This window comes from Vitis vinifera, chromosome 17, assembly GCF_030704535.1.
Source record: "Vitis vinifera cultivar Pinot Noir 40024 chromosome 17, ASM3070453v1".
NCBI lineage: Eukaryota > Viridiplantae > Streptophyta > Magnoliopsida > Vitales > Vitaceae > Vitis > Vitis vinifera.
Genome location: NC_081821.1, coordinates 3056679 through 3200857, shown reverse-complemented (window position 1 = coordinate 3200857; position 144179 = coordinate 3056679). Strand labels below are relative to the sequence as shown.

At 34.5% G+C, this 144179-nt stretch overlaps 12 protein-coding genes and 1 pseudogene across 14 annotated transcripts; 7 read left to right on the top strand and 6 right to left on the bottom strand.

Moving 5' to 3' along the window:
• The first annotated feature begins 8029 nt into the window (after positions 1-8029).
• LOC100252666 (protein DETOXIFICATION 16-like) lies at positions 8030-10753 on the top strand. The gene is made up of 8 exons (XM_002280352.5): positions 8030-8330; positions 8437-8981; positions 9135-9221; positions 9353-9409; positions 9643-9881; positions 10181-10299; positions 10408-10494; positions 10583-10753. Exons 1-8 carry the CDS (start codon positions 8049-8051, stop codon positions 10640-10642), a joined length of 1476 nt encoding a protein of 491 aa, XP_002280388.2. The 5' UTR covers positions 8030-8048; the 3' UTR covers positions 10643-10753.
• A 20277-nt stretch (positions 10754-31030) lies between these two features.
• LOC100257810 (protein DETOXIFICATION 16) lies at positions 31031-34819 on the top strand. 2 transcript variants are annotated; one of them, XM_002280387.4, is made up of 8 exons: positions 31031-31388; positions 32219-32763; positions 32917-33003; positions 33135-33191; positions 33425-33663; positions 33963-34081; positions 34190-34276; positions 34368-34819. In XM_002280387.4, the coding sequence occupies exons 1-8, from the start codon at positions 31107-31109 to the stop codon at positions 34431-34433; spliced, it is 1482 nt and encodes a 493-aa protein (XP_002280423.1). In that variant the 5' UTR covers positions 31031-31106; the 3' UTR covers positions 34434-34819. The 2 variants fall into 2 exon arrangements, with proteins under 2 accessions (XP_002280423.1, XP_059590105.1); XM_059734122.1 differs by having other exon boundaries at positions 31067-31618.
• Positions 34820-35257: 438 nt separating this feature from the next.
• On the bottom strand, positions 35258-53989 carry LOC100247566 (cyclin-dependent kinase D-3). 2 transcript variants are annotated; one of them, XM_002280577.4, is made up of 8 exons: positions 53739-53989; positions 52622-52920; positions 52429-52537; positions 51559-51684; positions 49113-49348; positions 48700-49023; positions 35835-35972; positions 35258-35713 (listed from the first exon to the last, which is right to left on the bottom strand). In XM_002280577.4, the coding sequence occupies exons 1-7, from the start codon at positions 53847-53849 to the stop codon at positions 35909-35911; spliced, it is 1269 nt and encodes a 422-aa protein (XP_002280613.1). In that variant the 5' UTR covers positions 53850-53989; the 3' UTR covers positions 35258-35713; positions 35835-35908. The 2 variants fall into 2 exon arrangements, with proteins under 2 accessions (XP_002280613.1, XP_019082011.1); XM_019226466.2 differs by having other exon boundaries at positions 52622-52671; positions 53739-53982.
• Positions 53990-56389: 2400 nt separating this feature from the next.
• On the top strand, positions 56390-57502 carry LOC100242434 (probable glutathione S-transferase). Its single transcript, XM_002280496.4, has 2 exons — positions 56390-56856; positions 56938-57502. The coding sequence occupies exons 1-2, from the start codon at positions 56545-56547 to the stop codon at positions 57301-57303; spliced, it is 678 nt and encodes a 225-aa protein (XP_002280532.1). The 5' UTR covers positions 56390-56544; the 3' UTR covers positions 57304-57502.
• Positions 57503-57614: 112 nt separating this feature from the next.
• LOC100267881 (probable glutathione S-transferase) lies at positions 57615-59087 on the top strand. The gene is made up of 2 exons (XM_002277723.5): positions 57615-58361; positions 58445-59087. The coding sequence occupies exons 1-2, from the start codon at positions 58053-58055 to the stop codon at positions 58799-58801; spliced, it is 666 nt and encodes a 221-aa protein (XP_002277759.2). The 5' UTR covers positions 57615-58052; the 3' UTR covers positions 58802-59087.
• Positions 59088-71971: 12884 nt separating this feature from the next.
• Positions 71972-73062, top strand: LOC100264717 (probable glutathione S-transferase). Its single transcript, XM_002280640.5, has 2 exons — positions 71972-72425; positions 72498-73062. The coding sequence occupies exons 1-2, from the start codon at positions 72114-72116 to the stop codon at positions 72861-72863; spliced, it is 678 nt and encodes a 225-aa protein (XP_002280676.1). The 5' UTR covers positions 71972-72113; the 3' UTR covers positions 72864-73062.
• A 110-nt stretch (positions 73063-73172) lies between these two features.
• LOC100257608 (probable glutathione S-transferase) lies at positions 73173-74570 on the top strand. The gene is made up of 2 exons (XM_010665352.3): positions 73173-73996; positions 74081-74570. Exons 1-2 carry the CDS (start codon positions 73688-73690, stop codon positions 74435-74437), a joined length of 666 nt encoding a protein of 221 aa, XP_010663654.1. The 5' UTR covers positions 73173-73687; the 3' UTR covers positions 74438-74570.
• Positions 74571-75429: 859 nt separating this feature from the next.
• Positions 75430-77745, bottom strand: LOC100252476 (uncharacterized). Its single transcript, XM_002277776.4, has 4 exons — positions 77357-77745; positions 76617-76799; positions 76447-76506; positions 75430-75912 (listed from the first exon to the last, which is right to left on the bottom strand). The coding sequence occupies exons 1-4, from the start codon at positions 77600-77602 to the stop codon at positions 75622-75624; spliced, it is 780 nt and encodes a 259-aa protein (XP_002277812.1). The 5' UTR covers positions 77603-77745; the 3' UTR covers positions 75430-75621.
• A 2237-nt stretch (positions 77746-79982) lies between these two features.
• Positions 79983-86517, top strand: LOC100259544 (ATP synthase subunit beta, mitochondrial). Its single transcript, XM_002280788.4, has 9 exons — positions 79983-80660; positions 81349-81424; positions 81850-81938; positions 82083-82200; positions 82293-82396; positions 82528-82686; positions 82782-83006; positions 83100-83411; positions 86124-86517. Exons 1-9 carry the CDS (start codon positions 80193-80195, stop codon positions 86235-86237), a joined length of 1665 nt encoding a protein of 554 aa, XP_002280824.1. The 5' UTR covers positions 79983-80192; the 3' UTR covers positions 86238-86517.
• Positions 86518-92804: 6287 nt separating this feature from the next.
• Positions 92805-93813, bottom strand: LOC100242232 (loganic acid O-methyltransferase-like; annotated as a pseudogene).
• A 609-nt stretch (positions 93814-94422) lies between these two features.
• LOC100264510 (loganic acid O-methyltransferase) lies at positions 94423-96954 on the bottom strand. Its single transcript, XM_002277840.5, has 3 exons — positions 96585-96954; positions 95083-95739; positions 94423-94981 (listed from the first exon to the last, which is right to left on the bottom strand). Exons 1-3 carry the CDS (start codon positions 96678-96680, stop codon positions 94625-94627), a joined length of 1110 nt encoding a protein of 369 aa, XP_002277876.1. The 5' UTR covers positions 96681-96954; the 3' UTR covers positions 94423-94624.
• A 2647-nt stretch (positions 96955-99601) lies between these two features.
• LOC100259333 (loganic acid O-methyltransferase) lies at positions 99602-100735 on the bottom strand. Its single transcript, XM_059734178.1, has 2 exons — positions 100047-100735; positions 99602-99964 (listed from the first exon to the last, which is right to left on the bottom strand). Exons 1-2 carry the CDS (start codon positions 100692-100694, stop codon positions 99602-99604), a joined length of 1011 nt encoding a protein of 336 aa, XP_059590161.1. The 5' UTR covers positions 100695-100735.
• Positions 100736-102729: 1994 nt separating this feature from the next.
• Positions 102730-143449, bottom strand: LOC100249117 (uncharacterized). Its single transcript, XM_002280946.5, has 19 exons — positions 143182-143449; positions 142579-142620; positions 142377-142451; positions 131334-131390; positions 123208-123303; positions 122081-122192; positions 121496-121541; positions 121294-121365; positions 120250-120312; positions 120003-120157; positions 119862-119926; positions 110721-110871; positions 108899-109004; positions 108669-108804; positions 106305-106369; positions 105998-106162; positions 105607-105679; positions 105446-105519; positions 102730-103170 (listed from the first exon to the last, which is right to left on the bottom strand). The coding sequence occupies exons 1-18, from the start codon at positions 143183-143185 to the stop codon at positions 105464-105466; spliced, it is 1539 nt and encodes a 512-aa protein (XP_002280982.1). The 5' UTR covers positions 143186-143449; the 3' UTR covers positions 102730-103170; positions 105446-105463.
• Positions 143450-144179: the final 730 nt, after the last annotated feature.

Sequence of the window (144179 nt, the reverse complement as noted above, 5' to 3'; positions counted from 1 at the left end):
GTCAAACATTTATTTCAATTATTCCAATTTGCAAAACATAATATCTCCACATTTCTCTGTTGTAAACAAAATGTAAGGTTCTAACATACTTTTCATACAAAATATATTTGATTAATGCATAAAAAGAATAATAACTCAAAACGTTTCCAAATGATGTATATAAAAATTTGTTTCAAAAAAATAAAATTAAAATAACTGCATTAATTTCCCTTACCTTAAAAGTACTTAGAAACCTTGAAGAGTTTAGCCCCAAGAATCTAACTCCCACCTAACGTAACAAAAAGATATTATTATTACAAAATTATTTTCCAACTTCTTAACCAATAACAATTTAATTAATTAGTTTCCCTTTATTTATTTCATTATATTTTATTATTTATTTATTATTTTTTTTTTCAAAAATTTATCCTCAATAATTTGTTTCTAATTCTTAAACTAAATTGAATTTCTTAAAAATATTTATTTGAAATAATTTATCTCATCACTTTATACAAGAATTTATTTATTTAATCCAAACTCATCATTACATAGGTTTCTTAGACCTATCCCATATTCTAAATTTGATTTAACTTTTCAAAGTACACACACCAATTCTGTTATTTGACTTTCCAAATCACACACACCAAACGACACCATCTTTAGAATTTCTTCATTTTTTTTATATACTCAATCACGTCTCAAGTCCTCCCTCAAAGGCTTCTTCCACGTTTTTTTTTTTTTTTTTTAAAAAAAAAAAAACCCTAATCTAGATTGGGGTTTCTTAAAAAATTATCTAAAGTTTTCACAAAAAGTGACGGATCTAATAAAATAAAATTGAAGAATTAGAAGAAAAAAAAATCTTACCTATAGAGATTTGTTCTTCAAACCCTGAATTCCGACTACAACCTTATGTTCTCTACAATTCTGTGAACAAGAACGCTATTCAGAAAAAAACAGGAAGAATCATAATTTTTAATTTATACCTAAGGTATTTATTCAAAAAATTATATTTTTACTCCTCTTTCATTTTATTAAATTATTTAATTATTATTATCATTTTTCTTGAAACTGGTCTGTTTTAAAATGCTGCAAATTAGTAGGGGCTCTGGTCGGGTATCATATGTGCACTCATAGTCCAAATGTTCTCTTTTCTCACCATCACCCTAAGCACTAAGTGGGAGCAGGAGATAAACCAGTCTTTCCCTACTTTCGCTTTGTTCTTTTTTTTTCTCTTTCTGCACTTCATTGAAATTTTCTCCCATCTTTTCTAGGCAAAGAAGGCAACAGAAAGAGTGTATGACCCTATAATCCCAGTGGAGAAGTCATTAAGCTGAAATATAGATTACAGGAAAGTAACTTTCCCATTAATTTGGAGGCTTGCGAAAGACTAGGCGTACTGCTAATGCAAACATCATTGTGCTTCTTGTTGGGAGCTGGGTTTAACTCCCAATGTTTTGACGGACTTAGTTATTTAGTTTGAATTTCCCCCTTACTTTGTATACAGGGAAGTCTCGGATTCTCGTGAATTTATAATTAATCTTTGTTATTTTTTATTAAGCTCTACTTTTGTAAGGATTTCTAAATATTCATTTTTGATCATTAATTTCATTCATGGCTCTTAAAGTTTTAACATTTTTTCTTTTCTAATTGATCTTTTTCATTTTTAATTTTTGTTGTTATTATTATTATAACCTATAAAAATTATATTAATACTAATACATATAAATAATATAATAATTAATTATAAATTATTATTTCATTAATTATTATTTTAAAAATATTATAAAATAACTTATCCAAAATAATAATAATATTAGTATTAATATAATCGTCTTATAAATTATTGTTTTATTTTAATAATTAAAAATATAAATTTATTACATAGATTTCATAAATTTTGTCACTAGTTCTACAAGATATCTATTAAGAAAATATATATATATATATATATATTAGTAAAGCTTATAGGCCTTAAGAATTAAAAAAATAAAAATTATTTTCTAGGGATTTTTTAGTAGTAATAATAAAAATATTTGTATATAATATTAAAAATATAAATAATAAGGTCAATAATAATCATAAAAATAATAGATAATATTAATAAGAATGATATTGACAATAACATGAATAATTCAAAATATTAATATCATAAAAAATAATATTAATAATTAATAATAGTAATGTGTAAAAAAGTATAAAAGAAAAACGGGGAATAAGAGGAAAATACAAAATATACATATATATATATATATATATATAATTGAAATTCTAAAATGTTCAACCTTTCAAATCATTACTCAAAGAGGGTAGGAATTATAACTTAGTGAACCTTATCAATTCCAAGTTTCCAACCTTTCCTACGTCGTAATCTTCCCAAATAATAATTGCTTTAATGACTTTTTGTGATTTGATGTGAGCTTGCATTTTCAAACCGATCATCTTAAGTTGAATTTCCTTTGGCCTTTCACAGATTCAGCCAACAATGAGATGTAAGGAAACGGGAAAAAGGTGGCCACGATGTGATACGCAAAATAAATCATTCGATCCCAAAAGGCTTATCTTCTTTTCTTCTTTGGTAGTAGACAAAAACTCCATCTCTCACCTATAAGGGACTTTTGACATTGACAAGAGTACGGTAAATCAAAGAGAGCAGACTCTACAGGTATTAGAAATCTTCTTTTCAAAAGCCGATTTTCATCCGAACGAATAAAAAAAAAAAAAACCTTAAAAATCATCTTTTGAAAAGACGATTTCCCCAAAAAAAAAAAAAAAAAATTCCCTTAAAAAAAAAATCTCATATGAAAATCATTTCTTAAAAAACCAAAAAAAAGAAAAATTATTTAAGTGAAAATCGTCTTTTCAAGAGACGATTTTCATCCAAATTTCAATTTAATATATTTAATTATCTCTGTTTTATAAAAAAAATATATATATATAATTTAATATAAAAATATATTTGAATCCATTTCAAAATTAAAAAATTAATTAATTTAATTTACTAATTTTAATATAATATAAATAATATTTATTTATTGTTTTTTTTTTCTTTCACTTTTGTAATTAAAAAAAAAACTATTATCAATTTATATGAAAAAATGAGTTTAAAAAAACAAATTTTTTTATTAATTTATTATATAATTATTTACAAAATAAATAATTTTGTTTTGTTTTAATTTTTAAATTAATTATATTATATAATTTTAAGATTAAAAATATTAATCTTTTTAAGTTAAAATTTCATATGTTTTCATAGGTATTATAACCTATTATACTTCATCACACCAATTTAAAGATGACCGTTTGCTACCCTCACACCAATTTGAAGGAGACCGTTTGCGACCCTCTCATACCTAACACCAATTTGAAGAAGACCGTTTGCTACCCTCACACTAATTTGAAGAAGACCGTTTGCTACCCTTTCATACCTAAGACCAATTTGAAGAAGACCATTTGCTACCCTCACACCAATTTGAAGAAGACTGTTTGCTACCCTCTCATACCTAATACAAATTTGAAGAAGACCGTTTGTTATCCTCTCATAGCTAGCTCATAAGTATAGGTATAGGAGAATCTTACCTATTACATGTGTTATCATTTCCGCCCATTTAATACTCCAATTTACTCCACCAATTTTACCGTTATACTCCACCAATTGCATTTGAAACTCAAATTTTAACCATTTATCCTACACACTACACTCATCTTACCTTTTTTCGACTTCTCATACACTAACTTTTCACCTTCAAACTTCTTCTTTCTAATTTTCATCTTCAAACTTCTTCACTCTCATTTCCCTATCTTCCCCACTTGAAAGTCAATTTTTCACTTATCAGTTTTTCACATTCCATCTTTGGTAGACTTTGAGCATATCTCATCTCTTTTCTTCGACACTCACTACTAATATTTTTGCTTTATTTTTATTTCAAGTTATTTTATAATATATAGTTTTTATTATTATATAAGTTTTTAAATTTATTTGGATTATATAATATTTGTTTGAATAATATTTATTGGAAATTATTATTTTAAATAGATTAAATCATTCAAAAAAAATAAAATATATATTATTTTATTCGTATGTAATATTTTTGCCTTTATTTTATATTTATTGTATAATGCATGATAGATATTTATTGTTACATGTATTTTTTAAAATTTATTTGATTTATGATAATTTTGTTAGAATACTATTTGTTATAAATTATTATTATTATATAAAGATAAATGAATTAAATCATTCAAAAAATAAAAATGATATTAGTTTATTTAATTAATATGAAATAAGAGGATTATTTTTTATGTTTATCAATCAAATAATACGTTTTATAAAATATTAAATTTTAAATTTAAAAATAAAATAAAATATTAGTAAAATGAGAATGAAAAATAATAATAATAGAATAATTATATTTCTATATATTTTGCATAATATATGATTTAAAAAAATATTAAAATTTAAAAAATAGAAATACAACATTATCCAAAATTATGAATTTATCCTATATATTTTTTAAAATTAATATTAGTGTTAAATAATTGAAAAAATTGTTGTAAAACAATGAGATGTAAAAATAAAAATAAAAATAAAACTAAAATGTTATTTGATTTATTTAAAGTAATTGTGTATAATATAAAATAGTAATAGTGGGTATTAAAGGTATATAATATATATTTAAATATTAAATTCATATATAATATATATTTAAATATCAAAATATTCATTTAAATGGATAAATGAAAAGAAATATATAATTGTAAAATGTTAGAATATATAATAAAATAAATAAATTTAGTAATGGTTGTTAGTGTTAATTTTTTTTTTTGCATATAATATTATTTAAAAAATATTAAAATATAAGAAATATAAGTAGAAAATTATCTGAAATTATGAATTTATCTTCTATATTTTATAAAAATTAATATTACTCTTAAATTATTGCAAAAAATCTTGTAAAATATTGAGAGCTAAAAATAAAAAATAAATAAATGTAGAAATAAAACTAAAATATTATTTGATTTATTTAAATGGATATTTTAATGTATATAATATATATATATAATTGTGTATAATATAAAATAGTAACTGTGTATATAATATATATTTAAATATTAAAATATTATATACATTTAAATATCCATTTTAAAAAAGCAAATAAATATATAATTGTAAAATGTTAGAATATTAAAATATTAAAAAAATTTAAATGATGCAGGAAATACATTCTCATGGATCTTGGACATGTAGATCGTTTTATTTTGTATAACCAAGAAGTACATCGATCTTCGCTTATATAGGAAGGAAATGATCCTGGTGAGCTCCATTGTCGACGTCGTGAAGCTAGTTTTTATCGTAATAGTGTTTTGGATGCACATATCATTCCATATCTGCAACAATCTGGATTCTATGGTGTTGCCCGATTAGGTGTCATTTCATTGGATTGGCACCTCATTACAATATTCATAGAGAGATGACACCCTAAGACCTACACTTTCCATGTACCTCAAGGAGAGTGTACCATTACACTTCAAGATGATGTTAGCATTATTTTAGGCTTATCGATTGATGGTGTTGTAGTTAGCGGTAGCACGTGGTTGGATTGGAGAGAGGTGTGTGATACATTGTTAGGAGTAGTGCCTGGAGATAAAGATATATCTGGACAAAGACTTCGTTTGACTTGGTTGACAGAACATTTTCCTTCATTGCCACCTGATGTTGATGTGGAGTCCATGAGATGCTGTGCTAGGGCATTCATCTTACAGTTGATTAGAGGTTTTCTTTTTGCAGATAAATCGAACAATATGGTACACTTAATGTTTTTACCACTACTTGAGGATCTTGAAGTTACTGGTACTTACAGTTGGGGTAGTGCTTGCCTAGCTTGGCTATATCGAGAGATGTGTCGAGCATCCCGTATTGATGCACATGATGTATCGGGTCTTCTCATTTTGTTACAGTTATGGATAAGGGATAGATTTCCCTTCATAGCACCTATGAGCTTACATTCGGCCCCACATGATGGAGTACTGCCACAACCACCTTTAGGCATGCGGTATGTATTCAACCTTAGCTATAGCATATGTAAACACATATATGCATAAATAAACAATTACTAAAACTTTTAATATATATTCTTTTTGTAGTTAGAGAGATGAATTTTGTACTACTTCGATGCCTATGCATGTGTTACCTCAGTATAGATATCTACTTGATCAACTTATGCTAGAGTAGGTGAGAAATTCATTATTTTGAATAATTTTTTTAAACGATTTATAATCATAATATTATTAAATAATGCATGTGAGTCATATTTCAAATTTAATTGCAAATTATATAGGAGCTATATACTGATGATGTCATCTCTGGACTCCCAGATTATTGTACTATTGCCTCTGACTTGTGGTTGACTATTTCACCACTTATCTGTTTCCACATAGTGGAGTGGCATAGACCTGATCGTGTTTTGAGGTAGTTTGGGTTACTACAACATATTCCTGAGCAATGCGATACAAAATTGGGATTACATAGATATGATTTGAGGGGTTGACATGATTTGGATTGGATGAGTATTCATCACCACTATATTCAAAGGTGGGAGGCTAGGTATGATCATCTTGCTAGAGCTGAGGCAGCATATACTTCTTACGGGTATAACCATCCATATATGGTGTGGTATCGTTCTATTACTCGCCTTTTCCTGACTCCACATGGATCTTCATGGGAGATAGTGGTAATTACAATGTCTTTTTATTTATTATTATGTTTTTCTTCTAATTAGAAAAACATCTAACTTTTTATTCTTAATTCTTACAGAATCGCAGTTTGCAACAGATACATCTATGGACTGCTCCAAATACACCGAATATAGGTCATCGTGATGAAATTCATCAATTATGTGCAACCACTTTAGAGGCTATACACGAGACTGATCGGTTGCTTATTCCCCCTAATGTCGTTGATATAGAGAGACAATCATCGGATGAGGAGATAGTGATGAGAGATGGTGGGGTACGAACTAGAGGTGGTGGAGTGCAGACTAGAGGTGATAGGGTACAGACCACAGGTAGTGGGGTCCGGACCAGAGGTGGTGGGGTACGAACTAGACATTCAGAGATACACGAGGCCGATAGGTTGCTTATTCCCCCTAATGTTGTTGATACAGAGAGACAATCATCGAATGAGGAGGTAGGGATGAGAGATGGTGGGGTACGGACTAGAGGTGGTGGGGTGCGGACTAGAGGTGGTGGGGTATAGACTAGAGATGGAGGTGTACGAACACGTGGATGACATATTTCTGACGATCCACACTTCCCTATCAATGATGCATCTATACATTTTCCACCATCAGCTCTACAACATTCTTCCTTCAATTTTTCTACACCACTTGACCGGTCACTGCCTTATTCATCAGTTCCATCCATTGCTGAGGGAGTGATACAGGAAGATGTTGGGACATCATTCATGCAAGAGCTATTTCATTCTTATACTGTTGGGCCTTCTTTTCATATACCTATGTCGCCTAGTATCGATGTGTCATTTACTCCACCTACAGCACCACTTATTACTTTGTCACCACAATCATTAGAACATCCATTTAGAGATGATGTGGCAACACAGATACAATACTTTCCCACGCCACTTGTTGAACAATAGGGAGAGGCTCAGGTTCAAGATCAAGGACGTGGACGAGGAAGAGGTCGAGGCCGAGGACGAGGACGAGGCCGAGGACGAGGACGAGGATGAGGCCGAGGACAAGGACGAGGACAATGATGAGGAAATGGAGCAACAACATTAGATGGTCTCTCATATCAATCTGAGTTGGAATTATTTTTCCTACTACGGTAATTTAAGAATTATTTTTTAAATTTACCGTACTCTTGTCAAAAGTCCCACCTATAAGTTAGCTTCGCTTTTTGATATCTATATAGGTTCATTTAATATTAATTTCTACACTAAGTTACCAAAATATTTCCTTTTTAATTGATGGGTATTTTAGTCAGTAAGAAAAGATAACTGGTTATATATGAAGAAGCATTACCTGAGCATGCATGATCTCTGTGTGAAGGCGAAGATGGATAGAGAGGATGAGAAGCCAACTCTGAGGTCTCCACTGATCCAAAAATGTGGACAAGATGGCGGAGGAATAAGCATGGAAAAGGTTCTTCTGAGGGAGAAGGTAGTAGTAGAAGTGAAGAAGCAGTTGTGGTTGGCAGGACCTTTGATATCCGTCAGCCTATTGCAGCAGTGTTTGGAGGTGATATCACTGATGTTTGTGGGTCATCTGGGTGACTTGTCTCTCTCGGCTGCTTCCATGGCTACTTCCTTTGCATCTGTCACTGGGTTCAGCTTGTTGGTCAGTTGCCTTTCATTTCTCCTTCCTTCTTGTTTTAGTTCTGGGGATGGTTAATTGTCAAGAAAAATTGTTTTTCGTCTTTGGTTTTGCTTAATTGCATGTATAGATGGGGATGGCAAGTGCATTGGATACCTTATGTGGGCAGTCCTATGGAGCAAAGCAATATCATATGCTCAGTATACACATGCAGAGGGCCATGCTTATTCTTCTAATTGTTAGCATACCTCTTGCTACCATTTGGGCATATACAGGAACCATTCTAATGGCCGTGGGCCAAGATCCTGAGATATCACAAGAAGCCGAACTTTATGCCCGTTTCATGATCCCGAGCCTCTTTGCCTATGGCCTCCTTCAGTGCCTTGTCAGATTCTTGCAAACCCAAAACATAGTCTTCCCAATGATGCTGAGCTCTGGAATCACAACCTTACTGCATGTTCTGGTGTGCTGGTTTCTGGTTTTCAAATCTGGCCTCGGAAGTAAAGGGGCTGCTTTGGCAAATAGCATCTCCTGTTGGATAAATGTTTTATTGCTGGCACTATATGTTAAATTCTCTTCTTCTTGCTCGAAAACTAGGACTGGATTTTCAAAGGAGGCCCTGCATAATATCCCTAGTTTTCTTAGACTTGCTATTCCTTCTGCTGTTATGGTCTGGTAAATTTCCATTTCTTATGCTTTCAAGAAGATAACAAAAACATCTGGAAAATTCATTTTATCTTCCTCCACTATGAAACAGTCTCATTATCGTGATTTGTATTCAATGTGTCTAAAGATTTTAATGCAGTTTATTTCCATAAAATTGAACAGCTTGGAAATGTGGTCATTTGAGCTGATGGTTCTTCTATCTGGTCTCCTTCCTAATCCAAAGTTACAGACTTCAGTGCTTTCGATCTGGTGAGTGTTGAATCCCAACATTATCTGTCTTCATTTCTTAGGATTTTCTTGATTTCCATTGAGTTTTATTGATTTCTTATGTACAACCCCACATTATAGTCTGATCTTAGTGGAACACATTTGTTTCCCAGCCTTTATACTGCTGCAACAGTTTGGATGATCCCCTTTGGACTCAGTGGAGCTGTGAGGTAAGTCGGTCTAAATTGAACATGTATTCAACATTCAACTTTTTATCATTAACGGCTAGGACTTGATTCAGAGCCAAAATTCCCATACTTGGTTTACAAAAAAGTCAACTAATTAATTTGTAGGGTATCATCTTGATTTCAACCACAAGTGAACTTGATTTTGTAATGGAAACTCAAAACCATGCCTCCCACAACTTTGATTTGATGCATGTATTCTTCATTTCTCTGTACAGCACAAGGGTCTCAAATGAACTTGGGGCAGGGCATCCACAAGCTGCACGTTTAGCAGTATTTGTCGTCTTAGTCATGGCCCTAGCTGAAGGCACTCTCATTGGACTACTTCTGATATTGATAAGGAACATCTGGGGCTATGCCTACAGCAATGAAATAGAAGTGGTCACATATGTAGCAGCCATGATGCCAATTCTTGCATTATCCAACTTCCTAGATGGAATGCAGTGTGTTCTTTCAGGTTTTCTCGACTTTCATCTACTACTAATATAATTATCATCCATTTCTTTAAGACTCCAGACCATAAGAAAACAGACAAACCACCACCTTTTATTTGATAATGTTTTTGCTCATTACTCAATATTTGAAGTAATGTCAACATTTACCACTAAACAAAACACATTTTTGTTGTCACAAAAAACACAATCACTTTGCACTTAGAATATAATCTCCATCAACTGAATGGAATATTGAAGATGATCTTCTGCAGAACTTGAATGTAGACTGTAGCGGCTGATTTTATTGTTCATGAACATTTAGGCACTGCTAGAGGATGCGGTTGGCAGAAGATTGGTGCCTTTGTCAATCTAGGATCATATTATCTTGTGGGAATTCCATGTGCTATTTTATTAGCTTTTGTCTTCCACATTGAAGGAAGGGTAAGAGTTCACCATTCTCCCTTTTACTAGAATACGTTTTTTGTCGTCTCCAATTAACTTGAAGCAAGTGATTTCATGTAATCTTGTCTGTTAAAATGTTTGGATTAGGGCCTCTGGTTGGGGATTATATGTGGGCTCATAGTTCAAGTGTCGTCCCTTCTTATCATAACCCTACGCACTAACTGGGAGGATGAAGTAAAGCATTCTTGCCTTCTTTTCATTTTCAGTGCTTGAGTCTCCTTTTTTTCTCCTCCAATTGAAGTCTTCTCTCTTTTTTGTATAGGCAAAGAAGGCTACAGATAGAGTCTATGACGCTATAATCCCTGTTGAGACAGTGCATTGAGCTGAAATATACATTAAATTCAATAATTCTCTTTCTATGCATATTAAGAATCTATGAATTCTGTTTATAAGAATATGAATTCAAAGTCACAGTCTAAATTTAGGGCTATTTGTAGGAGGGGTACATGCAATTTGTAATTTTATGTTACATATCAATTTGATACGAATTTCATGGCAAATTCATGTGAGATAAAATATAATCTCCATGAAAACTCTTTCAAAATGCAAATTATTATCCATAAGAAGTAAAGTCGGTATAATGAAATTCCAATTCAAGAACTCAAAATTGAATATGGTACCAAAAATTCAAGATAATTATTACATTGAAGGAAAAAAAATGTACTGTACATGAAAATTTATTGCTTTATAATTAATTAGAAGTATTGTTAATCATGCATTTTAATCAAATCTTTTTGGTGGTGTTCAATGAACATGGTACCAAAAAAACTTGTTAGAGTCAACAAAATTGAGTTTTTTACATCAATAAAACATGCATGCGTGATCATATAGATTCCTTCTTATCATAAAAGGTCTCACATGCAAAACATTTTTATTAAAATCACTCTTTTTATGTCACAATTCAACTACTTATATTGCAATATTAGAGTTCTCATTTTATGGTCAGCTATAGTATAAGACTAAATTGAAATATTGGAGGAAATTGAACAACAAAATGTAAGTTACAAGTATTATCAAATAGTAATGCATATCTGAACTTTGTTCTTTTATGCTATTATTACTTTGATGTATAAGTTTCTTCATTCCTCTCCCTTGTTGAAAAGGATTTTTCTTTGGGTAAACTATGTAAAGGTTCATTACTTATAAAATATAGAATATTTAAGAACTTTTAAAAAGTAATCCAATGAACATGTATACAAATAGTAACTCCTTTTATTCCTTTATCCTTCTTTAAAAAAAAAACCCCTTGAAATAACAAGTTAAAAGATGTCAATTACTTTTAAGGTTGACATGTAACTAATCAAATTGCCACATTATTTTTCTTTTTTCTTCATTTTATCTAGAAAATAATCAATATTTTTTAAATTTTCGTTTTTTTCACTCTTACACCTTTTCATAGTTATCAATTTAATTATTTAGAAACACTTTAAATATATAACAATCATAATCATAATAATAATAACAATGATAGTATATGATAAATAATGAATGAGAAAAAATTAATGTACTAAGAGGTTTAGAATATAAGATTTTATATATCATATTAAATAAAATATTTATTTATTTGATATATCTTATTATAGATTAAATAAAAATACTTTTATCATATTATTTTATTGTTTCTATTTTTAAAAAATTTTAAATTTTCATGTGAAATTGAAAATCAATTATCATGTTTTTTAACTTTTTGCTTACAATTCTTACTTGAATGTAGTTTTAACTTTTTTTTGTAGTTAAAATGTTTAATATTTTTATTTAAAAAAAAATAAAAAACTTGGTTGTGGTTCAAACATTTTGCTTTATTAAAATTCTAAAATTTTAATAAAAATAAAATATATTTTTCATAAAAATTATATTTCATCATTTATGTTTAATTTCTTTTAAATTTATTTAAAAAAAAATTTAAAAAATTATGATGAAGTTGCGCATTAATAAACATAACTTTCAAAAAAGAAAATACCACTCTTTTATAATAATAATAAAAGAAAAAAAAGTAATTCTACAATATATTAAAAGTACCGTGTGTTAAAAGTAACATATTTTACTGTTACTTTTTATTTTAATTAAAAAAATGGTGTTTTTTTCATAAAAGAGTAATACATTTTTCATAAAAGAATGATACTTTTTTATGGTTATGTTGATCAATGCGTAGTATCACTATACAAAAATAAAATAAAATTAAAAAAAATTAATATAACCAATTAAATACATTTTTTTATGAAAAATATAAATTAAAAATTAAAAAAAATTAATAAAACAAAATGTTAGAATCACAACCAAATTTTCATATTATTTGATTAAAAATATTAAACATTAGAAAAATTTATGTTCTAAATCTTTAAATTTGTTTATCATGTATTTATTTGTATATTAAATTTATTATCATTAATTATTTATTATATATTATTATTTTATGTTTAAAATGTCCATAAATAATTAAAATTAATAAATATAAAAAGATGAAATATTAAAAAAAAATTGAAATTGAAAAGAATTCATCAAGCTAACATATTTTAAAAAACAAAAGCAAAATGAAGATAGAGATATTATAGAGGAGGAGAAAAAAAAATCATAACGTATGGTAATTGTCATGTGTCAAAAAGTTATGTTTTAAAAAAAAAAATAATAGTAATGATAACTCATTTGTCTTGTCAAAATATTTTTTTTTTAAAATGACAAACAAAGAAAGTGATAGTTGGTGGGGGTAAGAGAAGAGGAGTTTGAGGGTAAGTTTACAATGATGATTAATTTGATTGTTTAAGAGTATTAAGGATTATTTTTCCCAAAATACATATTCTTTGAAAATGAAAAGTCAAAGTTCTAAAAAAAATTAATTTTTTTGTTTTAAATGATGCATGATTACATTATTCTCATTTTTCTTTTATGCTATTATTACTTTGATGTAAAAGTTTTTTCATTATCTCCCTTGATAAAAAGGAAAAGGCAAGTTAATTAATGAAAATAGTACGAGGATTAAGAAAATGTTATCATAAAGTATCTACCATGTAATATTGCAAAAATATCTATCTTGATTGGATCCTAAAATTTTGTTTTCTTTCATATATTTTGAACATAATTCTTATTTTGGTTGATTGGATTCTAAAATTTTGTTTTTTTTTTTTTCATATTTCAAATATTGTTCTTATTTTTTTTTTTTTGAGATTGTGTTTGCTATATAAGAGTAAGAATGAGACCGGTACTCAATGTGTATTGTATGAGTAAGAAATAAATAAATAAAATTAAAAAAATAAAATTATTTTCCATATTTTCACATACCCAACCATTATTTTTATTTTTGTTTTTAGATTCTCATATAGGAATGAGAATGACAATAGAAGTAAATTAGAATGTAGGATCAATAAAAATCCTAACAGAAATAGTTTTTTTATTTTTATTAAAATGAATTTTAATTTCTATTTTTATTTTTATTTTTAGGGGTGAAAAGGGATTTTTTTTTTTTAAGCATCCAACTCTATCTTATGAGAAGGATTTAGATAAAAATAAATGGTTTAAGATAAATTTAAATTTAAAATTTAAAAAAAAAAAAAAAAAAAAGGCAAGCAAGCAAGTTTGTGACACTTGGGATATTGCTTTGTCACAATTTTTAATATAATTAAATTTTTTAAAAACAAAAAATTAAACGAGTAGGAGTTTAAAAAATTAAATTATTTAATTAATTAAACAAGACCCATCCCCTTCTCTTCAAGTAATGCAAACACAATAATAAATGAGAATTTCTATGAATTCTCTCTTCTTATTCCTTATTTCCATGTGCGAAAAATGTCTTCATAGTTTTTAATCCAATTTAAGCATTTAACCTTGATGAGAAGGTTTGAGTAAGCTCCCAAAATGATCTCTTCATATGGCAACCCTATCTTTCACGTTATTTTTAATACGCAAATTTTAATAAACTGATAAGGATTAACAAGAAAAAAAAAAATGCCAAGCACTCCGCAAATCTCATATTTTTATTATAAGAAGCTCATAATTGGGAAGCTCAGTTTACTCTTGGTAATACATGATACGTTGGATGGTTGCAGGTTAGAGGTTTTCTCTTTCCTTCTTAATACTTCATTTGGTAATACATGATTCCGTGAAGGAATAGAGTTGTAATTCCTTCGGCTGTTATGGTCTTAGCCCCCATTTATTAATACTTCATTTGGTTGTCAAGAAGACAACAAAAGGGAAGTGAAAAGAATGCCAGAGTTTTACAACTGCCTTACATTCCTAACAAGTCAGAAATTCTGAATTTGCCTTTTATTTTATCGTTTCTTTTCCTACTATTGAAATGTGTATTGTTGAACAATATGGAGTGGTGGTCATTAGAGATGATGCTCCTCCTATCTGGTCTCCTTCCTAATCCGAATTTGGAGACTGCAGTGCTTTCAATCACGTGAGCTCTGAATCAGTATGTCATTCATCTTCCTTTCCAAGATTTTCTTGATTTCCATGGACTTTTAATAATTTCTCTAATACAAATCCATTGTCTAGCCTCCATACAGCTGGAACAGTTTGGATGATCCCCTGTGGACTCGGTGAAGCCAGGAGATACTCAGTCGTTCTAAACTGAACATTTAACATTATTGGAAGCTCATCTCTAACAGCTAGGACTTCCATCCCATGTGGATTAGATGTTCAAATGTAAATTCAAAACAAGCCTTCAACATTGAATATGTACTTTTAAACCGATTCTTTCTCTCTGTATAGCACTCATGTTTCAAATGAACTCGAGGCAGGGCATCTACAAGCTGCATGTTTAGCAGTACTCGTCATACTGCTCCTGGCATTAATTTCTTCGATATTAAAAGAAATACATATCATATTTTTCCCTATCATAAGTATTGTCTGCAGCAGCTAATTTATTTGTTCATCATGCATTAACATTTAGGCACTGGTAGAGGATGTGGTTGGCAGAAGATTGGTGCCTTTATCAATCTAGGATCGTATTATCTTGTGGGAATTCCTTCTGCTATTTTATTAGCTTTCGTCTTCCACAATGGAGACAAGGTAAAAGTTCACCACTCATCTCCATTTTTAACTAGCTTTATGCTTTTTGTCAAGCAACAGATTTTTCATGAAACTGGTCTGCTAAAAATGCTTCAAATTAATAGGGGCTCTGGTGGGGTATCATATGTGCACTCATAGTCTAATGCTCTCTCTTCTCACCATCACCCTGAGAACTAACTGGGAGCTGGAAGTAAAGCAGTCTTTCCCTACTTTCGTCTTCACTTTTTTTGTTCTCTTTCTGCACTTCATTGAAATTCTATCCCTTACCTTTTCTAGGCAAAGAAGGCAACAAAATGTGTAACGCCCACTTTCAATCATATAGATATTGTCCGTTTTTTATCCAAAGGGGCCTCACAGCTTTAAAATACCGATTTCCAACCCTGATGTAAGGGTTTGTTTGGCCCAGGGTGTTTGTCTATTTGATCTCGTAATCCCATAAAACATAACAAAAATGTTAAATCAATATGAGAGTATTTGTGATATTCTATATCAGATAAGGAAGAAAATTATCAAGTCTATATATGTATGGGTTCCTTTTAACTTGTAGACAAGTTTTAAAGACGTGAGAATCCCTTTGAGCAAATAATATCTACATTATTAAATATGGATCATTACAGAAAAAGTGTATAACTCCATAATCCTTGAAGGCTTGCAGAAGACTAAGTTTACTATTAATCCTTCACAAACATCATTATGCTCATTGTTGGGAGTCAGGTTTAACTCTCAATGTTTTGACGTACTTAGAGTGCGTTTGACAATGATTATAGAAAGTGTTTTTCGGCTTTATAATACTTGAATGATGAAAACTTTCAATTGTTATAAAATTTAGAAACACTTCTTAAAATCACTACCAAACACACTCTTAATTATTTAGTTTGGATTTCCCCTTTACTTTGTGTCTCATATTCTTGTGAATTTATAATTAATCTTTCATTTTTTTTTATTTGGATATACTTTTGTAAGATTTTCCTAAATATTCTTTTTTGAAAATTTTCTAATATTAGATCTTTTATAAATATTTATCCAATTAATATTTTATATGAGATATTTGAAAAGTATAAAAAGAGATTTTGTAATAGAGAGGGGTCCTTTTTATATGTAAAGGCAGCTTGATATTTGAGGGTTTTAGAATTGTAATTTTTTTATAATAATAGTGAAAGTTCATGGATTTTTGTAGATTTTAAGTGAAGTCAAGTAAATCCTTTTTAAATTGTAAATTTTCTAGTATTTGTGCAAAATCGTATTTGGAACATTTGGACTTTGAAATAAAATTATGAAAATTGATAACACGTTATAGATGCATGAAGCTACTTAAAAGAGGGAATAAGTAATTTATATTTATTTACATTGAACTCAAGTTTATTGGTTATTATTAAGACCATACTTTGTTCAACTTTTATCATAAAAATGTAGATTTTATTCCTCTCAAAATCAAGTTTTTGGTTATCATTTAACTCCACAAGGTTGAAAATTTATCTTTAGAAAATAAAAATATTGGAAAATCAAAGGAGACTTGATCCATGTTCAAATCATTTCTAAAAGTTTTTGTAGGTTTAAAATCATAGATTTAATCAATAACATATTAAATACATTAAATATGAAAAAAGTGTAAAGATTCAATTAATCCAAAGCAACTTTCTCCAAGGACTTATACCAATCAAATCTATATTTTTCTTCCATGTTTTCATGTCATATAGGTTGAGTTCACTTAGAATACCATGTAGATGGAATAATGAAACATGGTATTTTAAAAAATTTTAATAAATTATTCATTTACTAGCTAATTATATTAAATAAGTTTTTAATTTTTAAAAAATAGATATAAAAGTAAAAAAGGAAAAAAAAAAAAAAAAAGTCAACTAAAAGGCAAACAAACAATCAAAATTTACTCTGAATATGGCTATTTATAGAGATAGGTGGAGTGCATGCAATTTGTACTTTTATAATTTAATAGGAATTTGATAGGAATTTCATGAAAAACTCATGCCAGATAAAAAGATAATCTTCATGAAACTTTTTAAAATGCAAATTATTATTGATAAGAACTATAGTCAATATAATGAGATTCCAATTCAAGTACTCAAAATTGAATATGGTACCAAAGAATGAAGATGATTATTAGGTTGAAGGAAAAAAATTGGTAATACAAGAAAATTAATCTCTTTTATAATTAATTAGAAGTATTGTCTATCATGTTCAAAATTGAACATGGTACCAAAATAACTTTGTAGAGTCAATATAAATTTATGATAATGATTTTACACAAATAAAACATGCATGATCATGTAGATTTGTTCTTATCATAAAAAGTCTCACATGCAACACATTTTTATTAAAAATCATCATTTTTGTATGAGAATTCAATTACTTATATTTTAATATTAGTGTTTTTCATTTTATGATCAACTATAATAACCAAAAAAAAACAATTGTGTGCAAATTATGAAACTAAATTGAGATATTGGAGAAAATTAAAGAATAAAATGTGGGTCATAGGCAGGGATGAAAAAATTGTGAAATGTTGTGTTTATTTCCTCAAGATTTGGGCTCCTAGTATAGAAGCATTTTTCGAAATTGTTGACGACATTTTGGTATTTATAGGTTTTTTTTCAGATTTATAAAGTTTGGTTAGATCAAACCATCATTCCTTTTATATGTTAAAAATGTTAGTAAAAGTAATTAATTAATTCATTAATTAATATTTTTCTAAACTTTTATATAAACTAATATAAATGTATGTAAATTTTATTGAGAATTATGCTGATGGAGATCAGTAGAAATGAAATTTGAAAGGCCGATCATTTTGTGATCTTATAATTTTATAAGTTAATTTATAGTATCCAATAAATTTGATTTTCATTCACAATTACAAAATACAAGTCATGATGAATAAGGTTAATTTATCAAGCGAGAATTCAAATAGAAACCCATTTATTAATTCTGTCATTAATATAACTTAGTATATGAAGACATATTTTATAGTTTGCCTTTTTTAAGTTTTGCTTTTTGGGACCAATACTGTAAAGCAATTTTAAAATCCTAAGTATATAATGCAGTAATTTGTTAGTTTCAATATTTCGTGAGAAAATAAATGTAAGAATAAAAAAATTGGCCAAATGAAAATATCAATATTTGCGAAAATATAAACAAGTTAGTTTTAAGGAAATATCTATAAAAATATTCATTATTCCATAAAATTTCATTAAAAATTGAAAAAAGAAAAAATCCCACGACTTGATTAAAAATATGGAAACCTTTTATGAAACTTTAAAAAGCAATAAAATAATTAATAATAACATATTAAACTAGTTTTCTAGTAAGAAAATAAAATATTTGTGCAATAAAATTATTGAAATTATCAAAACATGAGTTTGAAAATAAATATTAAATACTAATATGAAGATAAAAATATTATTTTAACTTATTATATTATGTTTAATACCAAACTAATGATCATTATTCATAGTAACAATAGATCCAAGATTAAATTAAGATGAATTAATTTTAATAATGATAAATCTAACAAAATTTAAACATATTTAAATATATTTACCAATTATAAGTCATATTTAGCATACATATTTCTACATGAAATAAATAATTATAATAAAATATTGATAAAAAAATAATTTGTGTTAATTATAACCAGGAAGGATAGAAGGGGCTTAGAATGAATCATCCTAACCTCGAAAAAGTGTGTTTCTTTACGCACATTTAAAATAAAAATCATAAAAATGAAAATTTTATAAAAATAATCAAAATTTCATACACTTTCATAGAATATGAGATGGTCAAATGCAAACATTTGATGTTAAAATATACAAAATTTTAATTATTTTTAATAAATATTTTGAAAACAAACTATCAAGATATCCACTTTCGTTGATTATTCATAACTTTTTCTTTACATTCAATATTGTTTTTTCTTTTTCTTATTTTTTTTCTCTCTTTTTTTTTCAATTTTCTTTTAAGTATGAGTGTATTTGGCAATGATTTTGAAAATGTTTATAACCTTTTTTATACTTAAAAAATAAATTTTTTAAATGTTAGAAAAACTAAAAATATTTCTCCGAATCACTACCAAACACACTCTAAAAATGATACAAACTCTCCTAATCTCCTTTCTACCACATGTATTCAATTTGTCCACGCATGTCTGGCATGTCAAATATGTTTTTATGAATGTTTTAGTCTCAATTTGTAGCTTAGGAACCCAATGGCCCTTACTTGGTGGTTGAAGTTTTTAACCAAAATAATGCTATTTAAAAAATAAATATAAATTGATATATGTTATAAAACGAGGATAAATGCAACGCAACTCAAAGTAGAGATAAATTATATATTACTCTAACAATATATATAATGAGGGGAAAGAATCAGAGAAAAGAGTTGAGAAAATGAGAGAATGGAGAAATTTCTTTCTTACTAAAGGATACATATTAGAGGGGATGGAAAGCCCTTTCATAGGCTTTCCAAATGACTTCCATTAATAAATATTGATGGAAGTCATAAATAATATTTAATTAACATTTATTATAATTAATAATGTGATGACATTCATTACTTTCTGTTATAACAATATCTAAAATAATTCCTATTTTAGTTGGTTTGAATGATCGTGGACAAAATGTGAATGGAGTTCTTCTAATTTTTATTTTATTTTTGTAAGATAATCACAATTACTCACTACTTATATTTATTATGTCTTTGGTTTTTGTTCCTTACCTTTATGTGGGTGTTTGAGAAACTAACTTAATAACTTAAAAGTAATTTAATAACTTAATTTAAGTCATTAAGTAAATTAAGCGTATTTGGTAAAATAATTTAATGGTATGACTTAAAGTAAAAAAAACAAATTTAAATAATAGGTAAAAACAATTAACTTATCTTGAAGTCCATATTTTTATTTTATCTTTTTATCCTCATTTACCCTAATTATATTATCTCTTTTGACTCTCCATAACCTTTATTGTTACTTGATTTCATTCACTCTAGTTATATTTTTTGAGGATAATTATGTTAATTTGATTATTTAAAATAAATTTTAAGTTAATTTTATCAAACGACCTTAATAATTAGAGTGAAAATTAAGTAATAAATTTTAAATCAATAATTTAAGTATATTTTACCTTACAGTTAACTTAAGTTATTAAGTATATTTCTCTCTTACTTTGCATGTTGGGAAGTCTCCAATACGGTGAATTTGTATTAATCTGTAATATTTTTTTATAAGGATGTACTTTTGTAAGTACTTTTGTATTATTATTATAAAAGAAGTATTCCTTTTTGAAATTTTTTGCAAGATTAAATATTTTTGATAAATAATATTTATATTTATTTATATCAAATTCAAGTTTATTGGTTATTATTAAGCCCACACTTGGTCCAATACTTATTATAAAAAATGTTGATTTTATTCCTCTCAAAATCAAGCTTTTGATTATCATTTAACTCCACATGGTCGAATTTTTATCTTTATAAAATAAAAATATTGGAAAATCAAATAGGACTTGATCCATATCGAAATCATTTTTAAAACCTTTTGTAGGCTTAAAATCATAGATTAAATCACTCACATATTAAATTCATTAAATACTAAAAGAGTGTAAAGATTCATTTAATCCAAAGCAACTTTCTCCTAAGGACTTATACCAATCAAATCTATATTTTTCTTCGACATTTTCAATGTGTTAATTTAATTATCATACTTCTCGACAGATTGTCGTATAGGTTGAGTTCACAAACATAGTATTTTAAAGAATTTTACTCATTTTATTAAATAAGTTTTTTAAAAAAAAATTGATATAAAAGTTAAAAAAAAAATCAACTAAAAGACAAGCGAAGTCAAAATTTACTCTGAATATGGCTATTTGTAGAGATAGGTGGGGTACATGCAATTTGTAATTTTATATTAAATATAAATTTGATACCAATTTCATGTAAAACTCATGTGAGATAAAATATAATCTTCAGGAAAACTCTTTCAAAATGCAAATTATTATTGATAAGAGCTAAAGCCAATATAATGAAATTCCAATTCAAGTATTCAAAATTGTATATGGTACCAAAACATCAAGATGATTATTGGTTTGACGGAGAAAAAAAAAAGTCTGGTACAATAAAATCTCTTTTATAATTAATTAGAAGTATAGTCAATCAAGCATTTTAATCAAATCTTTTGCTAGTGTCGAAAATTGAACATGAAAAAAAAACAAAAAAAAACCCTTATTAAAGTCAATATAAATTTATGATGATGAAAGTGAGTTTTTTACACAAATAAAACATGCCTATCATATAATTTTGTTTTTATCATAAAAAGTCTCACATGCAAAACATTTTTATTAAAATCACCATTTTTGTGTGATAATTCAACTACTTATATTCTAATACTAGTGTTTTTCTTTGTTATAATAATAATAAGAAATTGTGTGTAAAATATGAAACTAAATTGAAATATTGGAGGAAATTAAAGAAAAAATTGTGAATCATAAATAAAGATAAAATATCATAAAACATCGTCAATATTTCTTCAAAGTTTTGGGTTTTGGTGTTGAAGCGTTTTTTAGAGTTTTTGGCGACAATTTAGCATTTATGGGGTTTTTTCAGTTTTGTCATGGTTGTTTTTGTCAAATGGCTACTTTTATTTTTCGTGACTTGGTCAAAAATTTCGTAATCAGACGAGACTTCAAACAGAAACCATTTATTAAAGCAATCATTAATATAACTAGTATATGAAGACATATTTCATAATTTGCCATTTGGGAACAATATTGTAAAGCTATTTTAAAATCAAAAAAATAAATGTAAGAATAAAAAGATTGGCTTATATGTAAGAAGGATGAAAATATCAATATTTGCAAAAATATAAAAAAGTTGGTTTTAAGGAAATATCTTTGAAAATATTCAATATTCCATAAAATTTCAATAAAAATTGAAAAAAAAAAAAAAAAAACCTTCACTTGACTGAAAATATGAAATATGAGACTTTATAAAAAAATTAATAATTACACATTAAACTAGTTTTCTAGTAAGAAATTAAAATATATGTACGATAAAATTGTTGACATTAATCAAAAGCATGAGTTTGAAAATAAATATTAAATATTAATATGAAGAAAAAAATATTATTTCAATGTATTATTTAATGTTTAATACCAATCTAATGATTATTGTTCAAAGTAATGAACAGATTAAATTTAGATAGGCCAATTTTAGCAATGATAAATCTATCAAAATTTAAACATATTAAATAAAATTGTAAAAGATAAGTCATAATAAATACACATTTATCTACATCAAATGAATAATTATAATAAAATATTTATAAAAAAAAAAAATTGTGTTAATTATAGCAAGGAGACATCGGGGTGACTTTGGAATAAAATCAATTTAAGATTAATTATTCTAATTTTGGAAAAGTGTGCTCCTTTATACACATTAAAAAAAAATATAATTTTCAAATTTTATGCACTCTCAAAACAAGGTAATATATGGGATACTAAAGATGATACATTTGGTTCAAAAGGGTACAAAATTTTAATTATTTTTAAATAAATGTATTAAATTTGTATTTGTCAAAATTTGGTTTTTATTTTGTCTTTTTTTTTCTTTCAAGTGTATGAAAAAGACAATCTTTCCACTCTTCCTAGTAGAAACATTTTGTTAAATATGGATGGTAAATAATCAAAATATTAAAGAAAATTGGAAAAAAAAATTAAATTATATATATATATATGGAAAGTATCTAATTTCATTGATTATTTACATTTTTATTATTAGAGTTATCTAGAAGTCAATTTTAGGAGGTGATTTTAAAAAAAAAATTTGAATTTTTTTAAATAGGTATTTTTCCCAAAAATCTACGAATTTTTTAAATAAGATGCAATTAGATGGTACTAATATTTTCATGTATTCACATTTTGGAAGTTTGGCTAAACGTGTCCAGTGTGTCAAATATTCTTTTATGAGTGCTTTAGTCTCGATTTGCAGCCTAGGCGTCCAATGCCACTTCTTGTCGCATGAGCATCGGAAGTTTTGAACAAAAATAATGTTATTTAAATAATAAAAATTAAATATAAATTGATATCTAAAATAATTCATAATCTAGTTGGTTCGAATGATGTAGACGTACATGTGAATGGTATTCTTTTAATTTTATTTATTTTTGTAACATAATCACAATTACTAGAGTCTATGACTATATTCTTTCACATTTTTTTGTTATTTTTCTTTTTTGCTTTGGTTTTATTACTTATCTATTTTATTAAGTTAAACCTTTTGAAGTTTTTTTAACCATTTTTCAATTAATTAATAAAATATATTATTTAATTAAAAATAAATAAAATAGATTTGTCTTGAAGGTAATTCTAGTAATATATTAAATGATTAATTAATTCATTGTCCATTATCCAATAAATTAAAGTTCTTCACACTAGATAATTTTACATCCTAAGATTTGAATTTTTTAGCGATACAAACATATCGTTGTCTCAGTATAACCCAATTACATTTAAATAAAACGGACTTGTATATTTTAAAATATGTCAATTGGATAATTTCCTTAAAAACTTCATAATAGAGTATTAATTAATTCATGACATATTTATCTTTATAGGTGGAATGGGAAGTGATGACAAAAATAATGCAAATTCCATTATTTTGATATCTTTTATTTGATTTTTATTCATTAGAAAATAAGATCAAGTTACATGATTAATTAGTCTATGAAAGGACATCACTAAAGACTATTAGACTTGATTAATTCAGGCTATGAAACATTTAATGACTAGTATATTTATTACAATTGAGTTTTATATAAATAAATACAAGATGAAAGATAGAAAATAAGTTTGAGTTCATGTTTGCAATTTTTATATTTTGTTCTTCCTTCCTCCATATCAAATTTCAGAATTATTCAAATCTTTCATATTAATTATCAATCTAGTAATTACAATTGTCATAATTTTATTCAAATCTTTAATATTAATTATCAGTCTAGTAATTAAATATATATAGAGCATGTTCACCTTAAAACTTTAAAATGATTGTAATAATGCTTGATGAATATTTTTCATACAACACCTATGCCCATCATACAAACCAAGTACTCACTCCTCCAAAATATTTTTATTAGAATCACAATTTTCTGATGAGAATCCTACTATTTATATTACAATAACAGTTTTCAGTCTTCATGGCCAATTATAATAATAATACAGAAAAGATTGTGAATGAAATATTGGAGGAAATTTAAAAGATAAAAAAACATCATATATAAATATCTTTAAATATTTCATTTTTAGAATTATATTTGACAAGATTTTAAAATAGTATTTATACAATTTAGTTCTCTTGTCATATATAAGGAAACAAATTCATACTTCCATTATCAACTTCAAATCTTATGGCAATTTAGACATCTAATCTATATCATATTTTTGTGTAAATAGGGCATTTGCATTATTGGAACGAACCAAAAAAATCAAACTATTATATAATCACTACAAAATAAACATTAAATAAAGAAATCCTTTTTTTTTTAGTTTTTCAGCATGGCTTGATTGAGGAATTTCATTATGGGAGTTTTTAGATTTTTCTTAATAATAACCAATATTGTACTCCTTAAAAATACAAAAATAAAATAAAAATACATCTAAAACTAATAAATTACTTTAAATACTTCTTAAAATTCATTTGATTTATTTATATATATCAATTAAATAATTTAAAGTTATATAAACTTTTAACTAATTTTAATTATTATTCATAGTAAATCAAATATGAAAATTCTTTTTTTTTTTTTCCATTTTTTCTAACATACGATGACAAAAGTAGATGATGGCTACTTCATATTAAATTCAATGCATCTACGTGGTGGAAGGCCATTCTTGGAGATCAAGTAGTGCCTTGGGCCTAGAAAAAAATACTAATTTGAAAAGTCAAAGTTGAAACTTCATCCCAAAGGTGTCTTCACATGTGTTTTTCCTATCACTATATGTGTAATTGAATTTGGCATTTACCCAATAATGAGAAGATGTGAGGAAGCACCATCTTCACCCATCACTTTCTTTTCTTTTTAATCCACACATTCCAGGAACCCACAAAGAGATAAAAGGAAGCAACAGCATATTGTCCACACATTTCAAATAAAATGACAAAACTCAATTGTCATGAAGAGTTGAATCTACAACCACTTAATTTGGATGCATGCAAGAAGTTTAATTTTTTTTTTCTTCTTTTATTGATAAAATGTAATTTATAAATCATAATTTTATCAAAATCATATCATGAAGCGTTGGTTTAATAACTTATCATTATTTTTCTCAGTCAAATAAGGTTCAAATAAATTTGAGTTGAATTTGGTTCATGACATACAACAATATTAAGTCCCTTCAACCCCATTTTGTAGTTAGAAGATAATTAGTAGTATAATGATATAATTTGTAAGTTGACTAACTCTTATTTTAGAGCTATCTTAAATTAATATTTTGTGTTATAAGGTTGAAAATTTAGTATGACTTAAAATAAATTTAATTTAATTGATGTTGAATTTAATAACTTAAAAATTATTATTCAATTTTATTTTAAATATAAGTCATATGTGTATTAACTTTTAAGAAGTATATAAGCTTGTTTTTAAGTTCAACTAAATTACCTATTTTGTTAAAATAGTTTAATATGAATGTAAAAATTTTATTATAAATTTTATTTAGGTTAATATAAATTTTATGTTGAATAAAATTTTTATAATACCAATAATACTCATTAAAATTATAATTTTAGCTTCAACTCAACTAATAACAATAAAAACCATTAAGCTATATTTGACTTTCATAAAATTTAAGAGAAATAAAATAAAGAGTAAAAGTAGAAGAAAAAAATAAATAAAAAATATATTTAAATTCAATAAATTATTTTTATATAATATTTGAAACTCGTTTCATTTACTTTAACTACTATATATAAACATTAAATAATTTTAAAATATAAAAATTTTAAACTAATTTTATTTATATTTGATTTTCTTTCTTCTTCTTTTTTTATAGTAAAACCAAATATAAGAATAACAATTTTTTTTAAGTACTTGTCAAGATCCTAACACGAACCTTAAAATTGTTTAGTAAAATTAAATTAATTTTTCTTAAGTTATTAAGTTTGACACATTTTTTTTTTATTTACATCAAGTAAAAGCAAAGAACTCCTTAAAAAAGAGAGAAGGAGTTGGTAATTATGGTAAAAGGTTAGGAGAAAATAAGAGTTATTTTATTTTTAATAAATGATAATTTTTAATTAAAAAAACTAGTTATTTCTTTTATTTATATAATAAATAACTTTATTTAATCATAAAATTATATATATATATTAAATTCGAGGATCTAAATTTCAATATGAGATGATAAATCTCAACACCATGGTTTTGTAATTGAGTTTTATATAAATAGAGGGTAAGAGAGAAAATAAGTATGAGCCTTAAGAAATAAGTATGCAATTTTTATATTTTGTTCCCCTTTCTCTATTTTGATTTTAATTTTCAAAATTTTATAGACATACTCTTGATGAATAATACATACTCATGATGAATATTATTTATAAGGACAGCGTCCATCATACAAACCTCCTCTACTTTATCATACATACTCACCCACCCACGTCAAACTTATTTTTCATCAGAATCACAATTTTCTGATGGGATTACAACTACTTATATTGCAGTAACAGTTTCAGTTTCTTGGCAATTATAATAATAATACCAAAGAAATTGTGATTGAAATATGTTACTAAAGTATAAATATTGGAGGAAACTAAAATTTGATATTTCAGTTAGTGTAATCAAAACCTGAATCATTAATAACCTCAAATTGTTTCATAATCTTGTACTTTCATTAATTTATGTATTATTTCTTAAAATAACTGCTATTTAACATCTGAGTTGTTCTTGGAAATGGTTTTCAAAATCAATTTTAAAGTCTTTTTTTAAAGTGTAGGTTTTCATGGAAATAATCACAATCTTTTGGTTTCACTAAGGATGAAAATTTCAGAAAATATTGTGAATATTTCATAGAAATTTTGGTTATTGGTGGCCAAAAATTTCGATTATTGCTGCTCACCGGAAAAATATTTGAATAGAAAAGTTGATATAGCTTTGCAGATTTTTTGTGGATATTTCAGGCATTTTATTTTTGAGCAAATCCACCCTTATTTACTGCTAACATTAATTATATACTGAAGTTGATTTCTTATTTTTTTTTAAAAAATTGTAGAAATGATTATACATTTTAATACATTCCTAGAAAATAAAAATATTGAAATGAAATTTTAATAATAAATTAATTTTAATTATCTTATGTTCAAATATCATTTCATTAATTATTTCAAATCTCATTTCATTAATTATTAAAATATAAAAACCATTATCAAACCTTTTTTAATCTCTTTATATATTAATTGAATATAAGATAAATATAAATTTGAAAATAAAATTATAAACATTTTAAAAAAAATCATAAATATATCACCATTTTTTTTTTTACCTTTGAATACATTTAAATTAAATAAATATCTAAAAATATGTTTTCAAGTTTCATGTATTATTACTTAATATTGCACAAATTATATATATAATTTTTTTTCAATAAAATAATTTAAATATGTATTATTTTTTTTTTATCATTTTTTTAATATTCTCTAATTTTTTGATGAGTTTTCATCATTTATGTCACACCGATTTTTTTTTTTTAAATCCAACTATGAATATATCTATAAAAATCAAGCTTTGAAAATCTTTATATATATGAGTAAAAGGGTTCTAAATAAATAAGAGATGCCAGAAATTATGAAAATTATATATAGAATTAATTAACAAGTTCTTACTTGATTTGAGCCATACAGTCATAACATCAAATCTCAGTCCACTACTTTACACTTACTCTAATTTTTTTTTTTTTTTTTTTTGTCAAATATAATGTTGACATTATTGAAATAGGGGCAAAAAATCAAATCGTCATACAATAAATAAAACAAACACGGAACTCTTTCTTACTATGCCATTAAAATAGAAGCAATTTTCATTGTGGATATTTTTTTAAATACTAGAAGTCCATGTCTGGCTGCTTCATATTAAATTCAACTTATAGTCTACTTAGACAGAAAGCCATTCTTGCAGCTCAAGTAGGTGTCTTGCCTTAGAAAAAGCCTTCACATGCCCAACTACTACTCTTGTTTTTGCCATCAAGTTGAATTCAATTTAGACATTTATCCAATAATGACAAGATATGATCATATGAGGAGTCATCACCATTCACTATCACTATTTTTTAGTCCACAGATTCCAAGAATTAAACCACAAAGAGACGAACAAATAGCAACATACTGTCCATGCATTTCAAATAAAATGACAAAACTTAATTATCATAAGCTATTGAATCTTACTTTAAATATTAGACTTAATTTGACTGCATGCAAGTGAAGTTTATTCTTTTTCTTCTTTTATTCATGGAAAAAAGATAACTAGTAATATAATATAATTTGTAGACATACTCTAACTTTTACTTTAGTTAAAAGTTAGACCTTATTAAGTTTTATATAAAATTGAAAACTTCGTGGCTAATGACTTATCACTTAAAATGCCTCATTACTTAAAACTTATCACTTAATTTTATTTTAAATGATAAAGTCATATTTATATTATCGCTTTCAACAAGTTATAAGATTGTTTTTAAGCTTTATAAGGGTATCTTAATTTACTTATTTTGATAATTTTGTCAAAATAGTTTAATATGAAAATTAATATATATATATATATTAAAATTTATTTAGGCTAATGCAATTCCATGTTTAATAAATTTTAGTCAAGTATAATCAGGCTTTAAGATAAACTATAATTTATAAACTTTAATTTCATTAAAAACATATCATCTAACAGTGTCAACATATCATTTTTTTTTAATTAATTTATTAAAAGGGATAAAAAAAATTATATTTTGTAAATCTACCCTCCTTTATTTTTTGTATTAATAAGTAACATTTTTTTGACATAAATGCTCCTCAATATAGTGATTATTTACATGTGTATTTAAAAAAAATGGTCATTTTTAAAAGAAAAAATTGAGGGCATTTTTATCCAAAATGGGTATTTTTAGGGTTGAAAAAAGTCGAAGATTAAATTTACAAAATTGGATGGTTTCATCCTTTAATCAAATAACTCTTTAAAAAAAAAAAACATATCAGCTTAATTTTTCTTCAATCAAATAAAGTTTGAATGATATTTTGTTAATTTGTATCTCACAAAATTTAATAAGTTGTAAAAAAAATTAATTTGAATTTATAGAGTAATGTTCTTTTTTTAGCAAAACCAAAATTATTGTGTATATAAACACTCGGGCTCTATTGTGATGGACATCCGGTTTGTTTCATTCAGGTTCGAGTTTAGTATCTTTTCATTTGAAACCATTCGATGTAACTAAGTAGAAACATTTGGAATAAGCACACATCTAACAACTTATAAAATGTGGTCATACGACGAGTTGGGACGTTATAACAATAAACATGTCCTCAAAATATATGATTGTGATATCAGGAGTATACCAATAAGTTGAAATAGTTGGTTTTGCCATCATGGATATTTGTTTGAGGAAATCATATGGTTATACACCAACTACAAACAATATGAGATTTTAGAACTTTACCTTCTCCTTTCTAATTTTAGTGTAAAATCAAAAAAAAATATTATCTATTCATGCACTCTAATGGTGTTTTCAAATTTATTCTACAATTACCCTTAAAAGTAAAGGATAAAGTAATAAAATGTATTAATATAATTATTATTTAAAGTCATCAAATATATTATTTGTGGGAGAGTATTTTCATTTTTATCCATTATATATTTTTGTTTTTATTTCATTTGTTATATTAACTATTTATTATATATTATCATTTTAAGTTTAATACGTAAATAAAAATTAAAATCAATAAATATGGAGAAATTAGAGAGTAAAAATAAATTTAAATTAAAGAAATTTTATAAGAAGATACATGAGCATATTAAATATATATATAAAGTAAAAGAATAAAAATAGTAAAAAAAACTATAATATGTGACAATGTATTATGGTAGCAACAGAGGGAAAAAAAAAGAAAAAAATGGGAAGATAGCAAATGGTAAGGGAGATATATTAAGGAGAGAAAAATAATAAAAGTACTTTGTCCTTTACTTTTTGAGGATAATTATGAAATAAATTTGAAAGCAATGCCTGATTAAGTGATATCTTTTCCCATTTTACACTAAAATTAAAAAAAGAAAAAATGTAAAGTTTTAAAATCTCACGTTTTTTTGTAGGTGGTACATGGTTATTCCCTATTTCTTTCCTGACTCAACATTAACATTTTGTGCACCACCAACCATGATTGGACTGGACAATTTTTTTTCCTTTCCAAAAATCTCCCTCTCCCTCGATAATTAGTATCATTTCCCCAATATATATAAATATCTATTTATTACTGTGAGTCAGAGCCTTCCAACAGTCAAATATGGTAGCTGCCCTCTTCATCTTTTGTCTTTTTCTAAATTATTATGTATTTGGACAATCATATGGAACCAGCCCCACTGCTTTTGGCCTGTACCTCCAAAATATAGCCAATCACAGACTGCCACATTCAAATAATTCTAACCTTTTACCATTCAATGTATGGGCATTTTAGGCATTACAAGATTTCGATTGTTTATAGAGCAATAGGCACCGCTGAATTGGCCTTCTCCTCTGCGAGTGTGTGTGAAGGAGAAGATGGATAGAGGGGATGAGAAGCCAACTCTGAGGTCTCCTCTGATCCAAAGCTGTGGAGAAGATGGTGGAGAGAGAAGCAAAGGGAAGGTTTTTCAGAGAGATAAGGTAGTAGAAGAAGTGAAGAAGCAGCTGTGGTTGGCAGGACCTTTGATATCTGTCAGCCTTTTGCAGTATTGTTTGCAGCTGATATCTGTGATGTTTGTGGGTCATCTGGGTGAGTTAGCTCTCTCTGGTGCTTCAATGGCTACTTCCTTTGCTTCTGTCACTGGGTCCAGCTTGTTGGTGAGTTGGGTTTCTTTTCTCTCGCTTGTTTTCTCTGTAATATAGAAATCTATGAGCGTGGAGGGTGGATATACATCTCGAACTTGGTGGGACTGTTGTGCTATTCAATTTATGTGATTTGCCTTTCGTTTAGGGAATGTTGTATAGTTTTGAGTAATGGGTATAATGATTTCTTGTCTGTGTTTTGTGCACAGGACGAGTGGTAAACTTGGTTACTTCAGTAAGGACAGGTGTAGACTTGATTTTCTTGGCTGTAATCGCTTATATGATTTTTCCTTTAATGGGCTCTGCAATTTTCAGCCCATTTTTACATTTTTGTTATTGTGGAATTGATTTGAGAGATGGGCTTAGTGGTTTATCACAGCTGTAGGCTCTGTTTTTCTTATTTTGTTGAGAACAAAGGGAGGAAAATTAAAATCTGAAGATGGCTTGGGAAAAAAAATCTATTTTAAAGTTATCTTAAGCACTTTTTATTTTCCTTGTTTTCTCCTGAGATTGAAATGAAGCCTTTAGCCTTTCCATTGAAATCCTTGATGATAAAGATTTATCCGGACGAATGCATTAATAAGCAGCTATAACAAGAACTATTAAATTTGTTTCCATAAGAGTTTCTTTTGTTGGTAGTAACCATTCCAGTCCCAAAAAGTGGGGAAAATGTTGAATTATCTATCTTCCCTTGGCCCTTTCACAGCCTAATGAAGAAGCATAAATGCTACATGTAAACCCAATTTGTGTTTTTTTTTTTTTTTCCTTGTCTGTTTAGGAGGGTCTTTTGCTAAGTAAAACTTGAACTGAAAATTTGTTTGTCATTTTTCTTTTTGGTTGGATAGATGGGGATGGCAAGTGCATTGGATACCTTATGTGGGCAGTCCTATGGAGCAAAGCAGTATCATATGCTCAGTATACACATGCAGAGGGCCATGCTTATTCTTCTAATTGTTAGCATACCTCTTGCTACCATTTGGGCATATACAGGAACCATTCTAATGGCCGTGGGCCAAGATCCTGAGATATCACAAGAAGCCGAACTTTATGCCCGTTTCATGATCCCGAGCCTCTTTGCCTATGGCCTCCTTCAGTGCCTTGTCAGATTCTTGCAAACCCAAAACATAGTCTTCCCAATGATGCTAAGCTCTGGAATCACAACCTTACTGCATGTTCTGGTGTGCTGGTTTCTGGTTTTCAAATCTGGCCTTGGAAGTAAAGGGGCTGCTTTGGCAAATAGCATCTCCTGTTGGATCAATGTTTTATTGTTGGCACTATATGTTAAATTCTCTTCTTCTTGCTCGAAAACTAGGACTGGATTTTCAAAGGAGGCCCTGCATAATATCCCGAGTTTTCTTAGACTTGCTATTCCTTCTGCTGTTATGGTCTGGTAAATTTCCATTTCTTATGCTTTCAAGAAGATAACAAAAACATCTGGAAAATTCATTTTATCTTCCTCTACTATGAAACAGTCTCATTATCGTGATTTGTATTCAATGTGTCTAAAGATTTGAATGCAGTTTATTTCCATAAAATTGAACAGCTTGGAAATGTGGTCATTTGAGCTGATGGTTCTTCTATCTGGTCTCCTTCCTAATCCAAAGTTACAGACTTCAGTGCTTTCGATCTGGTGAGTGTTGAATCCCAACATTATCTGTCTTCATTTCTTAGGATTTTCTTGATTTCCATTGAGTTTTATTGATTTCTTATGTACAACCCCACATTATAGTCTGATCTTAATGGAACACATTTGTTTCCCAGCCTTAATACTGCTGCAACAGTTTGGATGATCCCCTTTGGACTCAGTGGAGCTGTGAGGTAAGTCGGTCTAAATTGAACATGTATTCAACATTGAACTTTTTAACATTAACGGCTAGGACTTGATTCAGAGCCAAAATTCCCATACTTGGTTTACAAAAAAGTCAACTAATTAATTTGTAGGATATCATCTTGATTTCAACCACAAGTGAACTTGATGTTGTAATGGAAACTCAAAACCATGCCTCCCACAACTTTGATTTGATGCATGTATTCTTCATTTCTCTGTACAGCACAAGGGTCTCAAATGAACTTGGGGCAGGGCATCCACAAGCTGCACGTTTAGCAGTATTTGTCGTCTTAGTCATGGCCATAGCTGAAGGCACTCTCCTTGGACTACTTCTGATATTGATAAGGAACATCTGGGGCTATGCCTACAGCAATGAAATAGAAGTGGTCAAATATGTAGCAGCCATGATGCCAATTGTTGCATTATCCAACTTCCTAGATGGAATGCAGTGTGTCCTTTCAGGTTTTCTTGACTTTCATCTACGACTAGTATAATTATCATCCATTTCTTTAAGGCTCCAGACCATAAGAAAACAGACAAACCACCACCTTTTATTTGATAATGTTTGTGCTCATTACTCAATATTTGAAGTAATGTCAACATTTACCACTAAACAAAACACATTTTTGTTGTCACAAAAAACACAATCACTTTGCACTTAGAATATAATCTCCATCAACTGAATGGAATATTGAAGATGATCTTCTGCAGAACTTGAATGTAGACTGTAGCGGCTAATTTTATTGTTCCTGAACATTTAGGCACTGCTAGAGGATGCGGTTGGCAGAAGATTGGTGCCTTTGTCAATCTAGGATCATATTATCTTGTGGGAATTCCGTGTGCTATTTTATTAGCTTTTGTCTTCCACATTGGAGGCAGGGTAAGAGTTCACCATTCTCCCTTTTACTAGAATACGTTTTTTGTCGTCTCCAATTAACTTGAAGCAAGTGATTTCATGTAATCTTGTCTGTTAAAATGTTTGGATTAGGGCCTCTGGTTGGGGATTATATGTGCGCTCATTGTTCAAGTTTTGTCCCTTCTTATCGTAACTCTACGCACTAACTGGGAGGATGAAGTAAAGCATTCTTTCCTTCTTTTCATTTCAGTGCTTGAATCTCCTTTTGTTTCTCCTCCTCCAACTGAAGTCTCCCCTCCGTTTTGTTTAGGCAAAGAAGGCTACAGATAGAGTCTATGATGCTATAATCCCTATTGAGACAGGGTCATTGAGCTGAAGTATAGATTACAGAAGAGAAACCTTCTGAGTAAAGGCAGAAGAACGGTGCACTAAAAACTTGACAAAGTTTTGGTTCCTAACTCTCGGAAAGTCGATCTGCTTACAAGTAGAACAAGTTATGCAGTCCTCTCCATTCATCATTGCATTGGGTGCTGGGTGAAAGATTCAAGGGGGTTCCTTGCTTTGTTACAATGCCATTCTGAAGTTAATTCTCAGGGTTTTGATGTATCTGGTATTTCTAGGTGTGGGTTTATTACAAATAAAGTGAGAAAATATTCTGGTTGTTCTGTACCAGACAACTGGAGCTTTTTAGCTCTCCAGGTTAAGGACAAATTAAACTGAATCCTGTTTAGCTCAATAATTCAACCTGTTCTTTGTCCCTCACCGTTGCGCATTGAGATCATTGTTCACATGGAGCTTTAGCTATGTTATGCAGATCAACATCAATCAAAATGAATTCTGTTTCCATGCAGATTAAGAATCAATCAAACAACAAATCCTCTATTGGACCTGCTCTCGCCTTTACTCTCGGGTGTAAGACATCATTTACGTGGAGCTTTAGATATTCAGATTAAGAATCAATAAAAAAAAATCCTGTTGGCTCAACTATCCCACCTGTTTTCATCTGAGATTAATATGCTGTCAGATGCCCATATTTCTGAAAAAAGTTCCTTATTTTACAAAATAGAAACGATGATAAACGCGTTCAGAAAACCGGGTATGCTGTAAATCTCCCAATAATGCTCGTTAGAACTCATTTAAGCAAAATATAAGATGGATCATCCAAACAAAATAAGCCCATCAAAAGAAGACAGAATCCCAAACACCAATCAAAGCATAGAATTATTTCATTTGTCATAGTCTGAAACACGACAATATAGGTCTGACAGCCATCATCCAATAAACCAACCTTTTAGAACAGAAACAAACACCATTTCAAGGTAATCTGTCTTAGGATCCCAACGTTTGTTCAACAAAAACAGGAAAGTTACAGTCCGCCTACAACATTTTTGGGCCTGTGCGTTTAGGGAAAGACAAGGTAGAGACTCGGTAACATATAAAATAAATGTTAGAATTTTATTATCCCAAACCTATGAATGGACTATTTTCTCCAGCATCGATTATAAAAAGAAATGCCTTCAAAATTTTGAACTCCAAGTGCAATAGCATGCAACAAATCCTCTGAGATGGTGAAAAAGGAATTTTTCTTTTTACAATTTTTCAAGGACCATAACTTCAATCTGATGACATGGTGATGACCTTCCACTCCACCAAGATCTGCATAACATAACAATTTCAATACAGAAAATAATGAACAAAGTGCTTGAACCTAGATTTAGCGAAAAAGATGGCAAGAACAAGGAAGTTACAATCAATTTCTAAGAGCTTCACTACATACCTCATGAATGCATGTCCAACAGCAATGCATCCCTTCAATAATGGTCAAACTTTAGAATAGATAGGTATAACATATCAGTCCTGATCAGGTTGTTGGAATTCAAGATCTAATTTCCTTTTTAGGCGTGATTTATCAGCACTGCACAAGAGGGCAAGAAACAAAAGAATCAGATAACATTGTCTAACCTTAGAAAAAAGAATCAACTAAAATTTTTTGGCCTTACAACTTGCGAGATAGGTGCACATAAGTTGCAGAACATATATTGTCGTCTTATTGCATTCAATTACACAAAGGATGGTGCCAAAAGGTCATAATTCTTTTCCCCACTTAGCACACAGATAAGGAAAAGGAAATTGACTGGGGTTAAGTCACCTAAATACATAATTGGTTTTAACCATTCTTCTTGCTCATTACTAGTATCCTGATTTTACATGCTTTTTTTTTCCTTTTTTTTGGTGTTTTTTTTTTTTTTTTCTGGCTTTACTAACAAAAGATGGGATGAGAATGAGAACAAGTTTACGTCCATCTAGATTTGGGGGAATCTTTAGCCAGAAATGCAGCCATAAGCTGAGTCGAACCAACAAAAGAAACTTGTAAAAATCAACTTTGGATCCATGGTCGAGTCATCAACAACATATTAATATGCCAAAATTAAGAATTCAGGAATGATTTCAAACCAATAACAACTTCCATTAAAACCTAAAAGTAAAGCACATTAACCCAGAAACCAATTAATTATGTATCCAAGCAAACTGGAGTTCACATGTTTGTGATGTTAGTCTAGATCATTTGATTTAGCCACAGACGCACTTTTTTGGTCTTCTACCCACAAACTTTTCAAGCATTACCAGGGCAACATGCTAACCATCTAAGATCTAACCGCTACCAAATACCAAAACCACCACCATCACCTGTACTACTACTGCTACTTGCCTACTAATAAGGAGTCAACTGCTCTCCTCTTAGTTAACAGATCTACTCGACAATAGTACTAAATAACAGGTCTGCCCCTGAGTTAGCTGATGTAGGAAACCAAGAGAGTAGAATCAAATTATGACACATCTATGACTGTCATAGTCTATAATCCAAAGCCCATGGAAACAACTAAAAAAAGTTGTTAATAAAATAAATAAACACAAAACTCATCTATCATAGCTAACCAAGAACAGATTCTCCTTCAATATTAAGATTAGACAAATTGATGGAAATGAAATCTCAGATATCAGATGAATAAGCCAGTAGGATCATCTGATGGCTGGCTTATAAAAAATAGAAGGATAATGCCCCTAGGATCTTGCACCGTGTAGCATGGACACGTCTAAAGTGGAGCCCTGCTCATGAATCTGTGACTTATAATCAAGATTTCTCACACAAATAAATTGTTTTCTGTCATTGTACCAATGGATTACAAAATTAAGAGGTAGTAAGTAGGCATTGGAGGAACAGCTCCCTGTTCCAAGTTATTTGATTGCTAAGAGTAATGCAGTTCCTAATATAAAGTTCTAGAATAATTAACCAAAGTAATATATAGTTGAGATAAATAATCAAAATATATATTGCCAGTTATACAACATGGTTACATACATAATGTACATATGAGTACCAAGAAATCTCCTAGATGCATAGTATACACACATAATATAATGTCATTGCTATGTCCATGATTGTGCCACATGTTTGGGTAGCAGGGAGGGGAATCAATTAACTACTTGTTTCAAAATTACCCTCTTATGACCTATGGCAAAGGCTTTCACCTTTAACTAGAATAATTAGTGTTGTTCCTAACAGATCAACAACGTGTTGACCATTTCTCACAAGGATCACACCAAGGAGAGATGAATAGGGTTAGTGACCCCAGCAATGATTTGATTTGTCTTGGTTAGAGAGGAATGCAATGATTCTTTAGAATAGGATTGGTTCCACGGAGGAGTTATGGGATAAAATACACTTCCTTGCATCTTAGATGTCAGTCAGCAAGGAGTTCCTTGACATTCCATTAAGTCTCATCCGATATTTTTGAATTAGAAAGTTGCTTGCACTGGTGATGACAATTGGGCAGAATTTTCGGGTGACCTACTCCAACCCACCCCTTCTAGGACAATTTAGAGAAGGCGTAATTGGGGAAGAGGCAGGTTTGGAAATAATAAGTAAAATAAAAATAAGCAAAATAACTGAATCAGGTTTGATGTAGGACATAGTAATCTACTGCTTTGCTCCCCCCTCCAACCCAGATAAAATTGAAAATTTACTTTGGTATCTTTCTTATATAACCTACCATCATGCCATTAAAAAATAATAATAATAATAATAATAATAAATAAATAAAACCAACATTACAATCCCTAATCACCTTTCATTTTCTCTCTTCATTCTCCTCTCTTACTATTATCAGCATTCTCCATATCTTGCCTCTTGCTCCACAAATGCAATGCAATTTCCATTACCCACCTCTTGCTTCAGAAATCCAAAGCTGTGGATGCTATTAAACATTTCCCAACCAAAGATTTGAATTTCCTTCTCAAACCTCCTTTTTGATTGTTGGGAAACATGGGAAAGAAAAGATTATCATCAGTTGCAGCAGTTGTTTCGGTGAGATCTCTTTGCATGTTGCCCCTTCTCACCTCAATTACCATCAATTATCTCTTTCTCTAACCTTTATTTTGTTATTTTTGTCTAGTTTTGTTCATGATTCTTGCAAAGCATCCATAGTGGGATTTTGTCTGGTGTGTTTTTGTCTTTCATATTATGCTTTTGGGATTGGTTTGCCCTAAAATTTGAGCTTTTGTTTCTGAGATCAGATTAGCTGTAATTAAAGAGTACATTCCTTTCGTATGGTCCTCCTTGTAAAGTGGAGGTTTCATTGGGTCTTTTGATCACATTTGTATATCATGGGAAGAATTTCTCATTTGTCTCATGTTTTTATTCACTTTAATTAATACATCTTCTATTTCTAATCTCAAAAAAAAAAAAAACCTAAGGTTAAAAGATTGTTTTTCCCTTTTTTTTTTTTTTTTTTTTTTGATAGGAAACAACAATGAATTATATTGAAATAGAAGTTTTCTCCTTAAAATTAGGTTTTGGGTTTTCATAGTGACTGATTTTTTACCTTGTTCGGTTGTTACGCTGAGAACAATCATTTCTCAACAAGAGCAAGGTTGGGAGGAGCATGATCCATTCCAAACCCACCCCTTTAATATTCCTAATTTGCACAAGTAATCAAAGGACTAAGGAAATTACCTACCCTCGGGCTATCGCATTTTGTTTCCTTCAAGTTAAATTTGATGATCACATTTTGGGGAGTTCAAGCCAATTAGGCATTTGGCCAATTATTAAATATTATAAAAGAAAGATCACAAGAATGTCCCAACTGACTAGTAGATGAGTTTCTATTGATAATTGGACTTTTTAGCTCTTTAGGAAGGTTTGAACATGGCTACCGTAGATGCGAGATACTTTATTTTGGAAAGATCCCACAATTATTTATTTCATGAGCCTCCTTAAGAGATACAGGTCCCTAGTGTCTTACTCAGCCAAGGAGGATTCATAACAATGACAAAGATCTTATATATTCTTTATGCAAAGACCTAGATATCAAGTGGTGGTTCGTTTGGCTAAGAGGGGCTTTGGTTCCTTAAGAGATTTTTATTAGGGGCAACCAACCTACTTAAATATTAGAGACATCGAATGTTTTCTTTTTCTTTTTTTTCCGTTATATTTGATTTACTTTTTCAAAGGATCATCTTTCATCCCCATCTCTTTACATCTAATAGTGTTCATTCCTTACAACATGATCATTGTTCCAACAAATATAGAAGATGTTTGTTAGAATGAAATGATTTTTGTTTTTTAATAGGCAAAAATCAATTATATTAAAAATGCCTATCAAAGACAAAACACATACATGGTGTAAACATGGCACCAATAAGCCAAACACAACTAAGGGTTACACAAGAAACAACACCCACGTCTTACTTAAAGCTCAACCAATCAATAAAATCAATCATGGACAAAGAGCAATCTCCTACATACACCCTAAACCCATTCCAAAAAGTTGTAAATAAAGACTTTGGCAAGAGTAGAACGAAGACTTTGAGTGATCCGAATATTAATTTTAAGAATTATGATAAATGTAGAATGAAGACACTTTTTCCAAACGCATGCATATATATGTATTTTATATTAGTTAAAAGTAAGAAATATATAAAAGAAACTTTTGCTAAATCTAAATTTGCCTTCTTAGTTTTTTCCTTTTTGGTAGGAGCATTAATGAGTTAGAACTTTGAAGATAGCCAATGTTTTTTTTTTTTTTTTTGTTAATTTCCTTGACCTCCCCTGAGGTTTTGGCTAAATACACCCAACCCCCATTGGTTTTTGAAATTTCATCACATGCTTCCCCTAGTCTTCTTATTTCATATTTTCACTCAGCTCCTCTCTATAAGGAAGGTATTTGACGAATTTTCAAACCAATTAAAGTTAGTTGTATTTAACTAAAACCTCTAAGGAGGTAAGTGAAATTATCCTTCTTCTTTTTTTTTAATCAAAACAACAAATTCATTTCTATTGAACATGGAAAATATGAACATATATGTCCACCTTCATGCAAGTATATAGTTGTCTGTTTTTTTACCCAAAAATTTTGCAATAATGGTATCTTCTCTAAATGAGTTAGTTGAAACTTGGAACATAAATTTATAATTAAAATTTCAGGAAGCTTCATGATGAAACTATGCATTAATGTATCTTTTCTTTTTATAATGTGGAAAGTAGCTAACTCCGCCTCACAAGAACAAGGAAAACCACAAATATGCAATTTTTACCCCAAGAACCGAGGATTGGGTAAGTCACAAGAACCCAACCAAGCAACATTGAAGTATCATATCTTGTTAAGTTGCTCCCATCAAAACTCAAGTTTTAAATATTTACATGCATAAGACAATCATGCAAGCCTTATATTTTCCCCTTTTACCTTCAACATCTATCGTAATTAGACATTTTTTATAGGCAAGCAAAAAATATCTATTTAAAAAACATCTACAAAAGAGCACAACATATAGGGGATATATAGGAGTGGCAATGGGTAATAACGTGTCCGATTGAGGTAAAAAAATAGTGAAAATTTATTCAACTCGGATACGATTCATTTAATAATCATGTAAAGTCGTCTTGACCAAAGTTTTTAAAGGCGAAAGCGTAAGGTGAGACGTTTTTGTGTTCGTGAGGCGAGGCGTAAGCTTTTTGAGCCTCACATTATATAATTAATTAATATTTTAAAATATATAAAATAAAATAAAATAACATAAATAAAAACATGAAAACAATTCATTAGAATAATAATAAATAAATAAATAAAAGCATACCAGTTCCCTACTTTCACAAAAAACCATATAAAATAGAAAATAGATTCAACTATACTAATAGTTTCAAACGTTAACAAAAATAGAAAATTTGCAACAGCATCCATCATAGGAAACCAATAAGGATCATTCACAGTGTTAAATGGGAGACCTTTTGAATGCATAAACCTACCAATTTTTCTACACACTTCATTCCTTTCTTCTTGCTTTCACTATGAATTCAAAGAACTAGGTCTAGGTTGTGAAGTGGTAAATTTATCCATGGGTCCCCTAGGAATAGGTTCCCCACTCCCTAATGTCCCTATTGTTTTAAACAAGGCACTCTAATGCATTGAAGTTGGACCCATACCAATTTCTTGGAGCAATTCATTTCTTTTCGTTTTTTTATCCTTAAAATTGGCCAATGTCTCTTTGCGTTCCAATCTAGCATCTTCACTAACTTTGTTACATCATAATGAGTTCTGGCTAAGTGATGCTTGAGTATATTCACCCCTCCCGCGCATCTTTGATTGCAAAATTTACATCTTAAATATTGCTCCCCAAAAACTTCAATAATATACTTCCACACAAAATCCTTTCTTGAATTTTTCGAATCGGAGGAACTCATTCTAAAAAAAAACACCAATAATAATATTCAATTTTCTATATAACAATATAATTGACTAAAAAAAAATAACAAGACATAATTGAAAGGAACTTAAAAATGAAATACATAATTTAATTGGTTTAAATTTTAAAAAACCAATATTTTTTTAGAAGAATTTAAAAATTATACACAAATTTTAATTGAAATTTAATAATGAAATAAAGAAAATTTGGGTGGAAATTAAAATTAAACCAGAAATATAAAAATATTAATTTTAAGCAAAATATTTAAACCAATTTACCAGAATATTTTTAAAAAAAATGGATGAAGGGAGAAACAAATAACGAATTACTGGCTGAGAGCTCCAATTGATCAAAATGATTTAAATATATATATATTGGATGAAGAGGTTGTTTGAGAGTAAATTTGATAAAAAAAATAATAATAAAAAAATTGATGAAAAGCCGACTGCCGAGAGAGAGAGACAAGCCTCTCTGTCGACTACCGAGAGAGACGAAGAGGGAGAAAACCATGGGAGATGAAGCCGAGAGGGGGAAAGAGATGAAGAGAGGAGAAAACATGGGAGACGAAGAGAGGAGAAAACATGGGAGACGAAGAGAGGGAGATCGCGAGTTCGTGACATACCTGGAAATGAACAAGAGGGATCGCCGCCAGAGAAGATGCACTACGGTTGGTCGCCGCCTGAGGTTGAGCACTCCGTCGCCGCTTGAGATAGGATTACGTTTTGAGCTTCTCTCCCAATTTGTGTTTGCCAAAGTTTTCAATCGGGACTCGGGTTGTTGTTTCAAGGATTACTTAGGGTTTTTTTTTTTAATTTCTGTTCATGGCCACATCAGCTCCCACAAAGCGTACGTCGCCTTCTTGGAGCGTAAAAGGCGCGATCAAAGCGCGCCTCAATCACGCCTCACTGGAAAAGGCGTACACCTTTCAGGAGTCGCGTTTTATTTCTTACGCCTCAAGGCGTTTTGGCCCCGCCTCGCCCTGAGACACGCTTCAAGGCTCGCCTTGAGGCGCGCCCAAGAAACGCCTTTAAAAATTTGGATCTTGACATGAACACAACCTATTTATTACATAAGTAACATGATATGACCCATTTAACTCGTTTAATAAATGAGTTAAGTCGAACGTCAATAACCTATTAACATGATAATAACTTGTTAACACAATTATAACCCAAGTTTTTAAAGGCGTTTCTCGGGTGCGCCTTAGGATGAGGCGGGGCCAAAACACCTTGAGGCGTAAGAAATAAAATGCGGCTCCTGAAAGGCGTATGCCTTTTCCAGTGAGGCGTGACTGAGGCGCGCTTTGATCGCGCCTTTTATGCTCCAAGAAGAAGGCATACGCTTTGTGGGAGCTGATGTGGCCATGAGCATAAATTAAAAAAAAAAAAAAAAAAAAAAAAAACCCTAAGTAATTCCTGAAACAAAACCCAAGTCCCGATTGAAAACTTTGGCAAACACAAATTGGGAGAAAAACTCAAATTGAAACCCTACCTCAAGCGGTGACGGAGTGCTCAACCTCAGGCAGCGACCAACCGCAGTGCATCTTCTCCAGCGGCAATCTCTCTTGTTCATCTCTAGGTATGTCACGAACTCGCGATCTTCCTCTCTTCATCTCCCATGTTTTCCCCTCTCTTCATTTCTTTCCTCCTCTCGGCTTCATCTCCCATGGTTTTCTCTCTCTTCCATGGTTTTCTCCCTCTTCGTCTCTCTCGATAGTCCACACAGAGGCTCGTCTCTCTCTCGGCAAGCGGCTCTTCATCAAATTTTTTATTTTTTTTATCAAATTAACTCTCAAACGGCCTCTTCATCCAATATATATATTTAAATCATTTTGACCAATTGGAGCTCTCAGCCAGTAAGTCGTTATTTGTTTCTCTCTTCATCCATTTTTTAAAAAAAAATATTCTGGTAAATTGGTTTAAATATTCTGCTTAAAATTATTTTTTTATTTCTGGTTTAATTTTAATTTCCACCCAAATTTTCTTTATTTCATTATTAAATTCCAATTAAAATTTGTGTATAATTTTTAAATTCCTCTAAAAAAATATTGGTTTTTTTAAATTTAAACCAATTAAATTATGTATTTCATTTTTAAATTCCTTTCAATTATGTCTTGTTATTATTTTTTAGTCAATTATATTGTTATATAAAAATTTGAATATTATTATTGGTGTTTTTTTTTAGAATGAGTTCCTCCGATTCGAAAAATTCAAGAAAAGATTTTGTGTGGAAGTATGTTATTGAAGTTTCCGGGGAGCAATATTTAAGATGTAAATTTTGCAATCAAAGATACGTAGGAGGGGTGAATAGACTCAAGCATCACTTAGTCGGAACTCATCATGGTATGAAACCATGCAACAAAGTTAGTGAAGATGCTAGATTGGAATTCAAAAAGGCATTGGCCAATTTTAAGGATCAAAAAACGAAAAGAAATTAATTACTCCAAGAAATTGGTATGGGTCCAACTTCAATGCATGAGAGTGTCTTGTCTAAAACAATAGGGACATTAGAGAGTGGGAGTAGGAGTGGGGAACCTATTCCTAGGGGACCTATGGATAAATTTACCACTTCACAACCTAGACAAAGTACTTTGAATTCAAAGTGGAAGTAAGAAGAAAGGAATGAAATGTGTAGAAAAATTGGTAGATTTATGTATACAAAAGGTCTCTCATTCAACACTGTGAATGATCCTTATTGGTTTCCTATGATGGATGTTGTTGCAAATATTCTATTTTTGTTAAAGTTTGAAACTATTAGTATAGTTGAATCTATTTTCTATTTTATGACTTTGTTATGGTTTTTTGTGAAAGTAGGGAACTAGCATGCTTTTTTTTTTATGATTCTAATGAATTGTTTTCATGTTTTTATTTATGCTATTTTATTTTATTTTATTTTATTTTATATATTTTAAAATATTAATTAATTATATAATGTGAGGCTCAAAAAGCTTACGCCTCAAGGCTTACACCTGGCTTCACGAACACAAAAACGTCTCGCCTTACGCTTTCACCTTTAAAAACTTTGATTATAACCTGTTAAAACAATTGTAATTAGTTTAACCTATTTTAAATTTATAAATATATTATTTTAAAATACTTTTTAGTTGCTTTAACTTTCAACTTTTAATTTTTTAAATTTTAATTAATTTAATTATTTAATTTTAATAATAATATTTCTATAATATAAAAAGTAAATTAAAATTTTTAATTTTATATTTATTTATTATTTTATTTAATGTTTTAATAAAAATATTTTTAATTTTTACAATAAAATATAGAAAAGTTTACTTATTTATTTTTTTACATATGATATTTATAATTAAATAAATATTTTTAATTGTTATAATTTTTTAATGTATAAATTAATAAACTTATATGGGTTAAATGGGTCATAAATGGGTTGAACAATCAAACTCGAACAAGGGTTAACACAATTACACTTAACTTGAACCCTTTAAATTCTTGTTGTTTTCGAATCCTGTCAAAATTGGCGCCCCTAGACATATATAAAGTAAAAAAGGGTAAAGAAACAAAAAAAGAAACAAAAAAAACTTCCTTCCCCTACTTAGAGCCTAGCTAATCAATAAAGACTACCATAAACATTAACGCCTCATCTATACATAATTCCAATACTTCATAATTAGATATGTGTTACTTTATACTTCATAATTGCAATATATGTATGTGCACACATACATATATTACATGTCTATGTGTATGCATGACTCACATGCAAATTTTCTTCTCAACTTATTTCCAAATAGGCAGGGATGAAAACAAAAAAAAAAATTACCACACATGATTGAAACACAAAAAATAATAATAATAATAATAATACAGAAAAAAAATTATACATAACATCTTTTATGGTATAACTATTATAATTCATTACAATAGATATGTTACATAGAAATAAATAATTGTTTTTACATTAATTGCTCAAATAATTCTTTTTACACACAACATGTCTTATAAATAATATCTGGAAAAGGGATCTTGTTTGAAGAGAGGGCAGATAATTAGAATAGCAATCTGTATAACAATAATGACATAATTATGATTATGGATGTCATATAGAAAACTAACAATTATTATTTTTGCGCAATAATTATTTTCAAATATAATTTCATGTATAATATATATTGTAAAAGCTATTAGGAAGATGGTTATTATTGGGAAAAAGAAAGCAGCCAAACACTTCTTGGACCTTTAGTAGTATAAAAATGAAAGAAAGATTTGGAAATATCACAAGAGCAAATTTATAAAGGAACTAACATATTAGCAATTGGGAGACTTTTAGCATAAGCAACCATATAATACTGAGGGAATCAGTTTTAAAGAGTTTTTTCCTAACAAAGGCACTCCCAGAAACCAATTTTTTTGTTCATTACCAAAAATATATCCAGTATCACAGAAAAGATCTTAAATGCCTTGAGATATGGCTCTCCAAGGGTATCAATGAACTTCAATTTCCCTAATCGTAATATTAGCATCTTAACTATAGTTGCAAGAATGATGAGTTTTTAATCAGGAGTGCCAAAACAAACACCAGCCTCAAAAACCTTCATAACCATTTCCAAGGATCATATTACCCAAACCTAGATACACCTTGCATTTGAAACAACAATAGAATTCCACCTAATCAAATGGTGCCACTTTGACTCACTCAAGCTCAATCACAACCACCTTATCTGAATCTTTTCAATTCTGGAGGCCATTCTAACCATGATTCAAAGAATGGACACCAGCACCTATGGATTGAAGGCTTTTTCCAGCCATCAAGATGCTTAGAAACTTTTCTAATCACATTGTCCCGAAACTTGGGGATTCCCGGGTTACCGCCTTAAAGTAAAACCAGTGTACTCCAAATGCAATTCATTAACAGCAAGAGGTAAAAGGTAAACAAGAGACTACCAATATTGCACATGAATCCCAGTTAAGATACCCTCCTTGGGATTCCAAGTGGTTGTCCTAGGGTTTATCTACTCTCTTTTGCTTCCAAATACATGTGCTCCTTGCCAAAGACTGAGATCGACAAGTGAGTGGTTTTCCTTTATCCTGATGATAATTTATGTTTACTATTTTGTCCCTAAGTTTCTTATTATTTTATAACCATTGAGCTTCTTGACACTTTTACATGATTAGGTTAGCCAAAGTGACATTGTGCATTAGGGATCTTCAATAAGGAGTTTTCAATCCTGTAAACTATGAGTCTACAACCAGTTTGTAAAGTTATCCATAATCAAAATGAGATACACATGAACAAGGAGTTTTTTATCCTGTAAGCAATGAGTCTATAACCAGTTCGGAAAGTTATCCATAATCAAAACAAGATACACATCAACAATAACTACCATTTCTCATAAGAAACATATCGAGTATCTTAGTATACCGATAGCTAACACAGTGGGAACAATTTCAAAGGGTGCAAAATCAATTATAAGGGTTGACAATCTCTACACAATTCAGGTCAATAAATTCCCTAACAATTCCTTCGTAACTATATGAGATTGCTTTCAATTTAATCCTTGGTATTATGTTAGCTTTAATTAGCTTCCTATGTTTCTATTATACTAACCAAAAAATTTTGGAGAATGTATCATATCCAAAACTTATTTTTCTAGAGGAAGAGAGAGAGAGAACAAGTCTCTTCATGCAAAAACACAGGAGGTATGCACCAGATCAAGTTCCTTGAAATATACTATTTTTACAACCCTAAACCTATTCATACTTTTAGCACATCACCAAAACCCTATATCAGTTACAGTCTAGAAACTCTAGAGACCTTTTCTCTTGACACTAAGAAATCATTTCAATCAAGACCTTACTAACAACCTAAGAGCATCTCTAACTCAAAATGCTAAAATAACAATGTCAATGTTATTCTTTGGTACTAGCAATTGCTCTCCAGTGCAAATGCTACAATTGTAATGTCAAATTTTATCTTCCATCTACAAACCACCACTCTCATGTAGATAATTTCCTCCATCTCAAACAATGTTATCTTCCATTTTTTTCCAAGGGTATTGAAGAAAGATTGTGAAGAAAATTTGAATAATGAGAAAAAGAAAGAAGAGAAAGAAGTATGTGGTGTGGTGAAAATCAATCCAATTATAGGGAAGAAAAAAAATTAAAACACAATTAAGAAATCGGAAAAAAAAAAAAATTAAGATGACCATTGAAGCAATTTTTACCATTGGACAAAAAATAGCACTGCTAAAATAAAATAAGAACAACTAAAAACATTACCTTTCCAGACCTTTAGCCCACTAATTGAAAGATAGTAGACAACATTATTCTGCATTTAAGTGCTGTTCTGCATCAGAGATGATGCAAACTCCAAAACTATTAGTTAATATCCCAAACCTACATTGTCTTCTATGTATCTACCTATCTATCTACACACGTACACACAGACAAAGAAATTTGATCAAAGAGCCCCTAATAAAAGGGAGGGCAACCCACACACACAGGAAGTATCATAGAGCACCCATGAGGATGAAAATAGAATAAAAGAAGAAAGAGCTAAGAAGATGCTCCCTTATCCAAGCCCAACCCATCCAAAAATCTACTAAAAATATGGCAACACAAAAACACATCCTTTATACCATAAATTCTGTGTCTTGAAACCAATTAAGGAACAACTCTAAATTATACAAGTCAGATAGCTGAGTCCAGACTCCAGCATACCAATGCAAAAACTAAGTGGACCTCCACAAAGTATTTCAATTTCATTCTTGCCAATTTTGACCCAATTTAAAATTAGATCTTAAAATACTGAACTACATATTTTTCTAAACTTGACTTAATTCATGGCTGCTCATGGAAGTCTACAGAAGTTCAAAACTATTATAGAACAGTGTTTACATAGTAATTAACTGAATTCCAAATAATATCCTTTACCTGTTAATAGTAGGCCTAGGTGGGGGTCTTGATCCGAAAACAGAAAAATCTATTGACATCGGTGCATGTTCATTCCAGCTCATTCTCTCACCAGTTGCCTGTCTGATATCGTTTACATGTTCATCACTCTTCTCAACTTGGTGAGCATTTTCTTCAAATCCATCACGTTGTGGCATCACTCTCCTAGACTTCCTTGGGGGAGATAACACAGTAGGACCCTCCTGCTGATTAAAATCTGAAACCCTAGTATTGAGAGATTCTCTCTTAGGGTGAGGTCTTGGGAGCTTAGCTGGTTCTGTAGGCAGAGGTCCAGATGTGAAGTACCTAAATGAAAACAAATATGAAGGCAGAGAACCAACAATAATTGTAAATACTCTAAATCAATAAAAATTGAAAGTAGCTAAATGGCGTACCTGTGCTCTAATGCCTGCTGCACCGAAATTCTAGTTTTTGGATCGTATGTGAACATCTTTGATAGCAGATCTAAAGCATCATCGCTGGCCATTGGAAACAATGAACGCAAAGGGGGTGCAGGAACAAATTGGTATTCAACATAATCGGGAAGGTATACCATATCAGGCCACTGAGCAGGCTTTGGTGTTCCAAAAGCCGCAAATATCTTTCCTAATTGATCAATGTCACTAGAACCCTATGAAACAATAAAATTTCAACCAACGAGTTAAAAACCAAACATAAATAAATAAAATAAAATGACTTACCTAAAAGCAATATGTTTAGATTGTACATGAGAAATATTACTGAAGTGCAACATCATAATGCAACAAAAAAATCCAAATCCCATGAAGGTTCACACAGAAGATGTTAAAGAGGAAAGCTAGATAACATATTGGAATAGAAATCTTGGTGTCATCATGTAACTTGTGAGATATATTTGCTTCTGGATACCATAACCAGTTCAGTCACCAGTCATATACACAGTGACTTCACAGTATGAGTAAACATGAGTGCAAGACATCCAAGATAATTGAGCACAAAACAAAATGAAAACAGAGACACGGATGTCAAGAGCCCAAAAGAGTGCCAACAAGACATGTTGGTGTTCAAACACAACAAAAATACTTTTAACAGGAGTGTCCTTGGTGCATAACCTGTCCCCATTGGGACTTGAACCTGGAACCTCCCACAAACCCTCCCCATCCCTTTACCACTTGAGGGGCGTCCTTGTTGCAGAACTTATGTAGGCTTCTATAGGTCTTCAATACTTGGTCCTCAGAAAGCCTACTTGAAGAAACAGCCAAAAGGAAAATCCAAGCAGCAGTCTGAACCAATTCTCATTAAACAATACTGGAGCAATTCTGAAACCCCTCAAGCAGAACCTGTGCAAATTCTAAAAGTCCAAGTATGCACAAATGAACAAATTTATGAAATACCAGGAAAGAGAACTGAGAGGATCAGGAAAGGACAAGCGTTAGCAATTATTCACATTTTAATCTGATAGTATGACTCCAACACAAAAATCACCATTACCTGTTCTGGTCCAAGGACCCGTATTGGAAAACTAAAATCCTGGTCAATTGAAAATATAATCACTTTTTGCTTGGACGTATAACCAACTCGATAGAATGCAAAATATAGGCAGAAAATCTAGTATAATGAAGCTCTCAAAAAATTGGAAGATATGAGCCCTTCAAAGACTTTTGAACCCCTAGAACTGTTCTGCCATCAGAACCCTATCTTATATATCTATATATATTTTTTGACACTGCTCTGCAATATGAGCAGATAGAAAAACAAGCATCGTGAAGCTCTTTTCTATCATATCCTTACAAACTTTCAAAAAACCAGACTATTTTGTTGAATGCCATGTCCAAACTTTAAGTGCTTTTGTAGTGGATGTAAACAGAGGTGTCACATAACCAAAAATGCGCTAAATGCTATGAAGACCCTGTTTGTTTCAATTAAAAATTTGAGAAAAGGGAGAGTGATGAGTCAAACTAATTGAAAAGAGTATAATGCTTTGGTCACTCCTATCTGAATGGGTTTTAGGATTTTATATAATTAATTCTGTTCATAATCACTAAGAAGGACAACTCCTTCCAAAATACACAAAATGTGCTGCTATGGTTTTCATAGACTACAAATAGGTTCATATGCTTCACAACAATGAAAATAGCCTGTCATGCACAGGAGAATGCCTGCTAGATGTTTCAGGACTCAGATTTTTTTAGGATAGGCAAAATAACACCCTTCTGTATCATTTTCAGCCCTCGTTACCATAGCACTATCATTTATGCTATTGTGGCAAATACACGCTTCTGTGTTTCAGTTGCTTTATGATAGGATAACAACATTTTCTTTTACATAAAATTCAAGTTATAATAACACTCTTTTATTTTATTTTATTTTTTGCTATTTTGTTTAGATTGAACAAACGCGCATGAACAACTATAGTTATCACTGCTCAAGCCACCTATTATGTATTAGGTCTTTCTCCAATAACAATCTTTTCTACAAAAGATAAAGCCATTTTGAAAAGCTTACCAAAAATAAGCTATGAAAATGCAGCTTATAATAAACAATGTGAAAGACTGACAGAATAAAGGATAACCGAGTAAAACATTAGTAATAGAAAATTTTTGTCAACTTGAAGCTTCAAGGTTTTTGAGATACCAGACTCAAAGAAATTTGAAGGTGGGAATTATATCAAATTACTACACCAGATTAATATGAAACTAAGATACAGCATTTAACACATGGAAGACAACCACAATCAATGAAGTCAAAATTATAATTTTTTAAAAATAAAAATAACAAAATAAAAAAACACCCGCATTTTCCAAGGGCCAAAATACAAACTACAGGCCAAAGCAATTCATAACCATGGCAATCTAGATTCACCTGTAGAAAAGGTCGGCGGAGGAGAAGTTCAGCAAATATACAAGCTGCAGCCCAAACATCAACCCCAGGACCATATTGCTTGGAGCCAAACAACAGCTCAGGTGCTCTATACCATCGAGCAAATACCTATTTAGAAGTAGTTGGAGTTAATAATAATAGTAGTAGTAATACTAATAGCAACAATAAATAATAATGATGATGATGATGCTAATTTGGGGAAGAAAACCACTCCTTATCAGATAAAATCAATGTGTGAAAAATCGCAAAATTACAGCCAAAAAAATTGGATTTCAGCCACCTTGGAAAGGAAAAGCAGAGGAATTAAATAATCATTTAAATGTCAGAAGATATTACCCAAAAATCAGCATTATTTCAATGTTGTGCAGAAAATTACATTTGCTAATAGCTTCTGTTAAAATCAGTCAACAACATTAAGCACCAAAACTATTTGTCAACAAATGATAATATTAAAATAAGCTTTCAATACTTAAAATGGTCCAAAAAAGATCAATGTCCCATGGAATTCAGATGAATTTCAATTTCACAAGGTTTTAACTCTTCTTGTTAGCAGCGTTCTTGATACCTAACATATTTCAGGTTTACTATGTTCAGAAGGAATCAAGTAAAACCATCATGTGGCACCTGGGCGGACATGGGATTTGAACAAAGGTTTTGGTATTAAGATTCAACAAAAATACCAACTCTAACCAGAAGCTTCTTTTCTATGAGAAACTCAAAGATGTAACATATATCTATATATGACCTTGAAAACCTGAGAATCAAAATAACTGCACTTACATAAATGAATGTATCATCATACTAGTATGATTTTTTTTGATAGGCGATCATCATACTAGTATGATAACATACCTGATGAGTAAACTTGCGGTCAGGGCTCCCAAAGATACGTGCTAATCCAAAATCTGCAAGTTTAAGCTGTCCCTTATCTCCTATCAACAAGTTATTCGGCTTCATATCCCTGTAAACCATAAGCAATACACATTCTAATAAAAATAGCAAGTAGGAACCTAAAAAACCTGCATCTCAGTACAAAAACTAGTACCTATGCAAAACCCATTTCTTGTGGCAAAAAGCAAGTCCTTTTAATGTCATCTGCAGGAATGACTTTATGTCAGCAAGTGAAAGGACTATATTCCTATCACGAATAACTGCTTCAAGGTCAGTCTCCATAAATTCAAACACAAGATGCAAGTTCCCCTTGTGAGGAAATGCATCAATTAACTCAATTATATGGGGATCCTTCAGTTCTTTCAGCAGTTTAATTTCCCGAAGAGCAGTAAAGTTCACGCCTTCTTTGTGCTTCCCCAGCCTAATTTTCTTAATTGCAACTATCTGTCCAGTCTGCATATACCAATCATTAAATACTCAGTAAAAATCAAACACAGAGTGTAACCCGATTGATGCAGCCTAAGATGATTCAATTTTTTTATTCTGTATTTGACACTAAACTTGTTGACTAAATAAGCAAAATACTTGAGCTTGTTCCTCTATTTGCTAGACAGAACTTTTTTATATCACTAAATCTAATAGAAGGCCCATAATCAATTTTCAGTATCCCAAAGTTAAGAACGTAACAAAATTTTGAACAAAAATCAATTGAAAATTTTTAATATGTTTGGTTGTCATAAAAATGAGGGGAAAAGAAGAAATCAAGATTTTGAGTTCTTAAATTTTTCGTAACTTTTGAACGCATAAATTGAAACAAAAAAAAAAAAAACTAAACAAACAACCTAGTACAACTATATGTCTCAGTTAAAAATTTTCTTCCCTTATCTTTTCTTTTGAAACCAAAAGAAAAAAAGGCAGAAGACTAAAGATCATTTTCTCACCAACCAAACAGAGTGTAGCTAAAAAGTAAAGAAGATCAAAAAATTTCAGTCAAATTGATTTTTTTCGCTCTGTTCCACAAAACAACAGAAAAAGCAACACGCAAAATCTCGTTTCCTTTCCTTTTCCTTCTATTTCTCAGCAAAGAATCAAAGCTCAATTGAAACTATTACAGAATTACTAGAAACAAAAACAACAAAAACCTAATATAGTCAAGAAAGGGGAGAAGAAGAAGTTCTCTTCCGTTTTTCCTCCATTTCCTCGGCAACCAAGGGAAATTCAAAACGCGATCGAAAACCTAGATTCAATCAATAAGAGAAACTGATCCGTACCTTTGTATCAATGGCTTTGGAAACGACTCCATAGGTACCTTCCCCGAGAACTTCGCGCTTAAGGTAGCGATCGGCTACTTTCTTACTGAAAACATTTGGGACCTCCGACATTGTCGCTGTCTGGTACACTCTGGTCTAAGAATTTTCCTGAGAATTCATTTTCTCGAGAAAATCCGAGGCATTAGAGTGAGATTCCCAGGGATGGATGTATGGGTAAAGTTGAGCACTAGCTAACGTCTTTCGTAATTTAAGCAATTGAGTAGGGGTATTTTGGTTATGTTGAGAAGAGATCGGCTTGGGAATTGGGCCACTAGTTATGTATTGGGCCAAACCAACCCAATTGCTGAGTCCAATTATATAGTGGATTCCTAGGGCACATGCCTGGCCCAGACCAACTGATATGAATTGGAAACCTGTATATTTTTTTAATGGTTTTTTTCAATGGTGATATACTTTAATATAACTAAAGTAATTGTGATATTTTCTAAAACAGTAATCCGTAAAATAATTAAAAATATATATTTTGAGGAATCTTACATTACACGTAAATGTATAGTACTTTCATGTCTAAATTTCCACACAAAATTTTGTTTTTATAAACATTTGAAAACTACTTTTGAAAACATTATGAAACAAACCTAAAACCTTATTTGATAACTATTTCAAAAGTAGTTTTCTATTCTCTAGAGCGAAAAAAATAAGAAACTACATTTAACAAAACAGAAAATAATATTTTTTAAATAACATCTTTTAGTTGTTTGTATTTACTTTCTCGATATTATTTTAAAAAATAATTATATAAATATGAAGAACAGTTAAAAATAAAATATTTCATATAAAAGTTATTTTTAAAACAAACAAAACAAGTTAAAAATATTTCATTTCTTAAACAGATTTTTGTTTTACGAAACATCGTAACATAGTTTTCAAAAACTATTTTTTAAAACTATTCTCAAAAGAGTTGGGTCTTAATTCCTTACAAAGAATAATATTTGTATCTTATTTGAAATAAAATAAATAATTTTATCATACATCTTATTTTTCTTTAAAAGCTATCTAAAGAAAATGCAGCTCCTTTTTGAACACTAATCATGGTCATGATTTTTAACTAAAAAAATCAAACCAAATTGTATTAATTTTTTTTCATCATTTTTTTTTAAATGCCAGTGGTTCAATTTGATGGCAGACTGAAGTAAATAAAAGTCTGGTTTTTAGGTTAAGAAATTTTTAGTTGGCTTGAACTAAATCAAATTGGACCCATGACAAGTACATATGGTTAGTACTATTCCCCTAAAGCTTATATTAATTTATTTCTCTTATTCTTTCTTACTTTAATGTTTTAGGAGTATTGATGTAAAACATTTTTATGATCACTTGATATTTTAAGTTTAATTATCTTATTTTTATGTTGTCTTGTACAAATTATTTTTCATTTTCTAATGTGAAAGAACTAAATTCAACCCAACCAACATGAATTCATGATTTGAAAACACATCTATATAATTAATGTTAAAATATGCAGAGCGTAATTATTATTATAATGGTGATCGCCTTCTACGTAGAAACAATATGTGGATTGACCTTGGAAGTTAGATCAACACTAAATTGGTGATAAACCCCCCATTTCAGGATTGAAGGGGCGGAGCCCCTATACAAAATTTTGTATGTAAGGATATTTTAAGTTAAGGTATTTTCAAATTTATATATATAGTTAAGTTACCTTATTTAAGTAATAAGTAGAGATTTGGTGAGATTTTTGGTACATCGAGAGAAATAAGGAAAATCTAGAAAGTGTCAGATAATTTGTCCTATAATCTTCATTTCATCATAGTTAAAATCTACGATGATCATATGTAAACGTAACTCTTTCATTGAAAGTGAATCACTATAAGTCTCGTATATTAGTTAATTAAAACCATTTCTTTTTATAATGTTGACACCTTCAAGCTCATATTTTAAAAATGGCCGGATTATTGTTTTTATTTTATGCAAGTGGTTCACAAAAATGGATTATTGAGCATGTTAGTCCATTAAAACCATTTCTTTTTATAAAATTGACACATTCAAACTCTTCTTTTAAAAATGAATTATTGTTTTTATTTTATGCAAGTGGTTCACAAAAATAGATTATTGAGGGTGTTAATCAATTAAAACCATTTCTTTCTAAAATTGACACATTCAATCTCTTCTTTTAAAAATGGATTATTGTTTTTATTTTATGCAAGTGGTTCACAAAAAATAGATTATTAAGCTCCATAATGTCAAGGGGCCATCCTTTTCATTTCATAATGTCCATTTATTATGGTGTCATCTGGTCGCACACGGACCCCTCACTTTATAGATTTTTAAAGTCGTTTTCTAACTCAAAAGTCAAAACCATGCTGCATTTCAGACCATGTATATGTTTTACGAGGATAGAGTGATTACAAAGTGGGTGTCATTCAACCTGAATAACCAAAGCAAAAAAAGGAAACAAAAAAAAGGAAAGATGATTAGAAACACAAAGAAAACTTGGAAAAGGTATGCTAAGGATGGTGATATATTTGCTAATACCAAAGAGGTTGGTGATTGAATTTAAAGTAAGAATGACAAAATTTAATAAGTTTCATCGATATGATTTGAACCCATCACATTTTTATATTCCAGGAAACAACTTTGACGAGTCAATGGTCCAAGTTGGCTGCCAAACAAGGAGAGAACTACCCAATAAACCACATCTTTATATAAGCACTAAAAAGACTATGAAGGTGATAAAATCAGAGACTTGAAGTCTTGGTTGGGTTTTGGTTTTGCAGATTTTATCAAAATGGGAGAAGAAGTGAAGGTGATTGGATCTATCCTAAGCGGTTTCTGCGTCAGGGTTGAGTGGGCTCTAAAACTCAAGGGGGTGGAGTATGAGTACATAAAAGAAGATCTAAGGAACAAGAGCCCCATGCTTCTTAAGTATAACCCTGTCCACAAGAAGGTCCCAGTGCTTGTCCATGGTGATAAACCTATTCCTGAGTCACTTGTCATCCTTGAGTACATCGACGAGACATGGAAGGACAACCCTCTGCTGCCTGAAGATCCATATGAGAGAGCCATGGCTCGTTTCTGGGCCAAGTATGCTGATGAAAAGGTAGAACTCTACTTCCTTTTTGAGATTATTATTATTATTATTTTATTTTTTTTGGAATTTAATCTTTCTTCTTGAAACCAGTGTCTGTTTGGGGCATGGGAAGCTTTCAAGGCTGAAGGGGAAGAAAAGGAGAAGGCTATGGAGTCAGCACTAGAATCATTTGCATTTCTGGAGAAGGCGATAAAAGGGAAGAAGTTTTTTGGAGGAGAGAAGATGGGGTTCTTGGATCTGGTAGTGGGTTGGATACCTCACTGGCTCAGTGTTTTAGAAGAAGTTGGAGGCATGAAGATGCTTGATGCTGAGAGGTTCCCATCACTCCATGAATGGGCTGAGAACTTCATCCAAATTCCACTCATTAAAGAATGCATTCCACCTAGAGATGACTTGGTCAACCACTTCCATGCTAGCCTCAGCTACGTGCGCTCCTTATCTGCCAATAAGCCATGATTTTTCGCTTTATTTGAAGTCATTTGAGTAACGTCTGTAGGGTTCTTGAAGACCAGGAAAGGATGACTGGAGAAGCCCTGAAAAGGATTGGTTTTATGTCCCTTTTTTCTTTTGTAGACTCTGCTTTGCTGGTTTGAAGGATATTCCTCATATCCTGCTTATTCTGTCACAAGTTTAATAAATTTTTGTTTCTTATAAAGATTTCTTCCTGGCATAAGGTAATGGTTTTTAAGTTGATCCAAAACCTGGCCTTTCTCAATGTGAACTTTTTCATTAGACATTTTTTACCTACTGTTATATTTTCATGGGATTGGACCGACTATGATATCATTTATAACCACTCAGCCAAACAAAAAATATTATCCATCCTGGGCAATGAGTTTTCATGATTTCAACTCATTTACCAAAAAATTTGTTGTACTAACAACAAAATAGTTCAATTGGACAGCTGACTGCAATGAAAAGGTTGAAAACAAAACTCACACTCTGAATTATAAAACTCCAAACATGTACTTAAATCAAATTTAATATTTGAGCAGCTTAAACTTGATCATGACGATAAGGACCCAAGCAACAAAATTACAAATTTGAAAATACGAAGTGGAAAAGCTGAACTTTCAACTGCAAAACTCAACTTACAGAGGAACTTGGTGGCCAAGTAATGAAGTTCACAAAGTCTATAAATTCACAATCCAAGGCTTTCAATAGAGAAAAAACATAAGTTTGATTTCAACTTTATAGACTTCACAATGGGAGAAGTGAAAGTGCTTGGAGCTTCTCTAAGCTTTTTCTGTTGCAGGGTAGAATGGGCACTGAAGCTCAAGGGTGTAGCATATGAGTACCTGGAAGAAGACTTGAGGAACAAGAGCCCCATGCTTCTCCAGTCTAACCCTGTTCACAAGAAGGTCCCGGTGCTTGTGCAAGATGGTAGACCAATTGCCGAGTCCCTTGTCATCCTTGAGTACATAGATGAGGCATGGAAAGGCTACCCTCTATTGCCCGAGGATCCTTCTGAAAGAGCCAAAACCCGATTCTGGGCAAGATTCACTGATGAGAAGGTAAATGAACATTGTTTTTCTCTTTCCATTTTCCATGCAGGCAAACATCAGAAATAGGTACTTATTTGAGTTTTTGAATGCAGTGTGTGCTCGGTGCCTGGGCTGCTTGCTGTGCCAAAGGACATGAACGAGAGAAAGCTATAGAGTCTGCACAAGAATCGCTGAGTTTTCTAGAAAAGCAGATTGAAGGGAAGAAATTTTTTGGGGGAGAGACGATGGGCTTGCTGGATCTGGTGGTGGGTTCACTGCCTAACTGGATCGAATTCTTGGAAGAACATGGAGGCATGAAGCTGCTGGATGAAGAGAAGTTTCCATCCCTTTATGAATGGGCTCAGAAATTTATCAACATTCCAATCATCAGTGAAAGAATACCAACAAAGGAAGGGCTGATAAACTACTTTCAGGGAGGGCAAAACAGCAGACTTACTACTGGAAAATGATCAGTGATTCTACCGGTTCTGAGTTTGACCTAAGTTTATATTACAGGAATAAATGGAGGGTAGGTGTTTATCTGTATCTGTCTTTTAAGGAATAAAATCCAAAACAATCACAGCCTCTGGGAAAATAAATAAACACTGATAGCAGCATCATAGACTACTAACATTCTGCTTCACTGCCACAGGCTTCTATACTAGTCTGTTTGCTTCAGGGGCAAAATAGAATATTTTGAGAGTGAATCTCCATAAATCTCGTGTGTTTCTCAATTAAAACCATTTCTTTTTCTAATATTGACACCTTCAAACTCTTCTTTTAAAAATGGATTATTGTTTTTATTTTATGCAAGTGGTTCACCAAAAATAGATTATTGGGCTCCATAATGTCAAGGGGCCATCCTTTTCATTTCATGATGTCCATTTATTATAGTGTCGTATGGTCGCACACGGACCCTTCACTTTATAGATTTTTGAAGTGGGTGTCATTCAACCTGAATAACCAAAGCAAAAAAAGGAAACAAAAAAAAAAGAAAGATGTTTAGAAACACAAAAAAAACTTGGAAAAGGTATGCTAAAGATGGTGAGAAGTAAATGTGTTATATTTGCTAATACCAAAGAAGTTGGTGATTGAATTTAAAGTAAGAATGACAAAATTTAATAAGTTTCATCGATATGATTTGAACCCATCACATTTTTCATGAGATTGGATTTAAATTAAATTTATTATTGTAAAATAAGGACAAATACAATACAAATCAAAGTAGTAAAAATGAAATATATCTTACTTTAATATCTAATAGGGAAGAAGAAATCAGATAAGAGAGTTGTGAGAATGAAAGAAAGAGAGAGAGAATGAGGAGAAGAACTTTTCTTTCTTTTTCTCGGGATGTCTATTACAGGAGACGGGAAGCCCTTTTATAGGTTTTTCAAATGGCTTCCATTAATATCCCCATTAATGAATATTAATGAAACTCATAAATAACATTAATGGTTTCCATTAATGAGTATTAATGAAAATCATAAATAATACTTAATTAACATTAATGTGGTGACATTCATTACTACAATTATAACACTCCCCCTTGGATGTCCACCACATTGAAAGAATATGTCTCATTAAAACCTTGCTAGTAAAAAACCCTGTAGGAAAAACCTAGCGAAGGAAAAAGAGTACAATATTCTTTTCTTGGTATATTAGGACTGTCTTGTTAAAAACCTTGCTAGTAAAACCCAGTAGGACAAAACCTAGACGAAGGAAAAAAGAGTACAGTACACTAACACCCTTTTACAAGCATACTCTATCAAAAAGTTCTTCTTTTTCTATTCAATATTTTTCTTATTCTGTTACCACAACCCTACGAGTATATATCAAAATATATTTTCTATTCTAAGCTATACAGATTTTGCTCCTATAATTAAGCTAACCTGTGAAGGAAAGAAATCTCATTTTCTATAATTACTCTAATTTCCTTTTACTATACAACTCATGCCAACACTCCCCCTCAAGTTGATGCATACGGATCCTTCATGCACAACTTGATCAGTGAGTTGTGGAAATCTTTGCTTGACACGGCTTTGGTGAGTATATCTGCAAGCTGGTCCTCAGATTTGACAAATGGAAACCGGATTGTATTAGTCTCTAGGTTATATTTGATGAAGTGTCGATCAACCTCTACATGCTTTGTTCGATCGTGTTGAACCGGATTGTGTGAAATGTCTATAGTTGCTTTATTGTCACAAAAGAGATTCATTTCAGACTTGGGAGCAAAACCGATCTCGGTTAGTAGTCTTTTCAGCCAAAGAAGCTCACACAAACCCTTGGCCATCCCACGAAATTCTACCTCTGCACTAGAGAGTGCCACCACCTTTTGTTTCTTACTTCTCCATGTCACAAGGTTTCCACCTACAAATGTGAAATACCCTGATGTCGACTTCCTATCAGAGATGTTCCCAGCCCAATCTGCGTCTGTATAGCCATCAACTCTCACATGATCATTCTTAGAAAACATGAGCCCTTTTCCTGGAGAAGACTTCAAGTACCTTAGTATCCGAATTACAGCCTCCATGTGTTCTTCACTTGGACAATGCATAAATTGACTTACTACACTCACAGCATACGCAATATCTGGACGAGTATGAGAGAGATAAATGAGTTTGCCAACTAACTGTTGATATCTTCCTTTGCCAGTTGGTTTCTAATTTGGATATATCCCAAGTTTATGATTTTGGACAATTGAGGTATCCACTAGTTTGCACTCCAACAATCCAACTTCAGATAATAAATCTAGAACATATTTTCTTTGGGATAAAAATATGCCTTGGGTTGATCTGGCAACCTCTATCCCAAGGAAATACTTGAGCCCACCTAGATTCTTCATTTCGAATTCACTAGCCAATTGCCCTTAGAGCCATGAGATTTCTTCAATATCATCTCCTGTAATGACCATATCATCGACATAGACAATAAGAGCTGTGACTTTTCCTTGCTGTTTTTTTAGAAACAAAGTGTGGTCTGCATTGCTCTGTTGGAAACCATATTTCTTCATTGCCAGGCTGAATCGCCCGAACCATGCTCATGGCGATTGTTTTAACCCATACAAGGCTCGTTGCAACTTACACACCTCATTAGTTCCCGTGGTCACTAAGTAGCCTGGAGGGATGTCCATATAAACTTCTTCTTCAAGCCCGCCATGAAGGAAAGCATTTTTCACATCAAACTGATGCAGTGGCCAATTTAAATTTGCTGCAAGAGATATCAACACTCTAACAGTATTTAATTTAGCTACTGGTGAGAAAGTATCTTGATAGTCTATACCATATGTTTGAGTATACCCTTTTGCCACGAGTCTTGCCTTGTATCTTTCTATAGATCCGTCAGCTTTGTGTTTAATGGAAAACACCCACTTGCACCCCACTGTTTTTTTTCCTTCCGGTAATGGCACTAGATTCCATGTCTTGTTCTTCATTAGTGCCTCCATTTCATCTTTGATTGCCTGAGTCCACTTCGGGTCTCCCAAGGCTTCCTCCACCCTTGTTGGAACGTGACACCCGGAAATGTTATGCACAAATGTCTTGAGAGGTTCATTCAACTTCTTTGTGGACACATAATTGGCGATAGGATATCTTGATCTTCTTCCTTCAATGTCTGGTGAGTAGCGGCTTGGAGGCTTGCCACGATTGTGCCTGTTAGGTAACACATAACCAATAGGAGGTGCCAAGATATTTGTGTTAAAAGAGCTTACCTCAGGATCATTCTCAGGAGTTGGGTTTTCGGGTACTGTAGAGGGGGAAGTAACATGTGCTTCGTGATCATCTTCATGATGTTCAGTAGCTAGAGAAATGTGTTCTGGTTGCCTCGGTTCCACATGTATTTCAGATACGCTCGGCCAATTTAATTTTGTCCAATTCTGCTCTTCCTGTCTAGTCTCACCCTGAAGAGGAGAATTGGGTGGAAAAAATGTTTCGATTTCCACGAAGGTGACATCCATAGTAATATACATGCGACCAGAAGTGAGATCATAGCATCTATATCCTTTTTGGTGAAAAGCATAGCCCAAAAATAAGCAGCAACGTGCACAGGGGTCTAACTTAGTCTGCTGGTTTTTATGGAGATGGACATATGCTACGCACCCAAATACACGTGGAGGAAGCATCAAGATTGCAGGCACAGCTGTATAGCCCGAGAGGGCTTGTAAGGGAGTTTGGAAGTCCAACACCTTAGAAGGCAGTCAATTGAGCAAATGAACTGCAGTGGTAACGGCGTCAGCCCAAAATCGAGTAGGAGCATGGGCACCAACTAAGAGAGCACGAGCGGTTTCAAGAACATGTCTGTTTTTTCTCTCAACAATGCCATTTTGTTGAGGCGTTTGGGGGCATGAAGTCTCATGAATAATACCATGTTGTTGAAAGTATTCACGAAATTGGTGATTGACATATTCACCACCATTATCCGATCGAAGAACCTGAACCTTAGCAGAAAATTGTGTTTGCACCATAGCATGAAATGATTTAAAAACTCCTAATACTTCATCTTTATGTTTGAGCAAATAAAGCCAAGTCATGCGGGTACAATCATCAACAAACAACATAAACCATTTGAAGTCGTTGACAGTAGTAATTGGGGAAAGTCCCCACACATCCGAGTGGATCAAAGCAAATGGAGTATCCTTTTTATTCAAATGTAATGGAAAAGAAGCCCTATGACTTTTGGCCAATATGCAAGTTTCACATTGAAAATCAAAATTTTTCAACTGAGAAAACAAATCCGGAAACAAATGTTTCATATAGGTGAAGGACGAATGTCCTAACCGACGGTGCCAAAGCCAAAGTTCATTTTCTTTGACATCAAGAGTATGTTGCGTGTGATGTGTTCGGCCCACACTCAGGTCTTCCATATAGTAGAGTCCCCCCCTCTTAGTACCACGCCCAATAATCTCCTTCGTTAGAATGTCCTAGAGAAGACAGAAAGTAGGATATATTAGCACAATGCAGTTCAGATCAGAGGTCACTTGGCTCACGGAGAGAAGCTTATGAGATAAGGATGGAACAAACAAAGTATTATGCAGCTGCAACTTAGGGGATAAGGTCACAGTGCCCGCGCCAGTGACAGAGGAGATAACACCATTAGCATTGGCGATATTGGTACGTCGTGGTAGGGAAGTCATGGTGAAATCCATAGCAGTAAACGTCATATGGTCAGTTGCGCCAGAATCCAATAGCCATGCACCACGGTAACCATCATTAGTCGAAGTATAACAAGCATAACCACAGTTACCTGAGTTCGGCATTGTCATCTGTGGTATGAATGAGAGTTAAGGTTCGGCAGTAGCCATAACTGCTGTAGCAGAGTCTTCATCCTTAGTGCCCGCGTCACGACCCTTCTTAGCCCGAAGATCATTCCACCAATCTGGATACCCATGCAGTTTAAAACAGGTGTCACGAGTGTGCTTCGAATTGCCACAATGAGAGCACTTCAAGCCCTCTGAAGATGTACGAGACTTAGGCATGCCATTGTGCATAGTAGGAGGTTGGATAGAGGAACCAAGTTTGAGTCCTTTGGTTGCGAGAACAGCACCATAAACCGCATCTGCATTGCCAGTGATCATAACAGATTGACGGAGAGCTTCGCGGCGGACATGGGCATACGCTTGCTCCACAGTAGGGAATGGACGAAGCTGCAACACGTCGCCCCGAATCTTATCTAGTCGATCATCCAGGCCATCCAAGAAAACATACACTCTGTCTTCTTGAAGAAGAAGATTATAGTTGTGAATATCAACTGCACACTCCATAGGATTAGGGCGGCGGAAGTCAATCTCATGCCACAACCCTTGGAGGTCATTGTAGTATTTCTCAAGGGAGCCTCCAGTCTGTTTAAGCTGCGTCACACGACGTCGAAGATCATAGACCTGAGACGAGTCACTACCATCAAAGTAAGTGGTAGCAATGGAATCCCACACCAACTTAGCTGTAGGAAACCGAATGAAATTCCCTATCAAAGAGGGATCCATGGAGTTGATCAACCAACCTTTGACAATGGCGTTGTCAGTGCGCCATTTTCGAAATGTTGGATCCGTCGAAGGTGGTTGTGGTATATCACCATTGATATATCCCAACTTGTCTTTGCCAGAGATATACATCTCGACAACTTGGGACCAGAGAGCATAGTTGGTTCCATCCAATTTGATGCCAATCAGAGCAGTAGAGGGTTCGGTGGTCAGAGTTGGTGGTTGGACTTTGGTAAGAGCTTCAATCATCTTAGCCGTGATTTCAGAGAAGAGGGAATCGGATTGAGACACAGCAAGCTGGGGTTCTGCATCGGACGACATGGTGGGCGAGGTAAGAGATGCAATGTTTAAGATAGGTGGGTACCAGGGTTAGGCTCTGATACCATGTCAAAAAGTTCTTCTTTTTCTATTCAATATTTTTCTTATTCTATTACCACAACCCTACGAGTATATATCAGAATATATTTTCTATTCTAAGCTATACAGATTTTGCTCCTATAATTAAGCTAACCTGTGAAGGAAAGAAATCTCATTTTCTATAATTACTCTAATTTCCTTTTACTATACAACTCACGCCAACATACTCCCCCTCATGTCGATATCCTTGAGTTAACGCATTCCAATTCTGTGTATTAACTTCTTGAATGTTGAGGTTGGCAATGATTTTGTGAATAAATCTGCTAGATTATTACTTGAGTGTATTTGTTGCACATCAATTTCACCACTCTTCTGGAGTTCATGTGTATAAAATAATTTTGGTGAAATGTGTTTATTTCTATCTCTTTTAATATAACCCCCTGTTATTTGTGCAATGCATGCAGTATTATCTTCAAATAATATTATCGGGTTACCTTTGATAAAGGAGAGTCCACATGATTCCCGAATATGCTGGATCATAAATCTTAACCATATACATTCACGACTTGCTTCATGAATTGCCAGTATTTCTAAATGATTTGATGATGTGGTCACCATTATTTGTTTGACAGATTCCCATGAAATAGCAGTACCATTGTAATTAAACACATACCCTGTTTGTGACCTGCCTTTATGTGGATCTGAAAGATATCCTGCATCTGCATATCCAAGCAATTGTTGCTTTAATTCCCTTGAGTAAAATAAACCCATATCAGTAGTTCCACGAAGATAACGCAATATATGTTTGACACCATTCCAATGTCTTCGAGTTGGAGTGGAACTATATCTTGCCAATAAATTAACAGAAAAAGCGATGTATGGACATGTACAATTGGCAAGATACATAAGTGCACCAATAACACTAAGATATGGTACTTCAGGACCAAGTAACTCTTCATCCTTTTCGCAAGGACGAAATAAATCCTTTTTCACATCAAGTGATCGGACAACCACTGGAGAACTTAAAGGATGTGTTTTATCCATATAAAAACGCTTCAAAACTTTCTTAATGTATGTTGATTGATGTACTAAAACTCCATTTGGAAAATGCTCTATCTGCGAGCCGAGACAAAATTTTGTTTTTCCAAGATCTTTCATCTCAAATTCCTTTTTCAAGTAATTTGTTGTTCTTGTGAGCTTTTCAGGAGTTCCAACAAGATTGAAGTCATCAACATACACTGCAATAATTGCAAATCCGGTTTCTGATTTCTTAATGAAGATGCATGGGCATATAGGGTTATTCATATACCCTTCTTTTAGCAAGTATTCGCTAAGACGATTGTACCACATGCGTCCAGATTGTTTTAATCCATACAATGATCGTTGTAACTTGATTGAGTACATGCTATAAGGCGTTGTATTATTTGCTTCAGACAATTTAAATCCTTTAGTGATTTTCATGTATATATCATTATCCATGGATCCGTATAAATATGTTGTAATAATATCCATGAGACGCATATCCAGTCCTTCTGAGACTGTCAAACTAATTAAGAAACGAAATGTGATTGCGTCCATGACGGGAGAATATGTTTCCTCATAATCAATACCAGGTCTCTGCAAGAAACCTTGTGCTACTAATCGCGTTTTATATCTTATGATCTCATTATTTTCATTGCGTTTTCGTACAAATACCCATTTGTACCCAACAGGCTTTACATCTTCAAGTGTTTGGACTACAAGTCCAAAAACTTCTCGTTTTGTTAACTCTGCCTGTATAGCTTCTTTCCATTTTGGCCAATCATTTCTATGTCGACATTCTTCCACATTTCGTGGTTCGGGATCTTCATCATTTCTTATGACTTCAGAGGCCACTTGGAAAGCAAAAATATTGTTAATAATAATATTATTTCAATCTCATTTTTCTCCCGTATGTACATAACTTACTGAGATCTCACAATTTTCAGGTACCTGTGCCTCTTTAGGGGTTTCTTGTTCAATATGTGCCTCTTCGGGGGTTTCTTGTTCAATATGTGCCTCTTCAGGGGCTTTCTGCATTATTTGTGCCTCTTCTAGGGCTATAGATTTATCAATTTTAAACTGATCAGTCATTTTAATGGTCTCTTCTAGAGTGCTAAGTTTTTCTTGGGTTCTCCTCTTCCGAGGAGTTACATCCTTTGAGCTGACAGGTTTACCACGCTTCAGGCGTATCTTAGATTCATTTGTTAACTGTCCTACAGGGACATCAATCCGTGATGGAGTATTTGCAGCCGGGATATGTGACTTTGTCACTTTCTTTATATCAATGAATGCATCTGGTAATTGATTTGCAAGATTTTGCAAATGAATGATCCTTTGAACTTCTAGTTCACATTGATTTGTACGAGGATCAAGATGGGTCATAGTAGATGTCTTCCAACTAATTTCTTGTCGTTCTTCAGGAATCGACTTTTTTCCCCCTAATGATGGGAAAACACTCTCATTAAAATGATAATCCGCAAAGCGAGCTGTAAAAACATCGTCTGTCAAATGTTCAAGATATCTTATGATAGATGGAGAATCAAAACCTACATAAACCCCAAGTCTTCGTTGGGGACCCATTTTAGTGCGTTGTGTAGGTGCAATTGGTACATATACTGCACAACCAAAGATTCGTAAGTGAGAGATATTTGGTTGTTTTCCAAGCACAAGTTGTGAATGGGAGTATTCATGGTAAGTTGTAGGTCGAATACAGACTAAAGCTGCAGCATGCATAATAGCATGTCCCCAGGCGAAAGTAGGTAATTTGGTTTTCATTAGTAATGGTCGAGCTATTAATTGGAGACGTTTGATGAAGGATTTTGCTAAACCATTTTGGGTATGAGTATGAGCAACAGGATGCTCAATATTTATCCCTACTGACATGCAATAGTCAATGAATGTTTGAGAAGTAAATTCGCCAGCATTATCAAGACGTATTGTCTCAATTGGATAATCTGGAAATTGTGCTCGTAATCTGATTATTTGTGCAAGGAGTCTAGCAAAGGCTATGTTACGTGTAGAAAGGAGACAAATATGTGACCACCTAGTAGAAGCATCTATTAAGATCATAAAATAACGGAATGGACCACATGGTGGATGGACAGGCCCACATATGTCCCCATGTATTCTTTCTAAAAAGATTGGTGACTCATTTATGACTTTAGTAAAAGATGGTCTGATTATCAATTTACCTTGTGAGCAGGCAGCACATGAGTATTCATTGGGCGAAAGAATCTTCTGGTTCTTTAGTGGATGCCCATGTGAGTGTTCAATTATTCGACGCATCATTGAAGACCCTGGGTGACCTAGCCTATCATGCCAAAGGACAAAAAATTTTGGGTCGTTGAACTTCTGGTTCACGACAACATATGATTCAATAGGCTTTATAGTTGTATGATACAACCCAGAGGAGAAAGCTGAGAGTTTTTCCATTATAAGCTTCTGGCCAGATATAATGGAAGTAATGTAAATATATTCTACATTATCTTCATTCATAGTTTCAATATGATATCCATTTCTGCGGATATCTTTAAAACTGAGCAAATTTCTTCTGGATTTGCTAGAATATAACGCGTCATTTATATGGAATCTAGTTCCATTTGGCAACGTTATGTTTGCTCTTCCAGAGCCTTCAACTAAGTTTGTAATACCAAATATGGTACTTACATTAGCTTTTATTAATGTCAATTCGAGGAAATATATTTTATCTCGAAGAATTGTGTGTGTGGTCGCACAGTCTGCGAGACATACATCATCCTCATTCATCTTGAGACCAAATAACACATGGATTTCAGATATAACAAAAAAAAACAAGGCATGATGTAAATAACAAAGTAAATCAGATGTAAATATAAGACATAATAATATATTATTTCATATATAAAGTAACATCAATCAATGTTAATTTTCTCATCGTTTATCAAATGGTCTATTTTTTCATTGAGACCTCCAAAGAAATCAATGTCATAGTAGGTTAGGTCCAATCCATCACCATCGGTAAAGTTCATCTCTATCTCTTTTCCTTTAGCTTTTATTGATGCTTGGTAAAGGTCGACCAAATGTTTGGGTGTACAACAGGTACGCGACCAATGCCCCTTCATACCACACCTATAACAATTATTCTCATGGTTCTTAGGAGGTTTATCTTATAAACGCTTCCCATTTTCTTGTATTGTCTCAGTATTGTTCCACTTCTGGTGGTGCAATGAGACTTTCATTTTTTGAGAATTATTACTATAAGAACCATGGTATCGGGAATTTCTTCCACGACCACGTCCTCATCCTCGTCCACGTCCACGAGTTTGGGACGATATTGCATTCACTTCAGGGAATGGTTCAGATCCAGTTGGACGAGACTGGTGATTTCTCATCAAAAGCTCATTATTTTGTTCAGCAACAAGAAGACATGATATTAATTCAGAATATTTTGTAAATCTACGCTCTCGATATTGCTGCTGCAGGAGCACATTCGAGGCATCAAACGTAGTAAAAGTTTTCTCTAACATGTCTTCCTCTGTGATTTTTTTCTCCACACGGCTTTAATTGAGAGCTGATTTTGAAAAGTGTAGAGTTGTATTCACTAACAGTTTTAAAATCTTGCAACCTTAGGTGCATCCAATCATATCGAGCTTTTGGGAGAATCACAGTTTTCTGGTGGTCATATCTTTCCTTCAAATTACTCCATAGAGTAAAAGGGTCATTTACTGTAAGATACTCATTTTTTAAACCTTCATAGAGGTGATGGCGAAAGAAAATCAATGCTTTTGCGCGATCCTACAGGGATGCTTGATTTCCTTATTTGATCGTAGCTCCAAGGTTCATTGCATCAAGATGTAATTCAGCATCAAGGATCCAAGATAGATAGTTCTTTCCCGAAATGTCAAGTGCCACAAATTCGAGTTTTGTGATATTCGACATTATCAAATAACTTCATATATATAACAAAACAATATTATTAGAATTAGTTATAATAACTTGATAGCATTGGTTTAACTTTGATTATAAACAAAATCAAATAATTTGTTTATAACTTTTAATAATATGTAACAAAACAAATCAACAATAATATAAATATGTAAAATTTTATTCTATATAAATAACTTCAAGTTTAAGATACGAGAATTACCTTCAGAGCAATTTGTGCTGATAACGTGTTGTAAAATAAGGACAAATACAATGCAAATCAAAGTAATAGAAATGAAATATATCTTACTTTGATATATAATAGGGAAGAAGAAATCATAGAAGAAAGTTGAGAGAATGAAAGAAAGAGAGAGAGAATGAGGGGAAGAACTTTTCTTTCTTTTTCTCGGGATGTCTATTACAAGAGACGGAAAGCCCTTTTTATAGGTTTTTCAAATGGCTTCTGATTACTACTCGAAAACCACATATTTTAGATACTAACTTTCATGAGTTTCACACCTTTTGAGTAGTAATTATGCCTAATATGCCCAAGTTATACATTGCTACCCTTGCAAGAGATACTAATGGTTCTTTGTTGAGTTTTGGAGATATTTTAAGGTGATTTTTGAAGCATGGAGTGACAAATGGAAAATGGAATGGAGGAAGATACATAATGTAGATGAAGAGGAAGAGGAAATGCACTTGGACCAAGCTTTGGAGCTTAATTGAAGGTGGTGGAGATGGATTAAACATGAAGAAATGAGAGAAATTGTAAAGAGGAGCCGGAATAGCATGATTTTCGATTTCGCATGACCATGTGAAATTTTCGCACAGTCATGCGAAATGAAACAGAGAGGGTGTGGCTGCAGCACATAAGGAAATTGTGAAGAAGTGATTTCGCATGACCATGCGAAATTTTCTCACAGTCATGCGAAACGCTCCATAAGAACGAAATTGAAGCTGATGGATTCTCCGCTTCGCACCATCATGCGAGATTGCTAGGGGCTCGTGCGAAAATGCATTCTCTCCAGATTCCTTGATGAAGAAGCATCCGGAAGACCTCTAAAATGTTGCCAAGTGTCCTTTTTACCTTGGCCTATAAATAGAAACGGGATTTACTCATTTGAAAACTTTTGATTCATTTTCTAATTGTAAGACTTTTCATACTTCTTCTCTCTATAAAATTCTTCACGTTCCTTCAGTTTCTCTTATTTTCTCGGTAGCCAAACATGTCTTGTGAGATCAAATCTCCAAGCATGAGTGGCTAAATCTCGTTTTTCTCGAAGGAGGGAGGATCTAGAGGCAAGATCTATGGTGAATTAGAGAATTAAGCTTGAATTGCAAAGGTAATTTGATTCAATTGATTGATTAATTGAAATTTAGGGATTTTTCTCTTCAAATTGTCTTGGATGATTACTACAATGCAAATTAGGTAGATTCATCAAATTCTTAATGCTAGATTTGATGAGATTGAATAGTTGCATTGTGTGAATCATTGGAAGATAATTTAAGATAAATTGAATTTATGATTCAAATTGATCTCTTGGATTAGATTACCTAATTTGAAGAGAAATTAGATCTAGACCTAAAGCTAAATCAAAAATCGGTTTAGATGAAAATTTAGGTTTTCAATCTAACTTGATGAAAATTAGATCTTAACACCTATTCACCATGGTAATTGCTCTCTAGAAAATCCTAACTCCGAGAATCTCACATCTTATTAATTTTCTTCTCTTTTTCACTTCATTTTCAATTCAATTTGAATACATTGCTATCTTGAGATTTTATCATGCAATTTCAAGTAAATTTCATTTTATCACCATCATTTCTTATCATCTCGTTCAAGCCTTAATTACCGAGAATAATCCATCCTTGTGGACGATACCTAAAAACCACTATACTACAGTAGTTTGTACTAAAACCATATTTTTGATCGGGTACAAATTGCTATAGAAGAGTGAATTAGGTTATAAATTTTGTTTTGATCCAACAAACGACAAAATCTGAGCGATCAGCTTCTATTAATATCCCCATTAATGAATATTAATGAAACTCATAAATAACATTAATGATTTCCATTAATGAGTATTAATAGAAGTCATAAATAATACTTAATTAATATTAATGTGGTGACATTCATTACTATAATTATAACATTTATAACAATTTACATAATTTGTTTGATAAATAGATAATTATTAGATTAAATAAGATATTAATTATATAAATTTATATAAGATTTAATTTAATTTGATTATTAAATACGAACATTTAATTATTAAATAACTCAAGTGTGTTATACGCCGTGTTATTTGGAGCCGCAAAAGTGGATATTTCGAATACTCTTCTTTAGAGGCTCTGTATATTCCAGGAAACAACTTTGACGAGTCAATGGTCCAAGTTGGCTGCCAAACAAGGAGAGAACTACCCAATAAACCACATCTTTATATAAGCACTCAAAAGACCATGAAGGTGACAAAATCAGAGACTTGAAGTCTTGGTTGGGTTTTGGTTTTGCAGATTTTATCAGAATGGGAGAAGAAGTGAAGGTGATTGGATCTATCAAAAGCGGTTTCTGCGTCAGGGTTGAGTGGGCTCTTAAACTCAAGGGGGTGGAGTATGAGTACATAAAAGAAGATCTAAGGAACAAGAGCCCCATGCTTCTTAAGTATAATCCTGTCCACAAGAAGGTCCCAGTGCTTGTCCACGGTGATAAACCTATTCCTGAGTCACTTGTCATCCTTGAGTACATCGACGAGACATGGAAGGACAACCCTCTGCTGCCTGAAGATCCATATGAGAGAGCCATGGCTCGTTTCTGGGCCAAGTATGCTGATGAAAAGGTAGTAGAACTCTACTTCCTTTTGAGATTTTTTTTTTTTTTTTTGGAATTTAATCTTTCTTCTTGAAACCAGTGTATGTTTGGGGCATGGGAAGCTTTCAAGGCTGAAGGGGAAGAAAAGGAGAAGGCCATGGAGTCAGCACTAGAATCATTTGCATTTCTGGAGAAGGCGATAAAAGGGAAGAAGTTTTTTGGAGGAGAGAAGATGGGGTTCTTGGATCTGGTAGTGGGTTGGATACCTCACTGGCTCAGTGTTTTAGAAGAAGTTGGAGGCATGAAGATGCTTGATGCTGAGAAGTTCCCATCACTCCATGAATGGGCTGAGAACTTCATCCAAATTCCACTCATTAAAGAATGCATTCCACCTAGAGATGTCTTGGTCAACCACTTCCATGCTACCTTCAGCTCCTTGCGCTCCTTATCTGCCAATAAGCCATGATTTTTCGCTTTATTTGAAGTCATTTGAGTAACGTCTGTAGGGTTCTTGAAGACCAGGAAAGGATGACTGGAGAAGCCCTGAAAAGGATTGGTTTTATGTCCATTTTTTCTTTTGTAGACTCTGCTTTGCTGGTTTGAAGGATATTCCTCACATCCTGCTTATTCTGCTACAATTTTAATACATTTTTGTTTCTTATAAAGATTCTTCCTGGCATAAGGTAATGGTTTTTAAGTTGATCCAAAACCTGGTCCTTCTCTATGTGAACTTTTTCATTAGACTTTTTTACCTACTGTTATATTTTCATAGGATTGCAAAAGACCGATTATGATATCATTTGTAACCACTCACTGCTTCCCAAAGAATATTATCCATCTTGGACCAATGAGTTTTCATGATTTTAAAACTCATTTACCAAAAATTTGTTGTACTAACAACAAAATAGTTCAATTGGACAGCTGACTGCAATGAAAAGGTTGAAAACAAAACTTGTACACTCTGAATTATAATACTCCAAACATGTACTTAAATCAAATTTAATATTTGAGCAGCTTAAACTTGATCATGACAGTAAGGACCCAAGCAACAAAATTACAAATTTGAAAATACGAATTGGAAAAGCTGAACTTTCAACTGCAAAATTCAACTTACAGAGGCACTTGGTGGCCAAGTAATGAAGTACACAAAGTCTTAACCAATGAGGCCATACACAATAACTTGTTCTTAACGAAATGGAGAACTTTCCAACCCCATGTCTATAAATTCACAATCCAAGGCTTTTAATAGAGAAAAAACATAAGTTTGATTTCAACTTTATAAACTTCACAATGGGAGAAGTGAAAGTGCTTGGAGCTTCTCTAAGCTTTTTCTGTTGCAGGGTAGAATGGGCACTGAAGCTCAAGGGTGTAGCATATGAGTACCTGGAAGAAGACTTGAGAAACAAGAGCCCCATGCTTCTCCAGTCTAACCCTGTTCACAAGAAGGTCCCGGTGCTTGTGCACGATGGTAGACCGATTGCCGAGTCCCTTGTCATCCTTGAGTACATAGATGAGGCATGGAAAGGCTACCCTCTATTGCCCGAGGATCCTTCTGAAAGAGCCAAAATCCGATTCTGGGCAAGATTCACTGATGAGAAGGTAATTGAACATTGTTTTTCTCTTTCCATTTTCCATGCAGGCAAACATCAGGAATAGGCACTTAAAAAGAGTTTTTGAATGCAGTGTGTGCTCGGTGCCTGGGCTGCTTGCTGTGCCAAAGGACATGAACGAGAGAAAGCTATAGAGTCTGCACAAGAATCGCTGAGTTTTCTAGAAAAGCAGATTGAAGGGAAGAAATTTTTTGGGGGAGAGACGATGGGCTTGCTGGATCTGGTGGTGGGTTCACTGCCTAACTGGATCGAATTCTTGGAAGAACATGGAGGCATGAAGCTGCTGGATGAAGAGAAGTTTCCATCCCTTTATGAATGGGCTCAGAAATTTATCAACATTCCAATCATCAGTGAAAGAATACCAACAAAGGAAGAGCTGATAAACTACTTTCAGGGAGGGCAAAACAGCAGACTTACTACTGGAAAATGATCAGTGATTCTACTGGTTCTGAGTTTGACCTAAGTTTATATTACAGGAATAAATGGAGGGTAGGTGTTTATCTGTATCTGTCTTTCAAGGAATAAAATCCAAAACAATCACAGCCTCTGGGAAAATAAATAAACACTGATAGCAGCATCATAGACTACTAACATTCTGCTTCACTGCCACAGGCTTCTATACTAGTCTGTTTGCTTCAGGGGCAAAATAGAATATTTTGAAGTACTGTATTATCTACTGATAACCAACTTCATCACCCTACCAGGGATACACATATGCTAGGTAGACAAAAATAAAGTCTCAAATTCAAAAAGTACTGATGTTCATACTAACTAATATCTTCATAGTCGATCTTCATTAAAGTTATCATAAGCGGATTGTTCTTGTAGTTACTTCATCTTTACTTCTAAATCAACTGAGCAACTGAACAACTCAATATAAGTGATCTTCAAACAACTGAGCAACTCAATATAAATTCATAGACAATTGAAATTTTCAGAATTAAAATGCCTTGTATGGGTGGAAAGCTTTTTGGAGCATTTGACAGGTATGTGAAATTCATCCTTTTCTTTGTTAAAAGAAAATATATAGTGCCTATTACCAAAAATGACACAGAGAGGATATAAATGTGCCGAGAATTATCAAACGATGCAGACCAACAAAACCTAATTACTTTATGGACCATTAAGTAATCGTCAAACTAATGAATCAAAGCCAAGATAATTCAATGAAGCAGCTTCCAACAGAAAGCCTTCTGTCTTTGTTTTTAGCATAGCTGGATGAACAGCAAAGGGAGGGTAAAGAACTTGGAGTTTTTCATTAAGGCTTGGTTTGGGTACTTCAAATCCTACGGGTTCGAAGTTTGTTCTTATAGTTTCCTCTAATAACAAATTTTACACTTCCAGAATAAGGTAATGCAGCTTCCAGTTTTCAATTTTTGAGGTCGTGTTCCAAGTTTTAAGCATAATGAATATCACATGGTATGATGCCAAAAGCTTCATTTCTTTCCAAGATTTGCATTTCCATTGAAACAAATATCACTTAGCCAAATACACAATTTACACAGAGTACATACCAAATTCCTTGTGTACATAGCTTCAAATCTAAACAAATGAACAATTTCTATTGTCAAGGAGAATACCATGTATGAGTCTTTAACTGAAATTTGAAGGAAATCAAGAACTCATGACACGGCTGCATCTGCACCAAAATGCAGTCCCCCCACTTCTGCCTCGAGCAACTGCTATTTCCTCATCAATGTAAAACCAGATGAAGAAAGGATCCTTTGTGCCTGGCTCCCTGTCATCTTTTTGGCCAAGACTGATTTCTAAAGGGTTAAAAGGTCCAACCTTGATCCGAATGCACTCAAAAATGAATGCCAATATTCTCTTCTTCCATGAAAATCTGCCTTCAAATGTTAAGCACCCAATTGGTCCAAGATATACCCCATTCTCAATTCTCTTTCCCTGACCATCCAAGCCAGGAGTTAGCAGTTTCTAAAGTTGACAAAGAGAAAACCAAAAGTTGTTCATACTTTGTCCCTCGATTAATGAAGGAAAGCCATTGAAAATTCATGCAAATTAAAGAACAGAAAGCACAAGGACGGTCAACTTCTAGATGGTGCTTTAATAAATATAAAATTTGCAGACAGATAAATGGGGTGACATTAGGGGAAGATGCACACAAACACCCATCATATAATCATCAGAAATGAACATGGGTTCAGATCTCTTTACAGATTGCGAATCATATAATTTCACATGAAGGCCAAAAAAAGAAACCAAAAGTAAGAGAAAGACACCAGTTTTTTCAGTAGTGAAACATAACCAATAAATATCCAAGATTTCCTAGTTCAACAACTTAAAACAATTTTATTATTTTAGAAAAGAGAATTCCTTCCTCAGAGCTAATTCAGTGAACACCTTATGAATTACTTTTACTATATCGATTTCGTAACAATGAATTGGCAGAAAAGGAAGAAAAGGTATAAGAATGCTTACAGCAGCATCAAACCTCTGAACAGCAGTGAGAGGGAAGTAGCTACCACCCTTTAACTGTTTCTACAATTCAGGGAAAAAAATAGGAAAGAAAAAAATAAATAAGCATCAGCTTTGAAGATACAAGTGAAGAGTGAACCTGAAAAATAAACAAGAAATATAATCAATTAAACCTGAGCAGTGAAAATAAGCATCCAAGTCCTCCCTGGGGACTTTGATCCACCCAGGGTATCGAGAAACCCAGAGGGATCAAGGTTTGCTTTCTCAATCACAGAAAGAGCAGACAGAACCTCCTCTTTTGGTACCCGTCTAGTCTTGGCAGCATTTTTCAACACTTTCACACTTTCTTCAACTTCCTTGGCAACATGAACAACTAACTCAAATTAATCACAAAGAAAATAGCACAATCTATCACAAAGAAAGTAGTTTCCAATAACTGAAGCAAAATATCCTTTTTGGTTGCTGAGAAAGTGCACAAAACAGAACAAGACAATAAAATTTTGTAGCATTTTTCAGCCTTTCCACATTCTCCTCAAATTCCTAAGTCACGTGAATAGTAACCAACTCAAATTGCCTAAAAACAGAATAGTATAGTCCAGAAAAAGCACAAAGCTTTGAGCAATTGAATCAACTACCTCTGTTTGGTTTCTGAGAAAACTGCAAAAACAGAACAGATGGCAAAATTTTATGCCTTTTATCTTATATTGTTCTGACACCCAAAATCCCAGAACCCACCTGAACTAAGCCAAACAATTAAAAACCTAACAATCAACACAGAGTTTCTTTTATTTCCCCACAAATTATCAGCAAAATAAGAAACAAAACCAAGGGATTCTTCTCAATTAAAAAGGCAAAAAACAGCAAAAATGAAAACCATGAGAAGATCATCAAATGGGTGCATGAAAAAGCATACTTCACTGGGCTGTTGTTCCTGAACGGCAATGGGTGTAGTGATAGTTTGGTTGTCTTCATCAAGGGCAGCTCTGGTCTTTCCTCTGTGAAATCTTGGAAGATAGGTGTGTGAGATCTTGGGAGGAAGGGTGGTTTTGGTTATGCAGGAGAGTTTTGAGGGTCTGAGGAAGGTATGAGTTGAGTTGGAAGTGACACAGGTGAAGGAGGTTGAGAGCAAATTGGAAGGTGCAGCTGATGATGAACCCATTGCTGCAGTTCTTGTTGCATTGCTGCGGCAGGCAAGAAGCCATTTGTTTTTTTTCTTTTTCTTTTTATTTTTTTTCAGTCACCCAATAACTAGTGGATTAGATTCATAGATCTTCTAAATTCCCTTCTCTTTTCGCCCCCTCTTATTTTGACCCAATGAAAATCTAAATTAATCACCCTTCCTATAATGAAATATTTCACACCATAGTCAATTTTATACTTTTTTTTCCCTCCTAAAAATATTAAGAAAATTAAAAAAAATGATGGAAAAAAGATTTTCCTTGATTTTACTAGACAAAAAATATTTTAAAAATTAAAATTTTACATGTTTTTGTATTATTTAATTTTTACATAAAAATTTATAATAAAATCAATTAATTTAAAATAATATATAAAAATAAGATATTACCTTTAAATTTATTTTTTATTTTTTCTCTTACATTTTTCATCAATTTTTTAAAACCAAACATGGTGTTAAAATAGATTTTGTAGGATTGCAACTTAGACGAGTTGGTCAGGTTGATAGCTAATTTGAGCCCAACTCCCCAAGGTATTCAACTTAACTTCATTCTCTAAGTTCAAGTTGAATTTAGGTTTTTTAAACTAGACTTGAGTAGATAAAGTTGTATAATTCAAATTTTACTTATAATATTCTTTTAAAGAAATTTCTATATATTTATATGAAAATTTAAATAGTAAAAAAAGACAGCTTCAATATAGCAACAAAAAGAAAATTATAAATTTTTCTAAACAATAAAAAATAATATACGATATAATATAATTTGATATTTTTTATTAGAAATATAAAAATAAAATCAATATTATTATATAGAGATATGCATTATAAATATTATAAAAAAAATATCAGATTCAATTTGACTCAAGTTGTGTGAACTTTGACTTTAGTTTAGTTCAAATTGAGTTCAAGTTAAAAAAAAATATCATTCAAACTTGATCTAAAGTATTGAAAATAAGGATCCAAATCTACCAAAATATTATATTAGGTTTGAATTGAGTTTGGTCAACTCACTCAATTTGCACCCTACCATTTTATAGTGATTTAAGGAAAGTTTATGCTTCCTAATATAGGAGTGATTTGGGGAAATAAAAAGGGAAAGGGTTTTTTTTATTTAATTGAAAATTAATATGTTTTGAAACTTTTTATTATTTTGTTAGTTTTATTATATATATATATATATATATATATATATATATATATATTTATATATATTTATTTATTTACAATTACAAAGTTGATATGAATATATGTAACTAAAAGAAAAGAGATGATTAGACATTGGATTATCCAAATACATTTATCATAATCTCTATATTCAAATAATACATTACCATTTCATATGATTAGGAAGTTTGATGAAAGTTTAGGGATAGTAGTTTATTCATAAACATTATTACTACTTCAAAAAAAATATATATTAAAAACAAAATTAACAAAGAAATCATATTAGAAAAATAATAGAAAAAATGAAATTAAGTGTTAAAAAAAGAATAAGATAATAGTTTATTGAGAAATTAAAAAAAATTGAAGACACAAGGAAAGGAAAACAAGTATGAATGTAAAATCATGGAATATAAATTTAAAAATATTTAATATTAGGGAGTGTTTAGTAAAATTTAATACTTATTACTTAATAATTTAAGTATATTTTAAGATAAATTATACTTAAGTTATTAACTTATAACTTATTTATTGATTTTTATTTTAAGCATTAAAATCGTTTAATAAAATTAACTTAAAACTTATTTTAAATCATCAAACACATTTATTTTTATAAATTATAATTAGGGCAAATAAGGTAATTATGATAAATAAGAATAAAAGGTAAAATAAATATATGAATTAAAGAATAGGTTAATTGTTTAGCTTTTGACTTTAATTTATATTATTAAGTTATTTTATTAAATATATTTATAATTTATTTAATGATTTAAATTAAATTATTAAATTAAGGTGATTTACCAAATACTTAATTTTATTTTTTATTTTGAATATATTTTTAATTCAAAATTTCTCTTGATAATGGTTTAGGTTGTTAGAATAGTAGAGGTTAGACTATTAACTTTTTATTTTTTTTATTTTTTATTCTCTATTCTCTAATAGTTATAAGAAAGATGGGAAGTAGTATGCTGATTTTTCTTTTTCTTTTTTAAATATTTATTATTCTTGGGTGAACTGTGATTCACCAAAAAGAATATTAGGAAAGTCGTTGGCACATTGCCACTGGCCTTTCCCTAAACAAAAGGGGCGCTTTTTGTTCTTGGTTTCAATTCCTTCCATCTAGCGTCACAGCCACCCGTATGGCTGTGACCTCGGGTCCCACCTACTATTCAGCGGAGTTGACCATTTCCACAACCACACTTCACAAAATGCTGTCACGTCCGCCACATCACAGCCCTCCTTTCTGGCTATCTAAGCTAATGGACAGAGTTGCGAACTTTTGCCAGACTGATGAAGCGGCGTCGTTTTAGTGGCTGCATCAGTATCATCTCATCATAGACGCTCACGCGATCGGGCCCTTAAAACCCCTCCATTTGCATTAGATCAGAGTCTCTCGCACACGCTCACACCAATGGCTTCTCGAAAGCTTCTCTCATCTCTTCTCCGGACCTCCGTCCGCCGTCCGATCTCCAGGTCCGTACTCTCCAACCCTAGATCTCCACTCCCTCGTCCTTCTCCTGTCGGCCACCTCCTCGCCCGCGCGGCTAACTATGCCAGCTCCGCCTCCGCCGCCGCTCCTGCGGCCTCAACTCCCTCTGCCGCCAAGGGGGCTGGTCCCAGCGGCAAGATTACAGACGAGTTCACAGGCGCTGGAGCCATCGGGCAGGTGTGCCAGGTGATCGGAGCCGTCGTGGATGTTAGATTCGATGAAGGTTTGCCTCCGATCTTGACGGCACTGGAGGTTCTGGACAATTCGATCCGGTTGGTTCTGGAGGTCGCTCAGCATTTGGGAGAGAACATGGTGAGGACGATCGCTATGGACGGTACGGAAGGGCTTGTCAGAGGACAGAGAGTCCTCAACACTGGTTCTCCTATCACTGTGAGCTCTCTTATCTCAATGTGCTAATCGTCATCTGTTAAAATATGTAAATTTATGGATTTTGATAATTCTCTAGATCTATGCTCAATCTCATCACTTTCTAGATCTTGTGATTGGATTTGTTTTCGATTTCGTTGGTCTTTGTGGTCTGGCTCGTCTCACTCCCCAATATTGACAATGTACCCTAATGCTGAATGCGTACCGTATGCTTTTACGGTCACACATGCGATGTATGATAAATTGTATGAATATATGTAAAAGTAAATCTTTGTCCTGTTTGGTTTGGCGTTCATGGCCATGTTACTGAAAATTGGTGTCTTTTCCTAGAATGGCAATGTGCGAACATTTTGTTTAGGATGTGTTGCTTCAGTTGGTTTGTGGCGCAAAAAAGGAAAAGAGTGATTTCACCGTGCTTTTGCTTGTGGAGAGTGAATGTTGGATTTTTGAAATGCTTTGCTTGCTTATAAAATCAAATATCAAATCAATGCCACATAGAAGAGCAGCAGAAGTACATTCAAAATGGTAACTGAAAAAGACCTTATTTTACCATAATTTGACTAATTGTGCTGAAGGCTTTTTTAGTGTTAGTCAATGTACTTGTGTTTATGTTAGTGATTTTGCATTGTTTCTCAGTTATCTTGTTTTGTGTGCTTTGGCACTGATCTCTTTTCACGTATTTGGGCTTTAGGTTCCTGTGGGTAGGGCAACCCTTGGACGGATCATAAATGTTATTGGAGAGCCTATTGATGAGAGGGGTGACATAAGTAAGAAACAAGAAATCCTTCCCACATATTACCGTGTAGCCTCTTACTATTTTATATTAATAGGCACTTTCAGATTATCTCTTACCTTTTTGATAGCATTTCATTATTTTTTCTCCTATGCAAAGCCCCTTTTACGTTTTTATTTTTAAGTTTCAAGAAAATCTTTTTATTTTTATTTTTTAATTTTTAAAACTCAAGCACGTCTCTTTTCTGATATTTTTTACTTCAAAAAGGAAAAAAAGAAAAAAAGAAAACCAGAAAACATGTTTTCAACCGGCAATATGTCATCCTGAATACAATTTATTTTAATTATGGATTCCACAAATTGAGTTTCTCTCTCTCCACTACATGCACCCATGGACACATAGCCAGCCACCCTTTCTTTGTTTTATTTTTTTTATTGATGTTTGATTTAATTTCAACAGAAACTGATCACTTTCTGCCTATCCATCGAGAAGCTCCATCCTTTGTTGATCAGGCTACTGAACAACAGATTCTTGTTACTGGAATTAAGGTTTGTTGGTTTTCTTTTCATAATTTGTTTATTTAGAGCTGTATGCTTGTCTAATTGGTTAACCCCATGTATTACAGATTTTAAATATTATCCGATCTCAGTATTGACATTGATCATATCTTTTTTTCTTGCAATATTTTCCAGGTTGTCGATCTTCTTGCACCATATCAAAGAGGTGGAAAGATTGGGCTCTTTGGTGGTGCTGGTGTAGGGAAAACTGTTCTTATTATGGAACTTATTAACAATGTTGCTAAAGCTCATGGTTGGTTCCCATTCAAATTTATTTTGAAAGTGCCTTAGTTATTTCTTATTGATTTGTATGGTCTATTGAATCTCATATCTCTCTTTCTTCAGGTGGTTTCTCTGTCTTTGCTGGTGTGGGAGAACGCACTCGTGAGGGGAATGATTTGTACAGAGAAATGATCGAAAGTGGTGTCATTAAGCTTGGCGAGAAGCAGGTCTATTCCCATGAAATTACTGTGCTTGTCCTACGTTGGTTTTGTTTTGTTCGTTTAATGTTCTAGTTATATGTGTGTATGTGTTTATATATATATATTATAACTCTTGATTATATTCCCCTCTATTTCAGAGTGAAAGCAAGTGTGCACTTGTGTACGGTCAAATGAATGAGCCTCCTGGTGCTCGTGCTCGTGTTGGGCTTACTGGTCTTACTGTGGCTGAGCACTTCCGTGATGCTGAAGGGCAAGATGTGCTCCTCTTTATTGATAACATTTTCCGCTTTACCCAAGTAAGCTATTCTTTTGCAAAACATAGTTGAATGAAAACTGTTTATATTGCAACTATATGTGTTAATCTGGTCTGCTCAATCTTTCTGCTCTGCAGGCAAACTCAGAGGTGTCTGCTTTGCTTGGTCGTATCCCATCTGCTGTTGGTTATCAGCCTACCTTGGCTACAGATCTTGGAGGTCTTCAGGAGCGTATTACCACAACCAAGAAAGGTTCCATCACATCTGTCCAAGCTATTTATGTGCCTGCTGATGACTTGACAGATCCAGCTCCAGCAACCACTTTTGCCCATCTTGATGCCACAACAGTGTTGTCTCGTCAGGTATTTAATCCAGTCTTGTTTTTTATCTGAAGCAATAGGTACATTTTTCCATTTTCTGGCATTTTAACTCTAGTGTCGATTTCTTGTAACCAGATTTCTGAGCTTGGTATTTATCCTGCTGTTGACCCCTTGGATTCCACATCTCGCATGCTCTCCCCCCATATTTTAGGAGAAGAGCATTATAACACTGCTCGTGGCGTTCAGAAGGTTCTCCAGAACTATAAGAATCTTCAAGATATTATTGCCATTTTGGGAATGGATGAGCTTAGTGAAGATGACAAGTTGACTGTTGCTCGTGCTCGTAAAATTCAAAGGTTCTTGAGCCAGCCTTTCCATGTTGCTGAAGTGTTCACGGGAGCCCCTGGAAAATACGTAGAACTAAAAGAGAGCATTACCAGTTTCCAAGTGAGTGTCATTTTTAAGAATGATATTTCTTCACTTCTTAATAATATCTGGTTTTTGTGTGCATTACAAGGGAATAATAGAAGAGACACATATACTTTCTTTTTAGGATCATAGTATTTCAGTGCCAAAGTCCAAAATTATAATAGAAGTTATGCTGATTGGTCTTGGAAGATAAGTGTGAAAAAATTTGCAATGGAAAGTGGTTAGGTCAATATAATGTTTGTAGGCGCTAAAGATTAGTTGTAATTGGTGCTCAGGCTCTATGGCTGGTGGAAGAGATAAGTGTGAAGATGGAGGCTTAGACTTTTGGAGTGGTTAACAAACATTAATATAGAACAAAAAGTAAAAGACAATAATAAGATAGCAGCATGGGAAGATGTCTTGTTAGTCACACCCAGAAAAACCCAAATGCATGAATGCTATTTTATTTTTTATTATGTTCAGAGACCAAGATTGTTTGATGCTGTGCAGGCTGCTACTTGCTTAACCACACCTAGTTATATGCATTAAACCCTCTCCAGTCTAGCCTAAGAAATTTTAACCGATTACTGATCAGGACCATCATTTAATTACATTTTTAGATTGACTTTTATTGCACTGCCAAACAGACCCAAATTAATTATTGGAAACAAAAATCAAAACAGATGGTTATTAACTTGTCAATGCCAATCTGAAAATACCAATCATTTTTGAATTATTTCTGGAACATAGATGAGTAAATCCAACAGACATGTGCATGTGGAGGTAGAGTTCATTGTGGCTCCCATATCATTCTCAAGATGCCAGATTAGGGCTTGAGCATTAGAGGTCTGTATCAATCTACTTCGGAGGATTTAGAAAATTAATGACTTGTTTGTTATTGTTGTAGCGGTACTTACTGTTGTTGTTATGTTTTTTTTTGGGGTCTATATCTTACTTAGAACAAGTTTCATTTTTATTTTTATTTTTCATTTTGAGAAATCACTTCCTTTCCTTTTGCTGAGATTGTGATTGGATATGTGAAATAATTCATCTGTTTTTAATACCTTTGCCATTTTATATTTTTCCCATTTGTCATGAAATATTGTTTCTAGTTTTTCATATTTTTTTGGGAAACTTGTGTTTTGATGGGACCATTTGACAAATATATACTTTTTGGAACCCAACTTTATGAAATCTGAAAACCAGCTTTTAATGTGAAAAATTATATCTTTTTTATGCACTCTAAGCAGGCTGCATTTTTTGTACCAAGATTGTTTTTTTTTTTTTTTTTCCTCCCGTACCCACCATCCGCCTCTCCTTCCTCCCCAGTGAAACCAGCCGTCTGCGTCATCACCGACCACCACTCACACCTCTCTTCGGTCGGCAATCTCCCCCTCTCTCTCTTTCCCTTCCCTCTTTTTCTCTCTTTCCTTCCCTTTCGACATCACCAAGAGAGAAGAAGGCGGTGGCAATGGTGGAGAACCAGGGTCGGAGGGAAGAAGGCACGGCCGGTTGCCATTGACGGCGTCAACCAGCAACTCTCGCGGTCATTGATGATGGCGGCAGCGGAAGCACTACTAGCGTAGGGAGAGACGTTGAGGAGGGGCGGGAGGGAGGCCGATGAGGGCGAGGGCGACTCAACTCTGGGTAGAGGGGTCTCTTCCTAAGCTAGTGCTTCTACTGCCGTCAATGACCACGAGAATTGCTGGTTGCCGCCGCTAATAGCAACCAACCGCGCTTTCTTCCCTCTGGCCTTGGTTCTCCACCATTGCCACCACCTTCTTCTCTCTTGGTGATGTCGAAAGGGAAGGAAAGAGGGAAGGGAAAGGGAGAGAGAGGGAGATTGCCGACCGGAGAGAGGTGTGAGTGGCAACCGGTGATGACGCCGGCTGGCCGGTTTCACTGGGGAGGAAGGGGAGAGGCGGATGGTGGGTATGGGAGGAAAAAAAAAAAGGGGGCAATCTCAGTACAAAAAATGCAGTCTGCTTAGAGTGCATAAAAAAGATATAATTTTTCATATCAAAAGCTAGTTTTCAGATTTCATAAAGCTGGGTTCCAAAAAGTATATATTTGCCAAATGGCCCCATCAAAACACAAGTTTTCCTAATTTTTTGGTGTGATGACTCCAGTTCCATTATATGTTTCTATGTGATGATTCCTTCTGGAGAAGGGATCTGTGTTTTCTAACAAATATAGAAAACAAAATGCAAAATTTCCATTTCCAAGGTCGAGATTGGTTCTGTTTCGTTACATGCTATTGAAAAAGAAATGGAAGATATTCCATTTTGCTGTTGGGTTGCACCTCCTCTATTGTTAGCTGCTTCTTAATAAATTTATCTTTGCCTGTAAAAGCAAAATGCTCATGAGGCTAGTCTAGCAGAATTGTGCCTGTAGAGAAGGTGATATTTTTCTTTAGTTTGGGAAGTAAAGTCAGAGTATTGGTATGTGTGTGTGCGTGCATGTGTATACATACATACATATATATATATATATAGGTGAATTTTAGTTAAATAAATATCAAAAGCCGAATCTTTTTGAAATGGTTTGAAGTCCTCAACAACATTTCGATGATATATAATTAGGTCTCTGAGGGGTTCACTGCATCTGGTCTCCTGTTACATGGAGGCAAACTTATGGTTTCAACTTCGCATGTTGCTCTTTTAACAGAATTTTGATTGCATGATGATTTTTGTCTTCAACTTTTAAAATTTCATCTGATGTGATGCTATGTTGTGTTTCTCACTTTACCAGGGTGTCTTGGATGGAAAATACGATGATCTTTCTGAGCAATCTTTCTACATGGTTGGTGGAATTGAAGAAGTTATTGCCAAGGCCGAGAAAATTGCCAAGGAGTCAGCTGCTTAATTCAACCCAGTTTGCTCCCTTGTTCTCATAAAAATTGGAAAAACTAATAATTTAGTTGGAACCGACATGCCCAAGAGCTGCATTTTTTCTTTTTAATTTTGAGATCAAACGATATCTGGATTTTCCATTAGAAGTTTTACTTTTTTGTTAGTTGTAGGAAGAAACATGAGTTTAGGGCATGCTTTTCCCCGGCCCCTTTTCCATTCTGTGCAATAAGAAAGGTACATGCTTGTGTGTATTTAATATGCTTGTTTGAATCCAAAACCTTATTTTGTTTAAACCACTTTGAAGAAACCTTAGTAGGGATGCTTCTCATTTTAACTTGATCTTGAACATAGAAAAAAATTCCCATGAACTGATCCTGTTATCCATATCCTGATTTCTCTATGCCAACGATCTCCTTCAGATTATACACTGAGGACACATTGTGAATGAAGCCAGAGGAACCCAAATAGGCACCCCCATGCACAGTTTGGCATAAAAGCGCGGCAAACCAAATAACTGATTTCCCAAACTCTATTACACAAAACACTTCTTTAAGTTTCTTACAGTAGGACTCAAAAGGGTTGATCCTATACTTCATCTCAAAAGAGTTGTTCTCACATGTCATGTAATCACTTGGGCTTCAAGATGATTGTAGTTGTGGTGGGAGGTAGGCTCTCCATTCTCTCAATGCTGAAACGTCCATCTCTTTATTGCCTCTTCCTTCTCTTGGGCTGGCTGGACATGTGATGTACTGTTATGTTTGAAAAGTCCACTTCTCCTTACTATTCCCTGCAGCCATCATCACTCCAACAAACATACAGAAAAAGTAAGAATCATAACCAAAACTTGATGTGAATTAACCAGCTATTTATCATCTCTTTATTGTCTTATTGGCCATGTACATGAGGCGGTGACCCTAACATGCCCAACGTTAGGTTGGAAATGAGTTGAGAATGATTTCAATAATGAGTTCCATCTGGGTGGCCTGGAATGTCAGTATCATGCGTCCACCATCTACAACCTCTTTAGCTCTTGCTTTTTCATACTGAGCTGAGTAAGCCTCAACAAACTCATCGCAGCATTGGAGTAATAGATCCTTTCTTTGTCCCAGGCAGGAGAACTCCTGTCTACCACCTCTTTTGACACTGCCGAAAGCCGGTGACTGGAGCAGGAGGAATAGACAATGTGAAGAGAGGCACTGGGAAATAGGCTAGAGTAGAAAGAGCCCGGTATCCCACCAGCATGATATTGCCTGTTGGGAGGGAGGGATGTGAAGAGAGTGTTGAAGTCACTGGTGGAGTAGTTATCATTGTAGAGGACTAGGAATTCGGGGATTTGAGAATTGAGTCCTTGGTTTTTATGCTTGAGCTGAATGGCCTCCAATATGTTTTGCACTGGAAGGAAGGTGTTAAGTCTCAACCGAGACAACAAGATCAGATTTATCTTCTTCATTAGTCCACCCGTGGGTCCAAACTTATCTTTATAGCTAGAATTTCCATAAAAATAATCTAATAAATTGTACATTATTAATCTAGTTTGTTATTTTGTATTAACATCATAAATTATTTTGTATTATTATAATGTAAGTATATCTATATTATAACTATAATATATTTTTTACTTGCCTGTATTTTATAATAAAAGTAATAGTTATAAAGATATTTTTTAACACCTTATTGATATTCAACATATTATGGATATTCACATCATCCACTTGATGTATTGAAAAAAAAAAAGGAAAAATTTATATACAAAAATTAAGGGAAAAAAAACTATGTAAAGGAAAAATGTATAAAAAAAATCATATGATATTTTTAAAATTTTTTATTATAAAAAATAAAAATCAATTAAACATTCTCTATCATTTTCTTAATCTTTTTATACAATTCAAATGAAAAATTAGGCATTCTATCTTGTTTGAACTCAAAACAAAAACATAATTTATCAATTGAAAATTAAAAATATATAGATGAAAAATTCATCATTTTTATTACAAAATTATAAAACTTGTTTTATTTTTAATAAAATTAAAAAGTAGAATAAAAATGGAAATATGTAAAAAAAAACACACACACATTAAATGTTATTTTAAAATATATATTAGAAATATTTTGGTTTTAAATAATAAATTTAAATAACAAATTATACTATCATTATATATATTATATTAAAATCCAAAATTTTGATTTAAAAATTAGATGTCAATAATTACAACTAATGTGGGGCTATGCCCTTTGAAAATATGAAAAAGAGTAAAGTACTTTAATTACTTTAGATTTCAAAAACTTTTAGCTAAAAGACATTTACTATCTTTCATTCTATTATATCAAAAAAAAAAAAAAAATTGTACCAATTGTACTTGGAAAGAATTCTCTATTTTCTACCCTACCTGTATAGAATTATTAAAGCATATATGATGACCATTTCAACCATTATCACTCGTACCGTACCCTCCGTTGAGCTTTGACCCAAAATAATACATTTTAAAAAAATATTCCAAAAACTAAATTTGTTTTCAAAATAATGTTCAATCTAGTGTGGTTGTTGTTGATGCCTCGCGTCCCTGGTGATCCACGTAGTTGCCAAATGGAAGGGCGCGTGATCTCAACCAATATAGATTCCTGGTTCAGTCGTTCCTGCAAAAGGCGTCCGGACAGGGTGTCCGGACACACCCTCCGATGGTTTTGTTAACCATGGTGAGAGAGAATAATCAATTAACTTTTTACTAGATATAGCAAGCTTACCTTTCTCTTTGTGTGAAGGTTCATATATATATATATGTCGTATCAGGAGTTTTGTTTCCCTCTTTAATGGTAGGGAGATATTTTGTCTTGTCATGATGCCACTAGGTGGTGGCAGGGCCATCATCACCTTACGGGCGGCTGACAGAGATCGTGGGAAGTGACTTGTCGTTACTTCATTCCTGTCCCTTCACTCTGTAGGTGGCGAAACGTGGGCCATGGCAGGTTGTTATGATGACGTGCAAGACTTGCTTACTTCAGTCAATGATCCAGACAAACATATCCAGATAGTATATGTCGGTCGTCCAGATGCGATGTGGCGGTCAATGAGCCGGACAAACATATTCGGATAGTATATGTCGGTCGTCCGGGTGTGATGTGGCGGTCGTCCGGATGTTATGTTTGTGAGTGTCGTGTGCCTCTCCTTGAGGGAGTCCGGATAGGAGAAGCGCGCCACGTGTACTCTTGGGGAAATCCGGATGAAGCTGATTCGGATAGAAATGAGTGTCATGTGTCATCAGGGGGAGGGGTCCCTACAGTTGTGTTACATAAGCTATCATGTCATAAACCGTAGTTGGCGACTATGATTTTATTTTTCTAAAGTGATTAGAAACCGTAGTCATCAATCACGGTTTTAACTTTAAATTTAAAGTTGTAGTTGGTGACTACGATTTTGACTTTTTTTAAAAATGGTCAAAGTCGTATTCACCAACTGCGGCTTTAACTTTATATATATTTATTATATATAATTTTAAGTTTTTAAATAAAAATATTATATTGTTTTGATTTTAAATATACTTATTTCATTATTTAAAAAATAATAATATATGAAATTAAATAATTGATATTTTTAATTTGATATAAAAAATATATTTATATATATTTTATAATTTTATTAAAACAATAGGCACTATATTTAATATAAATAAAATTAGTTAATTAAAATTAAATATAAATAAAATATAATAAATTATATTTATTTAAAATAAATAAATTATAAATGCCTATTTAGAAAAAATATATAAATTATTATATTAATTAATAATTTTTATATATATTATATGTAAGTGGTATATAATATTACACACATATATATAAAAGTTTAATTTAAGTTTAAAATTTATCACATTTTATTTAAATATATAAATAAATTATTATCATCGAAATGATATTATGAACTTAAATTAAAATATGATAAATTTTAAACTTAATTGAACTTATATACATGTGATATTATATACCACTTAGATATAGTATATAAAAAATTATTAATTAATATAATAATTTATATATATATTTTTTTAATAGGCTTTCATAATTTATTATATTTTATTTATATTTAAATATAATTAACTAAATATATTTTTATTAAATATAGTGCCTATTATTTTAATAAAATTAAAAATTATATTTTTATATCAAATTAAAAATATTAATTATTTAATTTCATATATTACTATTTTTTAAATAAAGAAATAAATATTTTTAAAATCAAAATAATATAATATTTTTATTTAAAAAATTAAAGTTATATATAATATTATATAAAGTTAAAGCCGCAGTTGGTGACTACAGCTTTGACCATTTTTAAAAAAAGTCAAAACCGTAGTCACCAACTCCGACTTTAAACTTAAAGTTGAAACTATGGTTGGTGACTATGGTTTTTAATCATTTTAGAAAAATAAAATCGTAGTCACCAACTACGATTTTATAATATGATAGCTTATGTGGCACAAACTCATTAGATTGAGCATTATTTTGGAAACAAGTTTAATTTTTGGAATTTTTTTTTTAAATGTACTAGGTCAAAGCTCCCCTCAGTTCTCCCTGATAGAAAATATAGCGTGAAAAGGTGTCCTCTGTTTTTTGGTGGACTGAAGCACTCCTCTGTTTTCAGTTTCACTCTCCCCGTTCTCTCCCAGCACATCCTCTGCTTTCGGTTGAAACAACAACCGAGACAAATATAGTAGTTAAGTTCAAGTGAAATGGGTCAATTGCTTCTTAGGCTTCCATCTAATTTCATGTTGTCTGAAAAAGATGATGATGGTTGCCATGAATTTTGAATTTTGTACAAAAATAACAATAGCCTGGAAAATGGTTAAGAGGCTCAGAATTCCATTTTTCACCAACTCTGCATTTGTGGAACACCCGCAGTATCTCCTTTGTCAACTCAAACTCCGTACACCCCACCTTTATTGGCTGTGGCAGGATAAACTGATTTTCCATGCCATTTTCACATCACCGAATAAATCTATGATGCCTTCAATTGCATCAGCTGCCAGCCTGCCACCTCTCTCGAAGCTTGGTCAAAACTTGGCAAAGCTCCATTAGTTGAAGTAGGGTGTGATTTGTTCTCAAAGTTCATAGTTTTACTTACTTACAAACTTTCATTTTTCTTTTTGTCATGAATTATTTAATTAAAAAAAGATAAAATAATGACATATTCAAAAGATTAACCTAAATCTTTTAGAAACTAGAAATAAAGATACAAGTAATAGAATAAAGAAATATAAAGAATAAGACTAGGTAAAATGCAATGGGTATAAAACAATGAAACTTAAATAAACATGACGTAATATGATTGATAGCACTTTTTGGCAGGTACCTCTCGATATTCTAATAGTATCATCGAAATTTTGGCATGTTCGATGATGCCTACGTGCATGGGTGTGCCATAGTCATTAGACTTAATCTAATGCTTTATCTATGCGAAAGAAAGTTAAGGAAGAGCTCAATAAATTGAGATCACCCTAAAGATGAACCTTGACTAATGTGTTCTCAATCTAATTAGTTAGAAAAAAAAAAAGAATTCACATGGGAGTTTAAAGAACTAACTCTAACTAAGCTGCCTCAACAGTTTAAAGAACTCCCTACCCGCAATTTGATTCTAAGTCCTATTGAGAGCTAGCCGCTCATTTTGATGTCTAAACAAGACATTAATCTGGAAATAGATTCACATGGGAGTATCCATCGTTCCAAAAGCTGCTAAAGATCATCCATGAATTCCCGAATAACCATCTCCTAATCGATTGTTTTGCGTTTAAGCACAGCAAAGAAGAGCATTGTTTTCACAGAATCAGTGAAAGAACACTCTTCTTCGATTTTCTTGACAAATGAGGCAAAGACTTCCTCCAAGATCACGTTTCCAAAATGTTCCTTGATTGTTGAGGTCTCGCGTCCCTGGTGATCCATGTAGTTGCCAAATGGATGGATGTGCGATCTCAACCAATATAGATTCCTGATTCAGTCGTTCCTGCAAAAGGCGTCCGGATAGGGTCTCCGGACACACCCTCCGATGGTTTTGTTAGCCATGGTGAGAGAGAATAATCAGTTGGCTTTTTACTAGGTATAGCAAGTTTACCTTCCTCTTTGTGTGAAGGTTCATATATATAGTACCAAAAGCTGTGTTTCCCTCTTTAATGGTAGGGAGATATTTTGGCTTGTCATGATGCCACTAGGTGGTGGCAGGGCGGCTGACAGAAATCGTGGGAGGCGCCATGACTGTCAGAGATCGTGGGAAGTGACTTGCCGTCACTTCATTCTTGTCCTTTCACTCTGCAGGTGGCGGAACGTGGGTCATGGCAGGCTGTTATGATGACGTGCAAGACTTGCTTACTTCAGTCAATGGTCCGGACAAACATATCCGGATAGTATATGTCGACCGTCCGGATGCGATGTGGCGGTCGTCCGGATGTTATGTTTGTGAGTGTCGTGTGCCTCTCCTTGAGGGAGTCCGGATAAGAGAAGCGCGCCACGTGTACTCTTGGGGAAATCCGGATGAGAATGCGTGCCACGTGTCACCAGGAAGTATGTGCCACGTGTCATCAGGGGGAGGGCTCCTTACATTGATGAGTCCCTCCACGACTGGTCTCACGTTTGATTGCGTCTGATGGGCTGTGTAACGAGAGCACTCTGATTGAAAAAGGCTCTCCAACTTCACTATGCTAGCTGAAGCATCCATTCCTGTCTATAGCCTCTTTCAGTTCTTGGGAAGACATGATATACATTGGTAGGTTAAACGAGTCAACTTTGTCTTCACTTACTTTTCCCTGCGTCAATCAGCCAAAGCAACAGAACCGGTAAACATCTTTCGTAGCTAAAATCTTGAAGATGAACAGCTACCCATCTATCAGTCCTTACCTTCTTTGCCATGTCCATGAGGCAAGACCCCAGCAAGTAGAGCAACATATTGAAAATGCACAGGGAAGAAAGAGTTCCGTCAGGGCGGCCAGGAAAAAATAGTATCATCAATCCACCCTCAACAACCTCCTTGCGTCCAAAAACTGCGCCATGTCCTTTGCATGCTGAGCTGAGTAAGTCTCAATAACTTCATCTGCTGCATTTAAGTGATAGATCCTTCCTTTGTTCCAGGCAGGAGAGCACCTGTCCGCCATCTCTTTTGGCAATGCCGAAAGCCAGTGAATGGCGCAAGAGGAATAAATAATGTGAAGAGAGGCATTGGGAAATAAGCGACAGTAAAAAGAACCTGGTACCACGGCAGCAAGATATCGCCGGTTGGGAGGGAGAGCTGCGAAGAGGGTGTTGAAGTCATTGGAGGTCTGATCGTTGAAGAAGACCTGGAAATCAGGGATTTGGGAATTCAGTCCTTGGTTTTGGTACTTGAGCTCAACCGCGTCCGGTATGTTTTGAACTTGAAAGAAGGTGTTTGGCCCTACTGCGCAACCCAGGTCTGCAACTCTTATGGCGTTCGAAGGATAACATTTTGGAATATCCAGGTTCTCCAGAATGGCCTCAATCACAAGTTGCTTGGCAGCATCCATGGCTCCTCCTCCCAGCAAATTACCAACAAGAGGGTTGCTCTTTATCATTCAAATAATCGCTGCCCTCCCTCTAAACTTCCTACTCCATATATACCCTTCATTGGATATGTATGCTTCAGGCATATTCTTCTGCTCTTCTGTCGCCATCTCTCTCCTGTCTCCTCCAGCGGAGATTATCTGTTATTTCATATAAATTAGCACGTCGGTTTCAAGTCGATTGCTTCACGGCAAAGGCTAGAAGCCACGTTCTCAATGGGTGTATAAAAAAAAAACATATTTTCTGAAGAAAATAACTTTTCTATAACATTTTTATAACTTCTCTATTTTCTTTCTATTAACGGATTTTGCTTCATGACAAATATAAAAATTGCTTCAACGGTGATGATGAACATATAGATCACATTAATTATCGAACCATATTATTATTTTTTTATTCTTTCTATTCATATATTTTTCGTGTTAAAACAATTTAACCATCACTTCTAACTTACCATAGAAAACAAAAACCGAATATAGAAATGATGCTTGCATATATAATTTCAATATTTTGTTTCATTAATTCTCCCTTTCATAATCTAAAGAATTCAAGACATATTCAGTGATGATATGAAATACTTGTACTTATTTTAGGTGTCCTTGATACCTCAAAATTTCATGGTATGCTTTTCAAATCTCAAGTGAATAAATCGTAATAATGATTAACTTCAGAGACTGGAGAGACAATATGCTTTCCACCATACAAAAGCAGTCTTGATGATTACCCTCTGAAAGCAAATCTGTAATGTACCCACAAGTTTGAAACAAAATACCCTCTCGTACTGTTATGAAGCAAGGGAAAAATCACAGGGAAAGGTAAAGAAATGAGGACGGTCTCAGCAATTCATAGTTTGCGTTTGAGCACAGCACACAAGTTCAGTGCTGATGTCCCAGCTGACTCAATCAGGGAATACTCTTGTTCAAGTTTTTTAGAATACGAGTCAAAGAGTTGATCCAGGATCTCTTCTCCAAAATGTGCCTTGATGAGGTCCTCCATGGCAGCTCTTACGTGGAATGAGATTGCTTGGGCTTTATGACGAGTGCTTACAAGTGACTGTAAAGTACTTGAGATGGGAGGTAGGCTCTCCATTCTCTCAATGCTGAAACATCCATTTCTCTCTACAGCCGCTTCCAGCTCTTGATCAGACATGTGATACACTGGCAAGTTGAACATATCCACTTTCTCTTCGCTTACTATTCCCTGCAATATCAATCACCCCAAAAGAAAAACCAAAAAAATTAGAATATATATCTTAACTAAACCCCTGGATATGAATGAACTGCCCAGTTTCCATTCCTTGCCTTTTTGGCCATGTCCATGAGGCAACATCCCAACATGTCGTGCATTATATTGGCAACGAGTTGAGAATGAGGAATTTCATCAGGGCGGGCTGCAAAGATTAGGATCATCAACCCTCCATCTGCAATCTCTTGTGCCCTCGCCTGCAAAAACCGTGCCATGTCCTCTGCACACTGAGCTGAATAGGCCTCAACAACTTCATCCGCAGCACTTGGGTAATAGATCCTTCCTTTGTTCCAGGCTTGAGAACTTCTGTCCACCACCTTCTTTGGCACTCTTGAAAGCCACTGAATGGCGCAGGATGAATGAACAATATGAAGAGAGCGATTGGGAAACAGGCGAGAGTAGAAAGAACCCGGAACCCCAGCAGCGTGATATCGCCTATTGGGAGGGAGGGATGAGAATAGAGAGTTGAAGTCGTTGGAGGTGTGATCATTAAAGAAGACTTGGAATTCAGGGATTTGGGAATCGAGCCCTTGGTTTTGGCACTCGAGCTCAATAGCTTCCAGTATGTTTTGCACTGCAAAGAAGGTGTTAGGCCCAACTGAACAACCCAGGTCAGCCACCCTTACGGTGGTTGAAGGAGAAAATTTGAGGATGTCAAGGTTTTCCACAATTGCCTCACTCACAATTTGCTTGGCAGCGTTCATAACTCCTCTCTACAAAACAGCTAGAAGATTATGTTACTTGTAACCATTCAAATAAACACTTTCTTCAACTTACTTCTTAGCTTATTTTGAGAACCCATTTTGCTGCACTATCAGTACCAATACTCTTGCCCATGATTCTATGGCAAATACATACTAAATTCTTTGGCTAGTAAAATGCTTCATATTTAGTTTCTTTGGTTATGCAACAAAATACATAGTAAACTACAAGAGGTTTGAGACTTAAACCTCAGAGGAATTCCATCCAAAAAAAAAAACCCCTTCTGCATATTTTCAGAGAATTAAGTGCTTCACTGTAAGTGTCTAATTGTGCTAGCTGTACCTGTAATCCATATTTTGCTTCTCTAATGGAATACAAAAATTTTAATCTCAGTAAAATAAAGTTAAAATCATGCCTAGTCCCTTTGGAGGAACCATCAGATAGTATTATTCTCCAAAAGAAAACATGTATGCCATCAAGTATTGCAAGCAATTACAACAATTGTGCACTTCGTGAGATTGACAATTCTTCTTTTATAAGTTCCTTCCCTCGCTTTTTTTCTCCCTAAAAAGATGAGGACACTGGAGACGGTCATTAGATTTGAATATAGGTATGATTGGATGAGTTCTTACCCTAATCCCTTTTTATATACCTTACTGAAATTATTCCCAATCAAAAACATTTGAATAAACTCAACAAACTACTGGTTTCAATAATCAACTAAAAGTCCATTTGTTCTCTACTGTTACACCCCAAAAAACCAGTTTTTGAAGCTCAGAACTCTCTCCAACTCTCTTCGTGAACCCAACTTGCACCATAGGGAACTGTAGTTAATTAAATGGAGAGATTCCGGTACCTGTAAGTAAGAGTTGTTGGAGTAGCTATAAAGACCATCTCCACTCTTCATTGGGTGTGCTTCACCTATGTTTCTCATCTCCTTCTCCGATGCCATCTCTCTGGATCACCTCTCCTCTTGTCTATATGAGATTGTGAGATTGTTCTTTCATATAGAAAGCCTGGGGACAAGTCAATCCATTCTCAGGATTAACTGGTGTTGATTATAATTTTTCTACTTTATTCATTGGGAGAAGTGCCCTTCCTTATCTTAGAATGGCCCAAAACTCCTATAACAGGCTTACACTGACGGTAGGCTGACCCAACCCTCACCACTCCAGCCCACCCCACCCCACCACACCCCATCAGCACAGCTCGGCAGCCCACACGCCTGCAAGCCATGAACCACCCCAATGCTTAAATAAAGCTTTTTGGTGTAATGAATTGTGAACCCCGGACCACCCGCTCATGATTCCTCACCAACACCACCAACCATGCTTCATTTGACACAATGAACACATTTTATGTATAGATGTACATTATTAGCATTAAATATATTAACCATATATATAAACAAATATTATAAATTATATACATATGTTATAAATAAATTATTTTTTGTGATTGTGACTTTTATATAATAATTATATATAAAATAAATATAAATTTTTGAATAAAATTATCAAAATTTTAAAATAAAAAATACTTATACAAATTATCATTATTTATTTTATGTCACTAAATGCATCCAAATTAAATTATTATGCATGAAATATGTTTTCAAATTATAAACATTATTGTTAAATATCACAACTATGCATATATTATCATTTATTTTATATTATTTAATATAATTGAATTAAATATATCATAATTTTAATATTAAATATATTTTAAATTAGATACATTATAATTAAATATCATAATATTATTATGAAATAATATTTAATATAATTTAATAATAAATATACACTTATAAAATTCATATTTTTTATTGATGTATATGATATATATTATCATCAAATATGATAAATCATATCATAAATTTTTTAACAAAACAATTTTAAAATGTCTATTATACTTCTACTTACATTTCTACAAGGTTTTTCTTATATTTCCATGAATTTTGATTAATTTTAAGTTTATCGATATTTTTTAAAAAATATCCACCAATATATTTTTTATATATTCATGATTACCGATATTTTCATGCTTGTTGTCAAAAATACTCTATACTTATAATATCCTAAATGCTTGTATAAATCATATCAAGATCTTTGATACAATATACATGGTGATGACTGATGAGCATGTGCTAGCTCTAAGTGTTATATAAAAATAATAATAATTAAACGTCATGATCATACACCTTTTTACTTGCAGTGGCTCTTTTAGTCAGATCTCAGTGCCCGACCTTCCAAAAACCCAACTTGCTTAAACTCTATGAGACTATGTTAGGACCAAGAAAAACACGAGCATGTAAGAAATTTTTGGCCTAGTAATGCCCCAGAAGTGGTTCACTACAACTTCTCATTTGTCAACTTATGTCCACTAGCACTGGATCTCCTATAGTTTTAGGTGTAGGGCAACTTTTGGCTTGTTCCGTGATATATATATAGTTCGTTTTAGCAAGTCAAATATATACTTCAATTCTAAGAAAAATAATGCAAGTCACCAAATTACTTTAAAGAAAAGTAGAGATGGAGGTGGGTCTGAGATGAGCCTGAACTGAATAAGCCTTAACAACCCCATGTGCAGCAGTTGAGTAATAGACACTTCCTTTGTTCCAGGCAGGAGAACTCCTGTCCACCACCTCCTTTGGCGAGCCTGAGAGCCATTCAATGGCGCAGGAGTAGACAATGCGAAAAGAGGCAAAATCATTGGACTCAATTTGTTGCTTTACCTATGTGAAGGAAAGTTAAGGATCATATGACCTCAATAAATTGAGATCACCATAAGGATGAAGCTTGACTAATATATATTATAAATTTTTTTTTTTATCATTTTTTTTTTATATACTAATTTTACAAAATAATTTTTTTATTATAAATTAAATTTATGATTAAAAAAACTAAAAAATATTTATAAAATAATATTTATGTATTGAATAATATACTATGAAAAAGTATTTATAAAATTTAAATATTTTAACAATTAATATTGTAAAATATAAGAGAAATTTCATTTTTTTAAATAAAAATATCAAAATGTGATATAATTTTTATTTTAAATATTAAAAATAATATAAATTTCACAATATTTTTAATTCATTTCACAAATTAAATATAAATAAAATACAACGTAACATATCTTATTAGATATACTACCTTAAAATATCTTACTCATACAATATAAATATTAAATATATCATATTTTATTGAAAATTATATTAACATATACATTTCCATTCAGAATTAATATGTATATTCTATCATATCATATCCTATTCTACTATCAATCGGAACCTAAAAGGGTGGTTATGGAATGTTATCGTTTCCACAATGACTAGCGCCACTCCATGACCACGCCCTTGAATTCTCTCCATACTCTTTTTTTCAAATTTTTGCAATTAAAAATCAAATAAAAAAGAAAAAAGGAAGGGTGTGGCCATGGCGTTCCACTGGTCATAGCAGCCACACTGGTGGCACGCCATGGCCGCCCCTCTCTAGGATTTGTCTTGTAATTGAAAAAAAGGAATTATGTGAACAAGAGGAATGGAGAAGAAGAAAGAAGGGAAGAGGGATGTGTTTAAAATTTCCCTAAATAGAAATGATGTGAACAAGAGGGTATTAGACTATTCTGTACTACTTCTTAAAGAAGAAAAATCCAAATTTGAACTCTTTCAAAAACTTTTTAATCAATAATACCATCATTTGAAAGGCAGTCTAGGGCTAATACTTTCTAAAACAGATGCCATGACATACATATTAGACAAGAATCTATTCTCTGCATGTGGGGTTGTTACGAAGCAAATTCTCAACAATAAAACCAAAGCAGAAGATGCTAACTAAGCTCCATCAGTACCCAAAAAAACAATTCCTAATTCATAGTTTTGCGTTTAAGCACAGCACAATAGTTTAGTGTTATCGCAGACACAATCAGAGAATACTCGTCTTCGACCTTTCTAGAATATGAGTCAAAGAGTTGATCCAGGATCTCCTCTCCAAAATGTGCCTTGATGAGTCCCTCCGTGGCAGCTCGTATGTGGAACGAGATCGCTTGGCCTTTATGAGGAGTGCTTATAAGCGATTGTGCAGTTATGGTGGGATGTAGGATCTCCATTTTCTCAATGCTGAAACATCCGTTTCTCTCTATAATCGCTTCCAGCTCTTGGGCGGAAATGAAATACAGTGGCAAGTTAAACATGTCCACTTTCTCTTCGCTTACTATTCCCTGCAATATCAATCACCCCAAAAGAAAAACCAAAAAATTTAGAATATATATCTTAGCTAAACCCCTGGATATGAATGGACCACCTAACCACCATATTCCTTGCCTTTTGGGCCATGTCCATGAGGCAACATCCCAACATGTCGAACATTATATTGTTACTGAATTGAGAATGCGGAATTCCATCGAGGCGGGCTGGAAAGATTAGAATCATCAACCCACCATCTGCAATCTCTTGTGCCCTCGCCTGCAAAAACCGTGCCATGTCCTCTGCACACTGAGCTGAATAGGCCTCAACAACTTCATCCGCAGCACTTGCGTAATAGATCCTTCCTTTGTTCCAGGCGGGAGAACTTCTGTCCACCACCTTCTTCGGCACTCTTGAAAGCCACTGAATGGAGAAGGATGAATGAACAATATGAAGAGAGTGATTGGGAAACAGGCGAGAGTAGAAAGAACCCGGAACCCCAGCCGAATGATATCGCCCATTGGGAGGGAGGGATGAGAAGAGACTGTTGAAGTCATTGGAGGTCTGATCATTGAAGAAGACTTGGAATTCAGGGATTTGAGAATCGAGCCCTTGGTTTTGGCACTTGAGCTCAATAGCTTCTAGTATGTTTTCCATTGCGAAGAAGGTGTTAGGCCCAACTGAACAACCCAGATCAGCCACCCTAATGGTGGTTGAAGGAGAAATTTTGAGGATGTCTACGATTTTCACAATTGCCTCACCGACAATTTGCATGGCAGCGTTTATAATATCTCTCTACAAAATAGCTAGAAGATTAGGTTACTTGTAACCATTCAAATAAACACTTTCTTCAACTTACTTCTTAGCTTGACAGTCATTAGATTTGAATATAAGTATGAGACCCTAATCCCATTGTGTATACCTTACTGAAATTTTTCCCAATCAAAAACATTTGAATAAACTCAACAAACTACTGGTTTCAATAATCAACTAAAAGTTCATCTGTTCTCTACTGTTACACCCAAAAAACCAGTTTTTTAAGCTCAGAACTCTCTCCCACTCTCTTTGTGAACCCAACTTGCACCATAGGAAACCGTAGTTAACTAAATGGAGAGATTCTCCTACGTACCTGGAAGTAAGAGTTGTTGGAGTAGCTATGAAGACCATCGCCACTCTTCATTGGGTATGCTTCACCTATGTTTCCCATCTCTTTCTTTGGTGCCATCTCTCTAGATCTCTTCTCCTCTTGTCTCTATGAGATTGTGAGATTGTTCTTTCATATACAGAGCCTGGGGACAAGTCAATCCATTCTTAAGATTCACTGGTGTTGATTATAATTTTTCTACATTATTCATTGGGAGTAGTGTTCTTCCTTATACTTGCCAACAATGCTCAGTGCTTTTAATATTCTGAATGTGTGTATAAATAATATCAACATGTTTGATATAATATACATGGTGATGACCATGTGCTAGCTCCGAGTGTTGTATAAAAAAAATTTGTTTTATTCATTTTATTTTTTATTCTAATTATTAAAATCTTTATCAACTGTGTATTGGCATTTGACATTGAGAGCAAAAACAGAGAGTAGGACACATGAGATGGATTCAAGCTGCCCCAATGTTATCACACTACTTGGCACTAGTAGCTCTTTTAGTAAGGTCTGTAACCAGGTTGCCTCTGCTGTCGTGTGAGCCAATGCTCTATATTCAAACTCAGTGCTCGATCTTGCAACAACCTTTTGCTTACTTGAACTCCTTTGGCAAGTCTGAAAGCCATTCAATGGTGTAGACAATGTGAAAATAGGCAGTGGGGAGTAGGAGTGTTGAAACCACCCCAGCAGCGTGATATCGGTCTTTTGGGAGGGAGAGAGGGAGGCAAAGAGAGTGCTGAAGTCATTGAAGAAGACTTGGAATTCAGGGATTTGGGAATTGAGTCTTTGGTTTTGGCACTTGAGTTCAATGGCTTCCAGTATGTTTTGCACTGCAAAGGTGTTACGGCCCAACTGAGCAACCCATGTTACACAACATGTGGTAAATATGAGAAGTATAACATGGCATAAAATTTTAAAATTGACCCTAATATTAGTGAATTATGCTAAATTTGGTTTCAAAAAAAGAAAAAAAAGGTTAAAAGGAAAATAATTTCCTTAAGTTTGATTATATTATAGAAAATATAAAAGAAAATTAAATATAATTAAAAAAACCTATATTTTCAAACTATTTAATTTTTCATATAAAAAGATTAAAATAAGTTAAATGAATTTTAAGTGGCATATAAAAATTCATTTTTCTTTATTTACATTTTTCCTCAAATTTTGAAATCAAACATTGGAGTTGGAACTAGGCATAGAATAAGCCTTGAAAGAGAAAAGACAGACCAGATAGAGAAGAGTTCTTGGATTACCCATAAGGGCCATCCCCTACCTTCATTGGATATGCCTCAGCCTCACTCACATTTCTTACCTCCTCCGCTTCCCTCTCTCTCTCTCTCTCCTCCCTTGTCCATCTAATATTTTTTGTGCCTTCTCCACAGTATTGCATTCGATTCCAACAATCCACAGCTGGGACCTTCGACTCTTGATAACCATTCACTTTCTATTTTGTTCACAAAATGATGATAATAATCAAGGAAGTAGTTCAGATCGTGTTCCAAGTTTGAATATGTGATCAAGAGTCAAATTATTGATGCCTTTTTTAATGCAACAGCTTGTAATACAGCAACAAAAAGGTACCCATTCGGAACTGTAGTATGACCCAACGGAAAGTTGTAAACAAAGACAAAATAAAAAATAAAAAAACATGCAGGATTATTAATAATAAATCTATAACTAATCATCTGGTCATCCAAACTCCAAGCAATTTAAATAAATATCACTCTATATGCTGACTATAGGGCATTGATGTGCAAAAGAACCCAAATCTAAGTAGATGTTCTTAAAACATGATCTCTCATAACCATTATAAGAAACATTGGTGACATTGGTGAATGGGGGCAAAATGAACCAAGGCCAAACTTCAACCCCCATCAAATATTGGAGTATTGGAAACCCTATAAAAATTCATTCAAAAAACAGGTGCACCAGAAACAATAGCCAACTCTCCAAAACCACTACAAGGAGCTCTGTTATGGTCAATCAAACTTGGGTGCATTTTAATGATTTGCAGAGCATGCTCTAAGAATTGAGACCCCCTTGTGCTGCTACTTGATTTGTGTATGCCAAAAAGTTGTCCTCGTTGACTCGGTTTGCCTGTTAAGAGTAATAGAGATTGTTAATAACAAGACAAAATAAAAACCCACATGCAAGGTATAATTGGCTGAGCCACGTGCTAGTAAATACTATGGTGATCTGCCACAACATAAATCTGCAATTCCCTAACAAGCCATATTTGAAGTTCTCTACTCTAAACCTATCTTCCTGTCTTTTCCAGGTAAGATGTTTACCTTTTATTTCCCTTTAATCCTAGTCCTCATTCTCCTTTATCAGAATCTGGTAGTTCATCTACTAGTTTTGGTAAATGGGTTCTTTAATCTGATTTTATATTTCACCATTTCTCTATTATGAGTTCTGTAGCTAGGCAGAATTTGACTGTAGTTCCATCTCCTTCACCCCTCAGAAACCACTCAATGTAACCCAACTCAATCAAAGTTCAACCAGAGCACAACCACATGAGCTCGCTAGGCTGGGCTACATAGGTAAGTGATCAGGTTCAGTTGGGCAATGGTAGAATGGGTTACTTTATGGATTTGGTTGACGTCTAACCCCCCGACTTAGTCGCAACCCTAATTCCACATGACCATCCAAGTTCTTATTTTTGCCCTGGGATGAATTTGTAGTCACTCAAGCTATAAGCGGGGACTATAATGAACAGCTATGAACTGATCAATGATCACGACAACTTCAATTTCAAACCATTAACCCTACTACCAACTGTGAGGCTTTTACTAGTCTACTATCCAACTTATATGGTACAAACTCATGATTTTGGGACTGAAGTAGGTCTAAAAGTTGATCAGGGTCCAAGATTCTATAACCTTTAATTTAAACTTACTCTTCAAATTTATAATTCAAGCATCATTTCAACAAAACTGCAACAGTACTTTTTTTTATTTGATAGACTAATGTTAAAATTTTTAACTTTTTTGAACGGTGCATCAACTTCTAAAACTTGGGTCAGCAACAAAGGCGTAGATTCAAGAGAATTCTATGGCAGCACATGCCAAAGGCCACATAAACAGTATTTTAACCTAAAGTCCCCAGCTGACAGAAAAGTAGTGTGCAGGCAGCTGGAAAATATTCACCAATATGAATGTGCATGAAAAAAGACATGAATATAGCTACCAAAACTTAGGATACAAATATATGTAAATGATACATATAACCAACGTATATCGCTTATAAGTTTTATCTCAGGTACAACTACATTATATATGATACATGACACGTACAAGCCACACACCCTTTTAAGATTCTTTTAGTAGTTCTAAAGAAAAAATCAAATTCTAAAAATTTTCCTTCTATTATATCATGGTCCAAATTCTAAAAATCTTAAGGTTAAATTAGAACTTTAGAAACTTTCTTTTGCCTCCACTCTCCACTATAAAAAAGTCTCTTTGTAGTCTTTAGTATCCAATTTCATTTAAAAAATAAATAAATAAAACTTCTTGTTTTTTAAATTAAAATTGGGTGACGGGGAAAAAAGAGTGATTTTACATAAGAAAATTTCATGTGTTGTCAAAGGCAATAAGAGGTTGAAGATTTATTGTGATTATCACCAAAAGAAATATTAGTAAGATGTTAATCAAATGAACCATATTCTACCCAAATGATTTGAATATTAACCTCAAGCTGATAATGAACAAACAGTGGGAATTTTGCTCAACTACTAGTTTTTTTTTTTAGGTTTTTTCCCACTTTTTTGGGGAGATGAGGACCAGGTGTCTAATAAAGTTGGAGAGTGGATTTTTAATATGCCACATATATGTCTAAAGAATTATATATTATAGTTTTACATGTTCCTAGATTACTTATTTTATTCTTCTTTTTCTTCTTCTCTCGTTTTTTTTTTGTTTTTTGTTTTTTTTTTTTGTATATTGGTTTAGGACTTAAACTTGGAACTTTTGGAACAGTAGTATTTGTATTCAAACTTATCTTGAAGATTCTACTATGAATCTATGCAGTAAAATTGTAAATTTTATAGAGTAGATTTCATCAAAGCTCTAGGGTTCAATGCTTACACACGTATTATACCAATTATGGCTACATGTACAAAATTCTATTGCCCTTAGTATCTTTCATGAAATCGGTTGTAACCTCCATTCTTGTTATGCATATGCAATAAATACAGGATTCAGTTAATACACAAGGAAAAAAAATGGAAATTTATATACATTATGATTCATGAGAAGACAACTTAAAATAAAAAAATTTGCTTTAGTGCAGATGCAATGACATAGAGATATGGATAAAGAAGACTAGTTCGGTAAGGAAAAGGAAAATATAAGGAGAATTAGAAACACCTCACCTCTTCTGCCAAAATTGTTTAAATAGAACTAGCAGAATTAAGATCCATAACTTTCCCCATAGCAACAGTTTTTCCTGTATTGTACAGAAATCCTTGTGACTAAAGAATACAAAGATATCATAGCTCAAATGGATTCTAGAGGTAGGAATATCTTTTTTCACCTTCAGTTCGAAGAGTGAACCTTCCAAGCTGTGGGAAATCAGAGAATTTTTCAATGCAAATCAAGTTATTCACCTGGGAAGCACACAATTGGCAAAGTCAGAATGAGGAAATAATTTGGCAATAATATCAATTTTCGAAACAGCTTTTTCATTTCTGAGGGTAGCCATGGTGGTTGGTGGAGGATAGATGAGTTATGTCAACAAAGAAAAAAGGAGGGAAAAAAAAAAAAGAAATAGAAATGTTGGGGCTTCTATTTGGATTTATTCAAGTTTCTTGAGATTACTAGTGAAATTCCTAACACTCAAGATACATGTTGAAAATATTAATACATGCAAAGTTTACATGATTGTATAAAAATAATGAAAAATTAGAGTATATAAAAAAGCAAACCTGAATGCGGCACAGTACAACAGCACCATTCTTTACGAATAGGACTTTCTTTTTCATAGGTTTCTTTGTCTTCGGATCAATTTGCTGCAGCAGTTCAATAATCTCACATTCCTCAACAATAGAATGAATGTGCAAGACAGCCTTATAACCAGCAGTGAAAATTGCCTGAAAGAAAAGAACAACAGTTGATGCTTCAGATATTACATGCATGGTTCAACAACTAGAATATAAGAGAAAATTATTGACAAGAGAAAAATTTGAAGAATAAAACCCTAAAGGTAGGACAGAAAACTAAATATATACATACATTATCCAGCAATTCAAGAATCTGCAGCTGGGCAACAAACTCGTACACTGCAGGTATTGGTTTTGCTGCACAAAAGGAAACAGTTTTAGAACTCCTAAAGATAACATAGCAAAGAAAATGTTCTGGATTCAACTGATTCAGCAGCTCCTTGTTCTAAGTTTATCGACTCTAGAAATGTATTTGTATAGAGAAGAAACCACCATTTAGGCTTCAAGGAAACCAGAAGCAGTTGTTGTTCCAAATAAAGAATAGGTAACTCACTTCAATTTGATGACCAAGCACAGAATTAAATCACCTAGGTGAAAGGAAGATCCAATTCGAGATGTATGGATGGTTTTGCAGGTTGTGACATATGAGTTCATCATGGCAAAGACTTCAGGGAATGCTGTATGAACTTTCAAGTAGGACATATAATCAGGACATCAATGTCCTGATGGAACACCCAATCCCCATATTATCCATAACCTTTTCAGTACCCTTGGATTTAATTTGGTCAGACAATTCATTATTGTAAACAGCCTGGGAGCAATCATTGGGTGCAGTGGTTTGACACACCTGCTACACAGTATTTGGGTACTAATTTCCAATACAATTCAAACACACATTATACAGCATAGGTAATAGGATAACCTTTTCAATATATTTCTTGCCAACTTCCAGCAAAACAGGTTCACATACATTCCCGTTTTCACCCACAGATGTCATAGGTGGACTGAGACCAATGAGGGAGTTTAGTAAGGAGATGCTGGTAGTCTCAGAACATATGGTTCTGTGAACCCCTTTGCTAGTACTTTCTTCAGCAATTTCATCATGTTTGGGCAGGGACAGGAGAGTTCCGATTCCAAATCTTTCCCAATGGAAAAATGGGGGAAAAGACGATTAAGAAACATGCTAACTTTTTCAAAAGATAGAAAATAGGGAAATAGGGAAAATTTTGAAACCATGCTTCTTTATTTATAAAATGCAAGTAAAACAAAGGGATTTGCTATCTACTTCAATATTTAACCTCTTACCACAAATCCTTGTCAAAGAATTAACGTCTTTTTTTTTTTATAAATTTTCCCCAAGAAAAGGGCAACTTCTCCGGTAAGGAAAAAAGATACAAAGAATCCAACCAAGGCATTGGCTTCTAAATTCACTGATATTGATATTTTATGAACAAAATGAATCCACCTAGAGTTTGCTTCTAAATATCTACATTGTAGATCCATATCAAACCATTAACATGAAATACTTTGTTCTACAACACTTCCAAAGATTTCAAAAGATCAATACAAATCACACTAGAGGTTGAATATACCACAACAGGATTAGATTCAAAAAAAAATATTACTGATCCTCAGTTCCTCCCAAAATCTAGAAGAAAAATAATTCACGCATACCTTGGTTGGAAAAGATATAAAAAAATCAAGTAGAAGGAAATAAAGAAATTGAAAAATCTCCAACAATTCAACTCCAAATTGAAGATATAAAGCTAAAATAAACCAAGGAAACGAATTCTATTTTGAAACCCATCCAGAAGAGTTGTTGGTGGCATTCAACAAGAAGAGTGGCAAGTGCAAGAATAGAACATTTTTGTCCTCTACAGATAACACTGATAATGGTCAATACATACTAATATCTCAAAATACCCTTTGATTCCCTTTCATGTCATCCCTAATGCGTTCTTCATTCAACAAGTACAGGGTTTGATCTCATTCTGCCTGGGCCTTTATTACATGATTGAATTGGATGTGCACCATGAAGAAATCCAAGAAACTTGACATTGTTAAAGGCATAGGAAGACAATGCCAGAATAGCATGTGCACTTATGTAACAATAATGTGTTAATTTTTTGGGTGAGGAGACCAATCCTAAACAAGTATTTGGGGCACAAAGAGTACTCAAAATGTTGACAATCAGTGTCAAAGAATGTAGAATCCCCAGCTCTCTAGGTGTTGATATGTAATGCGCCTTTTTACTTGTTTTCCTTACTATTTGTTTGTGAGGAAAGCATTTTATGATTTTAATTGATGACCCTCATTTATCACCTTGTTACCCTATCTTCAAAATTTTCAGCATCAGCAGTATGGATAAGAACAGACAATCAAATCAGCAGAAGTTTATGATTTTAATTGACAACCTTCATTTATCACCATGTTACTATCTTCAAAATTTTCAGCATCAGCAGTATGGGTAAGAACAGACAATCAAATTAGCTGAAGTTACTGGTCAAACCAATGTCATGCCACCCCATCACCATATTTGCATTACCACCAAACTATTTCATAAAATTTTAGTTCCTTAATAATAAGAACTACGAAGTTGCAAAAATGATCAAGAAACCATACAGAACAATATATAAGTTCAGTGAAGAAAACATACCAATGCTTGACAGGACAAATCCTGATATTATGTCTTCTTCTTCAATTCCAGATAATCTAACCCGTACATTTTCACCAGGTCCAGCAAGTTTAACTTTATTCTCATCACAGTACACAGCAAAAACTTTCACCTGAACCTGTAGATCAAGGAGTACAATCAGAAAAAAACTGGAAAGTCTGGAAGAAAAAGGAGAAAAAAAAAAAAAAAACCAAAGATCTGGGGGGGGGAACCTTATTTGGCATGACCAACAAGCTGTCGCCTTCACGCACACTACCAGACTCTACTTTGCCCATAACAACAGTTCCCATGTCTTTGAATTTATCAATAATAGGCATCCTACAAAGCAAAACTTTAAGATTCAATACATAAAATAAACACTGCTAAGTCAATATTTGAGTTCAATGATGTTCCAGATTACAAAAATCAAATCACAGATTTAAGTTCTTCCTTACAGCCTGTTATGTTCACCAAAAGAGAGGAGATAAAGAAGAGAACATTAAAACTCTCTTTCCATTGTTGGTTTGATCAATAGAAAAGAAAAGGACAACAAAATGGGTGATGATGAGAAAATGTCTTGTCCAGGCCCACCAAAACTATCATCCCAAAGTTGAGGTGATTTGGGGAATAACATGAAAAAACAAGTTTAGTACAAACTTTTTTTTTTGGACCAAAATTACAAGTGTCTTAAAAGGGTTTAGTGCGCGCCCACCATTCTTCCTCTTGCTTTCCTCAAAACCCCTTCCTTATAGCGAATGAAGTAAAACCCTCCAAGGTAACAATTCCTTTCAATTTTTTTCTTCTTTTCGTTATTCTCCTCTTCTCAAGTTGTGAACTGTACTTAATTTACAGCTTTAACAAGATGTCACTTACTAATATTTAAGGCAACATGCAAGGAAACAGTAGAAAATATCAAGCATTATTGATCAATTGAACAATAGAATAAATATATAAAACTCATAGAACCAGAGAGACATTATTCAAACGTTCACATGTCTCTACGAGTGGTCAGATTCAGACCAATTATTTTAAATGAAAATATATAGCATCACTAATTTAATTCTCTTTTAAGGGAAAAAATAGATCTTGAGAAAAATTTAAGTTGCACCATTCATGCAGGTTAATCATAGCAGATGGAACCCAGCTCATAAAGCCAATCCACATGAAACCACTTAGCAAGAAACCAAATTGACTATAATCAACCCAACTGAGAAAAGGTCAGCCAATTAATGTATAGTTTACATTAGTAACAAGTAATCACTCAAACTCTCTCAGCAAAGGAGGATGGAAGCATTCCACAACCAACGAAGGAATTAGAAGATGCAGCAAATGGTCCAACCTATTAAAACTAGTTTATATAAGAAATTAGATATGACAGGAACTGTATCAATTTCACTCAAATGAGTCCAAAACAGGTTAGCAGCCAAGGTTATGGTTTACTAATAATAACACCTAGAAAAAAAAATTATCAGACACCTAGAGAGAACAATTTGAAATTCCAAGCATCTCAAGTAAGAACTGGGTAAGTACTTCACAATTGAAAATATCTTATGAAAAACTATTGCCTCAACATTTCGTTGAATATGTGAAGTGCTCAGGTCTGACATGCCATGGTGAGTGTTTGAAAATGGGATATGTGTTGACAATTCCTATTGATAACATATTTATCAAACGGGCATGTCCAACAAATAAAATGAATGACAAATTTCTGTCTCATTGTAAGTAACCTTAGACTTATGATATACATTCTTAGTTATACACTTCAATAGCCTAACAGATAGAATGTGAGCATAAGGAAATATTAGCAGTATCCCATGTCCTAAGATTTGCCAAATTAAATAAATTTGACAGTCAAACACACGCCAGCACCTGAAACTTGTACCCAAGTCCACATAGCATTGGTCAAATTATCAAGTTAAGTCAAGCAGTAAAAAAAATTATTAAGCAAACAAAAAAGAGGACAAAAAAAATGAAGCAATAAACTGGAATATAGAAGGGGAAGGGAAGGAGTGAGAGAGAGAGAGAGAAAGAGAGAGGCACTTAGGATATCAGCACCTAAAGGGGCCTTTAGGATCTCGGAAAGGCACATCAATGGCATCAAGGGCTTCAAAAAGGCATGGACCATTCCACCAAGAACATAAACTTTTGTCCACTCTTGTTTTCATGTTCAAACCAACCAGACCAGATAATGGAAGAAAATGAACATCTGCGAGTTGAACAAGAATAAATCAGAGCTACTGTGAAGAAATAAGGTGCCAGCGCTACCAAAATGTTACATGAAGATAAGCAATTATACATTTAATACAGAAGTGGAGCATCTAACAATAGGCAGACTTCATATCATAGATTATTGATTGAACCAACCCCAATCTAAGTACAAAACGAATAAGAAATATGGAACACACAAATAGACATGCCAATCACCTTCTCTAGTGGCTGCTGGATTTTCCCAATTTTATGATCGAAAATTTAAGCCCTAATTTCTTCTTTGTTTCTTAAGCAACTTCGATGAATAAAAAGACAACTTCAGTCTTTCTTTCAGGATCTTTGCATCTGTGTTGTCCAATTAAATAAATTCCAAAGTTTTAAAGCCTAAATCAGAAAATATCTGGCAGGTAGTCACCTTATCTATCAGCCACAAACAACTTCAGTCTTTCTTTCAAAATCTTTGCATCTATATTGTCCAATTAAACAAATTCCAAAGTTTTAAAGCCTAAATCAGAAAATATCTGGCAGGTAGCCACCTTAACTATCAGCCACAAAATTTTTACAAACTTTAAGCCTAATTTATACTTCATTTTTTGACTTCCAATTTATGCCAATCTTTCTCTCCTCTTCCTCCCCTCACCTCAAGATTCTTTGACCAGGATGTGATGAAAAGAGAGATGAAAAAAAGAATGAATAAATAAACAAATAAACAATAAAACTAGGGAAAACCTGGTTTAAACTATTAAGTCCACCTCTCCCTCCCTGTCCTCTCAGATCATTTGACCAGGATATTATGGAAACAGAGATCAGTAAAACAACAAATAATAATAACTAAACAAAGAATAAGTGTGGAAAAATCATTTTTTAAACTACTAAGTCCCTCCTTCCATCCCTCCTGATTATTTGATGGGATATTACAGAAATAGACATTAGTAATAAAAAATAAAAATAAACTCTAAACAAACAACAGGAGTAGACAAAATGTTTTTTAAACTACTAAGTGCAGTGGCTGTCATCACAAATTTTTTTTCCTTTGTTTTCATAGGCAAATGGGAAAAACATGTAAAGGCGCCTAAAAGGAGCCATAGCAAAGTACACACCAATTATACAAAAAACGCCTAGTAGCAACCAGGGAAAGGAACAAAAAGTCTCCTTTTCTTACTCTAAGTTCAATCAATCTATGAAATATAATAATGGCATTGTGTGATCCTCTATATACACCCTAGCTCATATTCCAAAAGTATACAAAAAAACATATTTGATTGCTTGGTCGGATTGCTCAACATCATTAAGTGTTCTCTTGTTGCTCTCCTTCCAAAGAGTCCACATCAAACATAATGGAGCAACTCTTCACGCTTTTTTCCTTCTTTTCCTCACAAAAAAGTCATGTCAACCCAACAAGTGCCCTCTAATTGAAGAATGCATAACCCACTCCACTTCAAAAAGAGAGAAAATCTGATGTCACACCATTCTTGCTTTAGAGCAATAAAAAAGGAAGTGGTTTGTCAATTAATCTACACCTTTGCACAAGTAACATCTACTCAGGAAAGTTCATCCCCTCTTCTTGAGTTGGTTAAGAGTAAGAATTCTACCCCAAGATGCTTCCTAGACAAAAAAGCTGACCGTCAATGGTGTCCAAGCCCTTCATATAATGGTAGTTGGAAAAGGCACATTATGACCCCCAGAAAGGGAAGAATAGAGAGATCTAACTGAAAAACTTGCCACAATTAGATTCATTCCACCTCAAATTGTCCTCCATTTCCCTTTTAATTACCATCAAATTTAATCTTCAAAAAAAAACTCTCCACTTCTGTCATTTCTCAATGGTTAAATTGCCTAAAGAAATGGGAACTCCAGCTACCCCCTTCCTCTTCTAGCTCCCAAGCATTTGCCACCCATCCCTCTTTGTTGGAGGCCAAGGAAAATAAATTCGGAAAGGCTTCTTTTAAAATTTGATCCTCAAACCATAAATCTTTCCAAAATTAAAACCTTCTCCCATTCCCAAGTAAAAAGTGAGACTACTTTTTATCGCCTCCCATTCGTTTCTAATGGCTTTCCACACCCCCATTACATCCCACCTCTCACCCCTCTCGAACACCACCCACCGTCCTCCTCACCACACTCCCTATTATAATTTGTTTCCATATGGGATCCCTTTTGTGTAGCAAATCTCCAATTCCACTTGCCAAGCAAAGCTTTATCAATGATAGAAAGATTACAAATTCCAAGACCCCCATCCTTTTTTCTCAAGCGCACTAGATTCTAATTAACCAAATGAGGCCTTTTCTCTAATGCACCACCTCCCCATAAAAAGTCTAATTGGATCTTCTCAAGTCTTAAACTAACCTTACTTGGGATGACAAACAAGGACATGAAATAGATCGAAAAACTAGATAAAGTGTTTTTGACAAGCGTGAGTCTCCCAACCTTAGAAAGAAATTGCCTCTTCCACATCACAAGTCTTTTCCTAAATCTCTCCTCCACTACATCCCGCACCCTAGAAGACTTAAAGGGGGCTCCCAAGGGAAGACCCAAATAGAAAGTGGACAACTTCCCTATTCCATAGCCTAACACCAAGATTACATCCTCCACATTAGCTACTCCCCCAAAAGGAATAATCTTACTCTTCTCTAAATAAACACCCAGCTCATATATTTCAACTTAATAGGATTGGCATCATAGAAAATCAAAGTATCATCAACAAACAAGAAGATGAGACACTTCCAACCCCTCCCCATCCCTTCTTCCCACCTTATAACTTGTAATGAAGCCCCCCACTCTTGGCCCTAGCCAACAACTGATTGAGAGCTTCCATAGCCAAAATGAACAAGGGGATAGAGAGTCCCTCTAACTCAATCCCTTAGAACTCTGGAAGGGATCGGGCAAAGTGCCAGTAATGAGAATGGAAAAGGTTGTCGTGAAAATACACCATTTTATCCATCTTATCAACCTTTTCCTAAACCCCATTATAGACATGGTGGCCAATAAGAAATCCCAATTAACATTGGTCATAAGCTTTTTCAATATTCATTTTTAAAACAAGACCAAACAAGCTGCTCTTTAGTCTTAAGTCAATGGCACTAGCAATGAAAACATCATCTTAGATTTGTTTGCCCTCTATGAAAGCATGTTCAAACAAAACCACCTTTCCCACCACTTTCTAAAGCCTATTGGCTAACATTTTAGCAAGCAGTTTGTACAAAACCCCTACAAGACTAATAGGTCTTAAGTCTTTTAAATCCTCTACCCCACATTTTTTAGGTATCAATACCAAGAAAGTGGTATTTAAGCTTCTTTGGAAAGATCCATGAGTGAAAAACTCCCTAAAAAAACCTATAATCTCAAGCTTAACAAAGTCTCGACAAAACTACCAAAAAGCTATGGTAAAACCATGTGGACTTGGAGCCTCATCCCCACTAAGACTGGAAAGAGCAATGAAAACTTCCACCTCAAAAAAGGTTCCTCTAAGCTCTTGGAACTATCACTCCCTAACATAACAAAACACAAGCCCCTGCTACTTGATCTCCAATCTCCTGACTTAGAAAGAAGATCATGAAAAGCATTGCACACCCCATCCTTAATCTCATCGACCCCAACCAAAGTTGCACCATTAACTCTCACTTTGGTCATCAAGTTTCTTCTAACTACAAGCGTTGGTCATCATGTGGAAGAACTTAGTATTCTTATCACCCTCCTTAACCAAGTTTGTCTAGATTTTCATCTCCAAGAGATTTATTCCATTAAAGCCTACTTTTTGTACTCCTCTAAGGCCACACTTCTAGCCTCTATCTCCTCAGCTAAGTGAGGAAAAACTCTCTTTAGAATCCCAAAAGTTGAAGAGAGAACCTTTGCCTTGTTTTTTCTTTTATTGGCAAAGGCATAGAAAAAGTATATTAATAAAAACCGGGTGCCCAACAGCTAACCCAAAGCATATAGGAAGTATACAGCAGGCGCCTATAGGCGAAAACAAAAGAAAGAGATATATAAAAAACTTACCTACCCTTATCTATAGTCCAACATTCAAAATAGTTAATCAAAGAGTTAGGCCCTTCAGCTATACACAACTTAGACCAAGACCACAAATTACAAACAAAAGAATATTTCAACCTTTGGATCGAAAAATCCTCATTTTCAAAAACAAGCATATTTCTTTCCTTCCAAACCGTCCAAAAAAGGCACAAAGGAGCTACTTTCCAAACCTTTACATGCTTCTTGCCCACAAATACACCATGCCACCCAAGAAGGATCTACTTCACTGGCAATGGAAGAACCTACATCACACCAAAAAGGTTAAATAACAACTCCCATAATACCCTAACCTTGGTGCAATGAATTAGAAGGTGATCAACAGCCTCTTCCACAGCACCACAAAGGTAACATCTATTCAGAAGAGACCAGCCCCTCTTTTTTAGCTGGTCCAACATTAGAGCTTTACCCCAAGTGGCTTCCCAAGCAAAAAAACAGACCTTATTAGGAACACAAGGGCTCCAAATGATGCTTTTCGAGAACGGGACTGTGTTGCTGCCCTCCATAGCTCTTTAAAAGGATTTCACAAAAAAAAATCACCATCCTTAGTCTCCTTCCACCACAACTTATCCTCCAAATTGATAACCACCCTCTTTCCTTGCAATGATAATAAGAATCTCTCCATCATCTCCGTCTCCCAATCGTTAAAACGCATAGAAAAGCATGGATTCTAGCCCCCATCCTCCCCCGTAGCATCCCAAACCTCCGCCACCTATGCCTCTTTAGAAGTCGCCAAAGCATACAAAGAAGGGAAAGAACGACTTAGAGCCTCATCACCACACCACCTATCCTCCCAAAATCTCACTCTTCTTCCATCCTATAGAAAAAACAAAATTGTTTTTCATAAGAGGTCATTCCTTTCTAATTTCCTTCCAAAGCCCCACACCATACCCCTCCCTTACTTCCCGGGTACACCACTCCCCTTCTTCTACCCCATACTTCCTACTAATAACTTGATTCCAAAGGGTCCCCCTTTCTTCCACAAAGCGCCAACTCCATTTACCCAAGAGGGCTCTATTGAGTTTTGAGAGATATCTAACACCCAAGCCACCCTTTTTTTTATCCAAACAAACAATCGATCACTTCACAAGATGAGGCTTCTTCTCCAACCCCCTCCACCCCAAAGAAAATCCCTTTGAATTTTCTCTAACCTCAATCTTACTACTCGTGGCAACCGTAGCATAGACATATAATATATGGGTATGGTTGACAACATGCTCTGAATGAGGGTAATCCTCCCACCTTTAGATATAAATTGCCTCTTCCACATGACCAGCCTCCTCTGGAACCTCTCCTACACCCCATCCCAAACCGCCACTAAATCATGAGCAACCCCTAAAGGAAGCCCCAAATAATAGAAGGGCAGCGCGCCCACCTTGCAGCCTAATTCTAGAGCCAAATCCTCCACATTATCAACCCTTCCCACCGGAAGAATTTCACTCTTGTCCAAGTTTATTTTCAGGCCTGAAATGGCTTCAAACCATATTAATAACCAGCTCAAAGATACCATTTGCTCTGGGATAGCTTCACAAAACATGAGAGTGTCATCAACGAACAACAAATTGGTTATTTGAACCCCATCTCCTGCTCTTCCCCAAATCCTACAGTCTGATAAAAAACCCCCACTCACAACTCTATTAATAAGGATGCTAAGGGACTCCATCCCAATCACAAAGAGATATGGAGATAGAGGATCTCCCTACCTCAAACCTCTGCTGCTATGAAAGAAGCCCAACGGAGTACCATTAACCAAAACCGAAAAGCTCGTTGTGGATATGCACTATCTTATCCAGCCTGCCCACTTATTCTCGAAACCCATTTTTCACATCACAAACAACAGAAAATTCCAACTTAACTGGTCATATGTCTTCTCTATATTTAGCTTGCATAACACCCCGCTCTCATTTCTTGTTATCAAAGAATCTATAGTTTCATTAGCTATTAGCACAACATCAAGTATTTGTCTTCCTTCAACAAAAGCATTTTGGGTCGAAGACACCACATTACTTACCACCTTCTTCAACCTGTTAGCTAGGACTTTAGCCAATAGCTTGTAAAGGCCTCCCACCAAGCTGATAGGTATGAAATCTCTAAGGTCGTCTACGCCTCCTTTTTTTGGTATTAAAACCAAGAATGTAGTATTCAGGCTCCTAACGAACTTCCCCCGCTCATGGAATTCTCTAAAAAAGCTCATAACTTCCTCTTTCACAAATTCCCAACAAAACTGCCAAAAAGCGATGGTGAACCCATCCAAGCCTGGAGCCTTATCCCCATTCAGCTTAAACAGGGTAGAGGAAATCTCCTCTTCACTAAAACTTTCCTCCAACTTGGCTGCATCTTCATTCCCGATTCGATCAAAGTCAAATCCCTCCAAGCTAGGACACTAATCGCCCAACTCTGTCAGCAAATTCTGGAAAGCCCTAGCCACCCCCTCTTGAATCTCATTCTCCTCTTAACACCACGTTTCGTTAATTTTAATCTTCCTCAACAAATTTCTCCTTTTATGAGCATTAGCCATCCTATGGAAGTAGCCTGTGTTTCTATTTCTTTCCCCCAACTAGATTTCTCTTAACTTTTGTCTCAGGAAACTTCCTCCATAAGCACCCATTTCTTGAAATCCTCCCTTGCCTCCTTTCTAGCCTCCACTTCTTCCATGGATAACTCTCTTAATTTCTCCTGCTCATCCCAAAAATAAACTTTTTCTGCCAAGGTTTTATTAACCCCAATTTTTCCAAACACATCCTTGTTCCAAATTTTCATGTTAGATTTGAGTGGCTTCAACTTCTCTGCCAAAACGAAACTACAAGAGCCCCTAACAATAAAACCATGCCACCAGCTTTTCAACAACTCCTTCAACCACATATTCTCAAACCGAAAGGGGGTCAATCCTCACCCGTTCTCCATCTACCAGAATGGGGAAATGATCAGACACTAGTCTTGGAAGGGTGTACTGAGCTACCCCTTTGAAATGGTTCTCCCAATCCTCAATGACCAGAAAACTGTCCAGTCTAGACATGGACTGACCATTTAAACCACCACTCCAAGTAAATAGACCCCCCTGCCGAGGAAGATCTCTCAAATCCAAATCATCAAACACCTCTGAGAACCTCCTCATAGTTGAAGTCACCCCCCCTCTCTTGCTACGTTCGTAAGGGAATCTGGTCACGTTAAAATCCCCTCCAATACACTAAGGATCATTCCACAACCCTCAGATAGCCCTTCACTCCTCCTAGAAACTTTCTCTACTCCTCTTTACAGTAGGCCTATAAACACCCATGAAAATCCACTTGAATCCATCCTCACAAATTTTAAAACGGCAAGAAATTAAGAATTAACTTGTTAAAAGAAACATTCCCAAAAACTTCTTTATTCCACACTTTAAGATCCTTTTTGAGGGTCTTTAATTTCACTACAAGACAATGATTGAAAGAACCACTAACATCATACCCCGTACACCAAGATCTAATGAGATCTTTAAAGCCCTCAGCCTTAAGCCACATAGTCTAAAATTTAAAGGGTGTTTTGCCCAAATTGATCCCTTCCCCCTCAAGCACAATGGGGCAATGATTAGCACAAGCTGAGAAAGGCCAGAAAAGTGATCCTCCCACTCTTCCAAGACCAAAAAAGGGTCCAACCTCAAGGCTGACTGAGAATTCAGATCTCCACTCCACATAAATGGACCTTAATACAGAGGCAGGTCCCTCAAACAAAACTCAATAAAATCCCAGAAAAGTCTCATTTCTGCGGAGAGTCTTGAGCAATTCCTTCTCTCCCATGGAAATCTGACATAATTGAAGTCCCTAGTGAAAACCATGGGTCTCCTCACAAGCCTCTACTAGCTGCTAGCTCTTCCCAAAAGACCTCTTTCTCCCCTCTTAAAACAGGTCGTACACACCAGCAAACATCCACACAAAGTCATCCTCACAATTCCTAAAACGGAAAGAGACGGAGAAACCTCCACACACTCCATATCCAACTATTCCAAAACCCTCTTATCCCAAAAAAAAAAAAAAAAAAAATGCCTCCTAAAGCTCTGTGAGCTTCCACTACTCCCCAGTCCAAAAACCTACCAACTCCAAAACTTCTAACCATTTGTAGTGACAACTCTTTTTGATAGGAAACGACAAAGGGATATATTGATAGAAAAAAAGAAGTACAAGAGAAGGATGAAAAATCCTCCCACCAAAGAAAACTAAACTACAAGAATACAAAAACAAGAAAGTACACAGTAAAAACAAACAAACTCTCTAGTAAAGGGATATCTGTAGTGACAACTCTTGCACTTTTGTTTCAAGTAGACAAACCACATCAGACTTGACTGATTTTCTCTTCTCACCATCATTGATCCCTCTCACATTCCAAGAGAGAGTTTTTAACTTCATCACAAGTTTAAGATCAAAACTTTATTTTTGTTGCATTCCGCACTCTGATCTTCTTTGAACTTCACTAGCTAATCTAACTTTTGTAAGGTATTCACCTTCCCTAGAAGCTATTAAATTTTCTGATTATTTCATCCAGACCTTAAGCCCCGATTTCTCAACATCATATTAGTCAACTAAACAAAGAATAAGAGTTGAGAAATGTTTTTTTGGTTGATAGGTGAGTCAAGAAGTCATGAAGATAAAATCAAAACTTAGCATTTGTTGCATGGTGCTCCTCTTTGAACTTCATTATCCGATCAAGATTTTATAAATAATTTTTTGTTGCTAAATTTTCGGAACCATAGGACTTAAAAATCACAACCACTCTTGAGGATACCTTAATACAAAGTAAACTAAAAGATGAAAATCAGAAAACCATTGTATATAGATCTAAACTACCATTTCCATATAGCAGTCGAATTTGAAGTGACAGATTACAAATGTAAACAAGTATCTTTAGAAGCTATTTTGACATGCAAGAGAAAAGCATTTCTTTAAAAGGACTTTTCCATAAAATATTCAGGAGTATGATCCTCCATACCTTTTTTTACATTGTAGCCTGAAGATCTTAGGAATGGAATCATCTTTGACTCAATTTCATCATACCTGGGAGAACACCAGTATTAGAAAGCTAAACCAATGGTAACACAATTGAATACACACAAACATTCAGCTCAAGCACCTTTCCTTCGACCAGTTCACAGTAGGATCATCCATCTTATTTACAACAACAAGCAGCTTAGACACACCCAATGTCTTTGCAAGTTGGACATGCTCACGGGTCTGTCCACCTCTCTCATACCCAGTTTCAAATTCTCCCTTCCGAGCAGATATAACCTAAACAAGAGAGAGACAAAGAGAATCTCCAGGGACCAAATTGCAAGACTCATGCATGTAAATGTACGAGAGAGAAACATGGGTAAACTTACAAGTACACCTATATCAGCTTGAGACGCACCGCTGATCATATTTGGGACATAACTTTTGTGACCCTGAAGAAGGAATAGAATCACAAATCAAAAAGGAAAACATGTCGCATGCATAGCAGGAATATTAGAAAAACGCTTCATGCATTTATGGATGAGCATCGTATTCTTCTCAGACTTCCAAATTTCTCTAAAGGATGGCACCTGGTTGGTAGGAACCCAGGCCAAAGACCTAGTTCATACCCAGGTGCTTGCCTAAACAAGTAGTAAAAACATCGCTCACCAAACCTCATTCTGTTTCTTCTTTCAAATTTCTAGTTATGTGCTATATTCAACAAAATAATATTTAACATTCCTCCAGGCATTCACATAAACATAAATTGAAATGGACACAGGGAGAAACATAAGTTGTAATTGCAATCTAATCTGATTCCAACAAGAAAAATAATGCTAAAACCAGAGCCTCCTTGCAGAGGGAGAAGGAGCCAACGAGAAAAATCATTCACAACATTTTTCCTACTTTAAAATTATCTTCCAAAGAAAGGTCACTTAGACAAAATAAACACATAGGCTCTACTCAGCTACCTCCAGTAGAAGCCTGCTAACCTTGGCAAGTTCTTACAGCTCTCAAGGAATCTGTAACTTATAAACAACAAATTTCTAACTAAATAGAAGCAGAAAAAAATTACAACAAAAAAAAAATGCACGAGTTCAATCTAGCCAGAATTATGTAAGCGCACCAAAACTAAAGGAGCAATAGTACAAATGGAAGTTTCAAAACTTCAAGATTAAGAAAGCAAGAGATATAACCCAGCAACAAAAATAATTAGCCAACCTAACTCTAAATTTTGTATGATGAAATCAGATTACAAAGATCTCTATTTGCCAGGTTACAAGACCGTCATAAGCTAAGAAAGAAACATGCAATGTTGAGACTCTTCTTTTCTACCTTATCAACTCCATCCAACAAGACTTGATTATTAGAAATTAAAATATCATTCTGCTGATACAAAAGAAAAATCAGAATTTTGTAGAAGTATTAGTCACCGGTGCATCCAAAATTGTAAATCTGGTTGTTTCTGTTTCAAAATGTGCTCTGCCAACTTCAACTGTTTTCCCCTGGAATCAGCATCATGAATTTGATGAACAAATCAGGAAAAAAGACAAAATGTAAACTGAATTAGCAAAAGAATTATACCATTTCAAAATTTATACCATATTCATGAACAAAGAAAAACTTCTAATATACCTTAACCCTCTCCTCTTCATTGGTGTCCATTATATATGCCATATACCTAGCACATCAAAGGATAATGGGATCATCAAAGTGGTTACAAAATGATGCAGTTAATAATCCCATAACATGGTCAGTTAAATGATTAGACGAAGTAGATTGATCTGATTCTGAACCAAACAGATAGCTCCTAATGGAATTGAAGGCATAAATGAGGTTCCACTGATTAAGAGAGCAGTTCTTGGCAAGGAAGGGAAACCATCAAACCATAAGAATATAGAGGGTAAGTTCAATCTCCTTTAGTTGTGTGCCAGTGTACTAATGTTGTGTTTTATGTCAATTGATGATTTAAAATAAATTTCAAGTTAACTTCATCAAACAACCTTAATCCTTAAAAGTAAAAATTAAGTAATAAGTTGTAAGTCAATTATGTACTAAGTATAAAGTTTTACCAAACACCCTCTAGATCTTATGGAAGTAGAACTTGTATGGTAGTAAAACATATTTGTTGTTCCATGTTCTGAAGTAACAAAAAAGTAACAAAAATGATATCATTCAGAGTTTCAGATGCACAAATTAAGAAAAGAAATGAGGCTTCACCAGCTCTCTCGACTTTTATCCTTTGCTTCTTTCTCATATTTTTGGATTGTACGATCATCCACCTGACCACTGAGGAACAATATCTGACCTCCAGTTGTGGACTTGCCCGCATCTGCAACCCAGTTGCATTGTATTGATTGTTAAATCACATTTTGGAAGGATGAGAACAAACTTACTAAGTGATGCACAAGGATCAACCAACAAGGACACATTCATTCTACTGTACCACAAGTTAAGTAGAGTGAACAAATGATGTTTGTATTAGATAAGATTGCACAAAGCACATAATTTTTTTTTTTAAATCATCAACTGTCTAACTACACCATCAACTGCACATCAGGGCTTACAAAGAGTCACGAGGAATCAAAATAAATAAATAAATATATATATATATATATGGAGACAGAAATCAAAACAAAATGTTTTATTCAAAAAAGCACCATAATCAGTTTACAGGATGACAGAGATGCGAAATTTCAGCCCATAAAAAAGGTTTCATTTTCTAGCATCAATCACCACTTACATGTTTTATGGCCTCTGAAAAATTTATAGTAGTTGTAATTGGGAAGACAAAGCTACAAAATCTAACCACAGAAAGATCACCACACTTGAAATTGAAAATTTTATGGCAAAGGTTCTAAATTTCAAATTTGGGTCAAATTTCAGTAAACATGTAAATGCAATCAATTTATGAAAATTTAAGGGAAAAAAAAAGTCTTAAAAAAAACCCTTTAACTTACAGAAAATTTTAAAATTTGAGTCTCAAAGTTAACTGCATAATCCAGAATCAGTTCATTTCAACTCTAATTTGTCTTTTTTTTTCTCTCGTCAGAATGTTAAATATGAAAACTTATGAGAGTTTAAAACTATGGCAAATTTTATCCAAGGACACACTACCAAAAAATTAGTAAAGAAAATAATCTCACATTCAACTGACCACATCAAAAGGACAACCAGACTGGAGTATCTAATCAATGCCAATTTTTTTTTTCTTTTTAAGATAATCAATGAAAAAATCACTAGCAAACATTATAAAAATTAATCCAAGGTATGCAACAAATGAACATAATATCCATAACCATAGCCAGTACTTGATTAAAGAATGTGTAGGGAGTAGATAAACCTACCCACATGGCCAATAAATACAACATTCAGATGCCGCTTCTTATACCCTTCTGCATCTTCTGGACCTTCAATATCTTCTGGAGCAGAAATTTCCTTAACTAAGAGACCAAGGAAAGAGATCAGCATGAGAAAGCAATGATTAGTGTTAGATAGTGTATAGTTATTTCAGTTATTTACTTTTCCTTTTCTTTCCTTATTGTATTATGGGTCCCACTAACATATATATATATACCCAAGTCCAATGTGTATTATTAACAGTTTTTAATAACAAAAATTAGGGATTCTCCATTTTCTCTCTTTTCACATGGTATCAGAGCCTAGGGAGAAAAAAAAAAAACCTAATTATTTCCGGTTTATCGTGAATCAATTCTGGGAAACCTTTCAGTGACCATGTTTCATTCCGATCACCTTTTCCATCTCCTAAAGCTTTCCGATCAACTGTATTGCCTTCAAAAAACCCTCACCGCCGTCAGAAAACCCTCACTGCCGGCAACTTTTTCCGTCGAAGTCCTTTTCCGACACCGACCATACCATCAGGTGCGCAAGGAGGAGATCTTCAAGTTTTGTCAAAGCACCAGAAGGAGATTCTCAGCCAAGCGCGTTTCTTCTCCGACGCGTGAGGGCGCGTGGAGAACTTTCTGACCTCGCCTAACGCCATCTAGCCACCCTCCATTTGTGCTTGTGCCATCCGAGCCCTGCAAATGCATTTTTTTTGGGTTTTTTGTCTCCACCGGCCCTCTAAATAGCCTTTCCGACGACCTCCGATGACTTCCTCTCCACCCCGAGCCCTGCACGTGTCTTAGGAAGTGTTCTTCTACCCTTCTAGTAGTGCCACATTTGTTTTTCTTTACTATTTGGTCTCTCACAGCCACGGATCCTCGGTTTTTCTTCTTTCAGCCGCGATCTAAAGCTGTATTAGGGCTCTCTTCGATCCAAACATATTTCGTTCTCCAGATAAGTAAATATGACTACTAAAAGTTCCATTTTTTCCTCTATTATATCTGAATCTCCTATGATTACTTCAAAGAAATTGGTTGGCAGTGAAAATTATTTGTCCTAGTCTGCCTCTGTGGAGCTTTGATTTATGGGTCAAGGTTATGAGGATCACCTTGTTACGCATGAGGCAGATATCCTTAAGGATGACAGAGTACAATGGCGGAAGATAGATGCACAGTTATGTAGTGTGTTATGGCAATCAGTTGATCCTAAGATTTTGCTTCATCTTCGGGCCTACAAAACATGTTTTAAATTTTGGAATCAGGCGAAAGGGTTATTTTTTTTTTTTTTTTTTTTTTTGATAAGTAAAGAAAATTCATTTAAAAAGAGACGCCTAAAGAGCGACTCAAGGTATACAGCCTATGTAAGGTATACAAACCTATACACCCGCCACCAAAAGAGACCAAAAACATATAAGAGACCCACCCACCAAAAGGCCCAACATCTTACAATGATCCCACCCAATCTATAAAATTCACCAAAGTTTGAGGGCATTCTACTATAAACAGCTTTGCCTCAGACCAAAGCGAGCATAAAAAGGAATATTTCAACCTCTGTATTGATATAACATCATCCTTGAAGGCTAAACGATTTCTCGCCTTCCAAACCGTCCAAAAAATATGCAAGGGCGCCGCCCTCCACACTTTCCTGTGTTTCTTGCCCACAGAAGAAGTCTGCCAACTAAGCAAAGTCTCTCTAACTGAACACGGCATCACCCAAGACACCCCAAACAAAGAAAAAAGCAACTCCCATAAGACCCTTGTTTTGGAGCAGTGGAGCAACAGATGATCTATGGTCTCCTCCTTTTCCATACACATGTAACATCTATTCGCCAATGACCATCCTCTTCTCTGAACAAGATCTAGGGTAAGCGCCTTGCCCCATGCGGCCTCCCACGCAAAAAAGCTGATTTTGGGTTGTACCCACACCTTCCAAATGCAGCTAGATGGGAAAGAACTAGGGCAGTCCGCTTCTAGAGCAAGGTATAGAGACTTAGCCGAAAAAATACCACTCTTTGTTTCAGTCCAAACTACCTTATCATCTTCGTCGCCAATGACTCTCTTCCCATGAAGACACCCCAAAAATAATTCCGCCTCCTCCATCTCCCAATCATTTAGGGCTCTTGAAAAACAAGGGTTCCAACCCCCTCTACCCCCTTGTACCAAGGGATCCCAAACATCCGCCACCCAAGCTTCCTTTTCAATCGATAAGGCATAGATGGAAGGAAACGAATCGCACAGAGGGGCATCCCCACACCATCTATCCCTCCAAAAGCTCACCCTCCTCCCATTGCCAACACTAAAAGAAATCCGCTCACCCACTAAATCCCAGTCCATCCTTATCGCTTTCCAAAGCCCCACACCATGCGCCTCTCTCACTTCCCGCGTGCGCCAACCCCCTCTATCTTCCCCATACTTTCCTCTAATCACTTGATTCCACAAAGCCTCTCTCTCGTTTGCAAAACGCCAATTCCATTTAGAAAGGAGTGCCTTATTGAGATTGGAAAGGCATTTGATCCCTAAACCCCCTTTCTTCTTGCTTAAGCACACCACCTTCCATCTTACTAGATGTGGTTTACGCTCCAAACTGCCACCGCCCCAAAGAAAATCCCTTTGGATTTGTTCTAGTCTTCTTCTAACTGAACTTGGTAATCTTAGAACAGACATATAGTAAATGGGAAGGTTTGACAAAGTACTCCGGATCAAGGTTGCTCTTCCTCCCTTGGATAAGTATTGTCTCTTCCACATAGTCAATCTTTTGCGAAACCGCTCTTCCACTCCGTCCCACATTGCCACTGACTTGAACGGAGCGCCCAAAGGAAGACCCAGATACGTGGACGGGAGACTACCCACTTTACATCCAAAGTCCAAGGCAAGATCATCAATATCCACAACCCTCCCTACTGGAATAAGTTCACTCTTATCCAGGTTAATTCTCATTCCCGAAACTGCCTCAAACCACATTAGCAGCCAACTTAGGTAAGTCAGCTGATCTTGGGAGGCTTGGCAAAATACCAAAGTGTCATCTGCGAACAACAAGTGGGAAATCTGAATCCCCCCTTCATTCCTTCCCTTCACCTGACAGCCCGAGATATAACCATTGTCCACAGCCCTATTAAGGAACGAGCTGAAGACCTCCATAGCAATCACGAAGAGATAAGGCGAGAGAGGATCCCCTTGCCTTAAACCCCTTGAACTTTGGAAGAAACCCTTAGGCGTTCCATTGATCAACACAGAGAAACTTGCAGTGGATATGCACCACTTGATCCACCCTAACCATTTCTCCCCAAATCCCATTTTCTGCATTACTGTAAGAAGAAAGGACCAGTCCACATTGTCATATGCCTTCTCTATGTCAAGTTTACACAAGATCCCATTTTCATTGTTCTTTAGGATCGAGTCAATGGCTTCATTAGCTATTAACACCGCATCTAGGATCTGTCTTCCCTCTACAAAAGCCCCTTGAGCCTTAGAAACCACCTTTCCAACCGCTCTTTTAAGTCTATTGGCTAAAACTTTAGCCAACCACTTATATAGGCTTCCCACTAAGCTTATGGGCCTGAACTCCCTCAAATCCTCAGCCCGAAAGGGTTATACACAAATGATATCCAACATCTTTATAAAGTGGCTTCTTTTATTGTCAATGTCAGACAACAAGACATGAATTTATCTACTTATATTGGCCAGATTGCCTCTCTTAAGGAGGAATTCTTGACCGTGATGCCTCTTACTACTAATGTTGGGGATCAACGAACACAAATTGACAAGTTCTTCATGGTTCTTACGCTTATTGGCCTCCGTCCAGATCTTGAGACTGTCCACAATCAGATTCTTGGCAGCTCCTCCGTTCCATCCTTGGATGATGTGTTTGCTCGCCTCCTCCGTATCTCCTCCACTCAGACTTTGCCATCTAATAACACTTCAGATTCTTCTGTGTTAGTTTCTCAAACTAACTCTCGAGGAGGACACAGTGGTAACCGAGGTAGAGGTCAACGTCCTCATTGCACCTATTGCAATAAGCTTGGCCACACTCGTGATCGGTGCTATCAGTTACATGGGTGGCCTCCCCGCACTGCCCACGTGGCCCAGCCATCTGATCCTCGGCCACCTCAGCCTCCCAATTCCTCCACATCTCAAGGTATTTCCCTCACTGACAGTGAGTATGATGACTACCTTCGCTATCAGGCCACCAAATCAGCTTCTGTTGCCCAGACTGATAATGCTTCTGCTTGTCTTACCCACACATCTTCTCTTGAACCTTGGATTTTAAATTCTGGTGCTTCTGATCACATATCTGGTAATAAGGATCTTTTCTCTTCTATTACTACTACCTTTGTCTTACCTACTGTTACCTTAGCTAATGGTTCTCAAACTGTGGCTAAAGGCATTGGTTTGGCACATCCTCTCCCTTCTCTATCTCTCACTTCTGTCCTTTATACTCCTGAGTGTTCCTTTAATCTTATCCCCATCAACAAAATCACTCGTACTCTTAACTGCTCTATTACTTTTTCTGATAAATTTGTGACATTGCAGGACCGGAGTACGGGGAAGACGATTGGCATAGGACGTGAGTCTCAAGGCCTCTATCACCTCACCTCGCCTTCAACTCCTGCAGTTTGCATTTCCACTGATGCTCCCCTCCTCATCCACAGTCGCTAGGGATGGCAACGGGGCGGGTTCGGGGCGGGGCGCCCCCCTCCCAACCCCGCCCCGTTTATTTAAACCAATTCCCATCCCCGTCCCATTTAAAAAATTAAACGGGGCGGGGCGGGGCGGGGCGGGGCGGGCGGGTATGCTACATTCCCATACCCGCCCCGTTTAACTTTTTATTTAATTTTAATTTTAATTTTTTTTAAAAATTACTTTTAAATTTTTTTAATTATATTAAAATAAATATATTTTATAAATAATTAAATAATTATATTTTTTATAACTTATTTTATTAAAAATAATTTATTATTATCTATATATTAAAAATAATAAAATAAAAATTAAATTAAATTAATTTTAAATTTTAAATTAAATTTAATTTTAATTTTAATTTTATATATAATCGGGGCGGGGCGGGGCGGGGCGGGGCGGGGTGGGGCAATACCCGAACCCGCCCCGAACCCGCCCCGGGTTTCAAAAAAAAATCCCAAACCCGTCCCATACCCGTTTAGAAAAAAAAAATCCCACCCCATTAGGGGCGGGGCGGGGCGGGTACCCGAAATGACCCGCCCCATTGCCATCCCTAACAGTCGCCTAGGCCACCCTAGTCTATCTAAGTTCCAGAAAATGGTCCCTCGTTTTTCATCTTTGTCGTCGCTTGTGTGTGAGTCCTATCAGCTTGGGAAACATACTCGTGTCTCGTTCCCAAAGCGTTTAAATAATCGGACGAAGTCTCCTTTTGAACTTGTCCACACTGATGTTTGGGGTCTTTGTCGAACCGCGTCTACTTTAGGATTTCAGTATTTTGTCACTTTCATTGATGACTATTCTCGATGTACTTAGTTATTTTTAATGAAAAATCGAGCTGTGTTATTCTTTATTTTCCAAAAATTTTATGCTGAAATCCAAACCCAGTTCAATATTTCTATCCGTGTGTTACGCAGTGACAATGTCAGGGAATATTTTTCTGCACCATTTACTTCATTTATGTCCCAACATGGGATCCTTCATCAGTCTTCTTGTGCTCATACTCCTCAACAAAATAGGGTAGCTAAACGTAAGAATCGACATCTTATTGAGACGGCTCGTACTCTCCTTCTCCATAGTAATGTTCCTTTTCGTTTTTAGGGGGACGCTGTTCTTACAGCATGTTATTTGATTAATCATATGCCATCATCTGTATTACACGATCAGATTCCTCATTCCCTTCTTTTCCCTTACCAACCACTTTATTTCCTTCCTTCTCGTGTTTTTTGTTATACTTGCTTTGTTCATATTCTCACTCCTGGACAGGACAAACTTTCTGCCAAAGCCACAAAATGCATCTTCTTGGGATACTCCAGACTTCAAAAGGGTTATCGTTGTTATTCCTCTGAGACTCATCGCTACTTTCTCTCCGCTGATGTCACCTTCTTTGAGGACTCACCATTCTTCTCCACCTCTGAGTCTCTTCCTGTTTCTGAAGTCTTACCCCTTTCCATTATCTCCCCACCTGATGTAGTGCCTTCTCGCCCACTTCAGGTTTATCATCGCCGTCATCGTGTCGTTGTTCCTCCTTCTTTGGCCAAGGTACCTGCTGACTCACTTCCTATCCCTTCGGTTTCTCCTGCCCCAGCTCTGCCTCCTTCTGCTGACTTACCCATTGCTCTTCGGAAAGGTAATCGATCTACTCGTAATCCTCATCCCATTTACAATTTTTTAAGTTACCATCGATTATCTTCACCCTATTCCGCATTTGTTTCTGTTATATCTTCTTTTTCTCTTCCCAAGAGCACCCCTGAGGCTCTTTCCCATCCAAGCTGGCGACAGGCAATGGTAGATGAAATGGCTGCTTTACACTCCAATGGCACTTGGGATCTTGTTGTTTTACCCTCTGGTAAATCTACAATTGGTTGTCGTTGGGTCTACACAGTTAAGGTTGGCCCAAATGGTCAGGTTGATCGCCTTAAGGCCCGCTTAGTTGCTAAAGGCTATACTCAGGTTTATGGTTCTGATTATGGTGACATTTTCTCTCTTGTTGCCAAGATAGCTTCTGTTCGTCTATTGCTCTCCATGGCTGTTATGCGTTCTTGCCCTCTTTATCAGTTAGTTATTAAAAATGCTTTCCTTCATGGGAATCTTGCTGAGGAAGTTTATATGGAGTAACCACCTGGTTTTGTTGCTCAGGGGGAGTCTGGTTTAGTGTGCAGGTTACGCCGTTCTCTATATGGCTTGAAACAATCTCCTCGAGCATGGTTTAGCCGTTTTAGTTCTGTTGTTCAGGAGTTTGACATGTTCCGCAATACAGCAGACCATTCCGTTTTCTATCATCATAACTCCTCGGTGCAGTGCATTTATCTGGTAGTTTATGTGTACGACATCGTCATTACAGGCAGTGATCAGAATGGTATTCAGAAACTAAAGCAACACCTTTTCACCCACTTTCAGACTAAAGACTTAGGGAAACTCAAGTATTTCTTAAGGATTGAGATAGCTCAATCCAGTTCCCATGTGGTTCTTTCCCAAAGGAAGTATGCTTTAGACATCTTGGAAGAAACCGGTATGTTAGACTGTAAACCGATAGACACTCCTATGGTTCCGAATGTCAAACTTATACCAGGACAGGGGGAGCCTTTAAGAGATCCTGGGAGATATCGACGACTTGTAGGTAAACTGAACTACCTCACCATTACTCGTCCAGACATTTCTTTTCTTGTAAGTGTTGTTAGTCAATTCCTACATTCACCATGTGATAGCCATTGGGATGCTGTAATCCGCATTCTTCGATACATCAAAAACACACCAGGCCAAGGTGTGTTGTACGATAACAGAGGTCATACTCAGGTTGTTGGTTACACAGATGCAGATTGGGTTGGCTCACCCACAGATAGACGTTTCACTTCCGGGTATTGTGTTTTTATTGGAGGTAACCTAATATCCTGGAAGAGTAAGAAACAAGATATAGTGGTCAGATCTAGTGCTGAAGCCGAGTATCGAGCTATGGCTCTGGCAACATGTGAACTCATATGGCTGAAACATCTTCTTCGGGAGTTGAGATTTGGAAAAGATGAACAGATGAAGCTCATCTGTGACAACCAAGCCGCTTTGCATATTGCATCCAATCCAGTCTTCCATGAAAGGACCAAACACATTGAAGTTGACTGTCACTTCATTATGAGAAGATCGCATCAGGATGTGTAGCGACTAGTTTTGTCAATTCAAATGATCAACTAGCAGATATTTTACTAAATCTCTTAGAGGTCCTAGAATTAAATACATTTGTAACAAGTTTGGTGCATATAACATATATGCTCCAACTTGAGGGGGAGTGTTAGATAGTATACAGTTATTTCAGTTTCTCTCTTTTCACAATTAGCATACATGAGCAACAAAAAAACCAACTATACTTTTCATTTTGTGCTACATACCCATGCATGATATAAGCAATTAGTATAAATGAAGTTAAAAAAAGAGAAGGAAAAATATAAAACCCTCCATGGCACCTTTTGATGGCTCCACATGTACCGACTGAGACTCTTTGTGAGCTTCATTGTTCAAATCTGAAACAATCCACAAAGAACAACTCTTACAAACATTGCTCTCATATAAATTTCATATCACAGAACTTAAGATACTTTAATAGCACTGTGGCAAAACCAGGAAGCATCCTAAGTGATTAAGGGATCACCATCTTCCATTTTATAGCAAGCTAGTGCAAGAAGCACAGCTGAATTGGATCCCACAACAAACCCTCCATAGAATGGTAAACTTCTAAGCAACAATATTGGATTTACAAGACTAAATTATCATCTTCTATGGAGAAGGTTCCTGTTAAAACTCCCAAAATTTATGATTCACGGGGCTTAGTCCAATGGCAGTGTTAAAAAATGATCTCTCATATATTTATTTCAATAAGGAGATCCCCACTGTCCTTGCATAAAAAAGGTGCTTCTCCATGCCTTAACACATTTCCCAGCAGCAAATCATGTCAAACAACTGCTGACCAAGAAAAACTATTTTCATCCAAGCATTTTGATTCTCAAAAAATAACACCACAAGGCAATGCATTTCACTTTAGACTCTTCTTGGAAATATTAAAAAGATATGATATAAGTAAAAACATCATGACCAAACATTGAAAAACCATTTACAACTTACACCACCCCCCTATTACCAGAAACAATTCTGGGCTTTGCACCTAGCCAATCACTATATAATAATAACATAGAGCCACCACAACAACATTAATAGTCTAATAACCCCTAAGAAATTTTTTATATGATCCTGCTAATTATTTTACATGTTTTGGCCCTAAGGCACCTTCACTAGCATATCAAATATGTCAAACACGTGTGTTGCAGACTAGATGCCTCCACTTTTCGTTTTAAAGCTATGAACACAGGAAGGTGACTTAAGCCATGTATTCAGCAGAATCTTTCACATACCAAATAAAATAAATCAGAACAACAAGTAAAGATGAGGTGGGAGTAAGTTAAGATGAAGGTACTCTCATATAAACCCTGAAAACCTACCTGTTTGTGATATTTCACAATTTTAACCCAAAATCCTTCCTGAAAAGAACCTCTATAGGCAGATTTAGAAAATTTTATAACAAAGCCTCTGCAAATAAAGTAAACAAAATTAGCCCAAATATGACTTTGATGACTTCACTCCCAATCACAGTCATGCCAATCCAATAACTAAAACTAATAAACCACTGCAGTTGATCAGACCCTTGAGCCTTCTTATGTGTCAGGACATTTCTCTACCTCCTGGGCTCTCTCTTTCTTCTGTCCTTTGGGCCTCTTATAGATGGATAATTAAAATATGTGTCGATCCCTCAAAGGGACTGGTCCCCAACTTCACACCATTAGCTGCACTCTCCCCTGGCACTAGTAAGCACTAAAAAGTGATCGACCTCTTAAAATATTTAACACTAAACATGTTTATTCCACCAAGCTGAATGGCATCAAATCAGCACAACGCTAGCACAACAAATATGACAAACTTTGTTTGGAACAACATCAATTCAAAACTCATCTATGTGGCCCTTGAAGTTGGGTTCAAGTGGGAGTTCCAGGTTCCATCCCCAAAAATGTTGCCTATAAAAATATGACAAAATTAAATTTTCAAAACTAAAAATATTAAAAAAATATTTTGAAATATATATTTATAATTTAAAACAAATATAAATAAATAAAACAACTCATCTTTTAAATCACAATTATTAGGTGAGAAGTCCATATCCACATTTTTTATAGGCAAACAAAAAAGAATGAATGAAGAGGGCTCTAACAAAAGAAGGGCACAACCTAAGTACACATGACGATATCCATATCCATCATCCAACAAGGGAACATATAGCTCCACTATGCTTATGTTCGAATTCATCCCCGTAAGCACTTTCTCAAATATCAAATTAGTGCAACTGTCACCACAAAACGTGCTCAAATGATTTTCTGAACAAAGGTTACTTGTCAAAAGGTCAGAAGCTCCACTCCTTATTCAGATTGAACATGGACACAACACGTCATAAAACAAAATTTTCAGCCTCCATGCCAAACGTATCCAACTTCTGTGTTCTCAACCAGATGCTCATCTTCAGTCAGATCACCTTCACCCATCCAATTATGCTTCTTTTGCAAATATGACAAGTTCTGACCCTCATTCCAGTTTTTGAAAAACCTTAAGATTTTGAAGCTACTGGAGCAATGGATCCCTAATTTCCAGATTCAGAGCCATCATCCCCATCTAAAGATCTCGTTGTTTCCTAGTACCAACAACTAACCTAATTTACATATAAACCTTTCTGGCCAATTAAACCACCCCTCTGCCCCTTGCCAAACTTCTTGTGCCTTCACACTATTCCAAATTGGTAATCTTATATTTAAATGCAACATCTGATTCAATGATCATGTTTGCGGCTCAATAAATTAAATCTATTAAAGATCACTCTATAATCTCTTATGAGCCTTGAGGAAGGCAAAGAAAGGAACCTCACATTAACTTTTCAGTTTTTCTATATCCCAATCTGATCCATCTATCACCTTCTTTGGATGTCCACTTCAACTATGACAATGATGCTTAGAACCTCAATAAAATCAAACTAACTTTAACCATATTGTCTTCAAGATATCACATTGATTAACAATTATTTCCTCTAATCAAGCACACACTAGAGCATTCTGCACCTTAAAACAATGATATCAACACTTAAAACTACAGATCAAGCTTGAGGGTGTTGCTAGGCCAATAGCAAGGTGACACATGACCTAATAGTATCAATTCTTAGTCACACATGGAAATGACAAAGTAAAAGGTGACACATTGACATAAGTCGGTTTGCAACACAAATTTGACATAGTTGAAGCTATTGAAGTGGGGCCCATTGGGTACCATACATAAAATGAAGTGGGACTCACTGATCATGATACTCTCCCTCACACATGATTTTTTTTTTTTTTTTGATAGGTAAAAGAGATTCTAATAAAAAGAGACACCAAGAAGGCAGCTCAAGAAATACAAACCTATACACCCTCCTTCAAGAGAATACTAAAAGAAACAAAAAGCCCCAACATACACCCCTAATTAGAGCCCATCCAATCAATAAAATTAGCTATAGTTAGAGGGCAATCAACTATGAACAATTTTGTTTCAGCCCAAAGAGAAAAAATAAAAGAGTATTTCATTCTTTGAATTGACAACGTATCATCCTTGAAGGCCAACCGATTCCTCGCCTTCCAAACCGTCCAAAAAATGTGCAAAGGAGCCGCTCTCCACACCTTCTTACGCTTTTTGCCCACAAAAGATCCATGCCAGCTTAGAAGGGTTTCCTTAACAGAATAAGGCAACACCCAAGATACCCCAAAAACAGTAAAAAGAAGATCCCATAAAACCTTTGTTCTTGAGCAATGAAGAAGAAGATGATCTATGGTCTCCTCATTCTCAAGACACAAAAAACATCTATTTGCCAAAGCCCATCCTCTTTTCTGCACCTTGTCCAAGGTTAGTGCTTTGCCCCACGTAGCCTCCCATACAAAAAAACTGATCTTGGGCTGCACATTCGCATTCCAAATAAGGCTAGAAGGAAACCGAGCCGACCCCCCCGCTTCCATGGCCAAGTATAGAGATTTAACCGAGAAATTACCACTCTTAGTTTCAGTCCATGATACCCTGTCCTCCACAACCTCAATAACTCTACTACGATGTAACTGCTCCATAAAACTTGATGCTTCCTCTATCTCCCAATCATTGAAAGCTCTTAAAAAGCATGGATTCCAACCCCCCCATCCCCCCTCCGCCAAGGAATCCCAAACATCTGCCACACTTTCTTCCTTATCAACAGTCAAAGCAAATAGAGACGGGAAAGACGAACACAAAGGAGAGTCCCCACACCATTTATCTCTCCAGAACCTCACCCTCCTACCATTACCAACAATGAAGACCATCCTATTGCTCACTAATTCCCAATCCATCCTTATCCCTTTCCACAACCCCAAGCCATGAGCCTCTCTCACTTCCTGAGAGGCCCAACCCCCTCTCTCTTCTCCATATTTCCCTCTAATCACTTGATTCCATAAGGCTTCTCTCTCATTAGCAAACCGCCAATTCCATTTAGCAAGAAGAGCCTTGTTGAGAATAGATAGGTTTTTTACCCCTAAGCCCCCTTTCTTCTTACTTAAGCACACCACCTCCCATCTTACTAGATGAGGCTTTCGCTCCAAATTACCCCCACCCCAAAGGAAGTCCCTTTGAATCTTTTCTAGTCTCCGTCTGACTACACTCGGTAACCACAACAAAGACATAAGATAGATTGGTAAATTCGATAACGTGCTTCGAATTAAAGTCGTCCTCCCTCCCTTGGATAAATATTGTCTCTTCCACATTCCTAGCCTTTTACGGAAGCGTTCTTCCACTCCATCCCAAACTGATGTTGATTTGAAAGAAGCCCCCAAAGGCATCCCCAAATATGTGGACGGCAAGCTACCCACTTTGCAACCAAACTCCCAAGCAAGGTCATCCATATTCTCTACCCTTCCTACAGGGATGAGTTCACTTTTATCCAAATTTATTCTCAATCCCGAAGCGGCCTCAAACCACATAAGTAGCCAACTAAGATAAGTCAAATGGTCTTGAGACGGCTTACAGAACACCAGAGTATCATCGGCGAACAACAAATGGGATATAAGGACCCCTTCTTCACTTCTCCCCTTTACCCTACACCCCGATAAATAACCTCCCTCTACAGCCCTTTGGAGGAAAGCACTAAAAACCTCCATTGCTATAACAAAAAGATAAGGGGAAAGGGGATCACCCTGCCTCAATCCCTTTGAGCTTTGGAAAAAGCCTGTAGGGGTTCCATTTACCAATACAGAAAAACTTGCAGTGGAGATGCACCATTTTATCCACCTAATCCATTTATCCCCAAAACCCATTTTCTGCATAACTGTGAGAATAAAAGTCCAGTCCACATTATCATAGGCCTTCGCTATGTCCAATTTACACAAGATGGCACTCTCATTATTTTTCAGAGTCGAATCAATGGCTTCATTAGCTATCAACACTGCGTCTAGGATTTGTCTCCCTTCCACAAACGCCCCTTGGGCCTTGGAGATCACCTTTCCAACCACCTTTTTTAGCCTATTGGCTAGGACCTTGGCCAACCACTTATATAAGCTTCCCACCAGGCTTATGGGCCTAAAATCCCCCAAATCTTCTGCTCCCACTTTTTTTGGAATTAAGACCAAAAAAGTTGCATTTAGGCTCTTAACAAATTTTCCATTTTCATAGAATTCCTTGAAAAAACACAACACATCCTCCTTCACAAAATCCCAAGCAAACTGCCAAAAAGCCATAGAAAGTCCATCTGGTCCCGGAGCTTTATCCCCATTGCAACTCAACAAAGCATTGTACACCTCCTCTTCCGTGAACGGGCTCTCCAAAGTACTAGCATCCAACTGATCCAGATTCTCTAACTGCAGCCCGGATATGGAAGGACGCCAGTCCCCCGAACTGGACAGCAGCAACTTAAAAGCATTGCCAATCCCTTCCCTAATTTCATTCTCCTCTAAGCACCAAGCTCCATTAATCTTGATTCTGTCCACATTATTCCTCCTCCTATGAGCATTAGCCATTTTGTGGAAATAACCCGTATTTCTGTCCCCCTCTTTCAGCCACACTTCCCTAGATTTTTGCCTCCAACTGATTTCTTCAAGTAACACCCATTTTTTATAATCTTCCCTCACTTCTTTCCTAGCTTCCAGCTCTTCCAAGTTCAGTCTGCTCATTTTCTCCTTTGCATCCCAAAACTGCACCTGCTCCAACGCCGCATTTTTTCTGAGCTCAATCCTGCCGAATGTGTCTCTATTCCACTCCTTTAGCTTAGCCTTCAGAACTTTTATTTTTTCAGCCAAAATAAAGCTTGCTGATCCATTGAATCTACCCCCCTCCCACCAAGACTTCATAAGCTCCTTAACACCTTCCACTTTCAACCACATGTTTTCAAATCTAAAAGGGGAAGGGCCTCTTCTCCCACCCCCTACATCCAGCAGAACCGGAAAATGATCAGAGACTGGCCTTGGAAGGACACACTGCCGCACGTCACCAAAGTGGTTGTCCCAGCCCTCATTAATTAAGAACCTATCCAGCCTTGAGAAGGACTGATTGTTCACCCCTCCACTCCAAGTAAAGGGACCCCCGACTAAAGGCACGTCCTTTAACTCTAAGTCTTCAATGATTTCTACGAACCTTCTCATGTTCGAATTCAGTCTCCCCCCCCTGTTGCGCTCTTCTGGACTCAGGATGGCATTAAAATCCCCTGCAGCACACCATGGCCCATTCCAGAGCCCTTTAATGGCCCCCAACTCCTCCCAAAAACTCTCCCTTTCTCTCCTCAGAATTGGGCCATATACCCCTGTAAACATCCACATGAATCCGTCCTCGCTGTTCTTAAAAATACATGAAATGGAACACCCACCTTTATGAATATCAACCAATTCCAATACTCTGTTGTCCCAAAACACCACTATACCACCAGCTGCCCCTCTTGAGTCCACTGCCCCCCAGTCAAGATATCTTCCCACCCCTAGGCTGCAAATAATACCCTTTGACATTTCTTGTATCTTAGTTTCCTGAAGGCAAACCAGGTCCACCTTATGCTTCTTTATCAAAGCTTTTATAACCTTCCTCTTGTCACAATTATTGGCCCCTCTTACATTCCAAGTGAGCATCCGTAACTTCATTTAGACCTGCACGTGTTTACCCCTTCTTCTCCTCCTCCTTCTCCAATATAGTTCACTGTCCATTCCAATTTCCTCAATTCTCTTTCAAATTTGGACGACTTCAATTTTTTGCTTTTTCTGCCGTCCATTTGTCCTTTCTGAATCTTCCTTTCTTTCATTCTTTTCAGTAAAAACAAAATTTCCCCTTCAAATCCCTCCGTCGGCATTCCAATATAGCGGCTAAACTTAGCCAGACTACTAGATTGCCAACAAGGTTCCTCCTCTTCTTCCCTCTCCTCCATATCCTCATGGATGGTCCTATTCGTATCCCCCTCTGTTTTCTCTCCGAAAGCCCCTACTTCCCTACCCGCACTGTCCAATACCTCGGCCTCCCTTCCATCCGCCCATATCATCCTTAACGGACCCATAACTGCACCCCCAGCTTCAACAGAGCTACTGCTCTGAATGATGACCCCAGTCCTGGCTACACTTTCCCCATTTCGACCAGAAGGAGTAGAAGAAAGAGAAATATCCCGCTTCCCCAAAGAAGACAGAGAACAAGAAGATTGGTCTGAGTACCTGGACGCTTCCTCCATCAAGGCTTCGTTGGTGAACACTGTAAGATTGACGGCCGGTGAACGCGACCCCATCTGAGCTCCTACCATCTCCCCCTCAAGTTCTCCACTGACGCCCAATCCCCCGACGGGAGCCCTAGCTTCTCTGGATCGATCCATCTCCACCTCAGAGTCTTTATAAGATGGAGACTTGGGCCGGCCCATTTTCATTAATTCTATTTGGCCTTCAGTCACTTGGCCTTTCTCCTTGGGCCTTCGCCCCAAGTCCACCATCATTTGCCGGCCCAACACGAGGGATTTCCCAGGCCCGCAAATAGTATTCTTCCCCCACGTTATGTGCTGGCTGGCTGTGGACCCGACTCCATCTGCTACCTTTTCCGACAGCGCTTCAGAGAACGCAGCTGCCTTGCTGCATCCCCCTTCATCATTTTCACACGGCACGTCCACTTTTGCAGGTTCTCCATGCGTCCGTACATTGGCCTTTTTGAAACCAGCGCGTGAATCTCCTTCTCCTTCATCCCTAACCTCTCGCTCGTTGCCCATCTCGTTTCTGGTCGCCGGAACCACTGCCGTCAGCCCTGGTTTCACCTCCCACCATAGTTGTAGAGAATAACAGACCGACCCGACTGCCACTTGCAGTGAGTTCGGCCACTCTAAGCCTTCCGATCTCACTAATAGTCTGGCCCATTTTAATTCCTTAAAATTTGCAGTGTCTTCATCCACTGCGAGGAACCCCCCGCAACAGTCACCGATTTTTCTGAGTATCTCCTGACTCCAAAAATGCAACGGCATTCCCATAACTCTCACCCAGACACTCTTATCCCTCTCGCCATTAATAGAACACCCCACCTTTGGGTCCCACCTTTCCAAGCTCAAGAATGATTCCTTAAACCACCGATGTCCTCTTAACAACACCTTTTCTGCCTCCTCTTTAGTCTCAAACTCTATTAACAACAGAGGGCCTCCCAACCTCGAAAACTTCACCCCTCCTTTAGTATTCCACACAGATCTCCCCCAACTTTCGAAAGCTTGCATATCTGGGTCCAACATTGAGGATTGTCCCCATCTTCCCACCAGACATCGTCCCAGGAATTTCCTTTCATTTGACACTTCTTCCTCCCCTAGTTGAAGCCACACTGCCTCCCCAAACTTCTTCCCTCTTGTTTTCACGGCTTCAACATAGGATTTTTTGGCTTTCCTCACATATTCCCCATCTGAACACCCTGTCCCATAATATGCAGCAGTTCCCTTGGACTCCTCCCGAGACCCAACTCCAAGAAAACGAAGTTTTTCGGCCAACAATACCCATCCTCCCAAAACACTTTTTCCTTCTGGAAACACTAAACAAAATCTCTTTGATTCCAAGTCAACCACAGAGCATAAAATATACCTACCAGCCTTGTTTTCACGGATCTCCAACTTATACCTTCTTCCTCCATCTTCCCAACTTTTAACATGGCCTAGCATCAACACTCCCCTGCAACAAGCCTCCACTCCTTCCAGTAAGCAACATAAACTGATGCTTCCAAATCTGATCCATGAGGTATATCCTTTGCTTCTTTCCACAATGATACCCTTAGGTCTCTCCCCAGTCACCTCCGCCGTGATTTCATAAGACTTTGATTCTACTGCAAACCAACATCTGCCTCCTCTCTTAGCAGCCATTTCAGCACCTTTCCTTCATATGATCATCAGACACCTTTTGTCACGGAGCTGGATTATCTCCCTCACACATGATGTGTGTCCCAATCCATGGCAGGTTCCAGATGATTCTCTATTTATATGCATATAAGGATGGGTATACAAGGAGACACACAAAGAAATATAAAGTTGGGCATTTTTGAGATTTCAATGAACTCAATAATTTGTCTTCCAGCCCCCACCTCCCACAGATAACCCCAACCCCGTGAAGGAGTCCAGACATAAATCTTAGAAACAATTGACTAGCACCTTTAAACCTTCAAAGATCCACCTGTTGCACTCATTTCAAACACACATCAAAACAAACTCAAAGAGTGAGTTAAACCCCATAGACGGGGTGCCCAATTGTGAGGAACTAGCTTCTTTGTTAGGGTGCACCATGGGGGAGCTCCCTTCAACCTACTTAGGTCTACCCTTGGGTGTCCTTTTAAGTTGACAGCAGTGTGGTGGTGGAAGAAGAGGTGATCATGTTAGAAGCAAAAGATCACGGTAACAAGTTATAGCTTCCTTGACAGAACGAAGCAATCACCAACTAGATGCCAAAACAAAGAGAGGTGAAGCACACAAACAACCAGCCACTTCAAGATAGAGAAGAACTATGTTTTGTGGGTTAGAGTGCAGGTGTTGGAATTGGGTATGTCTAGGTGCCAAATCCTTCAAATCTCTACTTTCAGAATATCAGCACTCTACTTAAAAGATCTTAATAGTGATAAGTACCTGGATGCAGCTGGTGGATGTTTTTACTGCTATAACAAAACCAAACATTTTTATGATTAGCGATAGAACTAGCTTATTAAGAGGTATATCTGCTCTATTCTTTATCACAATCCACAATGTCAATCTTCAGAATGCAATTTACACTATTTCTGAGGAGATGGTTTAAAAAATATTAAACCATATTATTTATTGTTTTTATTTATGTAAGTTTCAAGTTTCTATAGACAAGATGGAACAAAACCTTAACTTTGGATCACGTCCAAAGGAGGGGTGTTCTCTGGCAAACAAATGTTTTCTTTACCATAATGAAGAAGAATCCGTTGATCAAATCCTTGTCTACTGTGTGAAGATAAGGGTTCTATGACAACTGCTTTTTACTCTCTTTGGAGTGTCTTAAGTCCTTTCCTCTTCGGTTAGAGCTTAGTCAATCAATGACATCAAACATGGACATTGAGTAATCACCTATATAGACTAGCGTGTGGTCCAAGAAATGATATATAAAGAATTGTTTGGATGGTTGATTTTTATTTTCAATGTTTTCAAAAGCTCTCATGTTTCTCTCCTTCTAGTGTGCCCAAAATAACCAATAGGAACCAAGGTGAATCAAATCATATCATGTTTCCAACCTTACTCTTGTACCATCCTTGACACATGCAAGTGCTTGTCAGATGACTAATATCATATCAATCCTAAAATCTCCCGATAGATATTATCTAGCATATAAGTAGGCCTCTCTTTAAAGAAGGGATGGCATTGTTTGGCAAAACTGTTTTACAACTTCCTAAAATTTATTTGAAAATGACTCAAGGAGTAAAGAGATGGAGAGGGTTTGTGGGAGGTTCCAGGTTCAAGTCCCAATGGGGACAAAAAATTTCCTATCAAAAAAAAAAAATTATTTGATAATGGCCTGGGACATTTTCACCTACATCATTGACATATGCCTATAGAGAACATCTGAACAACCACTTACAAATTACATAAAATTTGTTGTGATATACCTTGGAAATATTCCAACATCTTTATTAGATTTTAAAACACTTTTATCCTTGAGAATTGAGAGCTTGGGTCATTTTTTGTCACAGCTTCATGCTTGAAGCAACTCTGAAGAGGTTATTAGAAAGTAAGTTCCAATCAAGATCAAGCATATGGCATAGCACAAACAAAAAACAACAACCACCACTAGAAAGGAAGGGGAAAAAATTGTAAGGAAACAAAAAACTTGAACATCCAAACAAAAAATAAAAAAGATAGATGAAATCTTCAATTCAAGGTTTTGAAAATACAGGTATATGAATTGAACAACGACAGAGAGGTCCAAAGTGGCACTACCCACCTACATCCATCTTATCAGATTCTTCAATCTGTTCCAGCTTTGCAGCTTCCGGATTAACCACCCCATTATTGTCTTCTGCTCAAAAATAAATAATAAATAATAAATAATAAATATAAAAATAAATATAAAAATAAACCCACAGCCTTAAATCTCAAGTCTCCACATGATGAGTTAATAGAAAAATGGGTTCCTGGAATAGTACCTGATGAATCAAGCTGCAATGACCGGATTTCTTCTTCGATATCTACCATCCAGTAATATAAATACAGTTTAAACAAGTTATTTTCCAGAAATTCTAAACTACTCCATAATCACAAAAATTAACAGGTAAAAAGGGGAATGAAAAAGAGTAAATTCATAATTCAAAAACCTCCACAAAAATATTCAGTTGGTGGGTTGAGATGTTCGAATTTAAATTTTACTTCATTTTCTTTCAACTTTTTCCCGGCAAACAAAGCATGCTAATGCCCGGCCGCTGAGAAAAAATCAAACAAATTGAAATTTCCAATAATTTTATTTCCCTCGCTTTTCACAATATATATATATACACCCTATTTTCCAATATATATATATAAGATTAATCCTCTTTATCCTATGGAAACACATAAATTCCAAAACGACCAACATAAATATTTTTAAAATAGTCAAAAATCAAAATTCTCAAAAATTCATAGAAGATAGCGACTCAATAGATCTAAAAAATATGAATTTTCCAACATTTTTCGCGAATTGGCAGATCTAACACAATAAAATTTCAAAAAAAAAAAAGAAAAGGGAATGAGATTTGCGAAAATTGAAGACCTACCCATTGATTCTCCGATGTGAAGTGACAGTAAGCTTTTCGCAGCACTAGGGTTTTTCCAGAGACGAAAGGAGGCTCTTTTGCTGTGGCAACTCCTTAAGCGTACACAAAGGCTGCTTTCGGTGTTTTATATCATGATGTTTGGACCGGACCTGTATCCGGTTCGGTTATCAGATGACGTCCGATTTTATTGTCGGTTCAGATCAGACCGGGTCCGCTTCACCAGTGGAGTAAAGATGCCGGTTTTTTATTAGACGGTGGTGGATGATTGGAAGCACAAATCTGTCCTTTCCACCCTTATAAAAAAACCTTGTAACCAAATTTTCTCTTATCCTTTTGTATCGACTAGTAGAATGGTAGGTATCAAAAACTTCTCAGATATTTTTTTTTCTAATTATATGCATTATATATTTTTAATTATGAATGTATTAACAAAACTATGAGTTATATGCTATTAAATTCACTTTATTTCAAAAAAATATTACTAGATATTAAATCATTTCGAAATCCCAACCATAATATATTTACAATTTTATTCAAACAAGCACATTCTCTATTATAGAATATTTACAAATTTTTCAATGATTTAAATATTATTTGATTAGTATAAGATAATCACCTGCAAAATCTCTACAAAATAAAAACGGGATGACTATAATACAAATTTATTAAATTAAAAAAAATGATTATATTATCTCCTAAATATTTTATACTAACACTTATATTCTTCTACACATTCAAGATCGATTTAAGGAAATGGGATCAATCATAATGGTTGATCCCAATTAAGGATTAAGGTATATGCTTTGAGTGTCAAAAATGTCAATAAAAATAATAATAATAGACTCCGGTTCGGGACTTGTAAAAATACAACCAATAGATGTATTTTGTGATTTACTTTTTATTTTTATTAAAACCTTAATAGATCAAACCATGAATTGTGATACAATCATACAACTATTTGAAGACTTTTATAGGTGTTCAAGTTTTCATCTCAATTA

Bases quoted from the DNA above. Each gene is read 5' to 3' on its own strand.
- LOC100264717 (XM_002280640.5), top strand. From the start codon at position 72,114: ATGGGAGAAGAAGTGAAGGTGATTGGATCTATCAAAAGCGGTTTCTGC. The intron at 72,426-72,497 runs GTAGTAGAACTC...TCTTGAAACCAG, and splicing joins CCAAGTATGCTGATGAAAAG to TGTATGTTTGGGGCATGGGA.
- LOC100257608 (XM_010665352.3), top strand. From the start codon at position 73,688: ATGGGAGAAGTGAAAGTGCTTGGAGCTTCTCTAAGCTTTTTCTGTTGC. The intron at 73,997-74,080 runs GTAATTGAACAT...TTTTGAATGCAG, and splicing joins CAAGATTCACTGATGAGAAG to TGTGTGCTCGGTGCCTGGGC.
- LOC100252476 (XM_002277776.4), bottom strand. From the start codon at position 77,602: ATGGGTTCATCATCAGCTGCACCTTCCAATTTGCTCTCAACCTCCTTC. The intron at 76,507-76,616 runs GTTTAATTGATT...CCTGAATTGTAG, and splicing joins TGCTTATTTTCACTGCTCAG to AAACAGTTAAAGGGTGGTAG. The intron at 75,913-76,446 runs GTAAGCATTCTT...TTGGATGGTCAG, and splicing joins TTCAGAGGTTTGATGCTGCT to GGAAAGAGAATTGAGAATGG.
- LOC100264510 (XM_002277840.5), bottom strand. From the start codon at position 96,680: ATGGCATCGGAGAAGGAGATGAGAAACATAGGTGAAGCACACCCAATG. The intron at 95,740-96,584 runs GTACCGGAATCT...GCTGTTTTGTAG, and splicing joins CCAACAACTCTTACTTACAG to AGAGGAGTTATGAACGCTGC. The intron at 94,982-95,082 runs GCAAGGAATGGA...TTGATATTGCAG, and splicing joins TCATGGACATGGCCAAAAAG to GGAATAGTAAGCGAAGAGAA.
- LOC100259333 (XM_059734178.1), bottom strand. From the start codon at position 100,694: ATGCAAATTGTCGGTGAGGCAATTGTGAAAATCGTAGACATCCTCAAA. The intron at 99,965-100,046 runs GTGGTTAGGTGG...TTGGGGTGATTG, and splicing joins CCCAAAAGGCAAGGAATATG to ATATTGCAGGGAATAGTAAG.
- LOC100257810 (XM_002280387.4), top strand. From the start codon at position 31,107: ATGGATAGAGGGGATGAGAAGCCAACTCTGAGGTCTCCTCTGATCCAA. The intron at 33,004-33,134 runs GTGAGTGTTGAA...TTTGTTTCCCAG, and splicing joins ACTTCAGTGCTTTCGATCTG to CCTTAATACTGCTGCAACAG. The intron at 33,664-33,962 runs GTTTTCTTGACT...CTGAACATTTAG, and splicing joins AATGCAGTGTGTCCTTTCAG to GCACTGCTAGAGGATGCGGT.
- LOC100252666 (XM_002280352.5), top strand. From the start codon at position 8,049: ATGGATAGAGAGGATGAGAAGCCAACTCTGAGGTCTCCACTGATCCAA. The intron at 8,982-9,134 runs GTAAATTTCCAT...AAAATTGAACAG, and splicing joins CCTTCTGCTGTTATGGTCTG to CTTGGAAATGTGGTCATTTG. The intron at 9,222-9,352 runs GTGAGTGTTGAA...TTTGTTTCCCAG, and splicing joins ACTTCAGTGCTTTCGATCTG to CCTTTATACTGCTGCAACAG.
- LOC100267881 (XM_002277723.5), top strand. From the start codon at position 58,053: ATGGGAGAAGTGAAAGTGCTTGGAGCTTCTCTAAGCTTTTTCTGTTGC. The intron at 58,362-58,444 runs GTAAATGAACAT...TTTTGAATGCAG, and splicing joins CAAGATTCACTGATGAGAAG to TGTGTGCTCGGTGCCTGGGC.
- LOC100242434 (XM_002280496.4), top strand. From the start codon at position 56,545: ATGGGAGAAGAAGTGAAGGTGATTGGATCTATCCTAAGCGGTTTCTGC. The intron at 56,857-56,937 runs GTAGAACTCTAC...TCTTGAAACCAG, and splicing joins CCAAGTATGCTGATGAAAAG to TGTCTGTTTGGGGCATGGGA.
- LOC100247566 (XM_002280577.4), bottom strand. From the start codon at position 53,849: ATGTCGGAGGTCCCAAATGTTTTCAGTAAGAAAGTAGCCGATCGCTAC. The intron at 51,685-52,428 runs GTATGTTATCAT...ACTTCTAAATAG, and splicing joins ACCGCAAGTTTACTCATCAG to GTATTTGCTCGATGGTATAG. The intron at 49,349-51,558 runs GTGAATCTAGAT...ATTGTTTCATAG, and splicing joins TCCGCCGACCTTTTCTACAG to GGTTCTAGTGACATTGATCA.
- LOC100259544 (XM_002280788.4), top strand. From the start codon at position 80,193: ATGGCTTCTCGAAAGCTTCTCTCATCTCTTCTCCGGACCTCCGTCCGC. The intron at 80,661-81,348 runs GTGAGCTCTCTT...TTTGGGCTTTAG, and splicing joins ACACTGGTTCTCCTATCACT to GTTCCTGTGGGTAGGGCAAC. The intron at 82,201-82,292 runs GTTGGTTCCCAT...CTCTTTCTTCAG, and splicing joins CAATGTTGCTAAAGCTCATG to GTGGTTTCTCTGTCTTTGCT.
- LOC100249117 (XM_002280946.5), bottom strand. The intron at 131,391-142,376 runs GTGGGTAGTGCC...GGATTGTTTCAG, and splicing joins ATCTGATAAGATGGATGTAG to ATTTGAACAATGAAGCTCAC. The intron at 105,520-105,606 runs GTGAAAAAAGAT...TGTACAATACAG, and splicing joins GTTCACTCTTCGAACTGAAG to GAAAAACTGTTGCTATGGGG.